This window comes from Pimephales promelas, chromosome 22, assembly GCF_988280905.1.
Source record: "Pimephales promelas chromosome 22, fPimPro1.hap1.1, whole genome shotgun sequence".
Classification (NCBI taxonomy): Eukaryota; Metazoa; Chordata; class Actinopteri; order Cypriniformes; family Leuciscidae; genus Pimephales; species Pimephales promelas.
The window spans coordinates 27,241,401-27,380,006 of NC_142790.1; the positions used below are offsets into that span (position 1 = coordinate 27,241,401).

A 138,606-nucleotide genomic window follows, 5' to 3' on the forward strand; every position below is an offset into this window, starting at 1 on the left:
CGTTTTTTTCATTTTTGGGCGAAAAATTAAGTTTCTCCAATCTTCTCAAAACTCTGGATTATGATAGAGGGCTGTGAGACTTTGACCTGAGTGCAAAAATGGAGGCTCTAGACCCTTCCAGAGCTGAGATATCAAAATTCAAAATTTCGACCCGAAAAAAAAACGACAGTGTTACCCCTTACGTTTTTTTCATTTTTGGGCGAAAAATTAAGTTTCTCCAATCTTCTCAAAACTCTGGATTATGATAGAGGGCTGTGAGACTTTGATCTGAGTGCAAAAATGGAGGCTCTAGACCCTTCCAGAGCTGAGATATCGAAACTCAAAATTTCGACCCGAAAAAAAAAACGACAGTGTTACCCCTTACGTTTTTTTTTCATTTTCGGGCGAAAAATTAAGTTTCTCCAATCTTCTCAAAACTCTGGATTATGATAGAGGGCTGTGAGACTTAGACCTGAGTGCAAAAATGGAGGCTCTAGTCCCATCCAGAGCTGAGATATCAAAATTCTAAATTTCGACCCGAAAAAAAAACGACAGTGTTACCCCTTACGTTTTTTTTCATTTTTGGGCGAAAAATTAAGTTTCTCCAATCTTCTCAAAACTCTGCATTATGATAGAGGGCTGTGAGACTTTGACCTGAGTGCAAAAATGGAGGCTCTAGACCCTTCCAGAGCTGAGATATCAAAATTCAAAATTTCGACCCGAAAAAAAAACGACAGTGTTACCCCTTACGTTTTTTTCATTTTTGGGCGAAAAATTAAGTTTCTCCAATCTTCTCAAAACTCTGGATTATGATAGAGGGCTGTGAGACTTTGACCTGAGTGCAAAAATGGAGGCTCTAGACCCTTCCAGAGCTGAGATATCAAAATTCAAAATTTCGACCCGAAAAAAAAACGACAGTGTTACCCCTTACGTTTTTTTCATTTTTGGGCGAAAAATTAAGTTTCTCCAATCTTCTCAAAACTCTGGATTATGATAGAGGGCTGTGAGACTTTGATCTGAGTGCAAAAATGGAGGCTCTAGACCCTTCCAGAGCTGAGATATCAAAATTCAAAATTTCGACCCGAAAAAAAAACGACAGTGTTACCCCTTACGTTTTTTTCATTTTTGGGCGAAAAATTAAGTTTCTCCAATCTTCTCAAAACTCTGGATTATGATAGAGGGCTGTGAGACTTTGACCTGAGTGCAAAAATGGAGGCTCTAGACCCTTCCAGAGCTGAGATATCAAAATTCAAAATTTCGACCCGAAAAAAAAACGACAGTGTTACCCCTTACGTTTTTTTCATTTTTGGGCGAAAAATTAAGTTTCTCCAATCTTCTCAAAACTCTGGATTATGATAGAGGGCTGTGAGACTTTGATCTGAGTGCAAAAATGGAGGCTCTAGACCCTTCCAGAGCTGAGATATCGAAACTCAAAATTTCGACCCGAAAAAAAAAACGACAGTGTTACCCCTTACGTTTTTTTTTCATTTTCGGGCGAAAAATTAAGTTTCTCCAATCTTCTCAAAACTCTGGATTATGATAGAGGGCTGTGAGACTTTGACCTGAGTGCAAAAATGGAGGCTCTAGACTCTTCCAGAGCTGAGATATCAAAATTCTAAATTTCGACCCGAAAAAAAAACGACAGTGTTACCCCTTACGTTTTTTTTCATTTTTGGGCGAAAAATTAAGTTTCTCCAATCTTCTCAAAACTCTGCATTATGATAGAGGGCTGTGAGACTTTGACCTGAGTGCAAAAATGGAGGCTCTAGACCCTTCCAGAGCTGAGATATCAAAATTCAAAATTTCGACCCGAAAAAAAAACGACAGTGTTACCCCTTACGTTTTTTTCATTTTTGGGCGAAAAATTAAGTTTCTCCAATCTTCTCAAAACTCTGGATTATGATAGAGGGCTGTGAGACTTTGACCTGAGTGCAAAAATGGAGGCTCTAGACCCTTCCAGAGCTGAGATATCAAAATTCAAAATTTCGACCCGAAAAAAAAACGACAGTGTTACCCCTTACGTTTTTTTCATTTTTGGGCGAAAAATTAAGTTTCTCCAATCTTCTCAAAACTCTGGATTATGATAGAGGGCTGTGAGACTTTGATCTGAGTGCAAAAATGGAGGCTCTAGACCCTTCCAGAGCTGAGATATCAAAATTCAAAATTTCGACCCGAAAAAAAAACGACAGTGTTACCCCTTACGTTTTTTTCATTTTTGGGCGAAAAATTAAGTTTCTCCAATCTTCTCAAAACTCTGGATTATGATAGAGGGCTGTGAGACTTTGACCTGAGTGCAAAAATGGAGGCTCTAGACCCTTCCAGAGCTGAGATATCAAAATTCAAAATTTCGACCCGAAAAAAAAACGACAGTGTTACCCCTTACGTTTTTTTCATTTTTGGGCGAAAAATTAAGTTTCTCCAATCTTCTCAAAACTCTGGATTATGATAGAGGGCTGTGAGACTTTGACCTGAGTGCAAAAATGGAGGCTCTAGACCCTTCCAGAGCTGAGATATCAAAATTCAAAATTTCGACCCGAAAAAAAAACGACAGTGTTACCCCTTACGTTTTTTTCATTTTTGGGCGAAAAATTAAGTTTCTCCAATCTTCTCAAAACTCTGGATTATGATAGAGGGCTGTGAGACTTTGACCTGAGTGCAAAAATGGAGGCTCTAGACCCTTCCAGAGCTGAGATATCAAAATTCAAAATTTCGACCCGAAAAAAAAACGACAGTGTTACCCCTTACGTTTTTTTCATTTTTGGGCGAAAAATTAAGTTTCTCCAATCTTCTCAAAACTCTGGATTATGATAGAGGGCTGTGAGACTTTGATCTGAGTGCAAAAATGGAGGCTCTAGACCCTTCCAGAGCTGAGATATCGAAACTCAAAATTTCGACCCGAAAAAAAAAACGACAGTGTTACCCCTTACGTTTTTTTTTCATTTTCGGGCGAAAAATTAAGTTTCTCCAATCTTCTCAAAACTCTGGATTATGATAGAGGGCTGTGAGACTTTGACCTGAGTGCAAAAATGGAGGCTCTAGACTCTTCCAGAGCTGAGATATCAAAATTCTAAATTTCGACCCGAAAAAAAAACGACAGTGTTACCCCTTACGTTTTTTTTCATTTTTGGGCGAAAAATTAAGTTTCTCCAATCTTCTCAAAACTCTGCATTATGATAGAGGGCTGTGAGACTTTGACCTGAGTGCAAAAATGGAGGCTCTAGACCCTTCCAGAGCTGAGATATCGAAACTCAAAATTTCGACCCGAAAAAAAAACGACAGTGTTACCCCTTTCGTTTTTTTTCATTTTCGGGCGAAAAATTAAGTTTCTCCAATCTTCTCAAAACTCTGGATTATGATAGAGGGCTGTGAGACTTTGACCTGAGTGCAAAAATGGAGGCTCTAGACCCCTCCAGAGCTGAGATATCAAAATTCAAAATTTCGACCCGAAAAAAAAACGACAGTGTTACCCCTTACGTTTTTTTTCATTTTCGGGCGAAAAATTAAGTTTCTCCAATCTTCTCAAAACTCTGGATTATGATAGAGGGCTGTGAGACTTTGACCTGAGTGCAAAAATGGAGGCTCTAGACCCTTCCAGAGCTGAGATATCGAAACTCAAAATTTCGACCCGAGAAAAAAACGACAGTGTTACCCCTTTCGTTTTTTTTTCCGTTTTCGGACGAAAAATTAAGTTTCTCCAATCTTCTCAAAACTCTGTATTATGAAAGAGGGCTGCGAGACTTTGACCTGAGTGCAAAAATGGAGGCTCTAGACCCTTCCAGAGCTGAGATATTGAAACTAAAAATTTCGACCCGAAAAAAAAAAACGACAGTGGTACCCCTTACGTTTTTTTTGGGGGCCGAAAAATTAAGTTTCCCCAATCTTCTCAAAACTCTGGATTCTGATAGAGGGCCATGAGACTTAGACCTGAGTGCAAAAATGGAGGCTCTAGACCCTTCCAGAGCTGAGATATCGAAACTAAAAATTTCGACCCGAAAAAAAAAACGACAGTGGTACCCCTTACGTTTTTTTTTTTCGGGCGAAAAATTAAGGTTCTCCAATCTTCTCAAAACTCTGGATTCTAATAGAGGGCCATGAGACTTAGACCTGTGTGCAAAAATGTAGGCTCTAGACCCTTCCAGAGCTGAAATATTGAAACTCAAAAATTCGACCCGAAAAAAAAAATGACAGTGTTACCTCTTACGTTTTTTTTTTTCGGGCGAAAAATTAAGGTTCTCCAATCTTCTCAAAACTCTGGATTCTAATAGAGGGCCATGAGACTTAGACCTGTGTGCAAAAATGGAGGCTCTAGACCCTTCCAGAGCTGACATATTGAAACTCAAAAATTTGACCCGAAAAAAAAAAAACGACAGTGGTACCCTTTTCGTTTTTTTTTTTTCGGGCGAAAAATTAAGGTTCTCCAATCTTCTCAAAACTCTGGATTCTGATAGAGGGCCATGAGACTTAGACCTGAGTGCAAAAATGGAGGCTCTAGACCCTTCCAGAGCTGAGATATCGAAACTCAAAATTTCGAACAGAAAAAAAAATGACAGTTACCCCTTACATTTTTTTTGGGGGGCCGAAAAATTAAGTATCGCCAATCTTCTCAAAACTCTGGATTCTGATAGAGGGCCATGAGACTTAGACCTGAGTGCAAAAATGGAGGCTCTAGACCCTTCCAGAGCTGAAATATTAAAACTCAAAAATTCGACCCGAAAAAAAAAACGACAGTGTTACCCCTTACGTTTTTTTTGGGGGGCCGAAAAATTAAGTTTCCCCAATCTTCTCAAAACTCTGGATTCTGATAGAGGGCCATGAGACTTAGACCTGAGTGCAAAAATGGAGGCTCTAGACCCTTCCAGAGCTGAGATATCGAAACTCAAAATTTCGACCAGAAAAAAAAAATGACAGTGTTACCCCTTACGTTTTTTTTGGGGGGCCGAAAAATTAAGTATCGCCAATCTTCTCAAAACTCTGGATTATGATAGAGGGCTGTGAGACTTTGACCTGAGTGCAAAAATGGAGGCTCTAGACCCTTCCAGAGCTGAGATATCAAAATTCAAAATTTCGACCCGAAAAAAAAACGACAGTGTTACCCCTTACGTTTTTTTCATTTTTGGGCGAAAAATTAAGTTTCTCCAATCTTCTCAAAACTCTGGATTATGATAGAGGGCTGTGAGACTTTGATCTGAGTGCAAAAATGGAGGCTCTAGACCCTTCCAGAGCTGAGATATCAAAATTCAAAATTTCGACCCGAAAAAAAAACGACAGTGTTACCCCTTACGTTTTTTTCATTTTTGGGCGAAAAATTAAGTTTCTCCAATCTTCTCAAAACTCTGGATTATGATAGAGGGCTGTGAGACTTTGACCTGAGTGCAAAAATGGAGGCTCTAGACCCTTCCAGAGCTGAGATATCAAAATTCAAAATTTCGACCCGAAAAAAAAACGACAGTGTTACCCCTTACGTTTTTTTCATTTTTGGGCGAAAAATTAAGTTTCTCCAATCTTCTCAAAACTCTGGATTATGATAGAGGGCTGTGAGACTTTGATCTGAGTGCAAAAATGGAGGCTCTAGACCCTTTCCAGAGCTGAGATATCAAAATTCAAAATTTCGACCCGAAAAAAAAACGACAGTGTTACCCCTTACGTTTTTTTCATTTTTGGGCGAAAAATTAAGTTTCTCCAATCTTCTCAAAACTCTGGATTATGATAGAGGGCTGTGAGACTTTGACCTGAGTGCAAAAATGGAGGCTCTAGACCCTTCCAGAGCTGAGATATCAAAATTCAAAATTTCGACCCGAAAAAAAAACGACAGTGTTACCCCTTACGTTTTTTTCATTTTTGGGCGAAAAATTAAGTTTCTCCAATCTTCTCAAAACTCTGGATTATGATAGAGGGCTGTGAGACTTTGACCTGAGTGCAAAAATGGAGGCTCTAGACCCTTCCAGAGCTGAGATATCAAAATTCAAAATTTCGACCCGAAAAAAAAACGACAGTGTTACCCCTTACGTTTTTTTCATTTTTGGGCGAAAAATTAAGTTTCTCCAATCTTCTCAAAACTCTGGATTATGATAGAGGGCTGTGAGACTTTGACCTGAGTGCAAAAATGGAGGCTCTAGACCCTTCCAGAGCTGAGATATCAAAATTCAAAATTTCGACCCGAAAAAAAAAACGACAGTGTTACCCCTTACGTTTTTTTCATTTTTGGGCGAAAAATTAAGTTTCTCCAATCTTCTCAAAACTCTGGATTATGATAGAGGGCTGTGAGACTTTGATCTGAGTGCAAAAATGGAGGCTCTAGACCCTTCCAGAGCTGAGATATCAAAATTCAAAATTTCGACCCGAAAAAAAAACGACAGTGTTACCCCTTACGTTTTTTTCATTTTTGGGCGAAAAATTAAGTTTCTCCAATCTTCTCAAAACTCTGGATTATGATAGAGGGCTGTGAGACTTTGACCTGAGTGCAAAAATGGAGGCTCTAGACCCTTCCAGAGCTGAGATATCAAAATTCAAAATTTCGACCCGAAAAAAAAACGACAGTGTTACCCCTTACGTTTTTTTCATTTTTGGGCGAAAAATTAAGTTTCTCCAATCTTCTCAAAACTCTGGATTATGATAGAGGGCTGTGAGACTTTGACCTGAGTGCAAAAATGGAGGCTCTAGACCCTTCCAGAGCTGAGATATCAAAATTCAAAATTTCGACCCGAAAAAAAAACGACAGTGTTACCCCTTACGTTTTTTTCATTTTTGGGCGAAAAATTAAGTTTCTCCAATCTTCTCAAAACTCTGGATTATGATAGAGGGCTGTGAGACTTTGACCTGAGTGCAAAAATGGAGGCTCTAGACCCTTCCAGAGCTGAGATATCAAAATTCAAAATTTCGACCCGAAAAAAAAACGACAGTGTTACCCCTTACGTTTTTTTCATTTTTGGGCGAAAAATTAAGTTTCTCCAATCTTCTCAAAACTCTGGATTATGATAGAGGGCTGTGAGACTTTGATCTGAGTGCAAAAATGGAGGCTCTAGACCCTTCCAGAGCTGAGATATCAAAATTCAAAATTTCGACCCGAAAAAAAAACGACAGTGTTACCCCTTACGTTTTTTTCATTTTTGGGCGAAAAATTAAGTTTCTCCAATCTTCTCAAAACTCTGGATTATGATAGAGGGCTGTGAGACTTTGACCTGAGTGCAAAAATGGAGGCTCTAGACCCTTCCAGAGCTGAGATATCAAAATTCAAAATTTCGACCCGAAAAAAAAACGACAGTGTTACCCCTTACGTTTTTTTCATTTTTGGGCGAAAAATTAAGTTTCTCCAATCTTCTCAAAACTCTGGATTATGATAGAGGGCTGTGAGACTTTGATCTGAGTGCAAAAATGGAGGCTCTAGACCCTTCCAGAGCTGAGATATCGAAACTCAAAATTTCGACCCGAAAAAAAAAACGACAGTGTTACCCCTTACGTTTTTTTTTCATTTTCGGGCGAAAAATTAAGTTTCTCCAATCTTCTCAAAACTCTGGATTATGATAGAGGGCTGTGAGACTTTGACCTGAGTGCAAAAATGGAGGCTCTAGACTCTTCCAGAGCTGAGATATCAAAATTCTAAATTTCGACCCGAAAAAAAAACGACAGTGTTACCCCTTACGTTTTTTTTCATTTTTGGGCGAAAAATTAAGTTTCTCCAATCTTCTCAAAACTCTGCATTATGATAGAGGGCTGTGAGACTTTGACCTGAGTGCAAAAATGGAGGCTCTAGACCCTTCCAGAGCTGAGATATCAAAATTCAAAATTTCGACCCGAAAAAAAAACGACAGTGTTACCCCTTACGTTTTTTTCATTTTTGGGCGAAAAATTAAGTTTCTCCAATCTTCTCAAAACTCTGGATTATGATAGAGGGCTGTGAGACTTTGACCTGAGTGCAAAAATGGAGGCTCTAGACCCTTCCAGAGCTGAGATATCAAAATTCAAAATTTCGACCCGAAAAAAAAACGACAGTGTTACCCCTTACGTTTTTTTCATTTTTGGGCGAAAAATTAAGTTTCTCCAATCTTCTCAAAACTCTGGATTATGATAGAGGGCTGTGAGACTTTGATCTGAGTGCAAAAATGGAGGCTCTAGACCCTTCCAGAGCTGAGATATCAAAATTCAAAATTTCGACCCGAAAAAAAAACGACAGTGTTACCCCTTACGTTTTTTTCATTTTTGGGCGAAAAATTAAGTTTCTCCAATCTTCTCAAAACTCTGGATTATGATAGAGGGCTGTGAGACTTTGACCTGAGTGCAAAAATGGAGGCTCTAGACCCTTCCAGAGCTGAGATATCAAAATTCAAAATTTCGACCCGAAAAAAAAACGACAGTGTTACCCCTTACGTTTTTTTCATTTTTGGGCGAAAAATTAAGTTTCTCCAATCTTCTCAAAACTCTGGATTATGATAGAGGGCTGTGAGACTTTGACCTGAGTGCAAAAATGGAGGCTCTAGACCCTTCCAGAGCTGAGATATCAAAATTCAAAATTTCGACCCGAAAAAAAAACGACAGTGTTACCCCTTACGTTTTTTTCATTTTTGGGCGAAAAATTAAGTTTCTCCAATCTTCTCAAAACTCTGGATTATGATAGAGGGCTGTGAGACTTTGACCTGAGTGCAAAAATGGAGGCTCTAGACCCTTCCAGAGCTGAGATATCAAAATTCAAAATTTCGACCCGAAAAAAAAACGACAGTGTTACCCCTTACGTTTTTTTCATTTTTGGGCGAAAAATTAAGTTTCTCCAATCTTCTCAAAACTCTGGATTATGATAGAGGGCTGTGAGACTTTGATCTGAGTGCAAAAATGGAGGCTCTAGACCCTTCCAGAGCTGAGATATCGAAACTCAAAATTTCGACCCGAAAAAAAAAACGACAGTGTTACCCCTTACGTTTTTTTTTCATTTTCGGGCGAAAAATTAAGTTTCTCCAATCTTCTCAAAACTCTGGATTATGATAGAGGGCTGTGAGACTTTGACCTGAGTGCAAAAATGGAGGCTCTAGACTCTTCCAGAGCTGAGATATCAAAATTCTAAATTTCGACCCGAAAAAAAAACGACAGTGTTACCCCTTACGTTTTTTTTCATTTTTGGGCGAAAAATTAAGTTTCTCCAATCTTCTCAAAACTCTGCATTATGATAGAGGGCTGTGAGACTTTGACCTGAGTGCAAAAATGGAGGCTCTAGACCCTTCCAGAGCTGAGATATCGAAACTCAAAATTTCGACCCGAAAAAAAAACGACAGTGTTACCCCTTTCGTTTTTTTTCATTTTCGGGCGAAAAATTAAGTTTCTCCAATCTTCTCAAAACTCTGGATTATGATAGAGGGCTGTGAGACTTTGACCTGAGTGCAAAAATGGAGGCTCTAGACCCCTCCAGAGCTGAGATATCAAAATTCAAAATTTCGACCCGAAAAAAAAACGACAGTGTTACCCCTTACGTTTTTTTTCATTTTCGGGCGAAAAATTAAGTTTCTCCAATCTTCTCAAAACTCTGGATTATGATAGAGGGCTGTGAGACTTTGACCTGAGTGCAAAAATGGAGGCTCTAGACCCTTCCAGAGCTGAGATATCGAAACTCAAAATTTCGACCCGAGAAAAAAACGACAGTGTTACCCCTTTCGTTTTTTTTTCCGTTTTCGGACGAAAAATTAAGTTTCTCCAATCTTCTCAAAACTCTGTATTATGAAAGAGGGCTGCGAGACTTTGACCTGAGTGCAAAAATGGAGGCTCTAGACCCTTCCAGAGCTGAGATATTGAAACTAAAAATTTCGACCCGAAAAAAAAAAACGACAGTGGTACCCCTTACGTTTTTTTTGGGGGCCGAAAAATTAAGTTTCCCCAATCTTCTCAAAACTCTGGATTCTGATAGAGGGCCATGAGACTTAGACCTGAGTGCAAAAATGGAGGCTCTAGACCCTTCCAGAGCTGAGATATCGAAACTAAAAATTTCGACCCGAAAAAAAAAACGACAGTGGTACCCCTTACGTTTTTTTTTTTCGGGCGAAAAATTAAGGTTCTCCAATCTTCTCAAAACTCTGGATTCTAATAGAGGGCCATGAGACTTAGACCTGTGTGCAAAAATGTAGGCTCTAGACCCTTCCAGAGCTGAAATATTGAAACTCAAAAATTCGACCCGAAAAAAAAAATGACAGTGTTACCTCTTACGTTTTTTTTTTCGGGCGAAAAATTAAGGTTCTCCAATCTTCTCAAAACTCTGGATTCTAATAGAGGGCCATGAGACTTAGACCTGTGTGCAAAAATGGAGGCTCTAGACCCTTCCAGAGCTGACATATTGAAACTCAAAAATTTGACCCGAAAAAAAAAAACGACAGTGGTACCCTTTTCGTTTTTTTTTTTTCGGGCGAAAAATTAAGGTTCTCCAATCTTCTCAAAACTCTGGATTCTGATAGAGGGCCATGAGACTTAGACCTGAGTGCAAAAATGGAGGCTCTAGACCCTTCCAGAGCTGAGATATCGAAACTCAAAATTTCGAACAGAAAAAAAAATGACAGTTACCCCTTACATTTTTTTTGGGGGGCCGAAAAATTAAGTATCGCCAATCTTCTCAAAACTCTGGATTCTGATAGAGGGCCATGAGACTTAGACCTGAGTGCAAAAATGGAGGCTCTAGACCCTTCCAGAGCTGAAATATTAAAACTCAAAAATTCGACCCGAAAAAAAAAACGACAGTGTTACCCCTTACGTTTTTTTTGGGGGGCCGAAAAATTAAGTTTCCCCAATCTTCTCAAAACTCTGGATTCTGATAGAGGGCCATGAGACTTAGACCTGAGTGCAAAAATGGAGGCTCTAGACCCTTCCAGAGCTGAGATATCGAAACTCAAAATTTCGACCAGAAAAAAAAAATGACAGTGTTACCCCTTACGTTTTTTTTGGGGGGCCGAAAAATTAAGTATCGCCAATCTTCTCAAAACTCTGGATTATGATAGAGGGCTGTGAGACTTTGACCTGAGTGCAAAAATGGAGGCTCTAGACCCTTCCAGAGCTGAGATATCAAAATTCAAAATTTCGACCCGAAAAAAAAACGACAGTGTTACCCCTTACGTTTTTTTCATTTTTGGGCGAAAAATTAAGTTTCTCCAATCTTCTCAAAACTCTGGATTATGATAGAGGGCTGTGAGACTTTGACCTGAGTGCAAAAATGGAGGCTCTAGACCCTTCCAGAGCTGAGATATCAAAATTCAAAATTTCGACCCGAAAAAAAAACGACAGTGTTACCCCTTACGTTTTTTTCATTTTTGGGCGAAAAATTAAGTTTCTCCAATCTTCTCAAAACTCTGGATTATGATAGAGGGCTGTGAGACTTTGATCTGAGTGCAAAAATGGAGGCTCTAGACCCTTCCAGAGCTGAGATATCAAAATTCAAAATTTCGACCCGAAAAAAAAACGACAGTGTTACCCCTTACGTTTTTTTCATTTTTGGGCGAAAAATTAAGTTTCTCCAATCTTCTCAAAACTCTGGATTATGATAGAGGGCTGTGAGACTTTGACCTGAGTGCAAAAATGGAGGCTCTAGACCCTTCCAGAGCTGAGATATCAAAATTCAAAATTTCGACCCGAAAAAAAAACGACAGTGTTACCCCTTACGTTTTTTTCATTTTTGGGCGAAAAATTAAGTTTCTCCAATCTTCTCAAAACTCTGGATTATGATAGAGGGCTGTGAGACTTTGATCTGAGTGCAAAAATGGAGGCTCTAGACCCTTCCAGAGCTGAGATATCGAAACTCAAAATTTCGACCCGAAAAAAAAAACGACAGTGTTACCCCTTACGTTTTTTTTTCATTTTCGGGCGAAAAATTAAGTTTCTCCAATCTTCTCAAAACTCTGGATTATGATAGAGGGCTGTGAGACTTTGACCTGAGTGCAAAAATGGAGGCTCTAGACTCTTCCAGAGCTGAGATATCAAAATTCTAAATTTCGACCCGAAAAAAAAACGACAGTGTTACCCCTTACGTTTTTTTTCATTTTTGGGCGAAAAATTAAGTTTCTCCAATCTTCTCAAAACTCTGCATTATGATAGAGGGCTGTGAGACTTTGACCTGAGTGCAAAAATGGAGGCTCTAGACCCTTCCAGAGCTGAGATATCAAAATTCAAAATTTCGACCCGAAAAAAAAACGACAGTGTTACCCCTTACGTTTTTTTCATTTTTGGGCGAAAAATTAAGTTTCTCCAATCTTCTCAAAACTCTGGATTATGATAGAGGGCTGTGAGACTTTGACCTGAGTGCAAAAATGGAGGCTCTAGACCCTTCCAGAGCTGAGATATCAAAATTCAAAATTTCGACCCGAAAAAAAAACGACAGTGTTACCCCTTACGTTTTTTTCATTTTTGGGCGAAAAATTAAGTTTCTCCAATCTTCTCAAAACTCTGGATTATGATAGAGGGCTGTGAGACTTTGATCTGAGTGCAAAAATGGAGGCTCTAGACCCTTCCAGAGCTGAGATATCAAAATTCAAAATTTCGACCCGAAAAAAAAACGACAGTGTTACCCCTTACGTTTTTTTCATTTTTGGGCGAAAAATTAAGTTTCTCCAATCTTCTCAAAACTCTGGATTATGATAGAGGGCTGTGAGACTTTGACCTGAGTGCAAAAATGGAGGCTCTAGACCCTTCCAGAGCTGAGATATCAAAATTCAAAATTTCGACCCGAAAAAAAAACGACAGTGTTACCCCTTACGTTTTTTTCATTTTTGGGCGAAAAATTAAGTTTCTCCAATCTTCTCAAAACTCTGGATTATGATAGAGGGCTGTGAGACTTTGACCTGAGTGCAAAAATGGAGGCTCTAGACCCTTCCAGAGCTGAGATATCAAAATTCAAAATTTCGACCCGAAAAAAAAACGACAGTGTTACCCCTTACGTTTTTTTCATTTTTGGGCGAAAAATTAAGTTTCTCCAATCTTCTCAAAACTCTGGATTATGATAGAGGGCTGTGAGACTTTGACCTGAGTGCAAAAATGGAGGCTCTAGACCCTTCCAGAGCTGAGATATCAAAATTCAAAATTTCGACCCGAAAAAAAAACGACAGTGTTACCCCTTACGTTTTTTTCATTTTTGGGCGAAAAATTAAGTTTCTCCAATCTTCTCAAAACTCTGGATTATGATAGAGGGCTGTGAGACTTTGATCTGAGTGCAAAAATGGAGGCTCTAGACCCTTCCAGAGCTGAGATATCGAAACTCAAAATTTCGACCCGAAAAAAAAAACGACAGTGTTACCCCTTACGTTTTTTTTTCATTTTCGGGCGAAAAATTAAGTTTCTCCAATCTTCTCAAAACTCTGGATTATGATAGAGGGCTGTGAGACTTTGACCTGAGTGCAAAAATGGAGGCTCTAGACTCTTCCAGAGCTGAGATATCAAAATTCTAAATTTCGACCCGAAAAAAAAACGACAGTGTTACCCCTTACGTTTTTTTTCATTTTTGGGCGAAAAATTAAGTTTCTCCAATCTTCTCAAAACTCTGCATTATGATAGAGGGCTGTGAGACTTTGACCTGAGTGCAAAAATGGAGGCTCTAGACCCTTCCAGAGCTGAGATATCGAAACTCAAAATTTCGACCCGAAAAAAAAACGACAGTGTTACCCCTTTCGTTTTTTTTCATTTTCGGGCGAAAAATTAAGTTTCTCCAATCTTCTCAAAACTCTGGATTATGATAGAGGGCTGTGAGACTTTGACCTGAGTGCAAAAATGGAGGCTCTAGACCCCTCCAGAGCTGAGATATCAAAATTCAAAATTTCGACCCGAAAAAAAAACGACAGTGTTACCCCTTACGTTTTTTTTCATTTTCGGGCGAAAAATTAAGTTTCTCCAATCTTCTCAAAACTCTGGATTATGATAGAGGGCTGTGAGACTTTGACCTGAGTGCAAAAATGGAGGCTCTAGACCCTTCCAGAGCTGAGATATCGAAACTCAAAATTTCGACCCGAGAAAAAAACGACAGTGTTACCCCTTTCGTTTTTTTTTCCGTTTTCGGACGAAAAATTAAGTTTCTCCAATCTTCTCAAAACTCTGTATTATGAAAGAGGGCTGCGAGACTTTGACCTGAGTGCAAAAATGGAGGCTCTAGACCCTTCCAGAGCTGAGATATTGAAACTAAAAATTTCGACCCGAAAAAAAAAAACGACAGTGGTACCCCTTACGTTTTTTTTGGGGGCCGAAAAATTAAGTTTCCCCAATCTTCTCAAAACTCTGGATTCTGATAGAGGGCCATGAGACTTAGACCTGAGTGCAAAAATGGAGGCTCTAGACCCTTCCAGAGCTGAGATATCGAAACTAAAAATTTCGACCCGAAAAAAAAAACGACAGTGGTACCCCTTACGTTTTTTTTTTCGGGCGAAAAATTAAGGTTCTCCAATCTTCTCAAAACTCTGGATTCTAATAGAGGGCCATGAGACTTAGACCTGTGTGCAAAAATGTAGGCTCTAGACCCTTCCAGAGCTGAAATATTGAAACTCAAAAATTCGACCCGAAAAAAAAAATGACAGTGTTACCTCTTACGTTTTTTTTTTTCGGGCGAAAAATTAAGGTTCTCCAATCTTCTCAAAACTCTGGATTCTAATAGAGGGCCATGAGACTTAGACCTGTGTGCAAAAATGGAGGCTCTAGACCCTTCCAGAGCTGACATATTGAAACTCAAAAATTTGACCCGAAAAAAAAAAAACGACAGTGGTACCCTTTTCGTTTTTTTTTTTTTCGGGCGAAAAATTAAGGTTCTCCAATCTTCTCAAAACTCTGGATTCTGATAGAGGGCCATGAGACTTAGACCTGAGTGCAAAAATGGAGGCTCTAGACCCTTCCAGAGCTGAGATATCGAAACTCAAAATTTCGACCAGAAAAAAAAATGACAGTTACCCCTTACATTTTTTTTGGGGGGCCGAAAAATTAAGTATCGCCAATCTTCTCAAAACTCTGGATTCTGATAGAGGGCCATGAGACTTAGACCTGAGTGCAAAAATGGAGGCTCTAGACCCTTCCAGAGCTGAAATATTAAAACTCAAAAATTCGACCCGAAAAAAAAAACGACAGTGTTACCCCTTACGTTTTTTTTGGGGGGCCGAAAAATTAAGTTTCCCCAATCTTCTCAAAACTCTGGATTCTGATAGAGGGCCATGAGACTTAGACCTGAGTGCAAAAATGGAGGCTCTAGACCCTTCCAGAGCTGAGATATCGAAACTCAAAATTTCGACCAGAAAAAAAAAATGACAGTGTTACCCCTTACGTTTTTTTTGGGGGGCCGAAAAATTAAGTATCGCCAATCTTCTCAAAACTCTGGATTCTGATAGAGGGCCATGAGACTTAGACCTGAGTGCAAAAATGGAGGCTCTAGACCCTTCCAGAGCTGAGATATCGAAACTCAAAATTTCGACCAGAAAAAAAAAATGACAGTGTTACCCCTTACGTTTTTTTTGGGGGGCCGAAAAATTAAGTATCGCCAATCTTCTCAAAACTCTGGATTCTGATAGAGGGCCATGAGACTTAGACCTGAGTGCAAAAATGGAGGCTCTAGACCCTTCCAGAGCTGAGATATCGAAACTCAAAATTTCGACCAGAAAAAAAAACGACAGTGGTACCCCTTTCGTTTTTTTTTTTTTCAGGCGAAAAATTAAGTATCCCCAATCTTCTCAAAACTCTGGATTCTGATAGAGGGCCATGAGACTTAGACCTGAGTGCAAAAATGGAGGCTCTAGACCCTTCCAGAGCTGAGATATCGAAACTCAAAATTTCGACCAGAAAAAAAACCAACAGTGTTACCCCTTACGTTTTTTTTGGTTGGCCGAAAAATTAAGTATTCCCAATCTTCTCAAAACTCTGGATTCTGATAGAGGGCCATGAGACTTAGACCTGAGTGCAAAAAATGAGGCTCTAGACCCTTCCAGAGCTGAGTTATCGAAACTCAAAAATTCGACCCGAAAAAAAAAACGACAGTGGTAACCCTTTCGGTTTTGTTTTCGGGCGAAAAATTAAGGTTCTCCAATCTTCTCAAAACTCTGGATTCTGATAGAGGGCCATGAGACTTAGACCTGAGTGCAAAAAAGGAGGCTCTAGACCCTTCCAGAGCAGAGATATCGAAACTCAAAATTTCGACCAGAAAAAAAAAAAACGACAGTGTTACCCCTTACGTTTTTTTTGGGGAGCCGAAAAATTAAGTATCCCCAATCTTCTCAAAACTCTGGATTCTTATAGAGGGCCATGAGACTTACACCTGAGTGCAAAAATGGAGGCTCTAGACCCTTCCAGAGCTGAGATATCGAAACTCAAAATTTCGACCAGAAAAAAAAAAACGACAGTGTTAACCCTTACGTTTTTTTTGGGGGGCCGAAAAATTAAGTATCCCCAATCTTCTCAAAACTCTGGATTCTTGTAGAGGGCCATGAGACTTAGACCTGAGTGCAAAAAAGGAGGCTCTAGACCCTTCCAGAGCAGAGATATCGAAACTCAAAATTTCGACCAGAAAAAAAAAAAACGACAGTGTTACCCCTTACGTTTTTTTTGGGGAGCCGAAAAATTAAGTATCCCCAATCTTCTCAAAACTCTGGATTCTTATAGAGGGCCATGAGACTTACACCTGAGTGCAAAAATGGAGGCTCTAGACCCTTCCAGAGCTGAGATATCGAAACTCAAAATTTCGACCAGAAAAAAAAAAACGACAGTGTTAACCCTTACGTTTTTTTTGGGGGGCCGAAAAATTAAGTATCCCCAATCTTCTCAAAACTCTGGATTCTTGTAGAGGGCCATGAGACTTAGACCTGAGTGCAAAAATTGAGGCTCTAGATCCTTCCAGAGCTGAGATATCGAAACTCAAAATTTCGACCAGAAAAAAAAAAACGACAGTGTTAACCCTTACGTTTTTTTTGGGGGGCCGAAAAATTAAGTATCCCCAATCTTCTCAAAACTCTGGATTCTTGTAGAGGGCCATGAGACTTAGACCTGAGTGCAAAAAAGGAGGCTCTAGACCCTTCCAGAGCAGAGATATCGAAACTCAAAATTTCGACCAGAAAAAAAAAAAACGACAGTGTTACCCCTTACGTTTTTTTTGGGGAGCCGAAAAATTAAGTATCCCCAATCTTCTCAAAACTCTGGATTCTTATAGAGGGCCATGAGACTTACACCTGAGTGCAAAAATGGAGGCTCTAGACCCTTCCAGAGCTGAGATATCGAAACTCAAAATTTCGACCAGAAAAAAAAAAAACGACAGTGTTAACCCTTACGTTTTTTTTGGGGGGCCGAAAAATTAAGTATCCCCAATCTTCTCAAAACTCTGGATTCTTGTAGAGGGCCATGAGACTTAGACCTGAGTGCAAAAATTGAGGCTCTAGATCCTTCCAGAGCTGAGATATCGAAACTCAAAATTTCGACCAGAAAAAAAAAACCGACAGTGTTACCCCTTACGTTTTTTTTGGGGGGCCGAAAAATTAAGTATCCCCAACCTTCTCAAAACTCTGGATTCTTATAGAGGGCCATGAGACTTAGACCTGAGTGCAAAAATGGAGGCTCTAGTCCCATCCAGAGCTGAGATATCGAAACTCAAAATTTCGACCAGAAAAAAAAACGACAGTGTTACCCCTTACGTTTTTTTTTGGGGGGCCGAAAAATTAAGTATCCCCAATCTTCTCAAAACTCTGGATTCTTATAGAGGGCCATGAGACTTAGACCTGAGTGCAAAAATGGAGGCTCTAGACCCATCCAGAGCCGAGATATCGAAACTCAAAATTTCGACCAGAAAAAAAAACGACAGTGGTACCCCTTTCGTTTTTTTTGGGGGGCCGAAAAATTAAGTATCCCCAATCTTCTCAAAACTCTAGATTCTTATAGAGGGCCATGAGACTTAGACCTGAGTGCAAAAATGGAGGCTCTAGACCCATCCAGAGCTGAGATATCGAAACTCAAAATTTCGACCAGAAAAAAAAACGACAGTGGTACCCCTTTCGTTTTTTTTGGGGGGCCGAAAAATTAAGTATCCCCAATCTTCTCAAAACTCTGGATTCTTATAGAGGGCCATGAGACTTAGACCTGAGTGCAAAAATGGAGGCTCTAGACCAGGGTTCCCCAATCTCAGTCCTGAAGGGCCACTGTCCCTGCAGAGTTTAGCTCCAACCCTGATCAAACACGCCTACCTGTGAGTTTCTACTGACTCTGAAGACCTTGATTAGCTTGCTCAGGTGTGTTTGATCAGGGTTGGAGCTAAACTCTGCAGGGACAGTGGCCCTCCAGGACCGAGATTGGGGAACCCAGCTCTAGACCCTTCCAGAGCTGAGATATCGAAACTCAAAATTTCGACCAGAAAAAAAAACGACAGTGGTACCCCTTACGTTTTTTTCGGGCGAAAAATTAAGTATCCCCAATCTTCTCAAAACTCTGGATTCTGATAGAGGGCCATGATACTTAAACCTGAGTGCAAAAATGGAAGCTCTAGACCCATCCAGAGCTGAGATATCGAAACTCAAAATTTCGACCAGAAAAAAAACCGACAGTTTTTTTTTTCGGGCGAAAAATTAAGTATCCCCAATCTTCTCAAAACTCTGGATTCTGATAGAGGGCCATGAGACTTAGACCTGAGTGCAAAATGGAGGCTCTAGACCCTTCCAGAGCGGAGATATCGAAACTCAAAATTTCGACCAGAAAAAAAAACGACAGTGGTACCCCTTTCGGTTTTTTTCGGGCGAAAAATTAAGTATCGCCAATCTTCTCAAAACTCTGGATTCTGATAGAGGGCCATGAGACTTAGACCTGAATGCAAAAATGGAGTCTCTAGACCCTTCCTGAGCTGAGATATTGAGATCCCACGTAGGGCCGTCCCGAAAGTCCACTGTCCGCAAACCCACTATTTTTATTAGGGATAAGTGCTATGTGGGATCTCAGCTCAGGAAGGGTCTAGAGACTCAATTTTTGCACTCAGGTCTTAGTCTCATGGCCCTTTATTAGAATCCAGAGTTTCAAGAAGATCAGAGAAACTCAAAATTTCACCCTCCGAAAAAAAATAAAAGGGGTAACACTGTCGTTTTTTTTTCGGGGGCGAAATTTTGAGTTTCTCCAATCTTCTCAAAACTCTGGATTCTGATAGAGGCCCGTGAGACTTAGACCGGAGTGCAAAAATGGAGTCTCTAGACCCTTCTTGAGCTAAGAATATTGAGATCCCACGTAGGGCCGTCCCGAAATTCCACCGTCCGCGAACCCACTATTTTTATAATGGGATAAGTGCTACGTGGGATCTCAATTTCTCAGCTCAGGAAGGGTCTAGAGACTCCATTTGCATTGCAAAACTGATCTGATGCACTGTGAAACACAAAACAATGCACTTAAATCTGTTCAGATGTTTTATTTTGTTTAACAGAATTAAAAACAGTCTTGAAACGCTGTATGAAACTGTCCCCATGTGAGCAAAATAATAAAAATACAAAGTCGGAGATCCAGACATAGAAAGCATTAGAAAGTTACCATGTAGCTTGATAAAGCAGAAACACAACAGTGCTCATGTTCATTATTGGTTAGGAGGAATAATGGCAAACATGCAAAACACACAAAAAATAAATATGCATAAACAATATTTCATTGTGCCAATTCAACTTTAAATCACTGGATTCAGAAATAAGCAAAACCGATTCAATGTAACATTTTCTTTTCTACACAATTAAATCCCACTACTGTTCAAAACTTCTGTTCAAATTCATTAAAAACAAAAATACAAGATGCACATCCGAAATGCCACTAATATTTATTGTGTTTGTTTGGGAATATAGATCTGTTTAGTGTCACATTTTTGGTGTTAGATTCAACAACAGCAAACACCCTTCACCGAACACACACCCATGGCTCACGGCTGTCCCGCTGTCAGTACTCCAGACCCCTCAGGGTGGCGATGGTGGACGCCAGCCTGCGCGGGACAGGTTTGGCCGTCTGCCGGTATTCCTCCGGTTTGGCACGAAGAAGAGTGACTATATTCTGGAGGGTTCTAGAGGTCTGCAACCCCAGTGCATCCATCACGTTACTCAGGTACTCTGGAATGACAATTAAAAAAACACATACACAAAAGTTTTTACTGACACGCTCTTAATTATAACATCATTTATTATAAAAAGAAAATCAGACAACAACTAAGGAATATTCAAAGGCCTGTTTTTAATTAGTACCCTTAATTACTACACTAGTAAAAAATATTAATATATATATATACTGTATATATATATATACATATACATACATATATATATATACACACTAGAATTATCTATACCAATTATTTAACTACTCAATAATTATATTTCAATATAAATATAATCATTGTGAATGGTTATAGAATTTGTAATATATATGAATATATATGTATATACACACAAGATATTATTACCATTAAAAAAACATTTTCATTTGAATATTAACTGAAATAAAATATTTAAATCAACAAGAATGAATTTTTTTTTAATAAAAATTGTGGAAACTTAAAAAGAAATCGTGACTCAAAATACACACTTAACCTTAATAACTGTTTGTAAATGTGAAATGCAAATCTTGGTGTTAATAATAAATAATAAAAACACTGCCACCAGTAGTGTGCAAGTGTTACATATTAATTATTGTTGGTGATAATGGCACCATGAGGTCAATAATGCTTAATGATGATGTCACCTATGTCAGTTGCCAGCTGTTTGGTTGCATGTAAGCTCAGCTCAGGAAGCTGTAGGATGACATCACAATAGGTCTGCATTGTCGCCCTGGCGATAGAACCCAGCCAATAATCCGCCGTGTTCTCCAGTTCAGGGACGTCGTCGCCTATAGAGATACACAGCATGTATTAGTGTAGGAAAGGGCTTTCTTGATTCATTCCGCCGGGATGTGTGTTTGTGTTTACCTTGTTCTGGTGGGTAGGGCAGTTTGCCGGTGTGTAAGGCGAGTTCCAGCGCTGGATCCTCTTGAGTCACGAATGGCTCCAGATGCAGAGGCAAAGACATGATATACTGGCCAATCTATAGACAAAACACAAAAGTGTGTAAAAACACCCACTGAGCTTCCTCTAGTCCTGTGAACACCACTGGCTTGTGTACCTGTAGTGATTTGTCATCATGTTTGACAACATAAGGAAATTGTCTTACATTAGTGATGTACTCCTGCGGTGACAAACTGAAGGCCGGTAGATCATCAGTTAGCGTTCCACCCAAACGAGCAGAACCGCAAGCCTTAAAACATCAAAAGCACATCGAATCAAACACGATATTTTCAATACTTCATAGTGACCAAAACATGCGGTGCAAACACACCTGTGGTTTGTTGAGAAGGAAAAGCTGTTGTTTGATTTGCAGGAACACCGAGTCAAACGCGAGCTGATTGGCCTGCTGGTTCAGACGTGTCAGGGCAGCGCGAGTCTCGGCCAATAAGCTTGAGTTTCCTGTTCCTTTCTCCTGCGCAAAACACTTAAGACTTGAACTTTGCACTTAATGCTGTACATTCAAAGCACACATATATGAAGTGCACCTTGAGGGAGTGCAGCGTCTCCAGTAGATTATTATACTCCGCAGTGTTGGTCTGCTGGAGATAGTTGTATTCCTGCCATGGGTTCTTCTGACTCCGCCTCTCAGCCACACCCTCTTGTAAGCCACTCAGACTTCTGGGGTTAAACCCCTCCCACAGGAAACGGCCCGCCCTCCCCAGGATCCTGCCAATCACAATGCACAACTATGATACTTGACAGTCATTTTTAAACCATCATTATAGCGTAACAGGCATATTAAAGGTACAATTCAACCCTCAGAGACCCTTTATTTGTATAATGCAGTTAAATAACTTTCACTAAATATAGGGTAAAAACTTAAGATAATAGCGGACACTGAAATGTATGCTAAAGTCACACAAAATTAACCAGCCAACAGACACAATACTTAACACTTTGGGAACAAAATTATCAATGTATGAAATATAAAATCGAATCCCTCGTTTACAATTTATTTCTATATTCCATGATATATAAGCCTCGTTCCATCACTAGACGATTAGGAACAAACATAAAAGTTTATTACAATTACTACATTATATGAAATATACTCTGATATGAATATTTATTACAGTATTTAAATGATCAAATAGCAACATTTCTTAAGTTTTCGGTTGAAACATACTTTTCATTTCAAATACATTTGTGTGCTAAAATATCAACCAAATACATTTCATTTCGAATACATTTGTGTGCTTACTTATTTGAAAGCTGCTGTTCAAATGCTCCACATTGTCTCAGTAGCTCTCCACAGGTTGCAATGATTCTAGAAGATACAGGAGCAAATTGAAAGACATTTATAAACAGAAAACTTATTACAGAATTGCAACCAACAGCAAAAACGAAACCAGCCACTAATGAAAAGAGAAACCCCGCCCACCTGACGGAGTTCTGGAAAGCCGTCCAATCCTCGGTGAACACCTCAGAGGAGGGCGTGTCCTCTAACTTATACTTCTTCCGGATTGATTGAAGCGTGACAGAAAAATCAGACACGTACCTGAGAAATAAACAAGAGAATACGCTGGAGAGCGTGGCTGACCTGTGGGCGGTGTGTTTGTCTCTGCGTTTGAGTGTAGTAAATGCTTGCGTGATTCATACTTGCTGAAGAGCGCTCGAAGGGCTTTGATGAGCCCACACACACCGAGGCCATCCGTTAACTTCACACAGCGATCGACGGCGGCAGCCGCCAAACCAAACACCTTCTGAACCGAGTGTGTGAGCTCTAACACACAGTCCAGAACCTCACCACGCTCCTAACACACAAACAATCAATAAAGCACATGGTGAATGCTGGGAGTGTGGAAAAAAAAGACAATCATTTTAATAGATATACAACAAAACTCATTTGACAACACATTCTTATCAGCATCTAAAAAGTTAATAAATTCAGTAACTGCTCAGAAAGATTCAGTTAGCAATTTGTTACATTGATTCAATCTGAGAATGAGTTTGTGAGTGCATGTGACTGATTCACTCAAAATAATCATTTGTATGCAAATTGGACTCCGACCATACAGTCAATGCAATAATATAAATTGTGCTTATTTATGGTCTTTGTATTTTTTTCAGTATCCCATCTCATTTAGATAATATATTATATAGATAATAATTTCAGAAAATAAAAACATTCTTTGTACTTGTACTGGTTCAAGATCAAACATGAGAACGTCTGTTTGCTCACCAGTGGAACGGCACTGAGTTGGATCAGTAAGTTTGTCTCCTCTAGTTCTCCGAACTGCATCTGATAAGTTGCATAAGGTGAATACACACATGATACCAGCTCTGCCACCTTCAGGAGGTTACACTCACCTAACACACACACATAGACAGGAAAATGATGAGGGAAAAAAACTCACATAACACGTTCACAAAAAGCAGATACAATGATCTAGAAAAAAAAATTATTTAAAAAATATTTAATTAAACAAAATATTTTAATTTGCATTCATTTTGTCAACTAAAAACAGGATTATACATATTTTTAGGAACATTTTAATAAAAAAAAAATTATAAAATAAACGAATAAATTTGCACAAATTCTCACCAATATACTGTGGAAAAAAACTCATTACTGTAAATGATGTACTTTTGCAAATGTTCTTCACAACCTAAAGGAGTATTTAGCTTTAAAAAAAATGTTGTTGATAATTTACTCACCCCCATGTCATCCAAGATGTCCATGTCTTTCTTTCTTCAGTCGAAAAGAAATTAAGGTTTTTGATGAAAACATTCCAGGATTTTTCTCCATATAATGGACTTCATTGGGAACCAAACGGTTCAAGATTGTTTTTTTTTTTTGTTTTTTTTTTAATGAGCGATAGTTTCGCTTGATAACACCCTTATTCATCCTTTGAACAGTTTGCAGTTTGCATTGAAAATTTCTTTTGGACCTTGAACTGTTTGGTTCCCATTAAAGTCCATTATATGGAGAAAAATCCTGGAATGTTTTCATCAAAAACCTTAATTTCTTTTTGACTGAAGAAAGAAAGACATGGACATCTTGGATGACATGGGGGTGAGTAAATTATCAGCAAAAGTTTTTTTAAAAGTGAACCACTCCTTTAAATTGTATAAATGTATTTTGCATATAAATGTATATAATATCCACAAATCTTTTTAAATTTGTTTTCACACACACAGATACAGACCGAGCTGTGGTTGCATTGCTGCCTCCAGGCTTCGACTGAAGTTAGCCGCCGTCTGATGGAGATCCAACAGCACGTCCAGACGACAGTCGCCAGAGCAACGCTTCAATGCCACAGCAATGCAGTCTGGGATAGACGGCACCATCGCCCCCAACGTCTGGATCATCAGCACTGTGAGCACTTCACAGGGGTTTTTAAAGACCTACACACACACATACACATGCTTGAGTGTGTGTGACAGTGAAAGCCATTAACATTCCACCGCAGTGAGGCTGAGTGTGTGTGTGTGTGTGTATACCTGGCTGGTCCACTGTAGCTGCGAGTGCCACGTGGACAGAAGTGTGTCGTAAAACTCAGAGAGTTGCTGCTTCAGAGATGCATCTGACTGACAGATGCTTTCCCACACGGTCAAAAGTTGTGCCTTCAAACACACACACACAATTATGTGTTAAGCTCAGGTTGATTCCACAGCCAAACTGAAATCAGTGACAAAATACTATACCTTGTGGCATTTGTAGTAGTAAGTCAGTAACTGAGGCATTCTATCCATCTCAGTAAACACTCTTACAAAAAGCTTGGCTTGATCTGAAACAGAACATACAAATAAAGATTAACATGCTAAAGCATATAATAAAACAGATCATTCTTTGTTTCCACAGTAGTTTCAATTTTGATATTTTCAGGTCAAACCGTTCTTCTCTGCCAGTCATATAATGGAGGTCTATGGTCACCACCTCAAAGAGCATGCACAGAGAAGTCCAAATTAAACATGATTTAATGACTGTTTTCTCACACAAACCACTTATTTTGTGTGGTAGGGTGAGGGCCATCAATGTGTACTTACATTTACGAGTCATTAAATGTTTAATTTGGACTTCTCTGTGCATGCTCTTTGAGGTGGTGACCATAGACCTCCATTATATGACTGACAGACAAGAACGGTTTGACCTAAAAATATCAAAATTGAAAATACTGCAGAAACAAAGACACCTACATCTTGGATGTCCTTGAGGTAAGCTAAAACACCAAAAATTAATTTCAAAGTGAACTATCCCTTTAAGAGCAAGTGTAAGCAGAGACTGTTTTTGTTTGCGTCACCTGTAGCCAGTGAGTTGAAGGTGGAGACGATCTGTGTGCTGGTGAGAGCTTCCAGACGGTTCTTCAGAGCCTCCAGCTGAACACACTTCTCACTGTAGTCTGGTGTGTCCACCAACATCGCCAAACTACCCTGCATGGCGGTCAGTTTACTGCTGATCACAGACACGTCCTGCAAACAAACACACATGAACATTTCAGAACGACATCCACACGCGCACGTAAAAACAGACGTGCAACACCTCACCTGTGTTTTGAAGGTCTCCTCGATATCAGCACTGAGAGTGCTCCACTTATCAGCTTCCTGAAGCGCTTCTGCTGCTAACTGCATTCGAGACTTCACCTGATCAATCTCCACCAACACCTGCCGGACATCCACACAACGCTCAATACTACACACCACCCGGCAAAGTGTGGAATATTTATGATATCTTATGCTCACCAATGTTCACATTATTACTGTTTTTACTGTATTTTTAATCAAATAAATGCAGCCTTGATGAGAAAAATGTACTTTTGAATGGTTGTGTAAATCTATATAAAGTGAACAATACAGCATTCTGACCTATTAACTGCTCTGATTGTCTCCTATACACAACTATCATTATTATTCTAATTATTTTATATAATAATTTTCCTAATTAATTTTCCTTTTTTTTCTTTGGACTTGTTTGCAGAACACTTTGAACTAATTATTGTATAATAAATGTGTTTATTAATGTGAATAGTACTATTTAATGGTTGTTATTAACCATCAAGTTTTAACCCCTATGTTTTTGCACAGAGTATAGAGTGATTTGGATGAGTGTGTTTATGGTTACCTGCATAGACTGCACTGTGTCCTGTTCAAATTTCTTGATGTCCTCTTTAACCAGAATCATTTGATCCTTCAGGAACGACGCCTCTTGTTTCAGAGCTTCAATATCCCTCAGTACACGCGGCATATTCTGCAAAGCCTGATTACTGCTCTCTGAGAGAGAGAGAGGCAATCAGAGACATTTATAACACTTTATTGTTTATTTTTTGGAAGAAATTAATACTTTTATTCAGCACCGAGTGACATTAAAATGATCAAAAGTGACAGTAAAGACATTAATATTGTTTCAAATGACTGTTTTCCATTCATCAAAGAATCCTGAAAAACTTGCATCACGGTCTTGTATCAAAAATATGAAACAGCACAAAATCATCATATTAGAATGATTTCTGAAGGATCACGTGACACCAAAGACTGGCTGAAAATTGAATAAAGCAGGAATAAATTAAATTTTTAAAATAAGTTCAAATAGAAAACAGTTGTTTCAGATTGTAATAATATTTCACGATATTACAGTTTAATTTTATTTTTGAGTGAAAGGAGCCTTGGTGAGCAGAAGAGACTTCTTTCAACAACAACAAAATGACATTGAAAGTGAGCTTTAAGTGTTCAAATCGTGCACACTCACCTTCTATCGAGTTATTGACCTCTTGAATGAAGAGCTGAAGCTTCATGACCAGAGTCGAGGCGTGAGCGTCAGATTTACCCGGCGCGTCTTTCTGAGCCACTTTAAAAGCTCCATTCACCCAGTCCTTCACATCAAAATCATCTGCCAGGAACTTGGAGAAGTCCATTCTCACCCCTTTAGTGACCCTACAGAGCCGAATTCACCATCTTAAAGAGTCAAAACCATATGCAGAAAGGGCGCGGATATAAAAAGACATGTTGTAAATGTTAAGCGGTGTATATTTTGATGAGTTTAACTTACTCAACTGAAATCTCTTCAGCTCAACACACCTTCACCAGTCTATTCCATAATTCTTGCCCACACCAGTTTTAGACACGAACATAAAATAAACAGCCCATGAGAAAGATATAACCATGACCACGAGATACAGTTCAAGCAGTGCGATCGCTTCCTCCAGCGTTAATTTTTTAAAATAAAACTGATACAGTTTTTTTTTAGTTTAATGTTTTCAGTGTTTGTACACTGCTTCCTGGTTGTGCTCCTCCTAATGATAACCGGCGTGGGGAAAATACGATGAAGAAGCATTCCGCTTTCGAAACGTTTAACGGACAAAATCCGTTTTAATAAACCTAGTAAAATGGAAAAACTATGTATAGACGAAAACTATTAATGTAGACAACTGATATTATTGTTAATGTATATAAATATGTGTATTGCACTGAAGTAATTAAAATAACTTTCATTTGAGTGACGTGGCTGTGTTCCACCTCATGTTGTTCGGGTGGGTCGCGTCAATAAAATAAAATAATAAAATAAAAAACTCAAAGGGAAAATTTTACATTGTTGTATTTTGAATTGGAAAAAAGCCCATTTAAAAGACAAAACCTTTTACGTGTTGTAGCCTAAAGATTTTGCGCCTTTTATTCCTGCTGTAATTTACTCACGGATGACGTACATTGATTTTAAGACCATCCATCTATCAGCTCATTGCTGCCTCCTTCTGTCTCACTATCCATTTACACCTTCATTTGAGGTCAAATGCTGCAATTTCATCTCTTCAAATGACCTTGAAGAATATGAACGTGTTTTGAAAACATTTTCTCCTGCTCACTCACTCACATATCAAATTTTCTATTACAAGCCGATATCAAACACAAGCCGATAATCCAAATATAGCCTATCAAAGGGACAGTTCACCAAAAATTAACCACCAAAATGAAAGTTCTGTCATAATTTAGGCTACTCACCCTCAAGTTGTTCTAATACTGCATACATTTTTCTTCTTCTGTTGAACATCAAGGAAGATATTTTGATGAATGTGGGTAACCACACAGTTACATAGGCCAATAGAAAAAATACCATGGAAGTCAATGGGATCTACAACTGTTCTGGTTACCCACATTCTTCAAAATATCTTATTTTGTGTTTAGCAAAATTATTATTAATAGAGTTTTGGAACAACTTGAGGGTGAGTATGATGACAGAATATACCTTTAATGTCAAAATGTGTTTTTATAATATAGCATAAAGCAATCTTCTATTGAAATATGTTTTTATGTATTTTTTATTTTTTGCTTTATAGCATTTAAATTTGTACGGTCACTCTGTAGTGTGATAATAAATCACACTACAAATATAAAGTGAATCAAAATAGACTGTTTTTACTATGACAGCTTTTGTTTTTTACTCGTTTCAGCGTGTTTTGTTACTTCCTGTCCTTATCTTCCCCAAAGTTCCTGTAGCTCAACACTTCCAGAACCTCATCAGATAAGAATCAACCATTTTCTGTTTAAGAGATAAAAAACGCTGACGAGATCAGTTCGGGTCATTGAACCCAGAATTATACGCATGGCATTCGAAGAATAAATACAGAGCAGAGAATATTATATAATACATGCATGCTCTTAACAGAGAACATTAGATGTTTGAGAGTTTTACCCAGACAGCAAAATAGTGTCGGCCCACAATCCATGTTTACCAGATGTGGGCCGGATCTGGACCGACACTATGTTGCTGTCTGGGTAGAAAACTCTGAATCTCTTTAAAATTCAATAAATGCAATGCAACTATCGACTTTAAGATGCGTTTGACAAATGCAGATCTGTCATGTTGATAATGTGTTGGAATATTGCAATTCTGTTGTAATGATCCATTAGAAATATTCACTTACTTGTTCATTTGAACCATTTGAATCCTGAATAGACCAGGTTTTGGCTTTTATTTTCATGTCTCACCAGCTGATTTTCAGATAATGAAAAAAAAAAAAAACCACAAGCACATGTCTTAGCACATACTGTCTAGCATCATTTCAAGTGATATCAAGTTTACCCAAGTGTTGGAACGCTGGCACAGCACTAACTAAATACTGGCACCATCCGTTTGCCATGTGTTTACTTGCTTTTGCGAAGACATCTGTTACTTTGCAGGGCACGCTTGAAAGTAGGACGCCCTGTGTAACACACGTTCCATAAGGCAGAATTAAGTGCTGCCATCCAAAGATGCTATTTAGGACGATCAGATTGAACTCACATCAGGGCCTGATATCATCAATGCAAAACTACTGTGCATGACTCGTTATGGAGAAAACAACTCTTGTTTTGGTTGATCTTCTGAAAGAATGTTTGGTCAGAAAGCACAAAGCTTACAAACAAAAGCCATCACAGAAGCTCCTCTATACCCGCACGAATAAATATAGGCCTCGGTTTGATTCTCATCAACGTAGGCGTAGGGTTTAGAAGTTTCACATTTAACCTCAGCTTTGACTATCACATCAGTCATAATAATATAAACCATACGTCTAGTCTCATGTCTAAAACTGAAATATAGACTCGCAACAGTTATTTTAAATGCTCTCTTGCTGCAATATTTATCTTGATGGTTTGACCATTACATGTCATGTTGAGTTAAATTTATTTTTAGTTTCAAAGCATCTTTACATAAAATCATGTTGTTTATACTCTTAAACTATTGCATTACTCCCTAATGTAATGTTTTATGTTACTGTTGGGTCACTTTTTTAGGCTGGGCTTGCTTGTGAGTTTAAAAAAATAAAACTACAAAAAGTTTTGGCAGATTTCCCATCATAATTGAAATGAATGCCTCAGACTGAAGGAAATGCACATTCACACCTTTACAGTAGAGGGCGCCACTCAAACTAACCTTCCAGCTGTGCTACTGTTCTGGGTCCTGCTTATTTCAGAGAAGTGATGACGTCACTTTGTAGGACAACTCGGAAGTTAGCTCGGAAGTTTTTACAGTCAATGTTAGCGGCGCATGGGTTCCCTCGATCGAAAAGCTATGAATTTTCCCCATAGACTTTCAAATCGCAAAAAATAAGATCTGTGTTCAACAAAGAGTTGTGACCCTTACACTTTTTGTCTATAAAAATAATAAAAACCACAAGCATAACAAGTTATGGTGTGTTATGTCATAGATCAAAACATGAAAATATTTAAAGGCTTTGTTCACCACAGACCTTATTTCTGGCGATTTAGCAAAAACCCATTAAAAAATCCCATAGGCCTAGCTAACTTCCATAGCTAACTGCTAAAATGCTAACTCCCACGTTTTGGCCAACAGAGTGAGGTGATAACTTCGACACTCTATCATTGAAGATCAGCACCAAAGACATTGGTTAATAAAGTGAGATTAAATAAAGTATAGGTCATTAGTATTATTTGACATTATTGCGATTATTGCGTAATTATTTTTGCGTGATTCTGAGGCATCAGACAATGAAAACTTTAATGTTGTCTGTATGGAGCCGTTTGGCAACTCAAAGCCAAAGGAACCCAGATAGCAAACTGACATTGAATCAACGTGGAAATATGACATCGAAACAACGTTGATCTGACATTGTTTTGCTCATCGAATTAACGTTGAACCAACGTCAGACGCGTCATTCTTTCAAAACTAACGGAAAATCAACTTGAAATCAACGCGTTGTTTCAACGTTATAAAAAGCAAACCAATTTTCGATTTTCATTTAGCTTTGAAGAATGCCGCGTCTGACGTTGGTTCAACGTTAATTCGATGAGCAAAATCAACGTTGTTTCAATGTCATGAGAGACGTCGTTTCCACGTTGATTGCTGTCTGGGAAGTGAGGGTAAAAATGTGCTTTACAATCTCTGGGCCCACCAAGCCTGCAATCCAGGGTTTAAAACACAGATTTTACCAGATTGAGAATATTCAAACATAGACACAGACAAATGTACACAGTTTTTTTGTTAGATCTACGTTCTTTACACAGGTACACTGCAGTCGAGGGTTCATTGAGCATAAATACTGTTAAGGAAGTTTGTTGTTGTACAGACGTCAATCAATCCAAGGTGTGGTCAGTCACAGAAACAATTGTTTCAATAAACCTGTTCTTGAAGAATATTGTAGATGGCTATTTTTGCTCATTTTGCCTAATTGTTACGACTTTCCCCGGTAGTATGTATTTAACATCAACTCATAAGGGTTGTGATATTTTACAGAGGTTTAAATTGGTGACTTTTGTAGTGAACAAATGTGATAGGCTACTTTATATTTGAGCAGTCTAGCTTAAAAATTCAGTGAGTTACAGATGCTGAAACAAAAAGTGTTACAACCATACCCGGTTTCTCCCTATAAATCTTATATATAAATCAACTTTATAAAAAAAGAGCTGGGCGATAATATTATTACCCAGCTTTTTATATAATGGTGAATGAAATATGCTTTTTTTAGGCTTTCAAAGCAGTTTAAAGCAGCAAGCAGAAGTGTGATATTGGTTAGGAAACATCTGAAGCTTGTCACAGAGTTTGCTGATCTGAATGCTCAAGTGTGAAAAGGTTTGAGATGATAAGAGATCAGATGACTGATAGACTTGATCATCAAAAGTATGAAAAGCAGATAGTGCCAAAGAGAGAGAGAGAGAGAGAGAGAGAGAGAGGCAGGCTCAACTGAAACTCTTTTCTTCTGTTCGTGTGAAACCAGAAGCAACAGCGACTTCAGGTACATTTTCTATCATTCTTGCATTTATTATATTTCAAGTGCTTGCTTTGGTTTAAAGAAAATTATTTAGTTTCATTCTTTTGTTGATCCTTTTGTAGTATTTCATACTTCTTCAGTTCATAACAGTAAAGTAAAGGAAGCCCAACAATCCTCAGACTGTGAGAGATTGTGAAAACTTTATACTTGCCCCTTCTAGTCCTCCATGCTAGTTGGATGAGGTGTTGAATGATGTATACACTTTTATATAAATAGATAGATGCACTTTTATGGACTTTAAAACAGATACGTTCATTTACTGCCATTATAAAGCTTGGAAGAGCGAGATAACTGTAAGTTCCTGGGATCCTCAGAGTCCAAGAGCCTTGTTTAAGAGGCATTTTAGGCTATGGGACAGATATAATACAGCATTAATAAACAATTGTTTTCAATGAGATTGTGAAAATAAGTTTATTTAGACTCATTTTACCTGCATGCACCACTATCTCAATGCATTAGTCTTATAGTGCACAATTCACAACCAGTTCATGTTATTCTAAAGAATTAAAATGTCTGTATTTATATTTTTAAAGGGATAGTTCACCCAAAAATGAAAATTAGCCCAGGATTTACTCACCCTCATCCTACATACACGACATTCTTCTTTCAGACGATACAATCAGAGTTATATTGAAAAATGTCCTGGCTCTTCCAAGCTTTATAATGGCAGTGAATGAACATTTCTGTTTTAAAGTCCATAAAAGTGCATCTATTTATATAAAATTGCATACATCATTCAACACCTCATCCAACTAGCATGGTCCTCCCTATGAGGGACAAGTATAAAGTTATAACTTTAATAATTCAAACATAACATTTTTGAAATGTAGTGAAATAGAGAATTGAGGCTGTTTTTTCATACATCCAAGACATATCTTTAACTGTCAAAACCCAAGAAAAAAAAGGCTAAACATTTATTCAATATATATTTATACATGATTTGCGTGGCATTAGTGAAACGAGTTGTGAAAAGTGTGAAGTCTAACGCGTCTAACTTTATTGCTTACCAACTTGGTTTAAAATGAATGTGTTTTTCTATTAACAGCTCTTTTTCACAAGTGTCTAGCAAGAAATGCAGAAACATGATCACCCAGTGTAATGTTAAAAATGTCACTCATTTGTCAATGAACTTGTAAATTTTCTGTCTGAGAATGCTTATAAATTCTTTGTGACAAATGACAATGCATGTGTTTCAGCTGTATGAGGTAGAAGCTGTTGAACTGAAGGTGTGTGTGGACGGGTCTAGATTTGAGCCTCACACAAATTACACAGTGCGTGTGAGATCTCGGCCAGATCAAGTGTATTATAAAGGCGTGTGGAGTCCGTGGGCCCCTGCGATACACTGGAGGTCAGGGGACATTCTCAGTGAGTCCGATTGGATAACACGCAAACAAATGCAAAGGAGAAACAGTACAGATGACAGATGCAGTTACTAAGATTAATCTCACTTTGTGTGTTTTAGAAAAGACTCCGGAAAGATCTTCCCATATTGCCTGGTATTTTCTTCCTTTGCCTTTTCTGCTGGTCCTTCTGTCCTGTCCCATATTCAAGGTGAGAAACATCCTGAAGCTCTTTGATTTCTTCCATCTGTTGTTGATCCTTTTGTAATATTTGATGTATTTTCCATACTTCTTCAGTTCACAACAGTAAAGTGAAGGAAGCACAATCCTCATTGCGAAAATAAGTTTATTTAGTCATAATTGGCTCATTTTACCTGCATGCACCACTATCTCAATGCATCATTAATCAGATTAAAATGTACAATTTGCAGTGTTTCTGAAGTAATGTTGTGTGGAAGCTACAATTTTAGACCCAGTCTCCTGTTTTTTATTCCAGTTTCCAAAGTACAATCAACTACAATTACATTAAGCTGGCTTAAAAAAAAAGAGTTTAATCTTGTATAACATAAAAAGGTTGAAAATTTCAACATATGTAGTCAACTTATTGATAATATGATTTTTTACTTTTCTTTTCATATTGATACGTCTGTTTGTTTGTTACAGGTTAAAGACAACATGCATCGCTCTTCTTTCATTCTCACATTGATATGTTTGTCTGGTGTTTTGGCAAGTTTCATCACTTTGGGTAAAAAATTCTGCTCACATTGTTATATTTTAGGATATATCCTATGTGTTTATTGTGATGTATTATATGTCGTCTATAAAACTGTGTTCAGGTGATCGATATAGTCTGGAGTGTCTCAGTAATTATTTATCCATCATCACCTGCTCTCTGAACATCTCGGATGAGTCTCTGGGCAACGAATCGTCCTACTGGCTGCATTTCAGAACAAATGAAGGGTGAGAATACAGCACTGAATCACAATCACAATCACAATCACATATCTATCTATCTATCTATCTATCTATCTATCTATCTATCTATCTATCTATCTATCTATCTATCTATCTATCTATCTATCTATCTATCTATCTATCTATCGACCAATCAATCAATCAGACAATCAATCAACCAATCATTCAATCAACCAATCAATCAATCAGTCAATCAATTAACCAATCAACCAATCAATCATTCAGCTAATCATTCAATCAACCAGTCAATAAATTAGACAATCAATCAGACAATCAAGTAGCCAATCAATCAGTCAATCAATCAACCAATCAATCATTCAGCTAATCATTCAATCAACCAGTCAATAAATTAGACAATCAATCAGACAATCAAGTAGCCAATCAATCAGTCAATCAATCAACCAATCAATCATTCAGCTAATCATTCAATCAACCAGTCAATCAATCAGACAATCTATTAGCCAATCAATCAGACAATCAATCAATCAGCCGATCAATCAATCAGACAATCAGCTGATCAATCACTCAGCCCATCAACTAATCAATCAGCCAATCAATAAGCCAATCACCCAATGAATCAGCCAATCAATCAGCCAATCAACCAAATCACAAATATCCCATACAATCCAACACTCGAGTGCATGCTAGTTTGAAGTAATGATAAAGAATCTGTTTTTGTGTAGAGAACATAACTGCACACTGAGGAGGAGACAACAGGCATTACTGTGTGAGTTGGATTTATCACCGAATATGTATTTCACCGACATGGACAGCTACGAAATCTCCCTCCGTTCCGGTTACCATGGAAACAACTTCTCCGTCTTACTAGATAGTGACTTCATGCCTCATGAAAAAAGTAAGAGCAATGTCTTTCACGCGAGCCCACAGTAACTGCACAGTTCGTGATTGGTGTGTGTGTGTGTGTGTGTGTTGTAGTTCACCCGGTCCCTCCGTCTAACCTGTCTCTACGGTGGGAGAAGGACAGGGCTGTTTTCCAGTGGGAGAGCGGATATGATCCAGCCTCCGACTTGCTCATTCCCTACCTCCAGTACCAGCTCAGCGTGCACAGCGAGCACAAGGTGTGTGTGATACCCCTATGGTGATACCCCATATTATTTTCATTCTTTATATATAGACATATTCCTTTTTCGATTTTGGGTGATCTATTTTAATAGGAAATCACGTCTTATAGTGCACAATTCACAACCAGTTCATCTCGTAAGAATACATATAGAGGGGATGCATTGTCGTCACTTTCCCGCCAGAACAGCCCCCCTCAGCCTGACTGAGTGGCAAAAGATCTGCTGCCTGACTGGATTTAATAGGGGAAACTGCGAAAATGCGACTAAAACAAACAATTTTATCAATTTAAACGAAATGTTGCACTCAATATAATGTTCCTTACAAGTTACTAAAGATCCAGTGATCCATGGATATTGACATGCAGCCAGGAATCGTGTTGCCTGACATTTATGTTTGCCCGATTTTATTTATTTTCGACACTGGGAAAATAAAAGCAATATAGACCGGCTAAACATAAAGCATATTTGCCTGTGAACGCTTTATATAAATACAATATAGGTAGGTCTAAATTCGGGTGATCACTTATATCAGTGTTGCTTATATAGCCTAAATATGTCATCATATCGTTCAGCCGTAAAACTTTATAGTTTTTTTTTTTTTTTTGGTCAGTGTTTATTAAAAAAACATCCAATAATGCAGAATATGCAATGATAAATATTTAATTGATGAGTTGTTAATATATATAACAATACAAAATATATGGGTATGGTTTTACACCTAAATGTTAACTGCAAATCCACCTTTCGCTGACTGGAGTCCAGTTGTTTCTGTGAATTGCAGCGATCCATTTGCTGTTATTCTAAACTAAAGAATTAAAACGTCGGTTTTATTTATATTTCTTTTAAAGGGATAGTTCACCCAAAAATGAAAATAAGCCCATGATTTACTCACCCTCATCCTACATGAATATGACATTCTTTCAGACAATAGTTGGAGTTATATTTAAAAAATGTCCTGGCTTTTAAGTGCATAAATATAAGTGCATCTATTCATCATAAAAGTGCATCTATCTATTTATATAAAAGTGCATACATCATTCAACACCTCATCCAACTAGCATGGAGGACTATAGAAGGGAGAAGTATAAAGTTATAAGTTTAATAATTCCAACATAAAAATGGAAATAAATTACCTTTTGACAAATTAGATGTTTAAACCTGTAATTTTCATGTTTTAAAATGTAGTGAAATAGAGAATTGAGGATGTTTTTTTCATTCATCCAAAACACATAGGGACTTTCAACTGGCAAGACCCAAGAAGAAAAGGCCAAACATTTCTTTATTTGCGTCGCATTACAGAAGTGAAACGAGTTATGAAAAGCATTTCATGGTGTTGTTTAACGCGTGAAGTCTAGTGCCCTTTATACCAACTTGGTTTAAAATTAATGTGTTTTTCTACTCATAACAGCTCTTTTTCACAAGTGTCTAGCAAGAAATGCAGAAACATGATCACCCAGTGTAATGTTGAAAATGACACTCATTTGTCAATGAACTTGTAAATTTTCTGTCTGAGAATGCTTATAAATTCTTTGTGACAAATGACAATGCATGTGTTTCAGCTGTATGAGGTAGAAGCTGTTGAACTGAAGGTGTATGTGGACGGGTCTAGATTTGAACCTAACACAAATTACACAGTGCGTGTGAGATCTCGGCCAGATCAAGTGTATTATAAAGGCGTGTGGAGTCCGTGGGCCCCTGCGATACACTGGAGGTCAGGGGACATTCTCAGTGAGTCCGATTGGATAACACGCAAACAAATGCAAAGGAGAAACAGTAAAGCTGACAGATCTTCCCATATTGCCTGGTATTTTCTTCCTTTGCCTTTTCTGGTGGTCCTTCTGTCCTGTATCCCATATTCAAGGTAAGAAACATCCTGAAGTTCTTTGATTTCTTCCATCTTTAGTCATGTAGCCTACATAAACGATGGACGTTTGTGTTGTAGATGGAGAAAGGGTGATTATATACCATCACCCGCCCCCTTTTTCAGAGACTGGGATGTAGATGTTAAGGTAACTCCCACCATATGTACATCAAAACACTTTACAGTAGATGGCAACATGAAAAAGCCAAACCATGCGTGTGACGGAGTGCCTGCAGTTACTCACAGTGAGTGGCAAAAACTGAGCGGCTGTATATGTTTTCAGCATGAATGCCGCGAAAAACAAACACAACACATATAAATTCGGAAAGAGCTTTGCGATAGACTGTACAACTAGATTTGACAAAAAATCGGAGGTATATTTTTACAGACTGCTATAGAAAGAGGAGCAAATGGATCGCTGCAATTCACAGAAACAACTAGACTCCAGTCAGCGAAAGGTGGATCTGCAGTTATCATTTTGTGTCAATATGCTGAATTTAAGTGTAAAACCATACCCATATATTCTGTATTGTTTATGTATATATATATATATATATATATATATATATATATATATATATTATCAACTCAATTAAATATTTATCATTGCATATTCTGCATTATTGGATGTTTTTTAATAAACACTGACCAAAAAAAAAAAAAAAAAACTATAAAGTTTTAGGGCTGGACGATATGATGACATATATCTATATATAACACTGAAATAAGTGATCACCCGGATTTAGACCTACCTATATTGTATTTATATAAAGCATTCACAGGCAAATTTGCTTTATGTTTAGGTCTATATTGCTTTTATTTTCCCCGGTGTCGAAATCAGGCAAACATATCATGTATGTTTGCCTGATTTCGACACTGGGGAAAATAAAAGCAATATAGACCTAAACATAAAGCAAATTTGACATGCAGCCAGGAATCGTGTTGCCTGACATACATGTCAGGCAACACGATTCCTGGCTGCATGTCAATATCCATGGATCACTGGATCTTTAGTAACTTGTAAGGAACATTATATTGAGTGCAACATTTTGTTTAAATTGATAAAATTGTTTGTTTTAGTCGCATTTTCCCCTATTAAATCCAGTCAGGCAGCAGATCTTTTGCCACTCAGTCAGGCTGAGGGGGGTTGTTCTGGCGGGAAAGTGACGGCAATGCATTCCCTCGATATGTATTCTTACAAGCTCTGTATCATTCGCTTTTTGCCAGCAGTGTTTGTTTAAACCGTGATTCCCCGGAGGTTTGAGATTTAGCTACTCAATGTCAACCTTTCTCGCTCGTGAAAACCATAGAAAACTAACCTCTTTCACTCAAACGCCAGACATGTCATCAAAATGGCCAGCCGTTGGAACTTCGCTATTGTGGATATGACGAGACACGCACTGGCGAGTGACGTCATGTACGCAAAATATAAACTTACCATAGTGAATTAGGGTAAGACATGAACACGTTTTGAAAGAAGGATTAATTATGTATTCACTCATTGTTTAAATGATGAATACAGTAAGTTACAATTAAATGAACTTGTATAAATGAACTGTTGAATTTAGGAATTAATGTCTGTTGCACAAGTTATGCTCAAGGTTTTTAAAAAGCATATCTAACGCTAAATATAAGCCATAATATTGATGCTTGACTGTAATTAAGTTCTAGGCTACACAGAAAAATAATATTTTTTTTCTTCGTGGATGATACATTAGATCTGCATTCCAAGACATCTTTGTCTTGACCAACGTTGTTATTGTTAACTAAAACTATTAAAAATCGTTCTCTTTATTTTAAATGATGCTGTTGTAAAAAATAAAATATAAATATAAGAAAAGTCAACTCGAAATTATAAATGTTGCCTATGTAGAAACAATTTTCAAATGAAAACATACTAAAAGCTATTTCGAAATATTCCTAAATACTATAACATAAAGGAAGCTTTTTTCCAAATCAGATATGAGAACGATATCAAATATGGTTTTCCGGTGTAATAAGATATCAAACACGTTTCTGACTTTGCAACTCCGTTTGGGGAATTGAACACCACAGAAGATAGATTTATGTGTCAATTCTCCTTGTGATTGTGGTCAATGCTCAAATAACTGTTGGAGAAAGACACTACTCTGCAAATAAATAATTCATCAATCACTTGCTATGTTTCTCAAATCATCTAAATTCTACATTCAAGTCTCGGATAAATGTGGTATTCTGTTTGTTTCAGCACAACTAAACCTTTTACATAGCCTAATCAATGGTCTTCATTCTTACACTGTTTGGGCTCCTCCCATGATTCTCAGCTGATCTTGATAGATATACTTGATGGTTTCTGGTGTTAAAATTAAGATCTGAAGATTTGCATTGGTCGTGTTACTTGGTGTGTGACATTTCATCTTACACATTCATAGCCCTATGATTATTCAGGTAGTCAAATCTACCCCATAGCATTAAGGACTCACAGGTTGAAGTTGAATGATGTACACTGTAAAAAAAAAAATATTGTTGGTTTAACTTAAAAATAAGTAACCTGGTTGCCTTAACATTTTAAGTTCATTAAAATGGAAAAAATGAGTTGATACAATGAAGGAGATTGATTTAATCACCAGAAACTGAACAACATAAATTATCTAGCCAATAGAAAAAATGTTGTGATTACAAATCTTCTTTTTTTTTTTACAGATTCCCTTGTAGTTGTTCTTTTTTGAGGTTCAGTTTGTAGTTATATGTGACCATGGACCACAAAACCAGTCATATGGGTCAATTTTTTTCAAATTGAGATTTATACATCATCTGAAAAAAATAAGATTTCCATTGTTGAATGGTTTGTTAGGATATGATAATCTGGAATCTGAGGGTGCAAAAAAAAATCAAAAATCTCCATTAAAGATGTTCCTTTATGTTCACGATTGAAAAATAAAATAAATGTTTCATATATTGATGGTAGGGTATTTAAAAAATATCTTCATGGAACATGATCTTTACTTAATATCCTAATGATTTTTGGCATAAAACAAAAATAGATCATTTTGACCCATTCTATTATGTATACACAAATATACCAGTGCAACTTGTGACTGGTTTCGTGATCCAGGGTCACATATGTCGTTTAACCTTGTTTGTCTAAGACTTTTCTTTACCACCATCATCATCAATCTTAGCTCCGCTTGTGGTTTGAAAACCTTATCTTCACACCCTATCGTTAACCTCTAATTAGTTGCAAACATTAAGTTCATGAATTTCTTTAACACATCACTCATTTCATCCTGTTATACAGGAAGTCAAGTATATGTGTTAATACTCCTCATCAATATCTGTTTTTAAAGCATTACGTACAACTTGCAGTACAGCTTACAATGAGTAAATAGCAACATCAATATCAAAACGGTAGAAACAGTTGGTCCTGACCATTGTCCGAATACATCACTGTTAATGGTCTGTGTGTGTATTTTCAGATCTGTTCAATGCTATCCTATAAGGCGAGAGACGTAACGCAGGGGGAGGAGTTTCTCCAGATTGACGTTCTATGTGAGAGCATGGACACGCCTCCTCGACAGACCAGCTTAGTTTATGAGATGGGAACCAGTGACCAGGGTGACCTCACGCCCCAGTCTCCCAGCATGCCCCATTCTCCCGTGGGCTCAGATGTGGACTCGGGCTGTTGGATTCGTGATTTTGTTGTAACAGAGCGAGAAAGCATCACATGCAGCGAGGACTACTGCACACTCTCCACCTCACACACTTATACCATATAACATTACCGGTCAGTAGTTTGGGGTCAATACGATGATTTTTTTTTTATTCAGTAAGGATGCCTTAAATTGATTAAAAGTGACAGTATATAAATGTATAATGTTACAAAATAATTATATTTCATCTTTTTGAGCTTTCTATTCATCAAAGAGTTCTGAAAAAAATAATTCAAAAGTTCTGCTTTATTCACAAGAATGAATTGTATTTTGAAATCTACTATACAGAGGCGTATTGCATTCACTTGAAGAAAAAAAAATCTACTCTGTTTTTCTGAATTAATGAGTTAATTTTTCATGAGAAAAATGTTTTTTGCTGTTTTTCTGAATTAACGAGTTAATTTTTCATGAGAAATTTTTTTTTGCTCTGTTTTTCTGAATTAATGAGTTAATTTTTCATGAGAAAAAAGTTTTTCTCTGTTTTTCTGAATTAATGAGTTCATTTTTCGTGAGAAAAAAAGTTTTTGCTCTGTTTTTTTCTGAATTAACTCGTTAATTCAGAAAAACAGAGCAAAAAAAAAAAATTCCATGAAAAATTAACTCGTTAATTCAGAAAAACAGAGCAAAAAAAAAAAATTCCATGAAAAATTAACTCGTTAATTCAGAAAAACAGAGCAAAAAAAAAATCCATGAAAAATTTACTCATTAATTCAGAAAAACAGAGCAAAATATTTGTTTTTCTCATGAAAAATTAACTCCTTAATTCAGAAAAACAGAGCAAAAAAAAAAATCCATGAAAAATTAACTCCTTAATTCAGAAAAACAGAGCAAAAAAAAAAATTCCATGAAAAATTAACTCGTTAATTCAGAAAAACAGAGAAAAAACTTTTTTCTCATGAAAAATTAACTCATTAATTCAGAAAATCAGAGCAATTTTTTTTCTCATGAAAAATTAACTCGTTAATTCAGAAAAACAGAGTAGATTTTTTTTTCTTCAAGTGAATGCAATACGCCTCCGTACTACTAAAATACAAAATTATATTAAATTGTAATAATATTTCACAATATTGTATATTTGATCAAAAACTTAATAAACGTACCTTGTTTAATCTTAAAATGTATGTTTTTAATGTAAACGTCTCCCTTGACGCACTTTGGTCAGTTAAAGGATAATTTATACAATTGTACATTCGCTTATTTAAACGAAGCATAAATGCAGTTTTGTGTCTTGTGTTTTTCGACGGGTCTAGGTTGATATGGGATTTAAAAAATAATTAGTAATAAGCAATCCAATACTTTTTAGAGTAATTAGTACATTAATCCAATTACACTGATGTAATTAGTAGCTAGAAATCATTTTTTATAAATGAAAACATATTCAGTCATGTATAATCTGCTAATAGCTTTCAATGAGCAAATCCTGATATATTTCTAAGCAACGCCACAATTTACATGCAAATAAATGCCTTTTCTAAAGATTTTTGCTAATAATCCATTTATACTATTTTTTATTCTGTACTTGATTTTGAATATATATGTTTATATTAAAGCTATTCTAAAATTCAGTCAGTTTCCTGCTTTAGCGTTCTGTTTTGCAATATAAATAAAAATGCAATGTGTATGAAACCTCTGTGATATTTTAAGTCAGTCTGTCACGTCTCTCCATTTTCTGTTTTTAGTAGCCATGAGCATCAAGGCCACGTTTACACACCTCTGCATTCTGCTCCATCGAGCTGTTTTTGAACACAAGACGCATTATGTAGAAAGAGCTTTATTAAACAAACAAGACACAATCAGTGTGAACACAGGACACATGTTCCCATCAAACAAACAAGAAACCATGTACAGCATGTTTAAGAGAATTGGACTCTGGTTCTGCTGCTCACAGGAGCAATAACTCTGGACATTATTTAACGAATCAGCATTACACAATCCAAGACAGATCTAAGACCACGTGGCTGGTCAAGTACAAACGAGCCCAATGGAGAGGAAACTGGTCCTAGATCAGCATTCTGAGGGGAAACGTCACCATGAGGCACTTTCCCACATATAAGACGCTATAAACCAACCTAAACCAGAGCAACACACACACACTCGCATGTTTTTCAAGAGGAAACAAAGCTTCACGAACATAATAAAATGGCGAGTGCAAGTAAGCACACAGACAGACACCAGGAGCTAAAATCCCAACAGTCCATTCTGATCCAAGCTGGTTTGAAACGCAACAAAACCTGTGGATACTGAATTGGCGACTGCGTTCTAAGGGAAACGGAGAGCAAATGAAATTAAAAGGGTGGAAGAAGAGTGTAAATTTTGTGGTGCAGGGGAAGGGTTTGGGGTTGATGGCACAGACATCATATTTTAAGTCCTTTTAGTCCCGGTGAGAGGATAGCACGAGTATTCACATAATCCCTCTTTCCATTCGCCTCGGTCTCGCTTACGACGGGGAGAATTTTTTGGCCTGTGCACGAACTCTCTTCTCGTACTCCACTCTATTCTGACTGTAGACAAAAACACAGAGGAATCAATACAAGAAACAACCTAGCGAGTTTATTGTCATCCTGCTATATCTAGAGACTTACATGGGAACGAAATGATGTTCCTCACAGGACCACGTTGTTACTTATAGACGTGTATAAATAAATATATATATATATATATAAACATAGCCAATATAGAAAAGAGGTAAGCTAACTAAATCTCTGATTTACAGGTGTGGAACAAAATAATGCTGCTTTATAAATATAAAGTGCTAATATTCTTCCAAACATGGTTTACCAAACATGATATTCAATAAACAACGATATTTTTCATATTCACTTATGCAGTGGAAATGATTTTTAAATAAAATTTAAAGTTAAGTAAAAGTAAACTATCAATTATGTGTTAAAAGTATGTAATAATTTTGAATTGAGATGAAAATTAGACAAAAAATAGAGATGCTCCGATCAGGATTTTTAGGGCCGATCACTGAATGGCAGGGGAATGGGAATCTTTTATCTATAATCTAGCAGAGTTTGTACCATTTGTAGAAATGAAACTAACTATGAATTAACTGTATTGGGAAGTTAAAAAAAACGGTAGAAATAGCCTACAGTCAAGATCTTGAAAAACCACCAGGTGTGTATTTTATTGTATTTAGAATGAGATAAATTAAGGCTACTGTAGGCTATCTTTCTCACATTAGGCTGAGTAACATAAAACCATTCCAAATCAAAGAGGGGTCGGGCAGACCAACACACATTAGATCAGCTTCATGGGATGGGATCCAGTTACACTTAGGCATACTTGGAAATTGTAGCCTCCCAAAACACTGACTAGAACACTGACACGCTAACCTCTTACAATAACCAAGGCGTATATTAATGACGTATATTGGATGAGTGAATACATTGATGTTTTTAACATGATGAAGCAGGGCGCGATTGCTACACACAACGCGAGTCCCGCGGATATAAAGGAATAAGGATATTCATTCTTCACTTGCTCTAACAGTTTCACCATCACACTAAATGGCATTTGTGTGTGTTGAATGTTGTTAGTTAGGTTGTGTGTTGGCTGTATGAGACTAGCTAGATTAACAGAGAATAACATACAGATCCTATTCTAACTATTCATCATGTTGAACTATATAACATGGATTAGTTTTATTGATTTGCTCACCTGTTTGCTCAAGTTACATGCAACACTCGCGGACGTTAGTCGCGGACGTGGAGCTCTCGGCATCTCGAAAGATGTTGATCTTCGTTCTAGTCCTCTTTTTGTCTCAAAGTCTGCTTGCCGTGGTCCATAATGTTTGAACAAAACTCTGCTAGTGACGCTCACGCTGTTGAGCACGCGTAACGGGCATAACCGACCCAGTTGTCCACGTCTGTCGCCATGGTTACTATTGCAGTACGAGGTCAAACCTGGCGGAAACCGGGGGTAACGCGGATATGACGTCTTTGACTGGCGACTCCTCGCCCCTGCTCGCATGCCCCGTTGCCTTGGTTAAAATCGCAATTTTCTCACGATTTACAAATAGTTGGAAACATTTGGGATATTGTAAGTAATCAACTAAACAAAATATATAACATTGGCCTAGTGGTTGGTTTTTGGATATTTTACTGCAAAAATCCTGCATATTCTACCTTTAACTAGCAGAGCATTCATTTTGTTAATTTGTTAAATAAAAGGCGATCTAGCACTGAAATGCTTTTCTTATTAATCAAGTGATTAAAGTGCTCGTTACCGCTGAGATCAGTGGCACGGATACCGTGTTCTCATGTGGCTCGCACACAGCCTTCACTCGGTCGCGCGCTTTAATCCGTTGCGGAGACTCAATTCGTTCGGGTGAAGGAGAACTCAAGCCTTGTTTATACTCGACGTGTCCGCAAGAGCGTGAAGGTGCACACGGCAAAAATGACGTCATTGCGGTGTGGCCAGTCGTGCGTGTTGGGTGCACAAGACCCCATTCTGCCTGGCGGTGTGCACGGCACTTCATGTTGCCACTGGCATGCCCGTGAGCCGCGTAATTTACATCATGTGATTGGCTTTTTTGATCGGCGCTTTTGGGGTTTGCCGATCAAGCTATTTGGTAAACCAGCTCAATCTCTTCCATCTCAGATAGGGGTATTACTTTATTTTATTTTCACTCTTAACTGTTTTTATTTATATTGATTGCATTTACTGAATGAGCACTGTGCCACTGTTCGTCCGACTGTTACTGTACTTTCTAAATTGTTATAATTATTTACTATATTTTATTTTTATTATTATGATTTTTTTTTTCATTCTAAACCGTTTTAATTATTCTGATTTCTTTTGATTATTTTAATTTCTTCCATGTAAAGCACTTTGAATTGCCACTGTGTAAGAAATGTGCTATATAAATAAACTTGCCTTGCCTTGCCTATTTTTTAGCCAAAATCAGCTGATCATGATCGACAGCCGATTTTTTTTATGGCCAATTCTGCCAATTGACAAAAAAAAAATCTTATAATTATGACTACTTTTCATGTCATAATTAGCTATTGTATTAATTATGATTTAACAAGCATGATATTTTTCATATTCATTAAAGTGGTGGAAATGGTCAAATGGTCCAGTTTTATGGAAGCCTAACATAGAGCACGTGTAGACGAACAATGACACCCTTCAGTATGTACTGGAACTCTGCATGTGTGCAACATACCAGTATATGGTGTACGCCTCTGCCTGAGCTGGATCCTGTATGTTCGGTTCATTTAGGAGCTCCTGAATCCCTAAGAGGATCTGAAGGAGGAATAAAAGAGTTTTTAGAATAGTGTACTTCAGAAAGCAAAGCAATGGATCAACCGTTGAGCAGAGTGGAATATAGTTTTAGATGACCTGTTTAATGGTGATGGCAGGTCTCCAGTCTTTATCCTCCTCCAGGATGGAAAGACACACTGTTCCTGACGGATACACATTCGGGTGGAAGAGCGGAGGCTCAAATTTACCTACAAAAGAGAAGGATTCGTGAGGTGTGGTTCAGGCTACATGGACTGAACATGTTTGTGTAAAACTCACACTTTGGGGGTGATGAGGGGTAGTCATCTTTAAACAGCATCCTTAACTTAAACAGCCCTCCTTCCCATGGAGTCTAGGGAGAGATGAAGAGAAACGTCACATGATGCTTCACATGATGATGGAAGTAAAGCTTAAATGAACAGTCTTACCCCCTTCTTTCCTGGAATAGCACATTCCCAGTTCATGAGATTCATGGTGCCATCGGGGTTTTTCGTCGGCACAGCAACAAAGCCCTGGGAACATTTGGTCGGGACAAAATCATTAAGCGAGCACCAGAGGCATGGCCGTATCCAGCGATTCAGTCACCGGACCCCTGAATTATCCCGAGGTGTATATAATCAATGTGGTGAAAGAATTGCCTAATATAGTATTAACTCTACTTTAGTTCTGGAAGGTTATTGCACAGCACAAGATCTTCTCATTGGTCTGTCGCCACTCATTAATGTCAAAATATCTGAGATGACAAATCAATGTTCACAGAAACGCAATGCTTCAGTAAAGTGCAAGATAACATGCAAGTAGCTCAACTAAACATTACATAATTTGACAGCTGTTTTAGGATAGAAGAAGTGTTAAACGACCGACAAAAATTTTGCCACTTTGAAATGAAAATAGGCCTATTTAATTAACGCAGCATTCCCATAATTATTATAGTAACAATCATTGTGGGGATACAAAAACATTAACAAAGCCATTTTCATCATATTAGATATAAGATTAACATTCAATGGGTACATATTGCGAATTAATTTAGTAAACTGATTCACCTAGCGTTTATAGACTTCAGTAAACTAACTTGTGTAAGAACATGATTAATAAAACATATACTTTCTACACTGACAGACGAATGAAAAGACTATGATTTAAAGCTCAGCTTTAGGAGGGGAAGAGACCGGACACGATAAGCAGAATGAGTGATGGAGATGAGGAGAGCAGGTATTAGGGGTGGGCGATATAGCCTAAAAATTATATCACGATATTTCAAGAATATTTGCGATAATGATATTTATCACGATATAGAAAAAATATATATGAAACAATGTTTTATTGGTGATTGCAGCTGGCTGGCAGCAGCATTAGTGCAAAAAAAAAAGTATAACATAACTCCTTATCATTTTATTTTAACAATAACTACAGTAATACATTAACAATATTAACAATAACTTCAGAAGCCTGCACAATATTGTCACCTAATAAAATTTACCTAAACTTTGAAGTACAAAAAATTTAAACAAACAGCGGCAATCCAAACAAACCTTCAAAATGTAACAGTTGCCTTGCATAGTTTTTGGATTAGCATCAAATGAGGTACACAATACCTAATTTACAATAATTGTATAAAATTGGAACATTTAGGGGAAAAAAAACATTTAGTGGGGAATAAATAAGAGACAATTGTAACACTAAATCTGGTAAAACTTTACACATTGCTCTTTGTATTGTACATTCATGAAAAAAAAACAAGGTAACAAATCAAAAGGATTAATTATTATATAGCATAGTCTACTATAAAATTGAGGCATGTTTAAAATGTATAGCACAGCTGTTTAATGAGGCAGCAACATATGATCGATAGGACAGAACAAAGGCTATTAATAATCTTTCATTGCGCAAAAGTATTATGATATGAAAGGCTCCAATATATCGCACAGCGCTTATGCGCATCCCGAGCGCTGAATGATGCGCTTGAAGCAACACGGAGTCACAGCGCGCACGCGCAGCGCGTCGAATACTCAGCACTGAACAGTTCAAAGCACAAAGTAAATAAATATTGATGCGTAGCGTCGTGTATAATATACAGCATCTAGCTGTGCAATCGTTTATCGAGTCCTTTCTTTTAACAGTTTTACATTTCAGTTACTGTGCGCGTGATGAACAACAGTGCTCTGACTCTAGTGTTTTGCTCTAACAGACACCCGGCCGGTAGAAAGTAACATGATTTAGTTAACGTTACAGCAATAAAGTCCAGCAAGATAAAGTTGTGTTATGCGAAACCATAGACCTTTTATTTACAAATATAATAATAGTAACATTGAATCATCTTAGAAAGAGTTTAATCGTGTTGACTGTTGTACCCGAACTGCGGAAACTCTGAAGGAAGATTAGGCGAATGCAAAATGTACGCTAGTAGGGAAGTGGTGAAACGAGTTTTCATGCATATTTGACAAAAAAATAAATAAATAATTGTGTTGTTGGAGATCTGACCTCTTGTACTCAAACAACTTCCATACTATTGAAGTAGCGCCCTTTTTAGGAACTAAATCTTGATCTGATCCGGAGGCTTACATGCTGCTGTGTTGTTGTGCACGCGCTAAGTAACGTAAATACGCCATACGTCATCATATCATCAATATCGCGATATGACAATTTTTTATCATGTAAAATTTTATACCGGTATTATCGTGGACGGTATGATATGGCACAGCCCTAGCAGGTATTGACAAATAATCTACCGCCCACTGACATGCTTTTAAAGCTATTTCTTATCCATATTTTTGGCCTTCAAACATTTTAAAAAGCACATACGTATGTAGATCAGAGAAATTAATTTTCTTGAGGGTTCACCCCTCACTAGCTCAAATTTTGGACCTCAGTGATTATAAACCCCGTCTACGGCCCTGACCAGAGGATGCAACACACATGTGTTACAGGGTTTATTTAGTGGTATATCAAAACTAGCAATTGTAAGATTATAAATGTGCGATTTAAAACTAATGATTGTGTAGGGAATGGGATTGTAAGTGCATTCATTAAAAGAATATTAGTGTTACTCACGAATGGATGGTCTTTCCTCCATGCTTTGCGCTCTTGTGCAAGTCGACTCAGAGCAATGCCAGACATGACCACTGATCCTATGGAGAAATGCACATTTATCTGAGTATGCGTTTGAGAACCCATCATCCATCCATCCATCCATCCATCAATTTGTCTATTTACATTGTGAAAAAGTGGAATATTAAAAGAAACTGACCTAAACAAAAGTTTAGATGGCTAACATTTAAAGGGACGGTACCAGAAAAAAAATGTATAGGCTACTCAGAAATTGCCCAACACACACCTGCCTGTGACTGAGAGACACACATGAGAACCGATATAAAGATTCTCCTTCTTTTTTTTGCATGTGAAAGAAATTTTTCTATGCAAGTATTATGTCAAATAAATTTGATCCATTTCTAAAAGATACACCATACATGATGGTGAACAACCAATGTATAAAACCCGCTTACAGGTAAACTAATTGGCTATAGTTCTCCATGAATCATTTTGCCAATTTGGTAGATTTGGGGTAAGCTGTGCCAGTGGTTAACAAAAATAGTATTTTTGCCTCTAAATCTAACAAATGTAATTATGTTTATTCACATAAATTATTTTTGTTACCCAATGATTCAATTTAGCCCAAACACTTTCTAATCAAATGAATATGGCCTATCACAATCACGATTTCTTAAATTCACAGCATAGACTACAATTTAAGTACAACTGATCTAAAATTTGACATCATAATCAAGATGTTACGTCACACACTATGTAATCAATCACACATAATGAAAACTGAGGTTATTAATCTCCGATTGCATCGATATAATAAAGGGTAAAACTCCAGCTTATGGTGTCATAATATTACCTTTACATTCATAATTATGGCGTCATAATATAGGGTTTTAGGCGCTCGTGATAGAATTTCCCTCTACACTATGATATAACAGGTTTTTAACTCCATAGTATGCCACTATAATCAAGGAAGGGTTTAACTTCACATTATGACATCATAAAATGTCAATAAATATGGAGTCCAGCGATGGAACGCTGTTCATGAGCGCGCAGGACAAAGAAACTCGACTTCCTTTGACGCGAGCGCGCGTTCACACAGCAACCATACCAAACAAACCCGATGCGACCGTTTACTAGTTACCAAAACACAATAATGCCTCTCCCATGTGGACAGAACCGTCTTACCTTGTGAATCCCAGTGTTATTCGTCTTCTGGGCCCGCTCACTGGAACCGTGTTTGACTCGGTACCAAAGCTGTGAAGTTTCCCTCCCGAAAACACATTCGGTTCTGAGTGAAGCAGTCTAAGCAGGACCAGTGGCACTACTCGCAGATCGCCTGCTGGAAAATTCGGGATCAATTGAAATAATGCTAATGTTGTTCGTTTAACCCATCGAATTGTTGAAATATTTGAGCTTAGGCGTGTAGGCACCGTGTGTTTGGGAATATGATACGTTGTCTTTTCCCTCGTGGAAACATTTAGAACAGGCATTCCTATAGACGGCTAAAATTTAAAGAGACAGTAGCATAATTAAAAAAAAATCTATCTATCTATCTATCTATCTATCTATCTATCTATCTTGTTACATTGTGTGAAATTGGAATAGTAAAACAAATTCACAATCACATTTTTGTATGTATATGTATGCTAAAAATGCAGAATACAGTTTGATGGCTGCAAATAAAAAATATGGCTTATAAATACTGGCATTGTGTTGCATTAATTCATTTTGGAGAATGAAAAAAAAATGGAGCAAATGCAAATGTGCAAATGGACATGACAGTTTTTCAGCTCACGTTTACAGTGGTAACAGTACAAGCATTTTGTGTTCTGCTGATGTTAATGACTTTATTGTGATGTGGAAAACCACACGAGTAGCCTGTTTATCATACAACTGACTATTTTGCTGTTCCTAATTCAGAGGCTGCATCCTTCGAAAGGCCGATTGCATCACCGCTGCGAGGCAAAGACTGTCCCAATTTGAAGGCTCCCCCAAATGTGTACTTCCTTTGAGAAGGATGAATACAACAGATGGATTCTTTGTGGCCTTGCCTATTACAAAATTCATTGAACGGCATGACGACAGGATTTATTATTTGAGAAAGAGAGAAACTTTCGAATTATATTACCAAAACTGTCTTTTGGACCTTGAACCGTTTGGTTCCCATTTAAGTCCATTATATGGAGAAAAATCCTGGAATGTTTTCATCAAAAACCTTATTTTCTTTTCGACTGAAGAAAGAATGACATGAATATCTTAGATGACATGGGGGTGAGTATATTATCAGCAAAAGTTTTTTTTTTAAAGTGAACTACTCCTTTAAGCTTAAGTATTGGGGTTCAAAGCAAATTAGGTTCAAATGTTGACATATCTTACTAAGATGTATTGGTATATAGTTCTATATACTCTTATATGCAGAAATGGACCATGGTGAACATATTTAGACAGTTTGTAAACCTCATTTTATTTTCAGACAGTTTAATAAAAAAAAGTCCAAAACAAACGTTACTGTCGCTCTTCAACGGCAGATGTCACAGTTGCTAGGCGACAAGAACAGTCCTCCGTAAACTAGACCGTCCCAGGTCCGACCGTCAGGGCCTTCGAAGGAAGCAGCCTAGTTTGAACTGGGACCTTTTTACAGTCTATGATTGGGACACAGTCACACAGCCGCTTTTTCTTGTCATGTAGTGCTGGTCACGTGTGTGCACAGATGGTGCAGCAGCGACTCCTGGATTATCTCAGCATGAAAGGGGTATCTTAATATTCAAATGATGCTCTCCATTTACATGACGTGACCACTTCGTGACCCGTTTGACAGACATGACTGACTGAGATAGGTAGGCAGATATTTCGGTTTTTAACATTTTGAATTATCTTTTGTTTTTGCATTTTCGGTTTTCATTTATAGTTTTCGTTTAAATGCTAGTTTAAAAAAAATCCCATAAGCCTAACGTTAGCTGAAAATAGACGAGATTTTCCACTAAATACTTTATTAATGTGAATAAATAACTGGCTAATGCTACTATCAGTGTAAATCCATCTTAGCACTGCCAACGGCGCACATAAATTGGCATAAAGTGACATTTAGATATTTACACTGACAGTTTAATGGTGCTCAATTGCATAAATAATGTAATGAGATTAAATAATATTTTTAATTGGCAATAAAACTCGGGACATATAGAAATGCGATCATGTTGGGAAAAATTTGTAAATTGAAAACTAAAACCGTCAGTAGGTGGCAGCAAGTCTCAATGATTGAGTCACTGAATCATTTATCCAACCCGAATCCTTAAAGCTGCAGTCCGTAGCTTTTGGGGGGGTTAAAAATAATCCAAATTACATATTGGAGAAAATACATAACCAGCCAGTGTTCAAAACTCTCTGCTTGCTTTAGCACGATTGAAAGCGGTAAGCTTATGAAAATGTTTTTGACTCCAGGCAGTGGGACTCCAGTGGAGATTCGAGCATGTCTTTGCGTCATTACGTCACATCTGTACACGTACACATAAGGAACGTGTGAGGATGCTGGAGCCGGTGGAGATTTAGCCTTTTCTCACAGCACTTGATATAATTAAATGTATTAATTTGATGGTGGATTCGGAAAGGTTCAAACGACAATTACCAGTGACGACAGATTCACATGTTGTAAAATGGGCAATAAAACATATAATTCACAATAATACCGTTTAAAAAAATACAGAGGCATTGCAAGCTTTAGTATCGCAATACTACCGTAGTATCGATATACTGTGCAACCCTAGCAAGGTAAAAAATGAAAATGAGAAAAAAAATATGTTTGTGTTTAGTTTTTATTTCATTTTGGTATATATTATTTTTTAACCATTTTAACTTAATTTAATTGTACAAATAACGTGCTCGCGTTTCTCCACAATGGCAGTAAGAAGCAGACAGACACATAACTCTTTGTTAAAAATGCATTTATGTCTTAAAAGTGTGTGGATGTGTGTGTTGTTGCATTCAGCTTGTGAGATTTTGCTGTACAGGTTTAGATTTTACTTGTTACCAAAACACAAAAATGTGTTTAAAATGACATACAAATGCATCTATTGTTACCTTACAGGATATATAATAGTGTTTGTCCTTATATTAAAATGTGCAAGGTGTCATTTAAATGCTTTCCTCTTGGTTGACAGACAGAAAAGATCCTTCCCTTTAAGGCCCAGCCATAAGGTAATAAGATACACTAACACATTTCTTAACAGCAAGTGATATCTCTGAAAGATTGCCTGGATGATAACAATATTAGCAGTAGTGCAAAAGCAATAATGTTCAAACAGAGTAAAAAAAGATACAGGTCAAAAGTTTGGGGTCAGTAAGATTTTTTTTTAAAAAAGGAAAGAATACTTTTATTCAGCAAGGATGCATTGAATTGGTCAACAGTGTAATTAAAGATATTTGTAATGTTACAAAAAGATTTCTATTTCAAATAAAAATGATTTATTATTGATTAAAATGTAGTACAGTCTCAAACATGAAGCAGCACAACTGATAATAATAATAAAAGTTTCTTGAGCAGCAAATCATCATATTAGAGTGATTTCTGAAAGATCATGTGACACTGAAGACTGGAGTAATGATGCCGAAAATTCAGCTTTGATCACTAAAATAAATTACATTTGAAATTATATTACAATAGAAAACAATTCCTTTAAATTGTAATAATATTTCGCAATGGTGAATGTTTTTACCTTATTTTTAAATTAAATTAATTAAGGTTTGGTAGAAGAGACTTTTCAAAAATATTTCAAAATCTTACAGACCCCAAACTTTTGAAATCTCACACTATGAAATGTTACTCTTGTGCTCAACCGTGGCGTTACAGCAAAGTTGCAGCCGATTTTCAAAATCCCTATTAACTATTGGTTGGTTATACAAATCAAATGACAGTGTCAACCAAAAGTCATTGATCATGTGACTCATATCATACAGGAGAACATGATCATCAGGTTTGTTTGTACACTTGTAACTAAGACTATTTGTTTTAAACTAGAAAACGCATCACTGTTGGACAGAGTGATTGTGATTGTAACAGGTGGACAGTGATTCAGAGTGACGTCACCGTTTCCTTTTGATCCCTGAGATTTACAATGGTCCAGTTTCTCAGTTCCTGTCGATCAGAATCAGTCCATGAATCCATAAAGATCAAAAATCAAGCATCCCCGTTTTTATTCCAGGCACCTTAAGTGGACATGCTCTTCACGTGCTGCTTGCGTGCTTCAGTTTGTCGGTGCGCGTGAAGAGAACAAGCTCATGGAAGCTTCTAGAAAGAACGGATACGTCTCAGATATATCAGACAGAAGCTCATATTCTAGAGCCGCGCTCCTGTAGGATCTGAGGGAAAACAGCAGAGGATTTACATGATACAACGAAAGATTACTAATCTGCATTGAGCTACTGTCCATAATGCTCTGCAACACAACGGCTCTCTTTGAAATAACCAAATAGTTTAACTATTGTTGAAAAATTACAGTGTAAATTAGTGTTCAAAGGTTTGGGGATCTCTTCTGCTCATCAAGGCTGCATTTATTTCATCAAAAATGTAGTAATAATGTGAAATATTATTACCATTTAAAATAACTATTTTTGGATAAATATGTGTTCCATCTTTTGGACATTCATCATATCGCATTGGTTTTCATTTCTTGTCCTCAAAACAGATCACTAATCTGTTTATTTTTAAGTTACACATTGATTAAAAAAGAAATTAAGAAAATGAAATGTGTTGGTAGAATTATTTTATAGGGAAATCAATTATTTATAATTCTGATGAGAATACAGTTAGGGTTAATTAAAATTAAGGAAAACAAATATGTTGATCTAAAATATAGCAAATTAATCCTGTCCCGCTGCACCGCACCACTGTCACCTTTTTTACTCTTAGCTAGACTTACCTTACATTTTAATTATTTGACTTGACATTTCTGTCTTGGGATCATAATCAGAGGAATGTTAAGTTTAAAATAAAAATGTTTAAATGTAATATATTTTCTCCTGGTCCTTATTTTAAATGGGTAAAAAAAAATCAATAATTATCGATATGAAACACTGATATCGTGATAAAGTTTTCAGCCATATCGCCCAGCCCTAATTGAACATAAGAAGGAATGTTGCTTTAACAGCGGAAAGGCGTCAGTACACACCGTTTTTCAAGTTCAAATCCTCCCATGCTAATCTACTAACTCTCCTGACTATGTCGGATGGCGAAGTATGATTGGGTCAATAGAGCAGTGTGCTAGTAATCCAATTGGAACACAGCCGAACACACACGCTGCTTACCTTGGCTTTCTCACTGGGCTGGGAGCTGCTGCTATACGATTGGTTGTGCAGTTCCTTAGAAACAACACACAAGAACTCCGCCTGATCTTCACTACCGTAGTTATAGGAGGAGCCGATACTCACCAACTACATAAAACATGAGAAACAGAGAGACAGAAGCAGAGAGGAACGCACAGAGATGAGCAACTGTTCTCAATGAGCGACTATTAATGATTAAAGAAACAGTACACCCAAAAATGCTAATTATGTCATTTTTGTTTTGACAATTTGGCGTCACTAACATCTTAATACGGCTTTTTTAAATATTACGCACAATTGTGATTCAAGAGCTATTTTTTATTGTGATATCACACTTTTATGATGCTTATTTTGGAGCATATTATTTGCGTTCCCATTCACTTTAACTGTACAGTGTGAATGCTGCGCACAATATGTAGATATAAAGTGCAGGTTTGGAACAGCATAACAGTGAGAAAATGACAGAATTGACATTTTTGGAAGAATAATCAGTTCAAGGCAAGACAGTACAGGCAAAAAAAGCTAGTTTTTGCACACACTGGTCAATTTTGAAAGTTTTTTCAGACTAGTGGAAAGAAAACATCCAAAATACACTTTTAAATGCTATATCTATTTGCATCTATAGATACCAATTACAATTGATCTTTTTTTAAAAGCTGTTTTCTCAAAATCAATCACAGAGGGTTTTGTTTCATATATCATTTGATTGATTTAATACATTTTAGCCCAAAAAACATGGTGAAAATGTATTTTGTTCTGGCTCTTGACTGAAAATGCAAAAATCGAATTGTCATCAAAATAAAACAAGAATTCTGAACCTGGCTTTATCCAATGTTCAGATATCTGTTCTGGAAATGTATGCAAATAAACTATTAGGATATTTATACATTATAAAAAAATTGAAAAGCTTATATGCATTTGTTACATTTTTACCCTTTTCACCAGGGGTGTCTTGCCTTATAAAAGGTTTGTTCACCCAAAAATTAAAACTATCCCATAATTGACTTACTCCACATGTACATGTCTTTATAATGGGAGTGAATGGTCCCGCAGATTTTGAAGCCCAAAAAAGCGCATCCATCCATCATAAAAGTAATCCATTTGACTCCAGTGGGTTAATAAAAGCCTTCTGAAACGAAGCGATGCGTTTTCGTAAGAATAATATCCATATTTATTATAAATTAGGGCTGTGCAAAAATTAATTGCGATTAATCCCATCCAAAATAAAAGTCTGTGTTTACATAATATATTTGTGTGTGCTGTATATAATTATTTTGTATATATAAATACCTATGCATGCATGTATATATTTAAGAATTATTTGCACTTAAATTCTGTATATATAAATACATATTCATATATAAAATATTTATATTTATATAATATAGATTAACACATTTTCTTAAATATATACATGCATGTGTGTGTATTTATAAATACAAAATAATTATATACAGCACACACAAATATATTATGTAAACACAGACTTTTATTTTGGATGTGATTAATCGCAATTAATTTTTGCACAGCCCTATTATAAATTTCTAAACTATTAACACTGGCTTCCGTACGCGAGTCCAGTTCCAAATCCGGCGGAAGAGTGACCTCTGACCTTTCACCGGAAGCCAGTGATTATAGTTTATAAAGTTCTAAATATGGATATTTTTCTTACAAAAACGCATCACTTCAACAATTACTATTCACTCCCACTACAAAGCTTGGAAGATCCAGGATATTTTTTATTTAATATAACTTTTGTGTTTGGCTCCTGGGATGGCTTGAGGGATAATTTTCATTTCTAGGTGAACGAACCCTTTAAATTAAAATATAACATGGTGCACCTAAACAGTCCACATGCTCGGGAATGCATCAGAACGCAGAGATCCACCGCATGCAAACACTTAAAAACATGCAGATCGACAGCACGACATCCACGCAAGTCACATGCCGGACAACCACATTCACTGTGTCCATTGCACTGAAAACCAAAACTGCGAGGGCATGCAGTGGTTAGTGGGGGGACAGGGGATTGTTGGACACACCTCTCCACTGTGGGCGGGGTGAGTTTGGCTTGACTCCTCCCCCTTCACCTCCCGAGACACAATCAGGAAAAACTCTGACTTCTGGGCCCGCCCATAACCTACACTGACAAGCTGCAACAACCAATCAGAGCGTAAGGCAGGGCCTGCATCACACACCGCAGGTCAGCTGAACCGGCGGGAGCGATTCTGATTGTTGTGGAGATGGAATGATCAGATGAACTGATGCCGGGTTTGATTTACCTGCTCAAACTTCCATCCGTCCGACATGGTCGAGACCATCTGCGTCAGTTCTTCCTCTTGACACTGCAGAACTCTGTAAACATGCTTGACTGGCGTCTGAAGACAAAGACAAAGGTGGTAAAACATCTTAAACATTTGTCCTCCATTTACATGCTACATTTTCATTTCATTTAAAGGGGACCCATTTTGCAGAATACACTTTAATATGGTGTTTGAACATAAATGTGTGTCAGCAGTGTGTACACAACCACCATATGATGGTAAAAATCCATGCATTCCTTTTTTTAATCCCCATAAATCATGAACCGCGTCTCAGAATAAGTTGTTCGCAGTTTCTATGCAATGTGATGTCACATTGAGTAAGCTTAGGCCACACCCACGATTTCTGATTAACTCTGCCTTATTAGCATAGACCCGCCCACAGTGAGCTGGACACAGTCCGCCATGTTTATCTCCTCGCCAGAGCATTTAACAGCAGCGCTCAAGTAAGAAATTCTTCTTAAAGCTACTAAAGTCATTCAGTCAAGTGCAGGGAGGGATTTTCTATTTTACGATCTATTTTACGAATACGATCTCCGTCCACGCCGGCGTTTTATCCGCGTATTAGAATTGATCTCCATCGACATTAAAACGACTGAAAATGCGGATCACGTGACCATTCACCAAAACACTGGGCATGCACGTGCCGGTGAAAAACAGGAAACGGGTCATGTGATGGCTGGCTGACGAATCAGGGAAGGACACGTCATGACTGATGACACCCAATCATAGAGCCGAGCGTAAGCCTCTGCGTCAGCGTTTCTAAACTCCTCCGTTTTGTCCCGTCTCCGGAGATTCAAAACGCAAAATGGCGCTGCAGCGTTTCGGGGTTTTTTTTCGTTTTATTTCTTCGGGGTTTTTTTCGTTTTAGTCTGGACGGGAGGTGCAAACGTAGCAAAAGGTCTCCGTTTTTAAACGAAAACGCAGTACTGTGGACGGGGCCTGAAATGCATGCAGATAATAAACTTGAAAAGAACCGCAATGTCACCGCGATAGAGATGTTAATCAAAACCAAACAAATGTTTTAGTTTTTGCACCTCATTAGCATTTAAAGACACATGCACGAAAACAGCATGTTTTTTCTTCCACTCAAAAATACTGAACAACATGGTGTAATAAATGATATGTGGGGCATTTTAAGCTGAAACTTCAGGCCCATTCTGGGGACACCTGAGACTTATATTACATCTTAAAAGGGGCATAATAGATCCACTTTAAATGTATGCCTGAAGACACACATAGATTTGCATACTGCCAGAATTAAATTTCATAACTTTATCTAGCCTAATTTAAAGTGAATTGAGTGTTGTCCAACTCCCTTACGTGTATCGTCTTAGCATCTCTTTCACTGATGTTTTCTTTGATGAGTTTTATTAACGATGTGATGTTGTAGAACTCCGCCTCTTCAAGAGCTCCTGAGACACACACATGCAAACCGAATTAAAGTTGCAGATCAACAATCACACTCTCAATCACGTCAGTTTGACGGTGCGTGTTTGCCGTACCTTCCTCTGTCAGGTTCTTGTTGAGGACCAGCTTTCCATGTCTCAGATAATTCAGTACAGGCCCGAAATACATGGGATCCCTGTCAATCAAATATGCCCCCGTCTCATCCTACAGTATAAATGAAAGGACAGAGAAAGAAACTTCAGCGACCTACAAACACCCAAACTGCACAGCAATGCCCTGGAAACCATCCCCTGCTAAAACCCTCTAAAAACAGTAAAAATAGTACAATTTTAATTTTTTTGTGAGGTTTTGACAATGGAAAATGTCATTATTATTACAAAACAGCCTTTGTGTGCAACCAGGGAACAGCAAGAGAAGAGATCCATTAGAGGAAAGTGAGTTTAAACATTAATGAGTTGTGTGTGCGGGACTCGGCATCTGTTTTTAATGGCATGCAGGCCACATTCATAAAAAAATAAACGTATGCGATACACACACACACACACACACACACTCACAATATTCTGTTCAAGCTTGAACCAGGACACTTTCAGATGCGTAATGGACCTAGAACAGTGTGTGAGGCTGAAATCCGCCTTTTATCAAATCTGGGGCACAAACAGCGTGGAGTGATTTCCCAGAGCCTTAGAGACTCCTGCTCTTTACAGGGTTAAAGCCCCTAGAGAGCAGGATTATTCTGGATTAGGGTTATTTTGAGATTACCGTCTGAGATTTGAGAGATGAGAGGAGGTAAGACAGCAGGAGCAGCGAGAACCCAAAAGGATGACACACACTGCTGTGCAAATGGCAAAAAATAGTAGCCTATTTAATTTGTTACAGTGAAAGTGTGCACTTCAACCACTCGTTATATGATACGATTTAAAGAGGAAGCGTGTAATGTTTGTTGCCACCAAATAAAATGCAATAGTTTAACATTAGCTCCGCCCCCAAACTCGAGACGACAAACAGGACTGTTTTGATAAAGTACCGTCTAATCAAACTAGAAATGGTTTACGTATAATTATTTCTGCATATTATGAGATAATTAATAGGAGAAAACATTTTAACGTTACATTTAACCCTAAAACCGTATTCTGGACAAATGTGGGGAAAATAGTTTTGATTTATTTTTTAAAAAATACTTCCCTTGATGATCTGAGTGGTACAAGACTTGGCTACTTTTCCTAAGTTTGCCTTCTGAACACACACAATTTTTTTGACTCAATTCTACAATGTCAAAAATGGGCACCCATAGAAATGAAAGGGAAAAACTGTAATTTAGAGCATTCTAAAATAAGCCAAATTAAGACACCAGGTGACGGCAAAGTCACTTCATCTTTAGCTTTTAGCTCGAAGAACTTAATGGAATGATATTTTAATGTAGTTAAAAAAATTAAACATAAAATAAGCATAATTTACATTACTTTTTGAAGTAAAAAAATTCAAAAATACCCCCAAAATAAAAAAAAATCAACATAAATGGATAGACAAAACTTTATCGAAGACAGTGATATAACATTTATAATAAATAAAAATTAGGATCACACCTGAGTCCTCTTTGCCCACATTTGTCCACAATTACAGGATTAAGGGCTATAAAGTGAATACGGTTTGAGGGCTAAGCGTTCGAAGTCAAATATTAGGCAGTAAGATTTCACAAACATGTAGACTGTAGAAAGATTTTTCATCTTTACATTACTACATCTTTATTTTCATCCATTTAATGACACAATACATGCTATTTCTGTTCAGTTTTCAACATTTTAAACCCGATTTTAACAAAAAATCAAAGCATGTTAGCTTTAACGATAAATTCAAATATTAGGAAGTAATATCTAATAATAATCATTTAGACTGAAGACAATTATTTCGTCCTTATAACACCTTTATTTTTCCCCATATCACAATAATGCTGTCAGTTTTCTTTTTTTAGATAAAATTTTGATACAATTTATCAGTTTTCCGATTTTATCCATTTTTTTCAAGAGTTTGGATATAATGCAAAAAAAATATTTTCCACTGGAATAACTGCAGTCTAATCGATTCAATCATGTTAAATAATACTAGGCTACTAATTTTTACTTAGAAATAAAACCAATTACCAGCTGTAATGCACCTTTTTTATATTTAGGCCTACACTTAAAAACAACACTGACCATTGCCTGATCTGACCCATAACCTTTAACCCTGATCTCGGACACAGCTCAGGTGTCATAAGCGGGATTGTGTCCAGATTACAAAGCAAAACTGGGGCAGATGTGCTGATGATGTCATCGACATGGCCAACCCAGGACGCCACAGTCTGCCCAACACTCGAGGAGAAGAACAGTAGAGAGCTTGTTCTGGGACTGGGGCGGACGGTAAAAGTGTGTTTGTTCGAGTCCATTCGACAGGAAAACAACTCTAGACAAAAACAGCCATCTGGACAACCCCCCGAATTACCATAGAAACAACACAAATAACTCCATGCAACAATATAAGTGATTATGAACTGCAGAGAAGTGAAACAACCGCTTCATTCTGATGACCCATTTTAAAGCATCTCCTCCAAACTGAGGAGGAACAGATCTTTTGTCTTGTGAATAATTAACAAACTGAACAAAAACAGGTTCATGCATGCATAATGCCACATGATAAGTGATTTTAAAACATAGATAGGCTGCATTTATTTCTGTACAGCTGTCAGTTTTGGTTTTGTTTATACATTACAGCTTTTAAAAACAATGTTTAGATGTTGATGCATATATCTTATTTAATAATGATCCTAAAATTTGTATAATTCTATTATAAATAATATCAAATGCGTGTTAAAAAAGCTTTGTTTGAGTATCATTTACAGACTTCTGCACTCTCTAACCTACTTTTCCCAACCATTCTTTATAAATAACTTATACATGAACTAAATAAATAAATGCTCTGTCTTAGATGCCAAGTTATTTATCTCAGTTAAAGTGGCAAAATGATCTCTAAATGAAACAATCAAACTGTATTACCTTATCCGAGTCGAGGTCTGGCTCTGCTTGGCACAGGCGGAACAGGAATGATTTGGGGTCCCGGCAGAGAGTCTGTCTGGTGGACAGAAAATACGTGCCGCCGACGTTCAAACGGACCCACTTGGAGGATCTGTGGTTGAAGGTGTGAGCGGGAGGCAGTCGACAGTCGTGGCCGCTGATCTCGCCGTGACTCTCGGCCATCCTGAGCTCTCGGTGTTCCGCTGAAGTGCGTAACGGCGACCGCGCGCCTCTCCACTAGAACCAAGTTAACCCAACAGACGCGCGAAGGGCGCAGCGCACTGACGGCGAGAGATACACCCCTCGGATTTGTTTTTTTGGGCGCGAGACGGAGAAAAGACATGGGCTGTGTTGTTTATTCCGATATCTAAGTCCACTGGATGATAGTCAGCGACTGAATTTCTACTGATTCGAAAAGGAGTCATTCTAATGAACCGATACTTTTTAGTGATTCGATCGAACTTCGCTTTTTTTAATAGTTGGATCATGGGACAAATTGGTCATGCAGAATAAGGCATTAATATGTGCTTTATAAGTAGGCTACTAATAATAAACAGCCAATGTCAGTAATGTAAATGACGTTTAATCTGTTAATTGATGCAAGTTTAGAGTTGAGTATTTTTTTTGGCAAATTTGTATACTTGTCCCAGCAAAAAAAAAAAAAAGGAATATGCATGCTAATAAGCAACTACTTAATAGTGAGAATTGGACCGTAAAGTGTTACTGTAGCCCTCAATCGGGTCATGGGGTCTATACGACCCCAATCGACTTTTACTTACTAAAAAAAAAAAGTTCGCTTCATTTCAGTGGAATAAGATTTTGTGACTTTTCATACATTATCTATCTATACACACACACAAAAAAAAAACCCTGGGCTTGATTCGGTTGTTCTGAAGGTATGAAAAAAAAAACGTTGACACTTCTGGTCTTCGGGATCAATGACCCCACATTGAAATGAATGAGAAATGTTTAAAAAAATAAATATATTTTCTTCATGTGTCAAAAAAAAAAAAAAATCCGGCATAAATCTGAAAATTTTTACACAGAAATGAAGGCCTAGTACTTGAGCATAAATGCAATGTATCATAAAAAAAAATATTTCATATGCAAGCTAATGGTGTAATTGAGGAATTGTGTGGTATATGGATACAAAAGTACTTCATATCTCCAAAAACACCGCATTAATGAATAGATGTGAAGTAAACAAACAAAAAAAAAATGATATATTAAATGTATATTTTTTGTACAATTACTTATCAACTGTTGGGGTCGTAAAGACCCAGAAGTGTAAACAGGAAACGAAGAACATTTGAAGGTTAATGTCTAATGAACAGCTTTTCTAAATGGCGCCTGCAATACTTGTAGTAAAAATCTTTATAGGTCATCACATGATGCATGTGATTCCAAAAAATGCCCACTAGGTTGAGCGACTAAAAGCCCATTTATTTTAGCCTGAAGGGCTGCACGAACAACTGTGAGATTGCATGAGTTCACTACAGAGGGCGGATAATTTAGATTTCCAAACTGGTATCATGAAGTTAGGTTGTAATTAGTGGGTCAAATTGATTAGCTACTTTTGAAACTGACTAGGCTAATTAATCTACAAAATAGATCTAACAAATCCTGTCCTGAACCTATTCCACCCCAAAAAGTAATAAATATAATAAACACATCTCATAAATATTTTTAGGATAATTCAAATGTTCTTAATCCTAAAAGGGTTTCATTTATTTGTTTTATGCATATATTCCTTATATTATATAGCCTTTGACTGTCAAGGGAACAACAACTTTAAAATCAATATCATTCAAACACGGAGAAAAACCAAAGAGACTGCGTTTGTTGGCCTAAAACCCTACATGCTTTATTTCAGTTCTAGGTTTTGTCGAGCGCAAAAGGTCGACAAGAAGAATACACACATTGCCTACACGCACAAGGACCCCCCACGCACACACACACAAACCATATCTCTCTCACACACAGACACACATGCGCGCACACAGACAAGTGGGGCCGTGCGCATACAGGCATTAAATTATCAGAAATGAGCCAATCACTGCGCAAATAGAAAATGTATATGATATAGTAAGAAAACAAAAGCAGTAAAATATCATAGTTTACAATAATTCTTCACATTCAAAGGCTATACATATTCAATACATACACAGCAAGGCCCTGGAACATGACTTCAATCCAAATATGCTTTCATATATTAGAATTTAAATAACACAGAAGCCAGGCCAGAACGGAGCGGCCCAATAACCTTATACAAGAATAAAAATACAAAACCTGGATCCTAGAGTCACCTCTTTACTCACCTCCCATTTGCAATTTTACATCAACTGTACATCACAGTCATCTGTTACCGATCAGGAAGACACACGCGCACACACACTCAGTCTGTCGGTCTCACTCACTCCACGGACTTCCTGTTAAAAACGGCCAAATGAGAGGAGCCAAACGCGCGCACACGACCAGATTGTCCCTCCGTCGCAATCAGCAAAGCATACCGTCAACAATGCAAGCGCTTTAATTAAAGGAAAACAGCTAAACTCAGTCGTGCTTTCAGCATAGGACCGGGGGAGGGGGGGGACAAATTACCCTCTCAAACCACATTACCCATGTGGCTTTCGTGGCGGTGTGGTGCCGTCTCCTGATGCGATTTGAAGCTTTATTCGTAACGTGAACATGCTGAGGAGAGATTCGACACCACATCCTCCAATCGGAATCAGCAAGACCAGCTACTGTAGCCAATAAGGGTAAAAGGACCCGCCTTAATTCTAAACGCAGACTAAAGCCACACGCACTACAAAGCGTTTAGGCGTTTCAATGTAAGGAGGTGAGTGTGCGAGAAAAGAAGAGAGCGTGTGCACTTGTTCCGCGACAGGTGGGTTGAAAGGGTTTGTTACCTGCATTGCTTTAAACCGATGGAAAGACTTGGTCTAAACGTGTGATAAAGGTTTTCTACGGCTCGCCTGCCGACACGACGCGCCGACTGCTGCTTTTGGTTGTGAAGTCTCCACCCTCGGCGTGTGTGAAAGAACTGAATCTGAACAGAGAAAGTGCCTGGGAGCGACGGGACTGATATATGAGGAGACAAAGACAATATATAGCTGGAGAGGCGTCTCTACAGGGGCGTGCCCCCGTCCTGTGATTGGTTGGAGAGCTGTGGGGGGCGTGGCCAAAGGGGAGGAGCACTGTAGTCCTATAGGCTGGGGCTCTGGTGTTTGTGGTAGATCTTCCTCCAAACTTCCTGGATCTTCTTGCACCATTTATCAGCGTTGCCACTTGGGTCCATTAGATAGTACGTCCGGTTTGGCTACGGGAACAAAGCGGCGTCATTACACATCACATTTAAACCATGTAGATGTGACATTATAAGATAGCAATAGACTGCTGTTACCGTGTGAACAAAGAAGGTTTTGAAGTTCTTCGCTTCTGGCCGTAGTTCAGGTGACCATGGAATCTCCCCTTTCAGAACTTTATTGACCGGATCCACGTAGTACAAGTGAGGACCCTCAGTCAGTAGCAACTGCCTCCTCCGTGCAAACAGACCCTACACATGCACACAAAAGGACACATCAACTCTTTTATTAAAGCAGAGATGCCCAAACTAGGGCCCGCGGGCCAAAGTTGGCCCGTGGTATCCTTTGATTTGGCCCGCCGGGGAGAGGGGATTTTTTTTATATTTATTTTAAATGTTAAAAAACAAATAAACCCATAGCAACTTTAATGTAATACCATTTGATTTATGATGCAAAATTTACTTTTGGCCCACGGCTCACAATCAAGTTTGATTTTTGGCCCTTCGTAGGAAAAGGTTTGGGCACCCCTGTATTAAAGTAAGATTTTAAAACATAGCTCCTGTCCTAGAACTTCCAACAGTCTTTGATTCACTAAAAAGAATCAAATCATGAGAGTCGGTCGTCAATAATTGGTCTGACTACACTGGTTGTTCTGCTTCACTAAAATGAAAAAAATTTGATTTGATTTGATTTACTACAGAGAACTGAATAATATGCGTCATTCATTCAGGAAGGCACCAAATTATGACTGTCATTCGTTCAGGAACTGAATGGAATATACTGGTCATGCTGTATAGTTTTGATCGACTAAAAATAATCAAATCATAAGAATCATTTGTTAGGGAACTGGATGGACTGCACTGTTAGAAATGAATCATAAGAATCATTGGATCAGCGATTGACTATACTAATGATCATGTTGTATGGTTTTAAAGGAGTAGTTCACTTTTGAAGAAACTTTTGCTGATAATTTACTCACCCCCATGTCATCCAATATGTCCATGTCTTTCGTTCTTCAGTCGAAAAGAAATTAAGGTTTTTGATGAAAACATTCCAGGAATTTTCTCTATATAAATGGACTTTACTGGGAACCAAACAGTTCAAGGTCCAAAAGACAGTTTCAATGCAAAAAGAACTAATGTTTTTTTCGTGTCATTTGGTTCATTCAATGAACAGACTCGGAAAAAGATTCGTTCATTTTGATGAACGAGTTCGAACAGGAGAGTCACGAACGCACATCACAGAACAGAGCAAGGCGACCATTTGAGCTTATAAAACTTTTTTTTTTTATTAGCAATCGTTTCGCTTGATAAGACCCTTATTCATCGTCTGGAATCGTTTAAAGCCCTTTGAACGGTTTGCACTGAAACTTTCATTTGGACCTTGAACCGTTTGGTTCCCATTGAAGTCCATTATATGGAGAAACATCCTGGAATGTTTTCATCAAAAACCTTAATTTCTTTTCGACTGAAGAAAGAATGACATTGATATCTTGGATGACATGGGGTGAGTAAATTATCAGCAAAAGTTTTTTTACAAGTAAACTACTCCTTTAATTCAACAAAAACAATAGGCGTGTTCGACTTAAATCTGCTCTGCGCAGACCGATCGATGCATGACATCAAATTACTGTGAGAGTGATTCGAAAGCTTACAGAGCCGTCTGCTCTCTAACGTCACTCTGACGTCGTTAAAACACACCTAAACATTTCAAGAGTCATTTGTTCAGGAAAACAATTCTATCTGACTGAATACTCTTACAGATGAACAGACTACCAACAGTTACTCACTTTGCGTTTGTCAACTGGGCCCATTTTTAAGATGAGGTTATTCTCCACAAACTGGTGCCTGATACAAAAATAATAATTAAAAAAAGTTACAGAAAGCATGCACAGATAGAAAGTCACATAAAAAAGACTGTATTTGTGTACCATGGGTTTGCAGCACTCTGCTTGCCCAGTAAGATGCGTTTCTCCTCGTCGCTGTATTGTAGGTCGAGCTCCATGCTATTACTGTCCAGCTCATGAATATGTATAAACTGATCCACACTAGGGGAGGGGTTATACGTAGGAGCACTTGTCTCTAATGTAAAGGGCACTAAAGGGGCAGGGCCAGGCTGTGCCACCTGCATACAACTGAACTGGCTCAGGAGATCATCATACTGCAAATAAAAGAGAAAAGGAGATTAAGAATGATCTCAATTTGACATTTTCTGAAGAAAATCAAACCCCTCCACAAGTCTTTAGCGTTGACTCACATTTCCATAGCAGTCCTCGTCATCCTCGGACATGGCGGGAAGGTAAGCCGTTAGTTTGGGAGGAGTCCGCAAATGTACGTCATGCCAGCTAACGGTTTCAAAAAAAGGGTGGGACCTCAGCGGTCCGTAGCCGCCCATCTCATCACAGCCAAGCCGCTTGCACGGATCCAGTGACTGTGAAAGTAAAACACCAATGAGCACACAGCAGATCCTCACCTACACTATGAATAGAAAAACAAACATTTATGATGAAATAAGGCTGACCAGAAGCTGTTCCACAAGGTCCTTGGCTTTGGGGAAAAATTTCTCAGGAAACTCGTACTCGAGTTTTATAATCTTCTGGAATATTAGATACTCATTCCTGTGATGGATTAAAAGAAAACAATGTTTAGTAATTGGAGGTTTAAGCTTCTTCACATACGAGGGATAGATCATGAGATTAAAAAGTGTTCTGCGCTGACAATATGCATGGGAAAAACCCGATGCTTCAAACTCTGCCCTTTTTTGACAGTAGTATAATATCGCACTATTTCTCGTGTCACGGAAAAAAAAAATAATTAAAAAAAACTGTATTGACTATTGCATTTTTTTCTACTATGGAAGTCTACCGTCAACTGTCTGATTACCTTAACCCTAACATTTCTCAAAATATCTTCTTTTGTGTTCAACAGAGGAAAGAAAAGAGACCTATCGTTTAACGCTTGGTGAGTATTCACTTAACACTGTTGGTTATGTCTTAAGTGAACATAAACAGTTGGGGGGTGGAAACAGTAGGAAAACAGTGGAAAGTCAGTGTAATAGTATATTGGATCCGCGCAAGATGCCTAATATCCCTACTGCTGTCTGTCATTACTGTTAATCAAGTGAAAAAAATCACTCACTGCTCTTTAGTAGATTTAGTCGGATTAATCTATAATTTATACAATGAATACAATGCAGTGGTTTTACATTTGATTACTGTCCATTGATGATAATTTTTTTTTCCTCACAGAAATACTATGTTTGTTAAGCTCTACGCTGCTCTTAATAACCTCTACGAGAGGGAATGGAATATATTGCACATTTTGATTGCCAATATATCAAGAGTTGTCAATTCATGATAGTTTTCTCATCATCTTAATTTTTTTTTATTTAGGCCTGCTAGAAACACATTGTTGTTAAGAATAGCTAAATAATCCCAGTGGATCTATTCGTCTTCTATTTATCATGAAGTATTATTTTACTTTTTATTTTATTTTTATATATATTTTTTTATATTTTTATTTTGGCCAGTTCTGCATCCAGGGATCGGTAAGTGGCCCCAAAAACCCTGATCGGAGCACCTTTTATCCACTTTAAATCAATATCTAGTTTTACACATCGCTAGTGCTCTGAAAAAAAACTTACCCAGCTCTGAATGGCGGCAAACCAGCAACAAGCTGGTAGATTATGCAGCCTAATGCCCAGAGATCCGAACTGCCACAAGAAAAAATATGTTTGAGATAAACACACAAGTAAGCCAAATAAAGTGAACCTTTAGTCAAAACATCAAATAAACCCTTGTTCTTGCACATAATGTCTCCAGGATTCATAAGAGGAACCACTAAATAAATGCTTCAACAAACTAACATGACGCATCTCTGAATTAGGCCCATTTCATTACGACAAAAGCATGAAATATAACCATGAAATATTCATCAGTGGTGTTTACCTCTTGCAGGCAGATTTCTCAGTCAGTAATTCTGGAGAGACGTACTGAGCCGTACCAACAAATGAGTTTGCTCTTGCTGCGGGGAGAAACGTCATATTAACAATGTCAGTCACTATCAAAAGAGGATACTTGTGCATGAATGGTTTACACTGTCAGAGGATGATTGCTATGTGGAGTATATCCATTACCCTGTTTGCTGTCAGAGGACAGTTGTTTGGCCGTGCCAAAGTCTGTTATTTGAATGTGCATCTCTTCACTGAGCAGAATATTCTCTGGCTTTAGATCTCTGTAACAAAACCACAACTCAATGTCAGGATATATATATATATATATATATATATAAAACATTTAAACAAAAACACACTATAGAAAAGGACAAATAAAACTATTAAAGACAAACCAACTAACCTGTGGATGATGCCCTTCTGATGCAAGTACTCAAGAGCACAAACTATCTCAGCGGAGTAGAACCGCGTACAGGTCTCATCAAACGAGCCGATTTTTCGAATGTATTTTAGCAGTTCGCCATTTTTAGCATAGCTCAATCCAAAATCTGACAGTACATTCAGGAAAGCATTCGATTTAAACTCAGTCAACATTAAGGTTTATCTTACATTAAGAAATTAAGAAGATGAGACATAAAAATGTGAAAAATTGCAATATAGAGTTAGTTTTATCAAAGACTCAATTTACAGTATTTCTAAAGTATAATCCACCCAAAAAGTACATTCTCATGTCGTTTCAAACCTACAAGATTTTCATTCAACTTCCAAACACAAATGAAGGTATTCTTATGAAACCTGGAAGATTTCTGTCCCTCTAGATTTCTAGTCCATTCCTCTAAAACTTAAAAGATCCAAAAAAATGTCATAAAGGCATCGTAAAAATAATCAATCGAGTGGTCTAATCCAAATCCAAGACGTCTGAGGAAACACGATGGCTTCATGTAAACAGATTTACAACAACGCGCAAAAACAACATGAGAGGGAGAAAATACAGAATACATTTTTGGATGAACTAACCATTTACAGTTTGGAAATAATCATTTTGCACATGCTTTCTTGCGATTAATTGTATTGATCATCTGAAGTGTAAAACCCAGGGAAACCCAGGCTAGTGATTTGTATCGATTCAGTAACCAATTTTATGACCACCCCTCAAGTGCATGAAGGATACAGAGCTTCTCTTCATCCTGAAAGGTGAAGAAGAGCTTGACGAAGAATGGATGATCCAGGTGTGACATGATGTCTCTTTCTCTCTTAACATATTGCGCTTTGTTCTCCTTCATTATGTGGCGCTTTTCCAGGATCTTAACTGTTGAAACACGTGCACAAACACCTTTAGTACATGTTTAGTACATTTAGTAATGCATTTGAACCACAGTCTGATGATGTAACAACTTACTTGCATATTCCTTCCCCGTCGAGTGTTCCTTTGCCAAGACAACCTGCAAAGTAGTACAGATGACAAAGGTTAGTACATTAAATGAATAATACTATGAGGTAAATCAGATGTGCATGACATCTCAAAAGTGTGTCATACGGTAGAGAAGGAGCCTTCTCCCAATATTTTTCCGAATCGGAAATCCTCGGGTCTCTTCTTGCGAGGCTGGGTCGGCTGGGGGGGTAGTGCCTGTCCCTCCATGCTGCTGCCGTGGAGACGGGGCGTGTCCTGCTGGCCTCTTACCATGGGTGGACAGGAGATGAGAACAGAGGAGTGGAGGGATGCAACATCATACTGACGAGAAAAAGAAAGAGGAAGTCAGTGTATTACTCACATTACTGAACTACTGCCTCTGATGTAATTATTGCACGGCTTGTGATAGTTTTTATGAAAGAAAGCACGCCATTTCTTTGCATTTGCATTATTTAAATATTTTAGAGAAAAATATTTATCCCCATTTTATATAATATGCTATTGCTAACTATATGTCACTCATAGTTGACAGCAAGATGAGAGCACATATTTTATGTATTAATAATATTAAAGTTGTTGATAAATAACATTATGTGCTCACTTGGAACACAAACGATTACATTGCAAGTTTTTGATAAATGAAAACAAACATGCACAGGGTGTCATTCTGACTGCAAATCAGTTTATGAGTAAGTTTAAGAGTTAAAGAGCATTTAAACAGTTCTCACATATAATTACTTAAAAAAAACTACACCTAAATTACACTGAATATTCATAATTACACTGGATATCACTGTTAAATTATTAAAAAAGTGAACTAATATACACTTTCTCTCACACTGCTTGATGGGTGCTTTCAAAACACTGCTTCATGAAGCTGCGAAACCTTTTTACGAACCTTTTATTTTAAATCAGTGGCATCAAAGTCACGTGTTTTCAGTAATCGAGGCTTCTCTATGTCATAACCGTTTCGAAAGCTGTGTACGAAATCGCCCCATTCCCTTGTAAGTAATAGTGAAGAGGGTATAATACGATCTCTGTGAAAACATGAATCATGCAGATTCACTGAGATCAACCCCCAGCGGCTATGGTTTTTACCTGATGATCAGCTTAATACATTTGTAGACGTTTAATGAGGCATTTGTATAATTAAAATGAATAATAGCAGTAAATAGTTTCCCAATGGCTTGTTTAGCTGAGCCATCCATAGAACAAACCAAACAAGATTACATGATCAGTTAATTGCATTTGATACATTTTCAATAAAACAAATTTGCAAAAGCTATTTTTATGCATGTTTGGCATGAGTTTTGGTTGCATTTACACTGTTCTTCTGACCAGCAGGGGTCACCAACGTGTGCCGCCTCGAACGCTTCGAAACAGGGAATCATTATCGAGTTCAATTGATTCGAAGCTTTGAAAAGCTTCGTTTCTCCCATCACTACCTGTAACTGCAGCTCACATTATTCATAATCAGCATAACGAACTTCAAAACACCTCTATAAAACATGAGTCACACGTCAACAAGAACTTTGGTCAAATCTCCAGCAATAATCCTGTTAACTACCCTTAGCAACCCACGCAACACAATATTAATTCATACTTCATACACTTAACGAGGCTTGAGAAACAACAATAATAACAGCAAGCGAAATAACAGAGGCAAGTTACATTGCAGGATTTACATCTTGAAGAAATCAAAACCTACATACCCAGTTTAATATGCTGTGCCAGTGATAATGAGCCTGATAATTCACCAATCATATTCATAAGGGTTTTGTCTTCGTCTAGTGATATATATGACGTTATACGTAATAATTATAGGCTGTCAAAAGAACATGAGAAGGTGAAACCTTAAAAATCTCCAAGCCACTTTTATAGGCCGCAACTCTGAGTCTGTTCATTTCAGTGGAAATAACATGTTTAACTAAGTCAGTGATAACATGGACATGTTAATAAGCCGTTATAGGCATGTAGTACAACTAATTATCCCTTAATTGTGGTTTAAAATGATAAACTGAGAGCAAACATAGAAGCAAATGAGGCAAAACAACCTGAGGCGACTTATGCTAGAAGCGCGACTGACACAAAACCGCTGTTGTAGTTTGTCAGAGACTTACGAACAAGCCCTGAATGTTCTCAATTAATTCTTAGAAATAAACATGATTTATGTAAATCGAAAGCAGATTTAAGACAGCCACAACCAAAACCCTATGTCGTGAGTTAGCGGTCAGGCTAACGGCTAAGAAAACAAGCAACTTCATTTGTTGATAGAATTAGCTCGCAGCGCTAACACATAACAATATGAGCATGTGTCCACAATGCTCTTTTAAAAATATCAACATCAAGCCTAATAATTCATTCAGAAATCCCTGTATAAATTACGATAAGAAACAAAAGTTGACACTTCCTGGTTAATAGACCTGCGCTTGTTTTGGGGACTAGCGGGCTAATGAAGCTAAATGCTAAGCAAAAGAGTCGGGTCGCAAGCGTCCCGCGCCACCCCCCAAAAATCGCCGTTACAAGCAGCGCGCGCAACGCGGCGCGAGGCGGCTTCGAGCCCGCGTTCCCAAGAGGCTAGCGGTACTCACAATCTGACTCGTGGCTCTTGCCATGGAAGTTTTCCGCGGGTAATTTATTTGGGATTAAATAATTGTGAAGACTGTAGTCATGGCCGCCCTCTCTGCGCCTTCGCTTCACGGCTGTGACGTCACGCCACAACAACACTACTGCAGTCGAGAGGGATAAAAAAAAATAAAAAATACCGCGCGCCCCCAAACGGCGAATCCCCAAAATTCCATGTAAATCGGTAAATCCATATTTTTTCCAACACCCCATGACGCTTTGCGCGAATTATGGGTGTAACTTAACTTCCGTTAAACAGTCAGCGTAAAACTTCAAAAACTGGGCACAATGAAAATGACTTTCACATTCATTATTCTATTCACCATTCAACCGTCGGATATTTAAATATTATTGACGTATTAAATATCACTGTAGTAATATTTGTCTTTATAATGTATATTTTGCCTCATATATAGCACCATTGAGTGATTTTAACATAATTTCGGGGTTTCTCAGAAGAAGCGGGTAAACTTCTATAATGGTGAATAACTGAGAGAAGAAAAAATCCACAATAGTGTTTTCCACAACTTTTAAAAGAGGAAAAAAATAGAGAGATTGATAACCGCAGTCAGAAGAGAGATAGATGTCAACTTTACCATCACACACCTTCTTCACAGCAGCATCAACTAGTTTGTTTGTTTGTTTGTTTGTTTTTGGATGCAAAGGTAATATATTTACAAATTATAGCATTATAAATGTACATACATTTCTTTTAAAATTTAAATATAAAAAAAGTATATAAAGTGGGTCTTAAAAAGTTGCCTTTTAGGGTGGGGTTCCTTCATTTATCATATTTGAAGGTTTGTGGCATCTAAGATTGAAGACCCCTTGTATAGAGTATATAGCCTGACGCTCAACTAGTCACTAGCTCATGCTGGATTTACATGTAACTAACTTAAAATACACAGGCTGGGTTAAATAAAGTGGAACTCAAATCCGCAAAACACCTAGCAAACTTAACTCAAATGCAGCATATTACAAACATCATTTGAATATTTATTTAAACATATAGACAACAGTCAATTTGTTTTGCAACAATAATGTGATCATTACAGTTTGAGAAGATTCTTCTCATGAACAAACAGCACATTTTGCACATAATAAAAAGTCTTTGGGGAAGTAGCTCACTGAAACCTTGACTACAGTATCCGATTACTCTGGTTTGTTTAACTCACTAGTTCCATCTTTCAAGATTTGTAAACACTCATAAAACAGAAGTCTGCTTATGTCAAGTGAAGGTCAGTGTTACTAAATAAGTCACTGAAAGTCCTCCTTCCCCAAAGATTACACAAACCAAGACTACGGATCACTTTCATCATCATCCTCTTCCTCTTTACTCTTCTGTTCTTCCTCCTCACCATCATCGTCTTCCTCTGATGTCTCTTCACTGTCATCATCATCCTCAGCCCTGAGAGAACAAACACACACAGATTACTTTAACAGGTTGAAATTAAGCAAAATTCATAGTAGAATCATAATGATTAAAAGAAGAGTCTCACAGGACTGGCTTGTTGAGGTTCAGAAAGTCTCTTCCTGAGTCCACATCGAAAGGATCTGAACACAAACACACATAACAAACACCACAGTTATTTTCAAAACCCTTGCAGTATATTTGATTGTTTTAAAGAGGCCACATAGACTTTGACTATGGCTTAGATATAGCAGATAGTCAGACATCTAAATCAGACCGTTGCACGAAAGGGCTTAAGACTCTGACTATCTTAAGTTGGATTACACTGCAATGCATTCTGGGTAAAATAAGACACTTTTCAAAACAAAAAAACATGGTGGATCGACTCGAGTAAGCAGTTTACCCCAGCGGAAAATAAGTGTTTGTTGGAGGAGTATAACAGTTACAAGGACATTTTACTTGGGAAATTTAGCGGAGGATGTAGTAACAAGAAGAAATGTTTAATTTGGAAAGGGCCATTTTCCCTTTGCTTTCGGCTGTTTGTAATGTAACCTATTATTACTGCTGGTTGCCATGGTAACAGAGTATTAGACCAAAGTTCGTCTGTGGGAACGGTGTCTAATTATTTGATCTAAATTAAGTCAGTCTTTATTTTTGTGAAACAGTCTATCTTGCATTAGCTAGTGTATAAGCAAATTTTAGACTTGTCTAACTCTATAGATGAATAGCTTTATGAAACCGGCCTCTTAGGGTGCATTACCCAAAAGAATCATTATCCAATAACGGTTGTTGGTAATATCGGAACTTGCGACCATAGTTGGCCTTCTGAAAGTCACAAATGTGCTCTGTTTGCCAGCTAGACCAGTGCGTTGTGATTGGTCAACCGCTTTGAAGATGTTTGGGAAATGTCCCGCCCCTTACCATAACCGGGAGTTTCAACACACTTCTAAAGCAACTCAACAGTGTTTCAGGGAGAAACAGTGCGCACCAACTTCCTTTGGAGGGACTTTGTGCTTTGCAGAGCTTTTTCATGCTCAAACACCCACATTACACACTAAAGAAAGATGAAAATGTAAAAAAGCATAATTGGAACGTACCTATCTCCTCTTCCTGAGGAGTTTCACGGAAAAACTCTTTCTCCACAGCCAGCAGTTCCTCTTCGGATTGGCTGGAAGCGTAACGCTCTAGAAGAGTCTTGTTCAGCTCCAAAAATCCCAAACCCCACTTAAACTTCCTCAGCAGGAGCACAGCCAGGTCACGAAATCCTGATGCATGATCATATACATACTACTTTTATTTTTTGTAGCAATTTTAATGGCCAATTATTGGCCAATAAACCATGCTGTATATCAGCATCACTTTGGCCATTTGTGACCACTCTCTCGAGTCAGTTTTTCAGCCATTGAAATGCATAATGCTTAAACCACTGCTATAATTCATACAAATCCATATGGCAATAGCAGGGAGAGAGAAAGCTAAAGCTGGCAGCTGCTTACCCACAATGCAGAAGGTGGCAGCATAAGCCTCGACGCAGGACAGCTTGCACGGCTTTCCGTAGTTTACAGGATTTGCTGCGACCAAGAACGGCAGAAGCCTCGGATGTGAGCCAATCATTTTGCTGAAAGGCGTATCTTCAAGCCGTGCCCATGAGCAGTCAATCACTGCCAGCCCAGCCTGCGCCACAATCTCCCTGGAAATGAAGAATATTACAGATTAAGAATTGAGACATTTTCTGTCATTTTTATCAACACAATAGTTCAAAAGTTTGGGGTCGGCATGTTTTTTTCAAATGTTTTTAAAAGACGCCTCTTCTGCTCACCAAGACTGCATTTATTTAATCACACAATATTGTGAAATATTATTAAAATTTAAAGTAGCTATTTTCTATTTGAATATTTAAAAAAATGGCTGTGTAAATGTGATTTTGTGAAAATGAACATTTAATTTAATATTCAACAATAATATTGATCTGTCTGCATTGACACTATTATACAGAAACTGAACTGAGCTGGACAATGGCATCACGGTTTTCTCCAGAGCGGCTATATATATATATATATATTAGGGCTGTGCAAAAATTAATTGCGATTAATCGCATCCAAAATAAAAGTCTGTGTTTACATAATATATTTGTGTGTGCTGTATATAATTATTTTGTATATATAAATACCTATGCATGCATGTATATATTTAAGAATTATTTGCACTTAAATTCTGTATATATATAAATACATAATCTATATTATATAAATATAAATATTTTATGTATGAATAACACATTTTCTTAAATATATACATGAATGTGTGTGTATTTATATATATAAAAAATAATTATATACAGCACACACAAATATATTATGTAAACACAGACTTTTATTTTGGATGCGATTAATCGCAATTAATTTTTGCACAGCCCTAATATATATATAAATTAACTAAATTAATAACTTTTTTAAAACAAAAACGAATGTGATGCTTCTGTGATGCTTTTTTCTTCTGGAAACAAACCTTTTTGAATATTTTTTCTGTTATCTCTGTAAAGCTGCTTTGAAACAATCTGTATTGTAAAAAGAGCTATATAAATAAATGTGACTTGACCTGACCTGTCTGCAGGTGTAACGTATCTGGTTCCCATCGGGCTGAGGATCAGGCCATTGAAGCGCTGATTGAGTCGAAGGCAGCGCACTAAACCTTTCCTGGCCAGCTTCCGTCCTGTGCAGCGTTTAGGGTCACAGTGACCCAGATCCCACATGGCCAATGGACAGGGCAACTTTACACCTCCTGACGCCCCTGAATCTGCATCCTCACTGGCTGAAGAAAAAATCCACACAAATACACTGACAACATATAACCTCAATTGTGTCAAGCTTTATTACAGAGAGTAATTCAGTCTGTGACATAAATGAGCTGATATGTTTAAAAAAACATGACAATCGCTTAAAAGGATGGTTCACCCAAAAATTAAAACTCAGTCATCATTTACTCGCCCTCAAGTTGTTCCAAACCTGTATGAATTTCTTTCTTTTACCGAACACAAACAAAAATATTTTAAAGAATGTTGGTAACATAACAGTTGATGAACCCCATTGACTTCAGTAGTATTTATGGAAGTCAATGGGTCAACTATTTGGTTACCAAACAAAATGGTATTCCTTAAAAATGTCTTATTTTGTGTTCAGCAGAGTAATGAAATTCATTCAGGTTTGGAACAACTTTGAGGGCGAGTAAATGATGACTTAATTTTCATTTTTGGGTGAACTATCCCTTTAACGTGTCCATCCAAACTGGCATGACAGCCACAGACCTTGCAGAGCCTCGTGCATCTCCTCTGTGAAGGTTTCTAACGATTTCCCCTTCATCCTGTGTCGTGTGTCTTTGCCCTTGTGAACCGCTCGCTCACATTTACCCTGTTTTTTACGTCGCATATCTGAAATTCACCTTATTTTGTTTTAGGAATAAAAACGTCAACTTTCAGACGTGTGTAGAAGCTATTTAAAGGGTTGACTGTATTGTAAGCTATTAAACCATCTTACAAATTATAACACACCAAAAATGTATCTACTTTACGCTGATCACGGCATACAAATGCCTTTAAATAAAATCCCAAATACTTATTCTGAGACACGCTGGCTCGTGAGGCCAAAACACGGTGACGTAATGAAATAGCTACTGTCACCAAGCACAAAAGACGCTCGTTTATTTAAATTACATCAATATTAATATTTTATTAATTCAGTTTAGGTAAAGCAATATAAATGAATATTTTATGCAAAACGCTATGGATAAATTATACAAAACCGACAGATAGTAATCGATACAGTAAAAACGGAAGAGGACTTTTATTTAAGCACAATTACACCCCGGAAATGTAGAAAACTAATTTTTTGGTTTACTGCAACGCCGCGTTTCCTACATTCACGATTGTTTTGATGCACTTTTCGCCTTTGTGTTTAATGTTTTTAACAGCAAAAGGGACCCATTTTTACAAATTAAATGTAAATATATCTTCATGTATGTTAAAACTCTTAAATATGAGGTATTTTCTCGATAATTGTTGTATTTCGCAAGCCACACGTTCATAAAACATAAAATCTTCTCCAATCGGTAATGTTTTCAGTTGTGGTTGTGTCACATGAACAGATAGAGGAAAGATAAAAAGAAATGTAGTTTTACTTACAAGTTACAACTCCCACGATTTCAAGAGTTATGGAGTCTGCATATTTAAAATTATGCCTGTTGTGTCTGACAGCACTGGGTAAGTGTAATAAAATAGAGCCTCGTTTTATTAAATCTGATCAATATTGTAGCATGTGTGTTTCCGTTGCCAAAATCCTCTGTTGTCTTTAGGGTGTTCAATATTAATAACGTCAGTATCCATTATATGGTGTTTTTTGATGTTTCAGTGTCAGTCATATCAGGAGGGAAGATGAAGATAGTTGAGGAACCTAATACATTTGGGTCAGGTTTCCGGCAGCAAACCCTCTAAAATTTTCATTTCAAATATGAGATCTAACGTTAATTAAACAACATAGTCTGAATTTCCATATTGTTCTTCCTTTGATTTTTTTAGGTTGAATAATCAGCTTATGTCTCAGAGCAATCGACTACAGGCAAAGATCAGCCCATCTCCAGTGTCTGGACCTTCACATCTGCACAGACTGGCAGGGAAATGCTTCAACTATATTGAGGCTCTGTATGTAACATCTGCACAGCTTTAAAACTATTGAAAAATATATATTTTTTAAAGTGTAGTAGCTTAATATACATATCTAACTTGCTTTATCTTTATGCATATGAATTGTGTTTTTAATTCTTCTGTTTTTTAGATACAAATACGTATTCTGTCCATTTCATAATGTGACTCAGCATGAGCAGAGTTTCAGATGGAACGCATACAGCGGTATATTGGGGTAATGATCTTTAGAAAAAGTTTCTATTTCACTTTCTTCTTTTTAATTAAGCTTGCATTGTTTAAAATCACTGTGTATGTGTAGTATTTGGCAGGAATGGGAGATTCAGAATAACACGTTTACTGGCATGTGGATGCGAGAAGGAGATTCATGTGGAAACAAGAACAGACAGACCAAGGTTTGTTTTTTTCCCCATGAACACTATCTTTGTGTTAATTGTAATGTGAGCTTATGGAGATTTTGTTTGCCAGTGAATGTTGACGTGTGACGGATGTTGAGTGTCTCTATTCAGGTTCTCCTGGTCTGTGGGAACAGCAGTAAGCTGTCGAGTGTTTCAGAGCCGCAGACGTGTGTTTATTCACTGACGTTTGAGACGCCACTGGTTTGCCATCCACACTCCCTCTTAGGTGAGTTATTGTTGTTTTTAGCTTGTTTTGTCTTATTTTATGTAATTGTATGTGATCCTCCTGAGGGACCTTTAAAAGTTAATTGAGGCTAAATCTACAGTGTAACAAGTCTCACTTGTGTGTTTTTACAGTGTATCCAGTTTTGAGCGAGCCATTACAGAAGGAGTGGGATGAAATTTCCCAAGCTCGATATGAAGATCTCCTCACAGAACAGGTGACAACAAACGCACACACTGTTTTACTCTTCATGCCTCTGAGAACATGATAATAAGAGGCGTATGTGTGTGTTTAGGGTTATAATAAGCTGCTGAAGGAGCTGTTTGAAGAGGCAGGTCTCCTGAGAAGAGCTCAGCAGCAGAAGGCAGAGGAGAGCACGACGTCCCTCACACATCCCAGTCTGGAGCAGTGCAAACAGGTCAGAGAGATGTGCGCTGGGACGTACTGCGCTCAGCTTTAGTCATGCTAGTGCCGTCAGCGTGTGTTACGAGACCCCTGAGATGGGTAATCAAGTCATATTAATCACATTAATTTGGGAGAAACACTCATTTGCAGACAACATAACTAGGTGAGGAGCAGAGATGTATAGTAACGAAGTAGAACTACTTAAGTACTGTACTTAAATACTAAAATGCTGTATCTGTACTCTACTAGAGTATTGTTTTTGTCTCATACTTCTACTTTTACTTCAGTAGATATTTTCGATGAATTTAATACTTTTACTTCAATATTTTTTTTAATGTTCTGCTAGTTACTCGTTACAATTATAAAAATTTTACGAATCATTCGTTGCAAGTTGGCTTTCATGCTGCCAGTTTTATAGAGTAATGGTATTGATTGACACACACATTGGCAACTAAAGGAGGGGTTGTCCTGCAATGACATTTTTTTGGCGGCCGCCAAAGCAAATTTGTATCCCGCCAAAGCGCCTTATTTGATTGCTAGTTCAAACTTTTGACTGCTTTCTTTAATAATTACATGACACAATACTTGTACTTTTACTTTTAGTACTTAAGTAGTGAATTTTAAAATAAACTACTTGCAATAGTTAAGTACAAAAAATGTTAAATACTTCAGTACTTCTACTTAAGTGTGGTGCTTAAAGAACACTTCAACACTTCAAGTCACTTTTTTTGATAGAGCACTTGTACTTTTACTCAAGTCCGGGTTTCTAGTACTTTATGCATCTCTGGTGAGGAGTAAATGCAAATAAACACCTCTACTGAACTCCAATCGATTGTTTTACTTACAAAAAGGTACAGTATATCATGAGTAGAAATATTTACAATAGGAGGTAAATTTAAACAAGACAAAAACGCACCTCAGACATGTACACAGGCACTTACAAATATAAGAAAAATAGGGAGAGTTGGAGAAGGAACGCGGCCGGCTTCCAAATCAAAGAAATAAAAACAAAACCAAGCTTGCAGCCTGATATCTAACCCTAATGTCAAAAGAAAATAATGAAATGAATAGTCTTCGCATCTATTGTTAACTTTTGAACTAACTATTGTTAATTTGAACAGGAGCAAGCAGAGATAGAACAGCTACGATCGCTCCTAACACAACATAACATCTCCTATGAGGCGACAACAACAGGTGAGACATGCATGCTCTTCTGATTTATACAACGCAACAGCTTTGAGTCACAAAAGCCCGGGACACACTAAGCCAATGTCAAAGAACTAGCGGTGACGAAGCTGACTGTGTTGTGGGCTGCATCTCAGCCAAGCTGTCAAAGTATTTTCATATTACATTTAGACTTATAAATAACAACATCTGCATATTTTTGCTCAGTTTGTGCCTCTGAATAAAATTGGTGTTTTTATTCCCTTCTCAAATATGAGCTTCATATTCTCATATATGGGCCATAAACACCTGATATATCAAATATGATACTCAAAATCAAAAAGCACATATGCAAACCTTTTAAATGACATTTTTGACTATTATTATTTCATATGTCAGACTTCACAAGGTTAAAGAAAGCTAAATATTTCACAAAAATAATTAGGTGATGCCATGAGCATGCATTACTTGAGCTCAATGGAATTGTTCTCGCTCTCTCAGACAGGACACAGGATCAGGGTCCCGTCAAGCCCTCGCCCCTCCAGGAGCAGCACCTGCGCGGGGACACCGGCTTTGTTGCTGATCTGCACTGACATGCCCGGCAGGACCACAGAACATTCAGGAAAATAATATTACTGTGAGATAATGCTATTAAATGAGTTTTAAATTTGACTTGATGTCGTCTTTCCTGAAAAATAAAGATTTTATCACATGACAGAGTGTTCACAAGGGTGAGTGAATTGAATCATTTTGTTAAAATTATCTGTCCAAACAAAACGATTCGTTAAAATGAATCGTACGCCCCACTGCCAGGATCCGGTAACTTGAGATTTAAAATACTCTTTCTGAACCACTAGATGGAGGCATCCAACAGCTCTATCGTTCTTTTCCCACCACTTCTCTACTGTGTGTAAACAAACCAAGCGTTTTAGACGAAATACCACTGTCATTTACACAGAAATCCCCTCACGCCCTCCAGTCTTATTTGCTCCCATCCAATTTCTTCTCTTATCTCTTTCCCTTGGCCATCGCTAGACAGCACCGGCAGAACAAACAGCCCACATCCAGCTGCAAATAACGGACAAAAACACTCGAGCAATCGGTTCCAGGGCAGCAGTTTCCTTTTTGGTTGTAAATAAGGATGTAGCAACCGTTTGTCGAGACGGATCATGTTAGAAGCCGAAACGGGAGAGTTCAACTGAAAATGACCAGACCGTGAAAAATAAAATCCAATTTAGAGACAGCAGAGCTCACCAGAGAGCAAATAAAACTCTATTTTATACTTCTCCTTAAGTGTTTGCCCGTGCGAAGTGCCACCACGGTTGCTATGCGGTTTCTAAGGTGTTCTGTGGTTTATTGCATTGTTCTACATTGAAAACATATTTGCCTACTTAAAATATAGGCTACAACATTTAATAATATATTTTATTTGTAACGCACTTTACATCAATTTAATGACCCCAAAGTGCTACACATAAAAACAGGAACATTAAAAAAGATAAAATAAATGAAATAATAGCACCGTTAGCCAAAAAGAGTCCACAGTCTGATTTTTCCAACAAACTTAAGTAAATCCAACTTGCCAACATTTGTTGTACTTAAATATATGAGTTCACTTAACATTCTTTACTTAAAAAATATTGAACACAATAGAATCTTCTAACTAATTACAAGTTGTGTAAACTTAACATTTAAGGTCATAGGTCAAATTGACCAATTCACCAAAAGACCATTTTGCAAGATGTAAACAACACTGGTCCAGAAACACTTCCTATTTCAGTTTGTTTCACATGTAAAGAAAACATCTTAAAGATGTTTGTTTAACTTTTTGATTCAGTTTTATATGTTCTGTTGGTTGTATTTTATTCCAGCTTTTATGTAGTGTTAAAAAACTGAAACAGGAAGTGCTTCTGGACCAGTGTTGTTTACATCTTGCAAAATGGTCTATAAACAGTATTTTAAATGCTTTGTGTATGTGTGTGCGTGTGCACAATATAACACCTTTTTTATTTTGGGTCTGTGCACCTGCCAGTAAATTAAATTCCAAATTAGATTGGAAAAGACATTTCATACACACAGTCTACAACACCTCAGAATGTCAAAACTTTGCAGGCATGCTCATATGAAAAACAGGCAAACAATTTCAAGAAAAACATCCTAGGTTAATTAACCAGTATTTTCAACTCAAAAATGTGCTGTGCATGGGTAAAATCGCACATCCATTAAAAAAGGCCCAAAGTTAAGATTTATATATTTTAATTGCATTTAAAATTTCTATTCATTTGAATTAGGTTCAACATAAATAAACGAATAAACTTAATGTGATGCATATTTGTCAGTCATACATAAATTAAGCTATTATTTATTGAACTAAGTGCATAATCCTATTTTCAAAATTAATTTGTTCAAATTGATTAGGATCTGTTTTATCACCATCAAGGCAGTATTGTAGTTTAATCAGCGTGATAATGCACCTCTCCTCAACAAATCACATGATTTGAGAGCTCATTCATGTCTGTAGTCGCACAATCAGGACTGATTTGTGTCACACCTGATCTGAGACTGAAGTGGCGTCTGGTTTCTGAAAGAGAGATTGAGTGACCTTATTACAAACCTCTCTCTCTCTCTCTCTCTCTCTCTCTCTCTCTCTCTCTCTCTCTCTCTCTCTCTCTCAAGAGATAAAGCTTCTGCCTGCAGGACATCCTCTGCCTCACAATGACGCACTCAAAGGGTGCAGATATTTATATCAGGGTTGTGTACATTAGATCCTCAGTCACTTCAGAACCGCAGATGACTCACACGGCTCCCTTAATATCGGACTGCTCTGAATGCATGGGCTTTTCACAGTCAAACAAGTAGTTTTACTTCTCCACAAGCTGTTCGGATTGATTTTGGAGGAAAACATTTAACGCTGACAAATGCATGTAGAACACACAAAGGTCAGCGCTGACGTTTCCATCAGGCGCATGACAGATGCATTTGATGAACTTCAGCGCCTGTCACTCAAACCTCAGGTGGGCAATTAAGGCCTTTCTTCTAATTTGATCTAAACAACAAAACATGGCAATGACATTCAGCATGAAATGCGTGAACTTGACAGTTTGTCTTTCTATTCATTTCAGAACTGAAGAGCTTCTCAGGCAGGAGATGAAGAAGGCAATGTGTTGGAGGCAGGTCTCTTTATATAGAACCAGCAACCAATGAAAACAAGACTGAGGCCTGCTTACCAAATCTTAATAAATGCAAACAAGCGATTATGTAAAGCAGAAATCTTCCTTCATATATGTACAGATTTCATTTAAGGAGGGACGTCCGGGCGAGAGACAGAGACTGAGACAACAGGCCTCTGTGGAGAAAGAGTCACGTGACGCTGATGCTCCAGCAGTGCACCGGCATGCAAAACAGGCTTGAACACATTGATAAAAGATTTGTTTTATGTTTATTAATAAGGGTATTTACATAATATTTTTCCTGGCGAAGAGCCTACGTGCTCGAAACATTACCACCTGTGTGTGAGTCAATTCAATTTTAAAGGTGTGCTGACTTTTTCCCCTTTTTTATACATAATATTTTTCCTGTAATAATAATACTTATTATTATTGTTATAAAGGTGGCACATAATAATAATTAATATTATATTAATAATAGATAGATATTATATTACAAAAATTACATACTATCATATTAATAAAATATTATTTTAATAATAGTATGATTCCAAATAATATCATAAATATATATTACTATTTAATTTATATATATATATATATATATATATATATATATATATATATATATTAGGGCTGTGCAAAAGTTAATTGTGATTAATCGCATCCAAAATAAAAGTCTGTTTTACATAATATATTTGAGTGTGCTGTATATAATTATTTTGTATATATAAATACCTATGCATGCATGTATATATTTAAGAATTATTTGCGCTTGAATTCTGTATATATAAATAAATACATAATCTATATTATATAAATATAAATATTTTATATAGGAATAACACATTTTCTTAAACATATACATGCATGTGTGTCTATTTATATATACAAAATAATTATATACAGCGCACACAAATATACTATGTAAACACAGACTTTTATTTTGGATGCGATTAATCGCAATTAACTTTTGCACAGCCCTAATATATATATATGAAGAGTTCAGATGCAAAAGCCTCTAAATGCCATTTGAAATTTTCTTCTTTAATGATGATTTTTATCAAACTTGTATATTTAAGTTCAGTAATTTCACTTAAATAACAATTAATAGGTAATTATCATTGCCATTTAAGTGAAATTACTGAACTTAAATATACAAGTTTGATAAAAATCATCATTAAAGAAGAAAATTTCAAATGGCACTTAGAGGCTTTTGCATCTGAACTCTTCATATATATATATATATATATATATATATATGATAAATAAAGTTCATTACATATAATGAACTATATTTTAAAAATAATCATAATAATAATTTTGATTATATTGTTGTTCAAAAAAATAATGCTCTCAACAACAATAATTATAATAATAAAAATAATGGAAAGAGTGTGTACATTAATAATTATATTTTTGTAATAACTTAGTAATTATTTTTTATTATTTATATTAATAAAGGTGGCAGATAATAACTATATATATATATATATAAATAGTTCTATAATATGCAATTATATTATAATTGTTATATTACTCTCTAAATTAATCATTATTTAATTAATAATCATATAATATATAAATATTATATAATAATAATTATTATAATTTTTTGTGATCATTTATATATTTCAATGTAATTATAATTTATTACTATTAGTATTATTTATATAAGTTTATAAATGCACAATTAGTTACCTCACAATGTTATGTCATATTATTAAATTACTATTAAATAATTATTGTGCATAAATATGGGCTTACTGGGCAGACACTTGCAGCAGGATTCCGCGTTCAAGCACATATTTTATAAGACAGTGTTTCCAAAAAAAAAAAACATGTCGACCTGGATAAAGTGAGGAGACAGCAACTTAAACTAGGACAAAAAGTGTGCGCTGTAAGATGCGAGAAAGCATAATGAGAAGAAAGGGAGGTGTAACACAACGGAGAGGTGAGATTACTCTGTATTTGGGCTTCCAGAAGGTTGCCAAAAACGGTTTCTTTCCATTCTTGTGAATGCAAGGAAACGTCAGTGTTATTTTACTAGATTACATTTCCTGCAATGTTCTTTTTAGGCTGAGGTTTAACACCTTGAATGCAGTGTAAGACGCTTTGGATAAAACCATCTGCCATGCATAAATGCAAATTTACTCGACTGTTACACTATAATAGATCATAAAAGAAAAAAACAATCACAATGCAGTATAAACATCACAATGATGTCACTGTGGTCGGTTAGGTTTTGAATAGCGAACATTCTAAACAATGAATGTCAATGGGAAATGTTGAGGCACCATGATGATATTTGTTGTGCTGCCCTTAATTTAACTGTAGTAATAAACATGATTTATCATTATTGTATTGAGAATCTAATGAATTTTTTTTTTTATAAAAGCTATAGACAAATTGTAAGTCACCAATTCTTGTTTTTATGCAATATTGTAGTGTTTTAATCTGTGCACATAATTATTTTTTTAAAGGGATACTTCAGGATTTAGCATTAAGCTTTGCATTAGTAGAAAACCTGTAGTATCTTCTAATTGCCGTGCTTTCCACCCCCATATCCCCCTGAGACGAGAGATTTATGTATTTTTTTTGTTTGGAAAAAATCCTCAGATGACACAAAAATCGTCATTTTGCGTCATCGGAGGATTTTTTGGCCAGAGGCTAAAGACTGCAGTCAGTAGTAGGTAGGCGTGGCCTCTTAGGGCAGTGAAGCAAGTGCATTCTGGGAGTTGTTGTCTTTCATCCACATTCGCCAAATATACATTTTCTGGCTTTTCTCAGTCTAAAAAGCTCCAAATTCAAAAATAATTTTACATTTCTTCTACATAAATGACCAATTTTAAAATACAAATTAATCTTTCCAGAGGTGAACAGTCCCTTTAAATTCATGTACCTCATAATCTTTAAATAACTTCTTTCCCTTTGATGATGTGTTTACTGGTGATGAGGGCGGGGCAACCTGTCACTCACATCAGATAGCAAACCACAACCATCCAATCAATTCTGTACAAAATCAAGCCCCGCCCACATTTGTTCCTGTACGAGAGGCAGTTTCATTCGTATACACGTCACAATAGGGAAAAAATACAATAATTTCTGTTTCAGCAGCTATAAAAAAAAATCAAAAACTAATAAAAGTTTTGAAAATTTCAAATAAAACCATAAAATCTCAAATGTATTTATTTATTTACTTGTTTCAAGGATAGCCCCTTGAGATCTCATTTTCGAGGGGGTCCCTTCTTTACAACAAACAAGATCATAATAGAAATTCATAAATAAAGTAAATACAACACAGGACTATTACAAACATTTAGATAATTTTTAAAACTAATTCAAAATACTTGATCTGAATATCTCAATGGTACAAAAAAAGAAAACACTGTACACTTTACAGGAATGAGAACTTGGGAGAAAAATGTGCCTAAATGTCACAGAATGCAAAAAAAGATCTAAAAATAGGTTTGATGTTCTGCATTAAATTGTGGGTGAAAACAAAGCCTGGGCGCTCGAGGGGTCCTGTGATCATGTGAACGCAGGCCATTGGACGAGCACATCTCGCATCCATAAAGGACCCTGGATGCTCCGAGACACAGACGCCGTTCTTCCAGCATCCAGGAGCGCGAGCGCAATGAAGTAGGTCATTCACGCGCAGATACACCCCCCTCCCCTCCTTCTCTCTCTCTCACACACACACTGTACATCACTGATGACTGAACACACACACAAGCTCCTCTCTCCTCGTGCTCCAGCACAGCCTTCACAAAGGAAACACTGAACAGGACTGTGTTTTTTCCACACGAGCTGAGGATGTAGAGCAGAGCCCAGTGTGTGTGTGACAAAGCTCTGAGCCAGACGTCCTTCAGGAACGCTGAGGAAACTCATTCTTTGTGATTGAAGATCATGCTTTTCTGGGGGGGAATGGACGGGTAGACGCGGCGTTTGGATGCAGGAACATGAGGGAGAGAGAGAGGGCACCAGCAGGTGAGTCCTGGACATCTCCTTCGTCGGGTCAGCGCTGTGTGTGTGACGTGTGTATTGATTTCTTTTGTCTGAAGACCGCCGAGGGCTCTTGATGCTCGCAACTGTTTGTTTTGCACTGTTGGTGGCACGCATGCATTCACGCATTTCTGTTGATGTTTACAGATTTAAAGGCGTTTTGGTTAACATTTATAAAGCATGTGAAGTTCTGAATAAGGTAAAAAAAAATGAAACAAAGCGGTAGTAAAAACGCTAAAATAAATAAATGAATGATTCATAAAAAAGGAATAGAATTTTTGATTTATTGTGTGCAATGCTGATGCATTTAGCATTTAGTTTGCATATTTGTAAGTACACTCTGAAAAATGCTGGGTTGTTTTAACCCAATTTTGGGTCAAATATGGACAAACCCAAAATGTTGGGTTAAAAATGTAATGTAAAAATTTAACCCAACGGCTGGGTTAGTCCATATTTGACCCAAAGTTGGGTTAAAACAACCCAGCATTTTTTAGAGTGTATAAGCAAGAATGTTGTGTATATAAAGAATGTGACCTGAGAGGTCAAAGGTCACCTTCAGGTGTTGACCTTAGGATAAAATTTTAGGGAACAGATTGTCCCATTTATTAAGTGGGGCAATTATGATTTACACTAGTAATGTGCATTCAAGACACTGCAAAAAGTGCAAAGTTATACACTCTAAAAAACGCATGTTTTAACGCATATTTGGGTCAAATATGGACAAACCCAGCTTTTGGGTTAAAATTTTTAGATTACATTTTTTAACCACACGTTTGGGTTTGTCCATATTTGACCCAAAATTGGGCAACCCAGCATTTTTTAGAGTGTAGGCTATATCAGTAAATTAAATCTTTCTTATTATTTGTGAAATTTACTTGCAATGTCTGAGTGAAATGTGTTTCAAAATAAATCCTACGTCCAATTTCCTTCAGTGCGCATCAGAGAAAGTCATTCACAATATATATGGGCTATTTCTTGCTATATAAAAATGACTTCAAAGTCTTCAAAATGGAGCTAATTAACATCAAGCAGTTTTATAAGAATGGAAAGTGTATGTTCCAGCTCATTTTGTGTGGTGTTCGGTAGGATTAAAGAGCATTTCTTCCAATTTTCATTCTGAAAAATCATTTTCCTCTCATTCCAGTTTAATATCCAGTGTGTTGTGGCCAATTCGATTGAAATTGGGAAGGGAAATTAGATTCTCTTTGCTCAAGGGTTAATAACAGGTATCTAGCCGAGGTAGACAATGACCTCTAGAGAGAATGAGAATGTTCCTGAATTGATTTCTCATTAGTTTCTCAGTTAGGGGCTAAAGTGTCCAGGATAGCAGGGGTTCGGCACATCTCAACTTCTGAGAGGTCATCTTAAGGTCGTCTGCTGGTGTTGTGTGGCAGTGATGCTCAGCGGAGGGTCTTGCGCTGTCACTACGCATGATGCTGAAAACATGAGGACTCGTTCTAGGTCACTGCTTTATTCCCGTGAGCTCTGCGAGACGTCAGGCCCGTGATTCAGTTAGTGCCCTTTGCTGCTGTTGAAATATTTACAAAGATTGGACTGCTTCGTCGGAGAGCGTCAAATCGGGTGCATAAGTGCTGACAAGACGAGGGAAATAAGGACACGAGCGTTAGAGAGAGGAGAATAAACAGAGGAAAAGACGTCATAATGGAGGTCTATAACACCAGGGGGCCGGAATCACAAAACATGATGTTGACCACCACTACGATATATTAATCTTTAGCACATGATACTGGTAGTTTGCCACTCAGAGTCAAAGCATCAGCACAAGCGAGCAGGGCCGAAAGTGGTGACGAACACACACACATTTTGAACCGAGGGGGCGACTGTGAATGCAACGGACCACAATTAATAACTATTTAAAATACATGGCACATTGGAAAACATGACTCCAAAAATAGTGTGCATGCTTATTATTGTTAAGGTAATTTGCATATGACACAGAAAAGAGGGTTTTGATCTGCAAATCTTCAACAAGAATCGCAATACAATCAGATAACATCAAAGTCTGTCATTTTCTTCCCAAGAAAACTGAATGACCCATTTTTGTGGATTTTAAGGCACCAAATTATATTTAAGGCGTCCACCTGTTAATAGACCTGAAAATTACATTTCCAACTTGAATTTTGGTAGATCTTGAAAGCTTCGTAGCACAAATTTAAGTTTAGTTTGACGCTTGGCAGATTATTGCTGAAGTGAAAAAGGTGGAACTAAAGGTTATTATTATGAAAAATGCATAAAAATACTATTTTAAAATTTTATATGAAATATAGATTTTCCAAAACATGTTTTACTCTAAAAAATCAAAGTCATAAATCTACACAAGTTGTGTTCCGAATTTGAGGTTAAGCTTTCAGTAAGATATAGTTTTAGACGATGTCCAGATGAAATTCGTCTCCCATTCATTTCCAATGCGCTCATTTTTGAGGACCATTTAACCTTTTCAAATCATGTACTTGATTTTTTGTACACTGTCAAAACCTTTACCAAGTTGCGTATCATTCCGATAAAGTAAACAAAAAAAAAATCTACAAAACTAAAGCGTTAAATTTTTCTTTAAAAAATGACCAAACAAAATCAGACAAATGTTTTAACTTCTCTTTTAAGAATTTTGTGCATTGCAAAGAAAACATTTTCTCACTCATTTTCCACTACAAGTATCTAAACATTCTTAAAATCAAGATATATTTACTTGAGAAGCAAAATTACTTAAGAGATAAAGGACCGGTTTTACAAACAGGGCTTAGATTAAGCCAGGATTAGGCTTTAGTTCAATAAGGACATTTAAGAAGCTTTTATAAACGTGCCTTAGGAAAAAAAACATTACTTGTGTGCATCTTTAGACAAAACAATGGCTCTAAGTGGCATGGCTCAAGTTGCTTTCAGTTAAAACATGCATTTTGGTCTGGGACTCGGTTTAAACCTTGTTTGTGAAACTGGGGGTTATTATCTAAAATGATTTTGCTACTTGATTTAGGAACTTTGAGATTTTTAAATTAAAAACGAGACAAAATGACTGAGCAAGAAAACATTTTAGCTGTGTGAATCTGGCTCTTGAAATAAGTTTGTCAATGCATGCGAGTTAATGCATGTGTGTTTGTCAGTGCCCAGGTGGGTGTTCTGGCAGCGGGACGGGGCTGTGAGACGAGCGGGGCTCCGGTCGAGGACATGCAGGCGCTGTCCATCGCGTCTCTCTCCGCCTCAGAGGTGGAACAGCAGTATGAGCTGATCGCTGCTTTGGGGAAGGGCACCTACGGCAAAGTCGACTTGTGTGTGCATCGAACACAGGGTGAGTCTGTAGGGAAATGAGGCCGTACCGTTCCCGATTTTCTTTTCTTGTGGAACCAAAACAAAATGTTTTCCAGAATCTCCTGACTGCTCCTGACTGTCAAGCTCCAAAAATGCACCTCTATATTGAAATATAGAGGTCTTGGGGCACCGTGATATTTCATTGATCGCTGTTGTGTGTGTTGGCAGGAACCAAACTGGCTCTGAAGTACGTGAGTAAGAACAAGACGAAGCTGCGTAGTTTCCTGCGCGAGTACAGTCTGACGGCGGCTCTGGGCTGCAGTCCGTTTATCATCAAAGTCCTGAACGTCCTGTTTGAGACGGAGGACAGCTACGTGTTCGGCCAGGAGTACGCGCCCGCGGGAGACCTGTTCGACATCATCCCGCCTCAGGTAAGCCATCACTGCGCCTTACAGGGGAAACTCGGAAAATTAGAATAGTTTAGAATGGATTTCAGTAATTCAAATTAAAAGGTGAAACTAATATATTTATATGCATGATCATACTTTTCAGAGGGCCGACATTTCTAGTATTTAAAATCCTAAAATCCTTTTTTTAATTGATTTCATGTATTATTCTATTTTTTTGAGATTCTGAATTTGGGGTTTTCATAAGCTATAAGCCATAATCATCAAAATTATAACTTCTGCACAATATTCTAATTTTTCGAGTTTCACCTGTATTACACCTGTCTAACACCTGTGTCAGTATTTCATATGTTAGAATCCTGAATGCACACGCAGCTGGTCACATGGTTGGGTCATATTTCAACCCAAAATAATGTATTTGCAATAGAATGTATATGCTTCAATAGAAAACAGCTAGTTTAAACTGTAATAATATTTTGCAATTTGACTGTATTTTTGATCAGTCTTGGTAAGCAGAAAAAAATCTTTCAAAAACAGTTTAAAAATTGATACCGAACCCAAACTTTTGAACAGTATTTATTCATGTACTTGTTTGTTTGTTTGTAAACTAAGACCTGGACATGTTCTTTGTGAGATTTAACTAAATATACTGTGTTTTTTTTTTTTTTTTTTTTTTTTTGTCTAGATGACATGAACAGTACAGAAACACTCAAAAAAATGCTGGGTTGTTATAACCCAATTTTGGGTCAAATATGGACAAACCCAGCCATTGGTTTAGATTTTTAACCCAATGTTTGAGTTTGTCCATATTTTACCCAAAATTGGGTTAAAACAACCCAGCATTTTTTAGAGTGCAACTATCTGTATGTATCCATTATATCTTTATTTTTTTTTCATATGTTCTGTGCTATTTTTGGAGGAAAATATGGGCAAAAAAAATTGCTCAGGGAATTTGTATAACTTTATGATTGATAGGGAGCCTATGTTAATTGTGCATACATCTGTGGAGTTCTACAGGTCATGTGATCCTGCTTTTGATTATAGAAATCACTCCTCTCCTCTCTATACCTCTTGTGTCCCCATGTGTTTTCAGGCCGGCCTGCCGGAGGAGATGGTCAAACGCTGTGTTCAGCAACTGGGTTTGGCTCTGGATTTCATGCACAGCAAGAGTCTCGTCCATCGCGACGTGAAGCCAGAAAACGTTCTGCTTTTCGACCGCGAGTGCCGGCGTGTGAAATTGGCAGATTTGGGAATGACGCGGCGGGCGGGCAGCCGGATCAAGCGGATCAGCGGCACCATCCCATACACTGCTGCCGAGGTGTGCCAGGCCTCGGTTTCGGATGGCATCGTCGTGGCGACGACCCAGGACGTGTGGGCTTTCGGAGTTCTGCTCTTCTGCATGCTCACGGGAAACTTCCCATGGGAAGCGGCGTTGCCTAGCGACGCATTCTTTTCCGAATTTCAGCGCTGGCAGCGAGGGGCGTGTCCTCCAGGAGCCGTTCCCTCCCAGTGGAGGCGTTTCTCTGACGATGCGTTACGCATGTTCGGCCGGCTGTTGGCGTTGGAGCCGGAGCGACGCTGTGGCGTTAAAGAGGTGTTTTACTTCCTTAAATACGACCTGCTGAATCATCATCGCCGCAGAGCGTCCTGTAGGGCCCCGAGGGGAGGAGCCTCACGTTGCTCCGCCCACAGACACACAGAGCCCTCCCCCCCTTCAGGCACTTCCTGTCTACGCCCCACCCCCCTCAAACGTAGCATCCTGTCCGAACCGCATTCCTCAAGGGAAGAGTCCTCCAAAAGCCCGTCGCCCAACCGCCAAGACAAGAGCAAAGTGATGATGACCACTCCTATTGAGATTTGTGTATGAAGACCAAACTGGGTCTCTAAGTGTACGGGTTTCACTGGACGGCCGCGAAACTTGTAGCAATATTACTTCAGGAGAACTACTGGAAAAACGTTTGCACAAGAATGACAAGAATGCCGTAGGTTATTAAGAACTGGCAAAACTATTACTCTGTGACTGTGAAACCTCACTAATTTATAGGGAAAGTAGGACCTACTTTGGTAGGTCACTTCAGCTCTAGAAATGATTTTGTTTTGCAAGGAAAAACATACTGAATTTAACATATTTGCTTTTAATTTAAAAGAATAGTTCACTCAAAAAAAACATGTCTTTCTTTCTTATGGAGTCCCTAGAGGACATGGTGAGAGAAAAATATGAGATGGGAAGGAAAAAATGTGTCAAAACTTTTCCCTTCCCCATAAAAACTTTGCGTTTGCTCGCAAAACTCTTGCGTTCCCCTGAGAAACTTTGTTCACTTGCAAAGAACTCAAAAGTTGTGCGAGTGAATGCAACGTTTCTCAGGGGAACACAAAACATTTGGGTGTGAAATATGCATTTTCCTCAAATCTCATAATATTCCCCCCATCGCTTTGTCCCTTTAGGGGCTCCGTACGTTCTTCCATTGAACACGAATGGAGAAATACTGCACAATGCTCCATAATGGGTGCTTTAGATGTCAAGATCCTGAAATCACATCAAAGTACCACAGTCTGAGTCCTCTAAAGCCATATAATAGATTTATGTGAGTCATTCTTAACCAAAAATTGTATTGATAGTATTTTTGCTTCAAAGATTGTCCATTCACTGTCAGAAAGAATGTGAGAAATCACACGTGATCTATATCATACATCTAGCCCTAAAACGTGTTAATTAGTGCATATTATTTGTGTAAGCTACTAATATAGACCTTTCTGGTGTAGATAAGGTACAGAGTTGTTGCATTGAGCCCAAGGACAAGCTGATGTGCTACTAATAGTAAGATTTATGCACACATTTTGCACAAATTTGATCCATCTTGATATTGAACGGTACACTCTAAAAAATGCTGGGTTGTTTTAACCCAACTTTGGGTCAAATATGGACTAACCCAGCCGTTGGGTTAAATTTTTACATTACATTTTTAACCCAACATTTCGGGTTTGTCCATATTTGACCCAAAATTGGGTTAAAACAACCCAGCATTTTTTAGAGTGTATTTGAGAGATATGCATTTTCAATTCACATTTTGGTCCAGCGCAGTCTCACCCCAAAAAGTCATATAACTGACGTTTTGGGACGTCTTTTGACCATACGTCAATATTCACCTTTTTAGGGCCCCCTTAAACGTTGGTAGATGAGGTTATGGGATCCTAACTCTACCCCAGACCTAAACCTAACCCGTCACCTAACTGACGTTAAAGGTAAAGCGTCAGTTGTATGACGGCCCGGGATCGCCATCTAGCGACGTTTAAGGGGGCCCTAAAAAGGCGAATATTGACGTATGGTCAAAAGACGTCCCAAAAAGTCAGTTATATGACTTTTTGGGATGAGAATGTGTTGTTTGGTCTGTTTCTCACCCAAAGCTGATGAACGTGTGGCTTTACAAGACTTAGAATATAGCGTGTAGACTTCTTTTGTAGTGCTATTTTAGTATCATTGATATACTATAATAGATTAGATTGTCATATTTTTTTTTTTAGGTGAGGTTTTAATAATTCTCGTTAGTATTTTAAACATCTGTAGCTTTAGTTACTTTAGTACTTTACTACTATAATGAAAATGAGAAATGTTGAGAAATGCAACACCAGGGTGAGTAAATTATGTTTTTATTTTAGGGTGAACTATCCTTTTAACTTTTCAATAGTGCACTGAAACTCGAAACTCGTACACTGATGGTGTGATCATACGGATATATCTTTTCTTTACGGAGGCTCATCATCATGTGACTTTTAAACCAGCCTACGACAGAATCATACATGTGCACCAATAGGAGAAGAAGATATATTTTATACTGGATTTTTTTTTTTTTTAGTTTTTCGAGAAAACCGGAAGATCCACGATAACCTGTAAACTGCCAAGATGAACTTCCACAGAGACACAGGACTTTTAAACAGACTTGAAGAGTATCCATAGACCACAGGGATTTTATTGTGTATCTTTGTATTTGAAGTGTGCATTCAAACACCCTTCTATGAGATTTCGGAAGAAAAGCATCAGGAGTGGCGATCTTAACGACCCTTAATAAAGGGTCATTTAGGTAAGCAAAGCCTCACAGGATTATTCAAGACCACGAGAGCATCTGCTCCCTAGAACATTGTGACTGTGTTTCGTCAGGTAGTGCTAATTTGTAGCTTCTTTTGTATCAGAGAACAAACGATCATTCGACAGACTCTTTTTAGTCTTAAATTAAAGTGTATGTTTACATAGGATGCATTAGATAGTTATTTAGGTGCTATAGAGCAGTTAATGTTAATGTTTGAGGTATGTCGCCAAATTCTCATCAAGAACAGACGAAAAGAATATGTTCTCTTTTGTGGTTAGTATGAGATAATAGCAATCATAAAGCACTAAACAGTTTAATGATAATGGATTTTGCTCCTTTTATAGGACTGTTTCATGGTTAAAAAGGTTGCTCAAATGACCTTGGAATATCAACCTACAATAGTTGGTGTTTTTTTTTTTTTTTTTAATAGTACATTTATAAAACTTGATGTTATTTAGCTGTTGTAAGAATCGTCATACAGTCGTAGATTGTTCTGAATGATACACAGCTAATTAAACAGATTAAATGCACATTGATTTGCACCTATTGCCTTTTGTGTGTCACAGTTTAAAACTACTACGACAGTACACAAACAGAAATGAATGTGATACTACAACTTAAATAAATGTATCATGCATGGTTCCAAGTTCAAATTATGATTTATTGATTTTATTCAACCTTAAAAGTTCTCATTACAGACATCATTCACTCTTCTTTTTCCGCTGGAATCGTTCCTCCTTTTAAAACATCTGCTGAAACCTGATTCAGATCCCAACAACCATAATAATTTCCATCCTATTTCAAATCTTCCATTCATCCACAAAATCCTTGAAAAAATAGTTGCTGCTCAATTCCATACTCATTTTTCCTATAATCTATACGAAAAAAATTCCAGTCTGGTTTTCCGTCCTCAGAAACAGCACTCCTTAAAACCACTAATGACCTTCTCCTGGCTGCTGACTCTGATTTACTATCCATTCTCCTTCTGCTTAATTTGATTAATTTCACACACCATCCTTCTAGACAGACCCTCCTCTATTGGTTTTACTAACACACATCTTAACTGGTTTTATTCATATCTCAAGTTCATTCAGTTAAAATCATTCACTTCTCATTCAGTCCCTGTTTTCACAGGAGTGCCCCAGGGCTCTGTCTTGGGACCCCTGCTGTTCATTATTTATCTTCTCCCCCTTAGTTACATCTTCCTTAAATATCAGATGCACTTCCATTGCTATACAGATGACACCCAGCTCTATCTTTCAACCAGACTCAATTCAATACTTTCACCATCTTCCCTTACTAATGGAGCCTTCACGTGCTATGGTAGTTATGCCAAAAACCGATGAAAATGCACATGAACTCCCCCCTCATGTTGTGTTTTCCACTGGGCAGGCAGATCGTAGAATATTTTGATGCACAAGAAATATATTTCTCCACACTCTCAGAAAAAAAGGTACAAAAGCTGTCACTGGGGCGGTACCTTTTCAAAGGGTACACTTTTGTACCTAAAGGGTGCATATTGATACCTTAATGGTACATATTAGCTCATATTAGTCCAATTAACTGAAAACACTTAAAAAAAGTTTTTTGGTTAGACCAAAAAAAGAGGAAGTTTCGACAAATTTGCAAATGTTACAATTAAAAAACGAATCAAATTAAGGGAATTTTTTTATTTGTTTATGAACATTCAGTGGTGTGAATAAGTGTTGGCACCCATGCTAAAGTTGCCTAAAAAGAGGAATAAAAAAAATCATCTTTTGGATATTGATCTTAATGCCTTAATTAGAAAAATGAGGAAAACTCCAACCTTTAAGGACACAAATTTTCTTTGTGAATGAATAATGTATCATCAATAAATAAATGTTTTCCCTTAAAATACAGGGTGCATAAGTCAGGACACCCCTATGTTAAATTCCCATAGAGTCAGGCAGATTTTTATTTTTAAAAGACCTAGAGATTGGCATGGGGTACTTTCCATAAGATCATCTTTCAATGCAAATCAAACCAGCTATTAGGCTAACTGAAGTAAAACCGTGCCAATCTCTCGGTGTGGTGGAAGGTGTGTGATGATGTGGGGATATTTTAAGGGAACTTTATCAGGATGCATATTACCCTGGATCCATGAAATAACTGGCTTTTAAAAATAAAAATCTGCCTGACTCTATGGGAATTTAACATAGGGGTGTCCTGACTTATGCACCCTGTATTTTAAGGAAAAACATTTATTTATTTATGATACATTATTCATTCACAAAGAAAATTGGTGTCCTTAAAGGTTGGAGTTTTCCTATTTTTTCTAATTAAGGCATTAAGATCAATATCCAAAAGATGATTTTTTATTCCTCTTTTTAGGCAACTTTAGCATGGGTGTCCAAACTTATTCACACCACTGTATACCCGATTGTTGTTGTTTTTCTGCATTTCTCTCCAGTCTCTTTTCATTTTGGTATTTTTTATTTCAAATAAAATAATTTTCAATAGTTTTCTTGTTCTCCAACATATAAAACACAAGTCTTGTGGCATTTCACGGCAACACTAGTTTATTAGTTAACTAACTACACATTTACTTTATGTGAATCTAACAAAACATTTGCTCACTGTGACACAGAACAATGCTTTCTAATATGATTCACTAGACTACTTGATCTCTCTTCCCACACTGAGTTCAGTCGTACGGCTTCTCTCCAGTGTGAACTCGCTCGTGTGATTTCAGGTGTCCAGACCGAGTGAAACTCTTGTCACAATATGAGCACTTGTAAGGTATGAACTCGTTGATGCCGTCTCAGATCACCAGATCTAGTAAAGCTCTTCCCACAGTCAAAGCACACGATCTCTCACTTCATTGTGTGTTTTCTGGTGCCGTTTAAAACTTTTCAGCCATGAAAAACTCTTTCCACAATGAGTGATTGTATACGGTTTCTCTCCAGTGTGAATTCTCATGTGTTGGTTAAGGGTTGCTTTCTCTGTGAAACTCTCTCCACACTGAGTACAGTCGTACGGCTTCTCTCCAGTGTGAACTCGCTCGTGTGATTTCAGGTGTCCAGACTGAGTGAAACTCTTGTCACAATATGAGCACTTGTAAGGTTTTTCTCCAGTATGAACTTGTTGATGCCGTTTCAGATGCTCAGATCTAGTAAATATCTTCCCACAGTCAAAGCACATATAATCTCCCATTCCATGATGTGTTTTCTGGTGCGGTTTAAAATTGTTCAGCCATGAAAAACTCTTTCCACAGAGAGAACACACATGCTTCTCATCTGAATGAACTTTCAGGTGTTGTTTTAGATTTGCTGATGAAATAAAATCTTTACCACACTGATCACAGTTAAATTGCTTTTCTCCAGAGTGAATGCGCAGGTGAACACTGAGATTTGATGAATGAGAAAAACTCTTTCCACACTGAGTGCATGTTAACGGTTTCTCTCCAGTGTGAATTCTCATGTGTCTGTTAAGGTTTCCTTTCCATGAGAAACTCTTTCCACACTGAGTGCAGGTGTGCGTCTTTTTGGCTTTTGTTCTTTGAATTGTACAGTTACGATGTTCCTCCTCCACTGCATTCAGTTCTTGTCTTTGCTCTTTAACGCTCATCTGGTCTAAAATACACAGAAAAACATGTTAGAATCAGTTCAAGTGAACCCTTATGTAATAGCAGAAAGCAACAGAGAACAGATCTTTCACTTGTTATTCTGTCATTCACTTGTTCACATAGCTAAATTTGTTTGGTTATGATCGTTTTTCTAATCATTTATCATCCATATACTGCTAATTTAACACAGTCTCATCCCAAAAAAGTCATACAACTGACGTCTTTTGACCATACGTCAATATCCGCCTTTTTAGGGCCCCCTTAAACGTCGGTAGGCGATCCCGGGCCGTCATACAACTGACGCTTTACCTTTAACGTCAGTTAGGTGACGGGTTAGGTTTAGGTCTGGGGTAGAGTTAGGATCCCATAACCTCATCTACCGATGTTTAAGGGGGCCCTAAAAAGGCGAATATTGACGTATGGTCAAAAGACGTCCCAAAACGTCAGTTATATGACGTCTTGGGATGAGACCGGGTTGTAACATTCATTCACATCTACCAAAGCATCAACAATGAAGAATCAGGAATGGACACAAACCTATTTGTTCCTCAGTATCTTTGGGGTTTTTTCTGGATGGTTCTGGATCACTCATGTCTTCAATCTCTTCTTCAATAAACTCCATCTTCAACAGCCACACAGATTTCAGCTGCTACTCCTGGAGTTTGTCCTTCTCTTGTAATGGGAATATGCCCAGTTTTTATTGGTGAATTGTTGTGGGAGGGGCTTCACTGCAGGTGTGAACTGTGATCACTGTGTTTTTATCCAATTTGCATTTAAAAAGTACAGGGTACTGCTGAAAAACCTCTTTGTCTCCAACAGTTCCCTGTTTTCAGCTCTTTCATTATGGTGATGTCTGAGATCTTCTGTAAATTGGCACATTAAGTTGTTTTATTGGTGTCAACAGGCTGAAACAAACTAGCATCATCACCTTTAACTTCAGTTCTCGTCTTTGCTCTTTCACTTCCATCGAGTTTGAAACATTAAAACATATTATGCTATTAGAATGAGTTCTGGAGGATAAATGTGAATTCAACAAAATTACTCAAATTTAAACTACACTTACAATTAAAATAGGCCTATATGAAAATATATAAATAAATAAATAAAAGCTTATTCAAAATATTAATATATGCAGCTTTATTTTATGTCAGTTTTAGTTTTAATCATTTTGGAATTCGATTCTTTTCATCTATTTATTTTTTATATTATCTCATCTTTATTACAATAACAGAAAATACATTTTTTTGAATAGTTTTAGTCAACACTGCAGTGATGTTAAGTACTGTATTATACTATGAATATTTACAGCAACACAGAAAGCTAATGTAAGTTTACAGCTTCACAGAGAGATAATGTAAATAGTTACAGCACTGATTTGAGATCATATAAATAGTTACAGGATTACACTTAAGTAAATGTTTTGCAGTATCAAAAAAGCAAAGTCAATATCAACACCATCAGAGAGGTGAAGTATTTATGCCATAAAGGAGGGTTATGTAAATAAATATTTAAACTGTTGGAGTGAGATGTGAATCTCTACAGCATTCATTCAGTATTTATCCATTCAATTCAATATTCCCTGATCATTATGTCAACCAGCCAATCAACAAAACTAATGAAGACACAATTGTTCAGAGCAATCTGTAGACACAAATACTTTAAACTGGATCAAGAGCAATCACCTGTCAATAGCATTCCCTGACATTTCACCCTGTGCCACTTTATTGCCAATGTCTTGATATGTGCATATATGTTTTTATCACTCCAGAAATGCACAGATGATCTTCCTAGGGTGGTTTGTGTGCAATTTTAATCATCTGAGAAGAGTCATACATTAAAGACGCGAGATATGCGGATAACTGACTCTTTTGCTCTCTTTTTCTCCCCTTTACTTAATTCAGCTTTTTTGCTTTGCATTTTTTGCTGCTTTTCTGAAGGTCATTAAAACTAGGCCTCTCTCTCTCTCTCTCTCTCTCTCTCTCTCTGATATAAAACACTAATGAGCTGTTTTAGAGAGTAAAAGAATAAATGCACAATTAGACTGAGGGGAACTAGAAAACTAAATGGATGGTAGATGCAACCAGCCTGACAAAGTGAGAGTGTGAGTGTGCGTGTGTGTTTGATGCCGGTAATGCTTGGGAGCTCATTAAGTTGTGGTGATAAGGGGTGGTTAGATTCAGTCACAAGGGAGTTCAAGAGAAAAAAGAATGAAGAAAAAGAGTGAAGTGAATAAAAAAAGGACAGAATGCAGATAAGGCTAGAAGACCTCGTTTCGAATCCTTCAAATATCCCTCAGTAAGGAAACGCATACAAATGGGGAATAAAGCAGCGGGGGAATTTTTCATCTCTGAGGGTTTTTTTTCTAGAAGTAATGGGAACAATTTACCATATATGTTTTGTCAGTATAAGCTATTTCGTCCTGAGGATGTCCGTTCTAATCCGGAACATCTTTTTCTGCCCTCTAGTTTTGTCTTTATCTACAAAGTACACAACGGCACAGGCTGTAAACAGAGTTACATGCTATAGGGTGAATCTCACACAACCACAGTATCAAACAGAAAGAAGAATTGCATAATGAAAATCTAGCCTAGTAAGATTTATTTTTTTGCATTGAGAATATTTTCTCCTGCACACTTTCTGTGCAATCATTTTTTCAGCTAAAATTAATGGAAGTATAACATATGCAAATCTCATAATTAATGAGAATTATGATGCATTGTGATAATCAGAGTTTTGGTGGGAAAATGTGTTTGGTTAAAATAAAATAAAGACATCACAATGCAAAATTGAAAATCTTCTTTAAATTTTTTTTCCTAAAAGTCCTAAAATATGTTTCATTTATTTATATTTAACAGTAAGCACTGCTTAAAAAAAAGAATAAAAAATAAATAAATCAATTAAAAGATAAAACATACAGATGTACTATTCTTTTTTAAATTTAAGCAACAAAAGATGCAAATATAAAAACTCAAGAAATTTGTTTTTGCATATAAAATATTTATACTGCAAAATAAATTCAACAGCATTTTTACCAGAAAAACTGTAAACCTGTAGCTGAGAAGTGTGTGTGTGTCTGTCCTGAACAGTGCAGTTCGGCTTTTAATTCCTTATTAAACTGTTGAATTTGAAAGTTGAGTGCTTGTATGAATCAGGTTCATCAAAGTCAAGGGCATATTGTAATTTCTCATTTGGTTCACCTGAGGAAACAATATTGATTGGTTGCAAATTATCTTTTAGTTCTTACACGTAAACACAAACAGACGAACAACCTTTCTGTGACCTTTCTGAAGTTTGAGTTTGACTTCTTTTGGTCTTCATCTCTCCGCTATCTGTGTGGATAATTAACTTTTCAACCCAACACAGACACACACACACACACACAGATTCATCATGCAGCTTAATCAAAGTAATTAAAACTGCTGATGATTTCTACTCAAGTTGTATCCTCTAGAGACCTGAGCGACACACACATGCACACAAACACATGTCTGACGATAGAAAAATTGTTTGATTTAGCCAAAATAAAGTCAATTGTTGACATATAAGAGTACAGTGTTATAAAAATTAATGACAATCTCAAATCAATTTAAAATAGATGAGACATTTCTGAGCCTGTACTGATTTGAGACCCGTGATTGCAGAATCTTGTTGTGAGACATTGTTGGAATGTAGCATTTGTGAAGCCACAACACACACAACCTTGAGGCGGATGGCCTAAAACAGCAGAAGACCCCACCGGGTACCACTCATCTCCACTACAAATAGGAAAAAGAGGCGACAATTTTCAAGAGCTCACCAAAATTGGACAGTTGAAGACTGGAAAAATGTGGCCTGGCCTGATGAGTCTCGATTTCTGTTGAGACATTCAGATGGTAGAGTCAGAATTTGGTGTAAACTGAATGAGAACATGGATCCATCATGCCTTGTTACCCCTGTGCAGGCTGCTGGTGGTGGTGTAATGGTGTGGGGGATGTTTTATTGGCACACTTTAGGCGCCTTAGTGCCAATTGGGCATCGTTTAACTACCTGAGCATTGTTTCTGACCATGTCCATCCCTTTATGGCCACCATGTACCCATCCTCCGATGGCTACTTCCAGCAAGATAATGCACCATGTCACAAAGCTCCAATCATTTCAAATTGGTTTGTTGAACATGACAATTGCTGTGTCCGAAATCACCCATTACTCACTATATAGTGAGCTCGCCATTTTGTAGTGCTGTCCGAATGTATAGTGATGATTATTATACCCTACATAGTCCACTCAATGTATCCCAGAATGCATTTTGAAAAGTAGTGTACAACCGATGGTCACTAACCCAAGCCCTACATACCATCATGCATTGCGCGGATCGTAAAAATAAGTTATAAATCATGTGTGGAGTAGCGTATTATAACAGAAATGGCCAGAAATGACTTTTAGTTTTGAAATTTGGGAGAAATAAGCTCAATATAATGTAATGTATTTATTTAAAAAAATCTATTTAGCCAGAGCCGGCTCGGCACCAGCTGACACGTTTGAGTAGTGTCCGAAAGTGGTGTTTCTATTATGCTGGTGAGCTCACTATATAGTGCTCTACTCCCTACCCCATATATAGGGGGTAGGGAGTAGGGGTTTGAGTGGAGATTTCGGCCACAGCAAATGAGTTCACTGTACTAAAATGGCCCCCACAGTCACCATATATATACATTCTACATCACAGTGCAGTGTTTTAGCACCATGTTTGGTAAACGTTAGCATAATGCTATAATGCAATAAAGCTGAAATTTAATACTCATTTTATTATGTGCACACATACAGGCGACCACACACACACACACACACAATCAGGGAGTGAGTCTGAGGCATTTCCATGGCAACGACTGCAGACAACTTCCAGTTTTGGTTCACAGATGCATTTAATAATAATCTCACTTTCCCATATCCATTCTTTCTCATTCCCTTGCAGATTTTCTCTCAGACTGAGCAACACAGCAGGGAGAAATATTTCTGGATGTTTAGTTTTTTGTAAAGTGAGAGAAGAGCTATAACAATTATAAGTGGTCAGACAAAAATGAGACATGAGACAGAATATCACTAAGCAACCAAATAGAACACCCTAGCAACCACAGAGCCTAAAAATCCAGTTCACTTCTAGATAACGGGAATAGTTCCGGCTGGCTGAAGAACGCGTAAGCGTTTGCGCGATAAACGTCTGAGCCGAGCACTTCTGCTTCCCTTTTCACATTTCTTCTCTCAACATTTCCTCTTATCTCTCCCTCACTTAGCTTCAGCATTGTTATTCTGCATCCTCTAAGACACCGAGGCACCACATGTAGTTAGTGAGACCCCAAGGGAAGAGAGAGAGAGAGAGAGACAGTGAGCACATTTGTTCTGCCTCCTCACACATCGATAAAATCCAATCCAAATAAATCCATTTCATTAATCTGAAATTGTGTACTGTCAAAGACCTTTTACTTCATCTGGAAACTATTTTAAATGGCTCTGTATGTGTGATTTCTTAGTAACGGGGGGATAAAACAACAAAAAGAAGAAGGAAATAACCGCGTTATTCGAGGCTGAAGCTTCTTGTGTGTGCAGATCTGTACAATCTGAACATTATTAGTATTATTTAAACCTGGAGTTTGGAATAAATACATAAATAAATGCATGTTAAAATGTAAAATAAAAATTTTCGAGGTGACTAATCAAGTAACTAATAATGCATTCCTGTAGCTCAATCAGTCACAGCAAAGTTATGGGTTCGATTCCCAGAGAATGCAAGAAGTGATAAAAAAATGTATATACACACACACACATATATATAAGCACTGTTAACTTGTATATAGTGTTCAAGTCATTTTAATAGAAGGTTAAAAAATTATAAATTATATTTTGTAAAATTTTTGACATATTCCCACAAACCCTCAATGGTTCTGCACGATGTTTCAGGCTATGAGACATATTTTAGCTTCAAAACTAAGAAATTCACCAAAAGACGACAACTTTGGGGCACTATCCATTTTAGGCTACCTATTCTAAGATTCGAGTAAACACTGAACATTGTGAACAATCATGACAAGTGAGCTGAGCACGTCCGTCTCTGGCTCAGCCAAAGCGCAAACACACACTGTAAAACATTAGCATGATTTTAAAGGTGAAAGACAGTAAAAACCTGTTAATTGGTTAACAGTAAGTTTCCCTACTACACAGTGAATAACTGTAATCGATCGTACTTCACATTTAATGTGATATTACAGTAAAACACTGACAAACTGACAGTTTTGGTAAGTGAAACAAAATTGTGAAGAGTGAAAAGTCTTAAAATCCCAGAATTCCCAGTGACGCTTCATATTTGATATATATTTTTTGATTTATTCCTGTGATCAAATTCAGCTTTGATCACACACTGTAAAAAAATCTTTTCATGATTAGTAATCACAACATTTTTTCTTTTGTCAAATCAACTTAAATAATTTATGTAGTTCAGATAACATAATCTTGAGTTTCTGATGATTAAATCATTCTCCTTAAACTTAACTTAAAATTAAGGCCATCAGGTTACTTACTTTTTTTAAGTTAAACCAACAATATTTTTTTACAGTGCAGGAATAAATGATCTATAATCCACCTCTACGCAGACGATACCATCCTTTATACGTCTGGCCTGGTGTTGGACACTGTGTTAACACATCTCCAAGAAAGCTTTAATAATATACCATACTCTTTCCATTCCCTTCAACTGCTTTTAAATTCTAGCAAAACTAAATGTATGTTTTTCAATCAATCTCACACAGTACCTGACTGTCTAAAAAGCATCACGACACTACATGGGTCTGCAATATCCGGTAGACAACTATAAATACCTAGGGGTCTGGTTAGACTCCTCACTCTCTTTCCAGACCCACATCAATCGGCCCCAAGCTAGAATTAAATCTAGGATTGGCTTCCTTTTTCGTAATAAAGCCTCCTTCCCTTTCCCAGCCAAACTTGCCCTGGTGGTGAAAACTACTATCCTTCCAATTATTGACTTTGGTGATGCTATTTATAGAACCGCTTCAAATTCTCCCCTTAGGAAACTGGTTTCTGTACGTTTTGTCACCAATGCTCCATATAACACCCACCATTGCAACCTCTACAGTTTAATCGGCTGGCCTTCACTACACACCCGGCGTATATCATCTCATTTACAAATGTTTACTGTGTAACACCCTACCCTACACACAAAAAAAGATATGTTGGCTTTAATTCGTTTGTTTTTCTACATCATGGAATTAAGTCATTTTAAGCGGCCCGATTAAGTAGTCTCAACGTGAATTTTTAAAGGCTTCCTGACATGCTTCAGGTATTGTCTACATCCATTAATATTTCATTTACTTTAGTGACACATTATTAAATTAATAGATTGTTTGATTCTATCAAACAGTTGATCGATTGTTGATAGACTATTTGTTGGCAGTAGCACATATTAGCATCTTAAATGCTAAGATTAACATGCTCCATCAACCAAAGTTGAAAATAATGAAATCAGTTTTACAGTTTTACAATATATTCACATAAAAAAACAGTTATTTTAAATTGTTATAATATTTGACAATTCACTTCATTCAAAAGCTTTAAAAAGTATGTATTTAATGCAATGCAAGTTGCTTTGGATAAAAGTATCTGACAAATGCATAAATTGGCATAGTCAGTACATATCTGTGTCAGTAAAGCAAAAAAGAAACACCAAATATAAGACAATCATATTAATTTTTAACTTTTCACTAATTTTTTCCTCATAACTGAAACCCACCGTGTATATATGAAATAAACACACACAAGGTAGAAAAATCACCAAAGTGGGTTACCCCAGATATCAGGGTTGTTTTTAGATCCCCCAACCCAACAGTATGTTCTTCTTCTGTTGACGTCACTTCATAGTCAGCAAAGACGTTAACATGCAATCTGTCCTTCATTAACTTAAAGATGTACCTGTGCTTCCTGGAAATACTGCATATAACCATTAAGTCACGTATCATGGATGTACGTCAACATAATGTCACCGCTTGGCATATAATTCTGACTTCCATTGATTTTCAAGTAGTCCGTCTGTAAATGTGTTTGGTGTTCACTGAGCGAGAGTCAATAACAGCTGGTCTGTGACTCTAAAGCTTTTGTAAGTAATATTGTGATCAATATTTCCCCTCAAAATGATGATTCATTGGCTACACTTCACTTTCTACTTTAAAAGAAGTACCTAAATCATTTTGTTCTATACACCGAGACACTAAATAATGTTTACCTATAAAAGAATAGTTCACACCAAAATAAAAATTCTGCCATCATTTAGTCATCCATCCAAATCCTGAATGATCTCATTGGCACATTCATGTTTGTGCACATTTAAATGTATAACTAAATTTAATGAAATCAAGTGACAATTCTTATTTTGACGAAATATTGGGGCAATCCAGTCCCATAAATCAGATTTATACCTTTTCCAAACGGAATATAAATAGAGACTATGATATGTTAAAAACTCCCAAAGGGGAATATCTGTCAAATACGATCTTTTTGCAATCGAATATCAAGTCTACGTGCATTAGCATTTGTTAGAACAGAACTTTTGTGCAGGCATGTCTATAAAATGTAGATTTAATTTAACATCAACACTATTTAGTTTGAATTGCTTCTGAAATGATAAAGTTGAAAAGTAGCAATAGACCCACACCTTATATGACATAGTCTTATTTCCTCTGCTCTACTTTGTTATTTCTCTCCCTATTCTTAGTAAAATAGAACAGTGTCTTCCCATGAGCCTTCTGGGTCAGACGGATGATGTATCACCCGAGCTGGTATCTGAATGATGGATAGAGCAGTAAAGCATGGCAGGATGCCCAGAAGAGGAACAGGTGAACAGGTAAAGTGGAGAAAAGGTGTATCTGGATGCATCCTGATATATTTGCACTAATCAAAACATACATGTTTTTTAATAAAGTCCCATACGTACATGTGTTTATGTGTCCCAAAGCATCACTGCAGTCATGTTTGACTCCTAGTTTCCACGGTAACGACAGCCCATGCTGCACCTGACCTACATATGTTTCGTATGAACTCAAACACCAGAAGACCATCTGCTTACAGGACTGAACACACACACACACGTGTACGATACCATACAGTCGCACACCCTCTTCTACTTCCGACTAAATATAGACACGACAAACACATTTAATTTAACCGTCTGTCCAGACATGTGCCAATTCTGGCACAAAAGCATTGCTGTGTTTTTTTACACAAAGAGAACAACTGTTCAGTTTTATTGCTTTACAGTGACATTGAGACTATAAAGACAAGCTTTTGTAAATATGTTAATGTTTCTTTTTGATATATTTTAAAGTTAGCTTTTTTTAAAATTTAATATTAATATATTCTAGGATAACTTTTTATAATAAGGTTTAAATTATGTGTTTAAAATATATAATTTAAAATTAATGTGTATTTTTCAGTTAGATTAATATATTCTAGGTTTGCTTTTAATAAGACTATATTTTAAGTTAAGTTTTTCTATTTAATATTAATATAATTTTCATGCTTATAGGATTATCTTACCGGTATCTATAAATTGCCTTTTCATTTAGGATTATCTTTTAATTTAGCTTTATATATATATATATTATATATATATATATATATATATATATATATATATATACAGTATATAGTGCTGTGTAATCTTGTTATAATAATTTATGTAGCTGTATAGTTCTTTTCATACCTTAAATGCAGTGTCACACTTGTATATATATATATATATATATTATACATACATACTATTACACACATATATATACATTTGCCAATATATATAGCCTGTGGCTCGGAAATGTAGGCAGACAATATCCAAGAACAGGCAGTAATGTTAAGAGCTGTCTCTAAACATGCATCTGTGGTGTCCTGACAATACAGTGCATTACGGGAACCGGCAACGACGTATTGCTTCACTGATTTAATGTTTTCATTTATACGAAAAGCATGCAAGATCTCAACCATTTCATATGCATGTACTATCTGTGACACAACTACAGCTGTCTAATTTGCAGAGCGATTCATGTGTGCATGTCTCACTACAGCAGTCTGTTATGTGTGTTACACTTCAATGATTCAAACATCCTGTCTGCCGGAGTGAGTCAACGTCTCATTCACAAATAAATGAACAGATGCTTGCATACACACGCTGAGGAGTGAGCCAAACACATCCTGAAATACCCTGACGCCTCAAAGCCTCTCCGTTCAACATGACAAGCAACACTTTCTTTTAATCAGCCTGTCAAACACCGCAGGTTTCCTGAGCTCGCCTGCAGATAACACACGGAGAAACAATACTGCGCATTGAGATCTTCCAGTCTATTTCCTCACACACAGATCAACAGCACCATACGGGTCCAGATGTCCCGCCATCAGGTCTGAAACTGCCATCAAAAGCCACTCGAGAAATGAACAAGTGCAACGTTAGAGTTAAATGGAGCTCAAACTCATTGTGATAGGATCTGTAATCCCAGAAAGATGACAGGAAGATGAGATGATTGAACAGCATTGAATGAAGCAGAAAAACTGCTATCTTTATTCTCTTATACTTCCTCTACATGACACCTGAAATCATCTCATTATCAGCGAGCGATGCTGCACTTTGTTTTTCTTATTGTCGTTTTATATTGGGGATAATTATGTATACTGTTAATTATTGTAGAATTATGTATGTTTATGTAATGCTGATTCTTCAGGTATAGGCAAACATAAGCGTCGGCTTCAGCCTACTCCTTTTTTTTTTTGTTATTTCATTGTAAATTTACCAGAAAAATACAATCAAATAAAAAAATATATTTTTTAAGTTAGCATTGCTTGCGTTTATTGCAATAAGTAGACATATAGTGTGTCTCATTTTGAAGGATGCGTGCCTCATTTTAGTAAAGGAAGTTCTTGAACCAATTTTAAAGAACTTTTTATGCCTAAAACGTTCTTCTAAGTCTTAAATTATAGCACAATACTTTCATGTTTAACGGGTTTGTCTAGTGATGAAGTGTGTGTGACAGAAGAACCCTGATTAGCCTATCCATATAGAACCTGTTCTTCAAAGTGAGCTTTGTTGTATGTACTACACATTTTGGTAAATGTTGTAGGTCATTTGGGTATTTCTATGCATAGAAACAATTCTGTATAAATATTGTGGACAGTATATATAAGTCTGCAGTAGTAAAGTATGGTGGCACGCTATTCTGAACACAGCTTGATAACGTACACCTAATATTGTGGAGACAGCAACCTCTGGTGTTGCAATTGAAAATTTATGGGTCTAGATTTGACTATTTTTTGAACCCTTGTGCCTATTTGTTTAGAAAGTTTAATCGAGATCAGAATGATCTGGATTTGGAAATCCTGCTGTTTTGCATATCAGGTGATCTATCTTACTTTTGTGCCGGTTTTTCAAAGCAAAATTGGTTTTGATCACCCTAATCTAGATACACACTTAACTGTTTCAGAATGTTGGTAGCCTGCACCTATTGACTTTTATATAGGAAAAAAAATACTATGGAAGTCAATGGGTGCCGTATATTGTCGGGTTACCAACATTGTTTAAAATATCTTCTTTTGTGTTCAACAACAGAAAGAAACTCATACAGGTTTGGGAACAGCTTCAAGGTAGGTAAGGACAAAATTGTCAATCCCTAAAAAAAAAATGGGTCAGACTCAGGACTGAAAAATTCAGGGAACACTTACCAAGCCGGAAGTGCACTGTATGGACAGACAATGCACATCTTTTTCTTATCATGGAACAGCCATGCAGCCGCAAAGGAATTCTGGGGCGAATTTATTAAATAGCCTATTCTATCAAGTGTCTCAATGATAAAGTCAACAAAATACTGATAACCTATCATGCCTAGGAGTGAAGATGAAGGGAATTACTTAAGAGACACATATGACCTTTAAACATATACCTGAACCTGAAGTACGAATAGCATGACTAAATTGCACCCTGATTGGAAATGATGCACATATCCACCTTTATCCTACGCCCCATGACGCTTTGCGCGAATATGGGTGTGTAGTTTAAAAAGGTGGATAATTAAAAATATTCAGTTAAATAAATAAAAAAGCAAACAAAAAATGTACCTACATTGTCTTTGTTTTCTTCTCATATTCATATCACAAATTCCATATTTCACCTCAGGCTCTTTCACTGACACCGTTATCTCCTCGACAAACACTTTTTTTTTATAAAACTTTATTTGCGGCAAAATTGTTGGTCACGTTGGAAATGACGTCACAACTGTTGAAAAGTCGTAGTTTGTGTAGAATTTTTTTTTAAAATAATTTACACACAATAGCTACTAAATGAATTAAATTCACTCGTTGTACATAGTTTTTGAAAAAAAAAATGAATTTTCATATTTAAAAAAACTAAACGTATGGGGTCTAGTCTGGGACAATCAAAACACTACATGAATGAAATATAGCAAAAATAAATCAAGTTTCCAAGACTTTTTAATGTGTTGACCACGTTGGAAATGACGTCACAACTGTTGTGTAAAAATGGTTTAAAAATAAATTTCACACAACTTATTGAATTTATTTCACTCGCTAGGTATAATAATTTTTTTAACATTTTTTAATTTTTATATTTTAATATTAAAAGTAGGCTATGTGGTGTGGTTTAGGACAATCAAAACAGTATTCTAGAAGATTAAATAAAGTTTCAGGAACTTTTCAAAAAAAAATAAAAATTCCAAGAATCAGTAGCCTAGCTGAGGAAATAATCTTTCATTGTTGTATTTTTTCTATCCAAGTGTCTTAGTGCCATCATCTTTCTTTAAAATAAATTAGACTTGGTTTATATATTTTGTACCAAGTAATTACATTGGTTTTTAAGTGTTAACTAACAGTTTCGGGGTATAGAACTGGGGAAATGATGCACCCACTGTGAAGCAATACTAGGAAAAGCCTTGTTGCACACAAAGGACAGAGAGGCATCTTTCTGGGAACCAGGATTTATGTCTCCGGGAATGTGCGTGAATTCATCCAGATTCACCGCCCACACTCGCATGGAAGAGACCGACTGGATCAAATCGGTTTCTCCACACAGGAAAAGTTTCTGAAACTTCACAAAACACTTTCAAACCCGTTCTACCGGGCATCGGGCGTCACGGTAAGCAACATTTCTCCATTAAACCACACGATGGTTTTTCTCGCAAGTCTTTGTCGAGTTAAACAGATCCAATCTGCTCTGCTAGGATTTTAACTTCACACCGATTGCGAAATCGTTTGTCTTTGTGATGGCGAAGTAGCTAGTAACTTTGAAGTACGTCAGATTAATTGTGTTTATTTCTCAGCAATAAACATTGTCTCTATTCTGTGTAGATGTTGTGAAGCTTCACGCTGTGAAGTTACTTCTACTTTGTCTTCACTGGAGTGTGTGCAAAAAGTTACTGTATGACGAGGTTTGACATAGGCTGGATCAAGTTAACATTTCTTTTACTGTCTATGGATGTAACCGATCGGAGGAGCTGCAAACGGAGACGTGAAGTCCCGTAGTGACCCCTCATGTGGTGTTTTAATACTTTACCACACGAAGCTAATGTGAAATAAATGAAATGTTTGCCATATACACAGATGTTGCAGAGACATTTTCATTCTATACTTATGTACTGCAGCTGCTTCACACAGGGTCTGTTTGAACAAGAACGCAAGAATATCGCTTTAAAAAGTTCATAAAGAGATCTAATCCATTTGAATTAAGCGGTTTAGTAAACATTTTCTGAAGAGACGCAATTGCTTTATATCATGAACAAATTTCTATTGTTTCATAACTGTTTCTTTAGCTTCTGTTTTTTTTATTTGTTTATTGTTTGAATTTTTATTATTTTACTTTAAAGGGATAGTTCACTTGGAAATTAATTTTAGATATGTTTTAGCTTACCTCAAGGGCATCCAAGATGTAGGTGTCTTTGTTTCCACAGTATTTTCAATTTAGACATTTTTCGGTCAAACCGGTCCACCTCAAAGAGCATGCCCAGAGAAGTCAAAATTAAACATGATTTAATGACTTGTGAATGTAAGTAGGCTACACATTGATGGCCTAAAGACACGAAACGAGTGGTTTGTGTGAGAAAACGAACAGTAATAATTATATAGTTTTTACCTCTTGTTAACAGCCGCCGAACTGATCTTAATCAGATGTCCAACTGAACCGTCTCCAGACGTTACGCCGGAAGTGATCTCTCGCGCGTCTACGTCACGCATTGTTTACATTTCTTTAGACCATTTTGCAAGATGTAAACAACGCTGGTCCAGAAGCACTTCCTGTTTCAGTTTTTTAATACTACATAAAAGCTGGGATAAAATACAACCAACAGAACATATAAATATGAATCAAAAAGTTAAACAAACATCTTTAAGATGTTTTCTTTACATGTGAAATAAAGAAAACAGTTACAAACTGAAACAGGAGGTGTTTCTAGACCAGTGTTGTTTACATCTTGAAAAATGGTCTACATCTATGTTTAGTGAAAGGTAAAACTTCCGAGATCTCCGCGTAAACAATACGTGACGTGAGACGCAAGAGATCACTTCCGGCGTGACCTTTATTTCAGCCGCTTCGTTTATAAAACCTTGTAGCTGGTTGGTTTGGATAGGATTATGGATTTTTATAACTAAAGGAAGACTTCTGAATGAATGGGAAAAATACTTCTATAACCAAGGCAGATGAAAAATTCTTTTTTTTTTTTTTTTCGGAAAAGTTCACAGCACTTTTTGCCTGGTAGGCATTTATAACCATGACAGGAGCCAGATTTGCTGGTTATTGGAGATCAGCTGATGACTCAGATAGACGCCGTTGTGCAAGTGCCTGTGTGTTTATGCCAGAGTTCACACTTTAACTAACGTTCAAGAACCACACTTCCTTCATAGCTACTAGGATTATATGCTGCACTTAACAGTTCAGGCCCCAAACTGTTGTCATTTATAAACTTGCAAGTCTGTTCCTATCGCAACTTTATAGTACGACTTCAGAAGACCTCTAATGTTTCATAGGTTTGAGTGGAATGTTCTTTGTTATGAATATGATATCTTGTATCAGTGTCAAACTAATGTGGAGAATTGAACAGGCCTTGGAGTTGTTCTCACGTGTTTTGATGCCTTCCTGTCCTTGAATTTGCCAATATCGCAACTGTTGGGGAAGCAACGTGTCTAGATTGAATGGAAACGAAACTTAAGATGTTTTGAAAGTGATTGCACGCATCTGGAATGACACTTCTCTTTTCCTTCCACAGGTCCACTTGCTTATTATGATATGCTGAGAGTTTTAATCAGGGAGGCAGCCATGCGTGTGGAGCTCAGTTTGGGATTTTTGGTGTTAATGTGCGTTTTTAAAGAAACGACCCAATGTTTAATAATCAGCGAAGTGAACTGTGACAATCCCAGATTGGACACTCATGAATTTGTGGAACTGTACAATGATGGCACGAATCCCGCTTCTCTGGATGGATACACACTGGTGTTTTACAACGGCAACGGAGACTCAGCCTACCGGGTCATCGATCTGAGTGGACAGCACACGGATCAGAAAGGCTTCTTCTTAGTTGGCTCTTCTGAACTGACTCCCCGTCCCGCCATCTCTCTTCCGCCCAACTCCGTTCAGAACGGGCCCGACGCCATCGCACTCTACGGTCCCAACTGGGACCCGGTTTCTGAAGGGGGACACGTTTCAGGAGTGGGGTTGTTGGACGCGGTGGTGTACACTTCTCGTAAATCCGCAGACGGCGCCGACGGCCTCGCCTCGGTTCTGACTCCCGGCTCGCTCCCGTACCTGGAGGATGAGGCGGCTCTGGAGGGGGACGAGTCCATTCAGCGCTGCTGGCAGTCGGGAAACCTCTGGACGTTTTACACTGGACCCCCCACCCCTATGTTGGTCAATCATTGCCCACCGCCGACCCCTGCGAATGTTTGGATCAACGAAGTCGACCTCAGCGAGCCGGACCGGCAGGGTCTCGTGGAACTCAGTGTTGGCATGGCAAACGGGTTGTTTTCTTTGGTGCTTTATGATGTCACCACTGACCTCATTAGCTCGAGTGTGGAGTTCAGCGCAAAGGAGGCTGGGATCTTCACCATACTTGTGAATACTTCGACTTTGGCAGGTAGAGGCGATTACTTGTAAATAATCTTATTTAAAATCACTATTCCAAACCAGTGTAATTTGGTATTATTAGAGCCAGATATTATCGGCCGATATTAGGAATTTTCCAAACTATCGGTATCGGCAGTTATAATGGCCGATAAATGAATATTTCAAAAATAAAATAAAAACGGACGAAACACGCTTGAACCATCTCATGAGTGTTGGAGTTGTATAGTTTGTCCACCAGAGGGCACTCTGCACCGTTCCTGTTGGCAACACTCGTTGATTTGGTCACGAGACATACATTGCTTGAATAATAATTAAAAGAACATCCTCATCAGTTCTCTTAACTCAAATAAGCATGACAAAATTTGTGACTATCATGTCCAGTTTCAAATAAATAAATAAAATATCGGCTGATATATTGGAATATTGGATTTTAAAACCTAAAAATATTTGTATCGGTATCGGCCTTCAAAATCCTTTATCGGTCGGGCTCTATTATTTATACACCATTTGTATTTGTTAATATTTGGAAATACATTTTCAGTTATTTTATGTGTCATTTTCTATACATTTTTGCTTTAATTTATTAAATTTAACTTTTAATAATTTATTTATTTTTATTCAGTTTTATTTAATTTTTTTGTTCTTGAGCTTTTATTTTAGCCGAGGCAACACTTCTATGTTATAAGTTTTTTCTAATATTATTATATTATAATTATATATTATATTATTATTTCAACTTTCTTTCATTTAATTTTTTATTTTAATTTTTTTTTTGTATTTGTGGTTTAGTTAGTTAACTATACTATTTCAAACAATTTAGTGTTGTTTATTGTCTCGTATGTTGTTGGGTAAATCTTGTCCAGATCACATATCACCTCTGATTGAAAAGAAAAGAAAAAAAATTATATTTTGCATAAAGGGAATGAAACGAATTTGTAAGACCATTTTTAAACTAAGTTTGGAGGATGTGTTTTGCATTATTTTCATGACAAATATTCTCTTTTAAATTCTCGTAATGTGATGGAAAACACAAACTGAATTAATGGAAATCATTCTGATATAATTATTATTTTTTTATTAAGCAGAACTGCAGAACAAATGTACTTTACATTTCAAACAATAATTATTAGTATGCATTATGTATTACTATTAGTATGCTGCTGAGTGTTTAGATTTTCAATGTCAATGTATTTAAAATAACATAGAGGTCTTTAATGAATCTTTAATAAAAAAAAACATTATTTAGTAATTAAAAAAAAAAAATTAGTAATGAAATTTTCAAATGCAACTAAATACATTTTTATTAGGACCGTGCAAAGATTAATTGCGATTAATCGCATCCAAAATAAAAGTTTGTGTTTACATAATATATGTGTGTGCTGTGTATAATACATATTTAAGAATTATACTGTGTATATATAAAAATACATAATCTATATTATATATATAAATATTTTATATATGAATAACACATTTTCTTATATAAATATATTTTCTTATATAAATATATTTTTAAATATATACATGCATGTGTGTGTATTTATATATACAAAATAATTATACACAGCACACACAAATATATTATGTAAACACAATCTTTTATTTTGGATGCGATTAATTGCAATTAATCTTTGCACAGTCCTAATTTGTATGTAATATTTGATATTTCAGTGCCACAAAGTGCAGCATTGGCATTGTATAATGGCCCTGCATCAAACTTCCCTAAGGACGGCCCCCTCAGCCACGAACAGCCAATCGATGCCTTTGTTTACGGTGACTCTGCGCACATGCCCAGTGAGAACCTCACAGAGACTCTCATACCCGGGAGAAAACCCTTCATACTCACAGAAAGGTGATCAGCACATGCCATACAATGCATTATTGTGGCATTTGTGTATTTTATAATCCATGTTTATCCCATTTGTATGCTGCAGTTTTCACACAGGAGGTGTTCATGCCAGCCGGTGTGGTGTTACCGAATGGACGCGAGATCCGGGACTGTTTGCTACGAGGCCCCAGACTCCCAGAAAACCCAATGACTGCGTTTGGTTTCAGACCTGCCCGCTTAACATGAGTAGGTCTTGATTTCATGTTGCGAAACAACTTTCTTTCTCTCACACAATTTTTGGGTTCAATTCAAAACACTTGTTTCCAAGGGGCAATGAATGAGGCCACCGAGAGTCATGTAAACATACATAAAAGCATAATACATTAAATAAATAACACAATGTGCACGGAATACATGTTAATAATAATCTGCTACAAGCGAATACCTAAAAAACAAGTCCATACCATGTATAGGAATGAATGTGTGGGTAAAATGGGTTCCCCGTTATGTGTGTCCTGTCATGTTTTTACAGTGATGTGAGTAAGTTTGGACACCTATGCTAAAGTTGCTTAAAAAGAGGAATAAAAAATCATCTTTTGGATATGTATCTTAATGCCTTAATTAGAAAAATGAGGAAAACTCCAACCTTTAAGGACACACATTTTCTTTGTGTATGAATAATGTATCATAAATAAATAAATGTTTTTCCTTAAAATACAGGGTGCATAAGTCAGGGCACCCCTATGTTAAATTCCCATAGAGTCAGGCAGATTTTTATTTTTAAAAGCCAGTTATTTCATGGATCCAGGATAATATGCATCCTCATAAAGTTCCCTTGGCCTTTGGGATTAAAATATCCCCACATCATCACACACCTTCCACCACACCGAGAGATTGGCATGGGGTACTTTCCATAAGATCATCTTTCAATGCAAATCAAACCAGCTATTAGGCTAACTGAAGTAAAACCATGCCAATCTCTAGGTGTGGTGAAGGGGATATTTTAATTCCAAAGGCCAAGGGAACTTTATGAGGATGCATATTATCCTGGATCCATGAAATAACTGGCTTTTAAAAATGAAAATCTCCCTGACTCTATGGGAATTTAACATAGGGGTGCCCTGACTTATGCACCCTGTATTTTAAGGAAGAACATTTATTTATTTATGATACATTATTCATTCACAAAGAAAATTGGTGTCCTTAAAAGCTTTGATTTTTCCTAATTATTTTAATTAAGGCATTAAGATACATATCCAAAAGATGATTTTTTTATTCCTCTTTTTAGGCAACTTTAGCATGGGTGTCCAAACTTATTCACACCACTGTAAGTTCTGCCTTGTTGTTTCAGCCTTTTCTACAGTGGCAGGACGGAGCTATCCGGCGATTCATAGCGATATGGATTTCCTACTTAATGAGATCAACACTGACACACCAGGAGCCGAGGACGAGGAGTTTATAGAGTTGTGGCATCCGTCTGGCTTCCGCATGTCGCTGGATTTCATCTGGCTGGTGATGATCAATGGACAGAATGCAGAGGTGTACTATGAGCTGGAGCTGAATGGATATTTCACAGATGATGACGGATACTTCCTGGTGAGCAGATCCATACTTGAACGCAAATAAGTCATATGGTTGAATTCCATTTAGTATGTGTCAGCTATAACATAACAGGCAATTATGGACACTACCATTCAAAAGTTTGGGGTCTTAACGTTTTTTAAAGGGGTCCTATTATGCTTTTTTCACATTTTCAAATTACTTTAGTGTGTAATGTTGCTGTTTGAGCATGAAAAGGCTCTGCAAGGTTATAGTCTCATGTAGGACTCCATAGCAGCTTTAATTGGCCAAGACTGTCTGACCTATAAAGCAACCAACATTCTGTCACCTAATGCATCCTTGCAACAAACATAAAGCGACCGCTTTTAAAATCTTTCTGAATCTGTTCTTCCAGATCGGCAGTGCGAAGGTCGGCCCTGACATCAGAATCCCATCGAACACTATTCAGAACGGCCCAGACGCCATAGTGTTGTATCGCAGCAAGTCTCCGCCCTCGCAGGAGAGTCCCAGTGTTCCCAGAAGCGGTTTGCTGGATGCAGTGGTGTATCGCACCCGTGGATCTGATAGAAGGGTTTCCGAGATAACGCAGGCGCTGACGCCAGGACAGATCCCTCTACTGGAGGACGTCAGCGCGTTACCCGGCGACGAGACTCTCACCCGATGTGGACCCGAGAGACTCAACCTCAATGCTTTCAGGGTGAGATCTGGTGTTTCTGTTCATGCTGAGTTCTCATAGAAACTTGGTCTCATTTGTACCTTTTGCAAAGAGTTTAGTAGAATTCATTCCTCCGAGGTCTGTTGCATTTTTTTTTTTTATTTCACTTCACATCACTTTATTTTACATTATTTTCATTTCACTTTACTTTTTCCTTTATTTTATTTCACTTTATGTACTTTTACTTTATTTTACTTCACTTTATTTTTCCTTTATTTTATTTCACTTTACTTTTACCTTTATTTTTCCTTTATTTTATTTCACTTTACTTTTACTTCACTTTATTTTTCCTTTATTTTATTTCACTTTACTTTTACCTTTATTTTTCCTTTATTTTATTTCACTTTATTCACTTTTACTTTATTTTACTTCACTTTATTTTTCCTTTATTTTATTTCACTTTACTTTTTCCTTTATTTTATTTAACTTTATTTACTTTTACTTTATTTTACTTCACTTTATTTTACATTATTTTATTTCACTTTACTTTTACTTTATTTTATTTTACTGTACTTTTATTTTATTTCCCTTAAATTCATTTTATTTAAGTTTGCTTCATTTTATTTTGTATAATTTCACTTTACTTTTACCTTTATTTTTCCTTTATTTTATTTCACTTTTTTTATTTTTACTTTATTTTACATTATTTATTTCACTTTACTTTTTCCTTTATTTTTCCTTTATTTTATTTCACTTTATTTACTTTTACTTTATTTTACTTCACTTTATTTCACATTATTTTATTTCACTTTACTTTTATTTTACTGTACTTTAACTTTATTTTATTCCCCTTAAATTCATTTTATTTAAGTTTGCTTCATTTTATTTTTTATAACTTGACTTATCTTTTATTTTACTTTAGTATTACTTTTTCATTTCACTTTACTTTTACTCTATTTTAGTTTATTTATGCTATTTGATATTAAAAATGTGTATGTTACTTTCAAACCGTATACAGTGATATGTTTTTCAAACATTATTACTTAACACAGTCAGAATATTATTATTAGCAAAGCCAAATATTACATTTGTTTACAGAAATGTAGCAAAACAAACAGGGGTACAGTAAAGAGCGAAACAATTGCCAGGAAAGAGAGTGTTTTATCCATTTTGAGTAAAAATGAAACACATTTTTGGCTGTCTAATCATATAATAAATCAACTTGAAATGTTTAAATTCCCAGGCGATAGAGGACGAGTGCATTGCACACACATTTTGACAGATGTTATAGGTCGTCTAGGCACTGAATGCATGCATAGCATTTCCTCACATTATAAACTATGAAGAGATGCCTATGTAAGTAGCCTATCAGGATTTATTTTGCGATACTGATGACACTGCTTTCTTAGGATGTTATGTGCTGGACTATCAAAGCATGCATTATCAACCCTCCGTCATGTCATGTGTCCACAGGTCGCTTCTCCCACACCAAGGAAGCAGAACAACTGTCCCACAAAACCCACTATACCTCCACCCCCGGAGGGTCTCCTCATCAATGAATTCAACGGACCAAACTGCACAGTAGGCCAATGTATATTTGTGGAGTTGATAGGCCCACCGTTGACTCCGTTGAATGGACTTATTTTAGTATTTTTTGGGGAAGACGCTCAAGCAGTGAGTGTGCCGCTCAGGGGCAGCACAGGAACAGACGGGCTCTATCTCATCGGGAACGTCTCCAACGCAGGTGGGTGTGTCCGTTTGGAAATGTCTTCTTTTTGAGTCACAGCTTGAAGTGCATGCTTGGGCAAATCTAGTAGACTGATGTGTGCAAAAACAAAGCCAGAAATCATTTTGGTCTCTAAAACGCATTTCTCCTTATTTTTTCTTCAGTGACATTTCTAATAATTCTTCATTAAAGACTGAATAACAGCTCTGAGATCTGAAATATGAGAAATGGGTGTAGTTTACATTATTTTATTAGGGAATGTTGGTATAAAACAATATAAACACAATGACAGTTTATTGTTTAATATTCAAATAAGTATTTGGGGAATGTAATGAGACCAACTCATGGGAAAACTAATTTTACTCATGTTTTCATTTTTAAAGCCATTTTATCATTTTGTTTTCTTTTAAAGAAGTATTTTTTTTTACCCTTTTTTAGTCAGCCCCAATTTTGGCAAGTGATGCAATCACGACATACCCAAAATAAAGAGGTTTCTGTTCATAAATCAATAGACACATAACACATATATTTAGAAAGTCAGTTTCCAATTCAAGACTCAAAATTAAACAGACTGTTATTAATATTGACATATATAAGCTCAAACAAATATTAATTATATATATTTATTAAATCTATTCAAATAGCATGTGAATGTAGGATTGCAACTTATAACCACAAACAAAGTGTAGCCAAGCCACAATTGTGGTCATGCTTTATTTCAAATCTGAGGATGATATCTCTAAAATGATACGTTTTATGATGCCTATTTTACAATCATGTCAAATGTAGAATTTGGATAAGTTTTAGACAAGGCTGATGAGATGCATAAACACACTGATTTATAGTCTTTGACTAATGTCTGGCCCATTCATGGTCTATTGATGTAAATCGGCGAATATTTCACATATTAATCTTCATCATTCTTTTGTCCTTATTCTTTTGCTTTAATTCAGCCATTACAGCATTTATTCTGGCATTATGCGTTGCCATCTAACTTAACTTACACCTCTGTCATGCCACATGAATAATACACCGATTATCTTAAAAAGGCCACCAACTTGAATGTATGAATACTTTACTGGGAATTTGACTAAAATACATGTTTTGTTTTGTTTTTTAATTGAAGCATATATAGTAAACCTTTAATAAAATACACTAAAAGTTAAATAAATATTCAAAGTAACATGTGTTTAATGGAGGTAGTGTTACTTCAGAGTTCAGATTGATGTTCTCTATAGACAAACTCATGGATGTGTGTGTTTGTGCAGATCAGGGTTTGCCGGCGCTGGATCAGTCAGAACTGGGTGCAGTGCTGTTGTGTTATGAGCCGTCCGGATCAGGTGTTTATGGGAAAAACTCTCACAGTTTGGACTGGCTCGTTTTTACAGCTGACCCGAAGATACAACACATTCTCCAGCACAACACAACACGCTTACAACTCATGCTGTTCAGGTACGCCAGGGAGCTGCTGGTTTATTTGACTCCGGTGTGGTTTTGTTCGCTGTTTTCATGCTCTTTGTTCTTCTGTGCAATTTAGTTCTCTCTCTCGATGTGCATCAGACGGGCCCGTTCTCTGGGTCCCATCCCAGGAGACTCCAGGCCTCCAGAACCTCTGCCCGAGACCTGCGCTCTCCAGCTCCGTGGATGTGTGCCTGCAGAGGAAATCAGGAACAGGGAGTAAGTCTATGAACACTGGCATTTGCTCACACTCATGTCATTCTAAGTTTGCAGAATGTGTGAGTGCAGTTTGCTCCAGTTTTTTTTTTGTGGAACATAAAATTATTTCAGGAAAATGATAGCATGCGGGTTTAAAATAATATGAGGGTGAGTAAATAATCATGCAGACACTCATTTTCATTAACCTCCTCCACTCTGATCGCCCGTGGGCGGGCAACAGAGCTACGTCATTATATTTAAACTTATTTTTTTGTGTTTCTGGAGATGCTATCACCCCATATATAGTATTGTAGTATTTATATAGTATTTTGTTCTGGTGGATACAGTGACTTAGTGTAGTCAAGCAATATAATCAGCAGGTCCCCAGAGCAAACAGTACATGCATCACAGATTTTTCAAAAACAGGATAAAAAAATAAATAAATTAAAAAAGGCCAATTTTTTAAAGTTTATCCTAATATTTTAAAAGCTTGCAATGCTATTTATGATTTTTTTTTTCAATCTGATTTAGTAAATTTGAAGGGTTTTCTGTACAATGACACTATTTTTTTTAATTTCCTATACTGTGTGAATATTTAAACTTGGGTGTGTTAAATTTAGGAGGAATTCCAAAATATGCCTTAGAGTGGAAGAGGTTAATATGACCAATGCAATCTACCAGAAGCACAAGTTAAAAATAATGTGGCTTGGCAAATAATGCATATATTAGATCAATCTACAAAATCTGCCTCTGTACATCAGCTAAATCCATTAAAATAATACAAAAAATCAGTTTCTGTTGAAACCCAATGATGCATGACTTTTTTTTTAGAACATAACAGTGTTTAATTCAAATTATCATGAATTGTCAGTTTAGTTGTATAACTCTCTTCGAGATCATTTGAAGAAATACTGAATGTATTTTTCCTGAGCCTGGGTTCTCCCAAGGTTTTTTCTCCATCCAATCTGATGGAGTTTGGTTCCTTGCCACTGTCGCCTTGCTTTTGGCTTGCTTTGAGCTTGCTCAGTTGGGGTTATTTAGTGTTTAGCAATGTTGTTGATCTGTGTTGTGCTACTTTCATGTTATCACTATGAAGCTGCTTTGATACAATCTGTATTGTGAAAAGCGCTATTTAAATAAATGTGACTTGACTTGACTTGACTTGAATGTGTGTCAAAAAAACACAAAACATGCAAAAACATGTTGAACAGAATTAAAACTGCTGGAATGATGGTGGAGTTTAGATGACGTTCCCTTGTTGTCCTCCAGGTGTCAGTCTTTGTTCCCACGGTCCTCAAAAGAACTGGAAACATTTCAGTCAACTAAATCAAGTCACATATTAATGGAAATAGTCAGTATACACTTATTTTCAAATGTTTTGGATCATTTTGTTTGTTGTTGAAAGAAATTAATATTTCCATTTAGTGAGGATGCATTAAAGGGATAGTTCACTTTGAAATTAATTTTTGATATGTTTTATCTTACCTCAAGGGCATTCAAGATGTCACTTTTAAATTGATCAAAACAGACAGCAAAGACATTATAATGTTACAAAAGATTTCTATTTCAAATAAATGCTGTTCTTTTGAACTTTCTACACATTAAATATCCTAAAAAAAAAGGTAATAGATAATAGTATATATTAATAAGAAATGTTTCTTCAGCAGCAAATCATCATATTAGAGTGATTTCTGAATGATCATGTGACACTGAAGACTGGAGTAATGATGCTGAAAATTCAGCTTTGATCACAGGAATAAATTACACTTCAAATTATATTAAAATGTAATAATGTTTCACAACATTACTGTATTTTTGATCAAATAAAGCGCACAGAAGAGAGTCCTACCCTAAATTTTTATAGGTAGTGTGTATATTTATCGTGATTTTAAAGTCTTCTCTTTTCTGTCTCTCTCAGATTGTGACCAGGAGGAATTGGCTGATTTGTTGGAAAGTTTGTGTTACTGTGGGATCACAAGCTTGCATGTTAAAGGTAAGACACCGTAAAACACACATTCAGGGTGTTCAAATGTCCCTGAATTGAACTGATAATGACGGTCATGTCCTGTGTTTGCCCATGTTAGGTGTGAATGTGTCCTGCGAGGCGGGTGTATTGGACGCACAGGGGCCTGTTCTTGCTGTGACTGACCAACAGAGGGAGCGAATCACTGATTCACTGAAGGACAACAAGCTTTCGTGTTCTGCTGCATCTCGTGTTCTCCAGGTTCATGGAGGTACACACACACACACACACACACACACACACACACAGAGAGTGATGTTAATGCCAGATAACTGCTAGAGTTAGCTCTTATGGAAGTCCAGGGTTTATAATGTCCTAAAGAAGTAACCGTGTGTGTGTGTGTGTGTGTCCAGCGGGGTCACCGGTCGCGCTGCAGGTTGGGCTTGTTCTCGCAGCGCTTCTGCTGTTCGCACTGGGTGTCGTGCTGTTTCTCTACTTGTACAAAAAAAGGTGAGGCCAGATCTGTGTGTGTGTGTGTGTGTGTGTTAAAAGCATTTGCATTAAGGTCTTATTAAAATCATTTCAGCTTTTTTCTAATACTAAACATTTTTATGAAATAAAAGTCAATTGATATCAATATACTGTTAAAAACTTCACAAAATGTATACAAATATAAATTCAGTTAATTAATTGGTAGAAGTAAAAAGTAATATTTACATATTTAACAAACTTACCAACTTTTTTAATTAGAAAAGTAGTTTTTATTCATGTAATCATATAATGATTCAAATGTAGTATTATAGACAAGTTAATATATATATATATATATATATATATATGAAGAGTTCAGATGCAAAAGCCTCTAAGTGCCATTTGAAATTTTCTTCTAGAATGATAATTTTTATCGAGCTTGTATATTTAAGTTCAGTGATTTCACTTAAATGGCAATGATAATTACCTATTAATTGTTATTTAAGTGAAATTACTGAACTTAAATATACAAGTTTGATAAAAATCATCATTTTAGAAGAAAATTTCAAATGGCATTTAGAGGCTTTTGCATCTGAACTCTTCATATATATATATATATATATATATATATATATATATATTATAAATGTTATTAAAATTATATGCCAATTCAAATAATATCATGTTTTAATTTTCCAGTATTGAATGTTTTATTTATGGCAATTAATAAATTGAGTTAATATCAATATGCTGTTTAAAACTGTTACATGTATTAATTTGTATAAATAAATAGTTAATTAATATTTAAAATAAAAAAATAATAATTTAAATGTATATAATAATTCAGTAGTAGTTCAACTTTTTATTTTCAAATATTTATCTCAGTTAATACATTTGATTAATATAAAATTACAGTTTAAAAGCAGTTCAACTTTTTCTATTTCATTTTTAAATAATTGTATGTATACAAATTAATACATTTAATTAATATCAGTACACAGTTTAAAAATACTATGACTTATTTTTAAGTATTAAATATATTTTATTTAATGCTTTATATTAATATGTATTAACTTTTAATTTAACTTTAATTTTTTAGTATTTATTGACCAATTCACTTAACACACATTAAATACTAAAAAAAAATTCATAATTAATTTACAGTTTTTGTTGTGTGATTGGCCCATTTGTATGAATGTGCCCTTGCTCACCTTTTTATATATATTTGTATTGAAACTCTTATTTTTGTGGTGATCTTTTCGCAGGCGTCCTGCTGACTACCTCTCCATGCAGTTGAGCGAACAGGTCGAGACGCAACTCGAACTTTAGTGTGTTTGCGTGAGTGTGCATGTGAGTGTTTGCGTGTTTTTCTCATGAAGATGAATGTGTTTTTACCGTAGATGAATGCAGGCTCACAGTTTGATCAAATTCTCACAGGTTTTGATTATGCAATGTTGATATTCTCAAGATTTGATCAAAGTGTCAGGATGTTTTATCGAATCGAATGCTCCAAAAAAAACATTATTTTATTGAATTCAGGTGTATTTTTGATTTGTATTATGACTTTGAAATACATACTCATCAGCTGGTAAAAAAGAAAAGCCGTAGCCGTCATAAATTAGCGTGATACAAAATGTCATGCATCGGTCACTCAAGGTACAAAATCCTACACTGTAAAAAACCGTTGTTGGTTTAACTTAAAAAAATAATTGTCCTGGTTGCCTTAAAGAAACTCAAAATATTATGTTATCTGAACTACATCAATTATCGAAGTTGATTTGACAAAAGAAAAAATGTTGTGATTACAAATCATGAAAATATCTTTTTACAGTGTATTAACTGATTAAGTTTAAAAAAAAAATCTGAAATGTTGCTTATGATGGACACTTTATTATCCCATGAGGCCACGGGAGAGGTTTCATGAATGTTAGTGATGCGACACAACTCTGTAGGTCACATGACGGTGACAATATGGCAAAAATAGTACGGATAACATTCATAATACACAAACATTCAATCTTTTCTAGCGCTTGCGAAGTAAGCATCAGTGTTGTTTGACATGTGTCTGCCATTTGTGACTGCCGGTTTGTTTCATGCGTTTACAGATTTTCTTTTGTGTATCTGCAAAGTGTTATCAGTCGTTCTCAGGGTCATCAGATCAGTGTTTGAGTGCATGTGACCACAGAAGCGTTTCAGTGTGTGTCGCTTACAGTAAGACTTGTTACTTACAGTACACACTGTTCTCAGTTCATTTTCATTCTCATTAGTTATATTGATCTTGCCTGGTAATTGGATATTAGACTGTTCTGTCGCTTAAATCTCGTTCTAGGACTGGCAGTGCTCATGACATTGAATTTTAAGGACCGTAGACAGAGCAGAAAACACACACATGCAGGAAATAAAACGTCAAAGTATAATGATTACATTACACACATGCATTGATTACTAGTGTCGACGTGTAGAGTTTCATTATGTTCATTTTCAAAGGTCTTTTTGCTGTGTTTTTTCAAAACTAAAATACAATTTGCCAATTTTACATGGTCACTGGTTCCCTGTAGGTTCTTTTTATGTAATAGATTATTGATTTAGTCTTTCATCATTGATTTTTGATGATCAGACGTGTACATTTGTAAGAGGAAATTTTCTTTTTTTAAAAAAGGACCATCACAATAAATGTTTTTCTTTAACTTTGGCTGTGCATGAATTCATTTTCTCTTCTATATAACACTGTACATGTACACTACCGTTCAAAAGTTTGGGCTTTGTGTTGTTTTTTTTTGTACGCTCACCAATAAGGCTGCATTTATTTGATCAAAAATACAATGTCACGTGATCCTTCAGAAATCGAAATAATTGTGCTCAATTATTAATAATGGTTCTTGTTTTTATCATATTTTTGTGAAAACCATGTTACATTTTTACGATCAATCAGTTCCAAAAATATATACAAACCTGTACAAATTTAAAGAAAACATGTTAACAAGAAGATTTAATTCAATATTTGGTGATAATATAGCATAACAAGTGATTTACAAGAAATGTTTAAAAGGCTGGTCAATTTGAACATTTTTAACCAAATGTGTTATGTGTGTGTGTATATTTATATATACACATCACACTCATTCATCTCGTTTCTCTTCCTGTTCTTTAATCAGCACTTCCTGTCCTGACTGTATCACAGTCCCCAATATAGTGCCTACGTTCACTCTTTATTGTTGACCACCCTATTTGCATAAGCTTTTTTTGCTTTGACCTTAGTGTGATCTTCACACAACTGTAGTCATGTGTATATATGTTGATATGAATATATGTTTTTGTTTTCTGTGTGCAGTCAAGTGCTCCATTGTAAAGCGAGCGCGTGGAAGTGTGTGTTTCGTATGTGGTTTTGTGCACACAATGGCAGCATGTCAGACGATGCTACACGTCAAAAGTGCATCTGTGGCCTGTTGCACAGGAAGAGAAGGAGGTGCGACAGGAAGGATAGAAAGAGAGGGAAAGAAAAAGACAGACGGTGCGTGACAGACACTCAAACAGAAAGTGCCGAACGGAGGATGAAGATGAGGTCTGTGAGAAGTAGGGTAGAGACGAGCAGAGGTTAGTGAAACTCAAAAACACCTGCTGCTTCTGCCGTGTGTTTAGAGCCGCCAAATCTGAAGAACAACACGACCAGCGACGTCAACAGTGAGTGTTTCCTCAAGCGGACTGTCTGAATGTCATATTGACAACAACATCTGTCTGTCTGTCAGTCTATCTATCTATCTAACTACTGCAAACTGTCTATCTTTATAGCTATCTGTATATCTGTCTATCTACATATCTACCTTTTTGTCTATCTATCTATCTATCTACCTACCTATCTATCTACCTTTTTGTTTATCTGTCTGTCTATATATTTTTTGTCTGTCTGTCTATCTATCTATCCACATATCTACCTTTTTGTCTGTCTATTTACCTTTTGTCTATCTATCTTTTTGTTTGTCTGTCTGTCTATCTATATATCTACCTTTTAGTCTATCTATATATCTACCTTTTTGCCTATCTATCTATCTATCTATCTATCTATCTATCTATCTTTTGTCTGTCTTCCTGTCTGTCTGTTTATCTATCTTTTTGTCTGTCTGTAACTATCTGTCTATCTATCTATATCTACCTTTTTGTCTGTCTGCCTACCTTTTGTCTATCTTTTTGTTTGTCTATCTATCTATCTATCTATCTATCTATCTATCTATCTATCTATCTATCTATCTAACTTTTTGTCTGTCTTTCAGTCTATCTTTTGGTCTACCTATCGATCATATATATATATATGTATATATACACACACACACACACTCACATATGATTGTTGTTATAGGCTTTGCATTGTTGTGTTGCTGGAATTATTCATAAAATTCTTAAGCTTTTTACTTCCACACACCTTTTTGATTTGGTGAAGTTGCAGCAGAATAACTCAACAGCAGAATATCTGTCAGGGTTCAGCTATATTCAAAACTCCACCATGGGAAAAAATAGTTAGTGATGTATTTTTTATTAAAATGTTAAAAAGGAAGTTACATACTCGTGTGTGTGAAGACCTTTAGGCCAGTTTACGCCTTGAGTGAAAGTGTTCCACTGAACTGACACACACTTCTGCTCTGTCATACATAATTATGACCGTTAAGACATTTATAATGTTACAAACGATTTCTATTTCAAATTACTGCTGTTCTTTTGAACTTTCTATTCATAAATGTATCACAATAAATGAAAACAATGCATCACAGTTTCCACAAAAACATGCAGCAGCAGCACAACTGTTTTCAACATTGATAATTAGAAATGTTTCTTGAGCAGCAAATCATCATAGAGTGATTTGTGAAGGATCATGTGACACTGAAGACTGGAGTAATGATGCTGAAAATTCAGCTTTGATCACAGGAATAAACTAAATTTTAAAAGATAAGTTATTATAAATTAAAATAATATTCCACAATATTACGATTTCTACTGTACATCTGAAAGGTAGGGTAGACAATTTTCGGTTAGCTTTGAAATGATGAGATCAAAGCTACCATCTCGCCTCCTTCAAAACACATGAACGCCCGCGTACTGCAAATAAAAGCTTCACGTAAACTCCCTCAAAGCTCATGATATCACAATAATAATGAACACACAACTTGAAGAGCACAGCCCTGTACCACCTGACTGCTGCAGATTCATTTTGGCGTTGATAGTCGCATAAATTCGAGTCGCGAACTGCTCCGAGTATCATGTCACGGGTTTCCATCTCTTGCAAATTTGGGTGCTGTGCTCGGTTACTGAAATACATTTAGACAGCTTAACTTAGTGATTGCTATCAGGATGTGAAGAGACATTTAACCAGCATATCAAAAGATGTTTTCTGGAACAAATACTTTACTATCACTTGCTTCTACAAATTTGCAGCCATCTCTCCTAAATCTACAGGCTACTTCGGCTCAGCCGTGAGGTTTTCAGTTTGTTCTTCAGGGGTTTCTGCATGAACCTCAGCATCTGCAGAAGCAAGCGCTTGAGAGCGTTCTGCTGACTTCGCTGTTTCTTTCTGCCGCTGTGTGTCTGTCATATGGGACTCATTATATGTGTTTGTGAAGACGGTCAAGGTTGCAGTTTCTACCTCACCTGAACTCCTGCTTTTTTTCTTCTCATTTTGAGTCTACATGCTATGCAGATTGTTTTGTTAATAAAAATATACCATATTGTAGCATACAATTTTCATAGTTTTCTTAATTCTACTGGCTTCTAACCTGCGCCTCACATCTGTTTCGGACAGATCTCGTGCTGCAACCATAGTAACACAATGTTTGTTGATGCATGTGGGTAATGAGGTCAGGTCTTGGTTTCCAGTGAACTAGAATACCCTGTTCATTTACTAGTATACTAACATCACTAGAAAACATGCATATCAGTCCACATTTCTTTAATTGCAAAATATAAATATAAATAAGAAAATGTGAGCATTACTTGTCTGTGCAAATCTCTCATCCACTATGGCGTATCAATTTGATTGTTGTGTGTTGTGTTTGTGTGTTACAGGGGAATGGATCCTACCGAATCACACTGATGGTCTCATAACACACACACAAACTCGGACACGCTTTCCTTTTAGCGCTCTGCTGGGATGGCTAGACATGACCATATCCCATGGGAGGAATACTGCTACCTGGATCTGAAGTCCAATGCTCAAAAACAAGAGACTAGCAAAAGGATGGAAGGTAAAGATAGAGAGCCCACAAACACATCTCACGGGAATTCGAACGAATTTTACGAGGTGGCTAATTCGTAACAATTCGTACGACCTCACTCGTACGATTTTTGCTAAATCGTACATATTTTACGAATTGGCCAATTCGTATGAATTCGTACAAATGACCTACCCTGACCCCGCCCCTAAACCTACCCATCACGTGGGTTTGGACAAATCATACGAATTCGTACGAGTCAGGTCGCATGAATTACTACGAATTAGCCACTTTTTTTTATTATCACTCGTACGAATTCGTACGGATTGGTCGTGAGATAGCGTAGCAATAGGATATTTTGGCATCACACACCCATTATTAGCATAAATAAAAACATTTTTTTTACACTATTCAAATTAAAAGTTTATCAATTAATATGATTTAATGGACCCGAGGTGACAATGAACAGTTGTATTTTTATTAACTAATGTTAAGATTAATAAATACTGTGACAAATGTAGTGCTCTAATGCATTAACTAATAAAGTAGCAATACATGTAAAGTGTTATAGGATTAATTTTCAGTACTAGAGGAAAATTTAGTATCTTTGCATCCCTATTTCTAAAAGTCAAGTATATTTATATACCGCTTTTGCATCAAAGCAGCTTCACAGTATCAATCAAAACATAAAAGCTTATGCTACTTGTTCTTTGTGTGTGTATTTGTTTGTTCTTCAGATCCCGGGTGGTTACGCAGACACCAGGCTTTGTTGCAAAGGTTCTTATCCACCTCCATCTTGGTAAATGTGGTGCATCACATGAGAAAAGCAGACCTGCTCAATACACAGGAGGTGGGGCTTATCCAGGAAATGGGGGCTTTGAAGGATAAAGTGCATTTATTGGTTGAGTTCCTGTCCGTCACTGATCCACATGGCGCCGCCCTTCAGACTTATCTTCAAAGTTCACACCAGACTGAGTACAACCTCATAACTATACATGGTATGCATGACTTTATTTGTTCTTTTCCAATCATTTTTCATCCCTGAGTTCCTCACTTCGCCCTCTTTCTCTCCGCAGACTCTGTGGTTCGACCACATAAAGACGCTCTACTTCAGCGTCTCAAAGAAGATGAAAAAACTCAAGCCGGTGGAAGCTCACACGGTTCCTCTTTCCTCCTTATTGAGTGCGTATCTGATCTTCAGCAGCGAGAACACGACCTCGTGCAGGTGTCAGTCAACAGAGGGGCGGGGCCTCTTCACGGTCGAGCGCTGGGATTGGACAAGCTGATCGTGCCTTTGACGAGGGTCAGCACCGCCCCACGTGTGACGCTGACCGTGGGCGTGGCTGGCAGCGGGAAGACCCGCATGGTCCACCGTTTCGTCCAACTTTGGAGCAGCGGTCACATCTATCCAGAGCTGAGTCTTGCGATCCCCATTGCATGCTGGGAATTGAGCAGTTTCGATCGGTTATCGGTCGAGCGCTTGCTACGGTTGTTCGTTCCGTATGATAACATGGATGTAATTACTTTTAATGAGTCCTGCAAAATATTACTAATTTTGGATGGATTGGAAGAGTTTCGCCAATCGTTGGATTTCGCAGATGCCCCGCCCACTAGCGACCCTCGTCGCGAAATTCCAGTATCGGACCTTATTGCGAATATTGTACGAGGTAATCTGTTGCCATGGGCAACGCTGTGGCTTTTGTCAAGGCCTGGCGTTGGGGCAAAAGTTCCGGCGGGATTGGTCGATCGTGTGACCGAAGCCCCGCCTTTTTCGCGAACGCAAATAAAGAATTATATTGACCATTGTGTAACGAACAAGTTAGATGTGTACTCTATATCACACGAGAGCTCATCGTCTCAAACGTACACACCTGAGGATGTCTCCTTTCAAGTGTGGACTTACCTGAATTCTCAGAAACCGTTGCTCATTTTGTCTTCCGTCCCCGCGGTCTGCCACATTATCGTGACTACATTATCGCGCCTTATAAAGTTGGATTCAGATTCCACGCCCCTTCCTCGGACTCTTACAGAAGTCTATGCCCACTACTGTTGGCCACACCTCTCTGGATCTGACCCGGCCAGTGGCGGCATCAGGAAGCCGCTGAGCTCTCTGGGTCGTCTTGCGTTTTATAGCCTTTTACGGCGACGGTATACATTCAGCGAGAACGAATTGCGAACTTACGGTGTTGACGTACCTCCTCAGGTTGGGACACTCGGCCACCGCATCCTCCAGCGCAAGCAAAGCTGGTCGTACGATAGCGTGGTGTGGCAATTCACGCACACATCTGTGCAGGAATTCCTGGGAGCTCTTTTTTACTACATTTCATCAAGGCGTGGGATGTTTGATCTGTTCTCGGAAAGTAGTGTCTCCTGGCCCCGCATTGGCTTCCACAGTCACTACCGTGCAGCGCTGCAGAAAACCAACCAATCGGACGCCGCAGCGCAAGGCAACCTCGACCTCTTCATGCGCTTCTTGTCAGGGCTGATGTCTCCGGCGGTCACCGCTTTGCTAGGTGGTCCTCTGGGCGTTTCCCGCGAGGAGCAGGTGACCCAGCGCACCACGGCGACAAATTTACTTCAGAGTACCGTGACGGGGACAGGAGGTGACGCCGTAAGTATGCGCAGCGTCACAATAGTCACGTGTCTGGCGGAGCTGCAACAAGGGGAGTGGCTACGGTCAGTCGAGGAAGATCTCATTAACTGCGGCCTGCGGGGAAAGCTGAAGGGTGGAGTTTGCTCTGTGCTAGCTTACTTGTTGCAAGTATCGGATGCATGTACAGAAGAAACGCAACTGTCTAATTGCCTAGACTCCTCCTCCCTAAAGAGGCTCCTCCCACAGCTGCTGTACTGCAGTAATCTGAGGTAAAACGTGCATGTAAATACACATATTCTTAGATGTTTGCAAAGAAAAAGCCCTTAGGCCTATAGGGTTAGTTTACCCAAAACTGAAATTTCTGTCATTAATCACTATCATTAATCATCGGAACACAAATGAAGATATTTTTGATGAAATCTGAGAGCTTTCTGTCCCTCCATAGACAGCTAAGCAAACACCTTTCAATGTCCAGAACGATAGGAAAGACATCATAAAAATAATCCATGTGACTCCAGTGGTTTAACCTCGATTTTATGAAGCGGCGTGAGTGCTTTGTTTGCACAAAAAAAAAAAAAAAAAAAAAAAAAAAAAAAAACTTTACTTACGAAAATATTGACCTGCAATCCAGTAGGGGGAGCACCACGACGGCGCATTCGTGTTGTGTTGACTCAAGACCGGAAGTTGTTCTGTGAGCTCACGCGTTGTGGATAATATTATTATAAAACAACATGAGGGTGAGTAATTAATGACAGAATTTTTGGATGAACAACCCCTTTAACACATCCTACTACAATTTACACTGGCAAATTTAATCACAAATTATTATATAAAAGACAGTAAAAGTCTCTACACTTTGAGTGATATATTTCAGCGATACTTTAGATTTGTGTGTGGAATAAACAAAACGTTTTTCAATTTAAATATATTGTGTATCCTTTGTAATTACAGAATGGAAAACAATGAATTTAAGGAAGGTGCCATGGAGCTGTTGGGAAGTCTGTTGAGTGCCAAAGAGTGCCATATTCAGATGCTCAGGTACCAGTGTTATTTAAGGATTATTATACTATTAATACTTTGTTTTTGTTTTAATTTTAGTCAACTTTGTTTTTAGTCAATTTTGTTGTGTGTAATTTGTATTATATTGTCTTACCCCAAGTGAAAAAAACCAAAATGTATTTAAAATATATTTATTTCGCTAAGTATATACAAATTCAACAACATACTTACTGACATATCGCTTGAGAATGCACATTTCTTAATATTAAGCCTAAAATGTGTTTTCACATCACTATTAGTAAGGATAGTATATAATCTTTAAATGTAAGATATTTATAAGTGCATATTTGTACATAAGTGCATTAAGTACAAAATTAGTTGTTATAGTATACAAAAAGTACAATTGCAGGGTATTTATATTAAGTATATGTATATTATATATATGTATATTAAGTATTTGTAGTATACTTTGCATAAAATAAATATAATTATACTACACTAGAGTCAGTCCTCATTATATAAAATTCATATTTTTCAAATATGAAAATGATACATTTTTTAACATTTATAAAACGTATTGACTTGTTTAACTCTCTTTCTCTTTCTTTTCTAGTCTGGCAGACAACTCAATCAGCAGTAAAGGAGTAAATCCACTCAGTCGGGCTCTACTCGTCAACCGAACCCTCACGACCCTGGAGTCAGTGACTTACTTTATTAACAAAAATTTGGTGTTTTTTTATATTTCTATATTGTATTTTTGTGCATTATATTGTATTTTCAATACTATATTTTAACATGGTCACTGAATAATATAATGCAAACTAATGTGATATGTCCTTTCCTTCGCCCTTGATCCTAATAAGCTAAATCAACAAGGGAAATTGAGGATGTTAAATAAAATAGATCTTGTTTCTTTCAGCCTCCGTGGAAACAACATCGGCGCCAAGGGAGCGAAGACCTTGAGCGAGGCTCTCAAAATGAATCAGGTCCTCGTGTCAGTCAAGTGAGTTCTAATAAACCTTTATAGAATTGTGACAGCTGTCATTTATAATATATTTTAATATAATTAGTGCTGTCAAGCTGATTAATACTTTTCTAACATAAAAGTTTGTAAATATGTGTGTGTGTTTGTACTTACAAACTTTTATGTTAGATGCGATTAATTGATTTGACAGCACTGAATGTAATATAATGTAATTGCCTATACTATAATTAAATGGAATTTAATATAATATTAAATTATTTAAAAATGCTATATTTCAATTTTTTGAAATTATATTTATAAAATAAAAAATGAGCTCCTTATGTCAGTCAAGTGAATTCTGATTCGCCATAACAAAATTGTTTAGAATATTTATAATAAATAAAATTAATGAATTAATATAATTTTTTATTAAATAAAACAATTTAAATGGTAAAATTGGATTTAAATATATATATATATATATATATATGTATATATTATTTTTTAAAACAACTTGAATGAGTAAATTTAAGTCCTAAAGTATTTAATATGTGTGTTTGTGTGTTGATTTGTGTAGTTTGCAGAGTAACCACATAGAGGATGACGGTGCTCGTGTGCTGGCGGACGTTCTTCAGTCAAACCGAAAGCTCACCACACTGAAGTGAGTCTGTGTTTCAGTGTGTGTGTGTGTGTGTGTGCTTTAGTAGAGCATCATGCAAATGCAAATCTTCATGCATTGCAGTCTTCAGAAGAACGGCATTGGAGCAGAAGGAGTGAAAAAAATCGCAGAGGCCCTCACAAAGAATCAAACGCTACAGGATCTCAAGTAAGATTCTCAAGTGTGCTTAAAGTCTGATCGAGTGATTAACGGAGAGATAATTGTGTGTGTGTGTGTCTACAGTGTGTCCGGCAATCATCTGGGTGATTTGGGAACCGTGGCTCTGGCTCAAGCACTTATGGTCAACCACGTTCTCCACACGCTCAGGTAAAACACAATCAGTTAGCAAGTTGATTTCACACTGTCCACTACAGAAACAGCTCTGACTGAGTGTGTGTGTGTGTGTGTGTGTGTGTGTGTGTTTGTTTTAGTCTTCAGAGTAACTCTGTGAGTGACAGAGGCATTAGAGCGCTCTCACACGCTCTTCAGTCAAACCGAGGACTCAGCTGTCTGAAGTATGTCAAGATATGCTCATTTCAAACTCCACAGTATTAAACATTTCTGTTCTGGGCTGGCTATGAAATAATGCTGTCTTTGTGTGTATGTTTGGTGGCAGTCTAAGGGAGAATTCAATAGGAGTGTCTGGTGCCAAAGACATCGCCAAAGCCTTAAAAGTCAACACGTGTCTTAGAGAACTCGAGTAAGTACACTCAGACACATGATTCATATATATTATACATTTATTATATTAGAAATATTTTAGATTGATATAATATAGATATTTTAATATTATAAATATGTATTATAAATTATTATAATTAACACATATGTACTTATTTAAAATACAATATATTTTTTTAAATAAAACATATTTATTATAACTAAAAGTAAATAAAATATGTTTAATAAAACATATAAATATAATATTTATTTATTAAATAATATTACATATTTTTCATAATCATAATTAGCTTTATAAATGTGTATAATTTATATACAGTAATAATTTTGGATTTTTTAGATCATTTTTTCCAGATTATCTAACTTGTGAGAGTT

General features: G+C 37.0%; 11 protein-coding genes and 1 long non-coding RNA gene across 17 annotated transcripts in view; 6 read left to right on the plus strand and 6 right to left on the minus strand.

Moving 5' to 3' along the window:
* Window positions 1–19,312: 19,312 nt before the first annotated feature.
* On the minus strand, window positions 19,313–27,243 carry cog7 (component of oligomeric golgi complex 7). 4 transcript variants are annotated; one of them, XM_039672489.2, is made up of 18 exons: window positions 26,984–27,243; window positions 26,679–26,863; window positions 26,055–26,203; window positions 25,481–25,597; window positions 25,237–25,405; window positions 24,641–24,723; window positions 24,437–24,559; window positions 24,142–24,340; window positions 23,175–23,302; window positions 22,592–22,746; window positions 22,374–22,490; window positions 22,194–22,259; window positions 21,478–21,658; window positions 21,264–21,404; window positions 21,099–21,182; window positions 20,858–20,972; window positions 20,635–20,778; window positions 19,313–20,006 (listed from the first exon to the last, which is right to left on the minus strand). In XM_039672489.2, exons 2-18 carry the CDS (start codon window positions 26,842–26,844, stop codon window positions 19,840–19,842), a joined length of 2,304 nt encoding a protein of 767 aa, XP_039528423.2. In that variant the 5' UTR covers window positions 26,845–26,863; window positions 26,984–27,243; the 3' UTR covers window positions 19,313–19,839. The 4 variants fall into 4 exon arrangements, with proteins under 4 accessions (XP_039528423.2, XP_039528422.2, XP_039528421.2 ...); XM_039672488.2 differs by having other exon boundaries at window positions 26,679–26,884; XM_039672487.2 differs by having other exon boundaries at window positions 26,979–27,243.
* A 4,370-nt stretch (window positions 27,244–31,613) lies between these two features.
* Window positions 31,614–33,239, plus strand: LOC148969629 (uncharacterized). The gene is made up of 3 exons (XR_016149251.1): window positions 31,614–31,656; window positions 32,889–33,057; window positions 33,155–33,239. It is a non-coding gene; the product is annotated as an uncharacterized LOC148969629 (long non-coding RNA).
* Window positions 33,240–33,686: 447 nt separating this feature from the next.
* Window positions 33,687–40,945, plus strand: LOC120479723 (interleukin-9 receptor). The gene is made up of 7 exons (XM_089125712.1): window positions 33,687–33,777; window positions 33,869–33,992; window positions 34,691–34,863; window positions 34,944–35,086; window positions 36,649–36,950; window positions 37,032–37,098; window positions 40,406–40,945. The coding sequence occupies exons 1-7, from the start codon at window positions 33,708–33,710 to the stop codon at window positions 40,703–40,705; spliced, it is 1,179 nt and encodes a 392-aa protein (XP_088981838.1). The 5' UTR covers window positions 33,687–33,707; the 3' UTR covers window positions 40,706–40,945.
* Window positions 40,946–42,394: 1,449 nt separating this feature from the next.
* Window positions 42,395–50,348, minus strand: ube2ib (ubiquitin-conjugating enzyme E2Ib). The gene is made up of 7 exons (XM_039672459.2): window positions 50,126–50,348; window positions 48,944–49,020; window positions 46,318–46,401; window positions 46,169–46,241; window positions 45,989–46,098; window positions 45,813–45,892; window positions 42,395–43,140 (listed from the first exon to the last, which is right to left on the minus strand). The coding sequence occupies exons 2-7, from the start codon at window positions 49,007–49,009 to the stop codon at window positions 43,077–43,079; spliced, it is 477 nt and encodes a 158-aa protein (XP_039528393.1). The 5' UTR covers window positions 49,010–49,020; window positions 50,126–50,348; the 3' UTR covers window positions 42,395–43,076.
* Window positions 50,349–52,864: 2,516 nt separating this feature from the next.
* kctd5b (potassium channel tetramerization domain containing 5b) lies at window positions 52,865–62,669 on the minus strand. 2 transcript variants are annotated; one of them, XM_039672798.2, is made up of 7 exons: window positions 62,022–62,669; window positions 59,085–59,193; window positions 58,903–58,994; window positions 57,541–57,636; window positions 57,301–57,411; window positions 55,241–55,366; window positions 52,865–54,295 (listed from the first exon to the last, which is right to left on the minus strand). In XM_039672798.2, the coding sequence occupies exons 1-7, from the start codon at window positions 62,220–62,222 to the stop codon at window positions 54,266–54,268; spliced, it is 765 nt and encodes a 254-aa protein (XP_039528732.1). In that variant the 5' UTR covers window positions 62,223–62,669; the 3' UTR covers window positions 52,865–54,265. The 2 variants fall into 2 exon arrangements, with proteins under 2 accessions (XP_039528732.1, XP_039528733.1); XM_039672799.2 differs by lacking the exon at window positions 57,301–57,411 and having other exon boundaries at window positions 62,022–62,661.
* A 1,208-nt stretch (window positions 62,670–63,877) lies between these two features.
* On the minus strand, window positions 63,878–73,456 carry pdpk1b (3-phosphoinositide dependent protein kinase 1b). The gene is made up of 14 exons (XM_039672236.2): window positions 73,298–73,456; window positions 70,833–71,027; window positions 70,695–70,737; window positions 70,467–70,604; window positions 69,699–69,843; window positions 69,479–69,576; window positions 69,291–69,366; window positions 68,987–69,055; window positions 67,865–67,961; window positions 67,601–67,774; window positions 67,275–67,504; window positions 67,134–67,191; window positions 65,443–65,595; window positions 63,878–65,358 (listed from the first exon to the last, which is right to left on the minus strand). Exons 1-14 carry the CDS (start codon window positions 73,319–73,321, stop codon window positions 65,245–65,247), a joined length of 1,614 nt encoding a protein of 537 aa, XP_039528170.2. The 5' UTR covers window positions 73,322–73,456; the 3' UTR covers window positions 63,878–65,244.
* A 739-nt stretch (window positions 73,457–74,195) lies between these two features.
* Window positions 74,196–78,568, minus strand: tsr3 (TSR3 ribosome maturation factor). Its single transcript, XM_039672498.2, has 6 exons — window positions 78,047–78,568; window positions 77,346–77,553; window positions 76,239–76,432; window positions 75,840–76,007; window positions 74,831–74,885; window positions 74,196–74,739 (listed from the first exon to the last, which is right to left on the minus strand). The coding sequence occupies exons 1-6, from the start codon at window positions 78,165–78,167 to the stop codon at window positions 74,631–74,633; spliced, it is 855 nt and encodes a 284-aa protein (XP_039528432.2). The 5' UTR covers window positions 78,168–78,568; the 3' UTR covers window positions 74,196–74,630.
* A 72-nt stretch (window positions 78,569–78,640) lies between these two features.
* gnptg (N-acetylglucosamine-1-phosphate transferase subunit gamma) lies at window positions 78,641–82,297 on the plus strand. The gene is made up of 10 exons (XM_039672497.2): window positions 78,641–78,997; window positions 79,146–79,200; window positions 79,313–79,435; window positions 79,569–79,652; window positions 79,737–79,830; window positions 79,945–80,059; window positions 80,191–80,273; window positions 80,352–80,474; window positions 81,583–81,655; window positions 82,127–82,297. The coding sequence occupies exons 1-10, from the start codon at window positions 78,949–78,951 to the stop codon at window positions 82,216–82,218; spliced, it is 891 nt and encodes a 296-aa protein (XP_039528431.2). The 5' UTR covers window positions 78,641–78,948; the 3' UTR covers window positions 82,219–82,297.
* A 6,083-nt stretch (window positions 82,298–88,380) lies between these two features.
* sbk1 (SH3 domain binding kinase 1) lies at window positions 88,381–95,433 on the plus strand. Its single transcript, XM_039671628.2, has 4 exons — window positions 88,381–88,782; window positions 91,917–92,101; window positions 92,290–92,492; window positions 93,562–95,433. Exons 1-4 carry the CDS (start codon window positions 88,745–88,747, stop codon window positions 94,333–94,335), a joined length of 1,200 nt encoding a protein of 399 aa, XP_039527562.2. The 5' UTR covers window positions 88,381–88,744; the 3' UTR covers window positions 94,336–95,433.
* A 3,576-nt stretch (window positions 95,434–99,009) lies between these two features.
* Window positions 99,010–100,800, minus strand: LOC120479816 (uncharacterized). Of its 2 annotated transcripts, XM_089125623.1 has the most exons (3): window positions 100,677–100,800; window positions 99,435–100,146; window positions 99,010–99,279 (listed from the first exon to the last, which is right to left on the minus strand). In XM_089125623.1, the coding sequence occupies exons 1-3, from the start codon at window positions 100,759–100,761 to the stop codon at window positions 99,219–99,221; spliced, it is 858 nt and encodes a 285-aa protein (XP_088981749.1). In that variant the 5' UTR covers window positions 100,762–100,800; the 3' UTR covers window positions 99,010–99,218. The 2 variants fall into 2 exon arrangements, with proteins under 2 accessions (XP_088981749.1, XP_039528535.2); XM_039672601.2 differs by having other exon boundaries at window positions 99,153–100,146.
* A 12,106-nt stretch (window positions 100,801–112,906) lies between these two features.
* Window positions 112,907–128,826, plus strand: LOC120479641 (uncharacterized). Its single transcript, XM_089125666.1, has 13 exons — window positions 112,907–113,304; window positions 115,427–116,290; window positions 117,952–118,132; window positions 118,215–118,354; window positions 119,460–119,704; window positions 120,063–120,365; window positions 121,797–122,067; window positions 123,318–123,501; window positions 123,587–123,726; window positions 125,624–125,698; window positions 125,790–125,939; window positions 126,082–126,178; window positions 127,405–128,826. The coding sequence occupies exons 2-13, from the start codon at window positions 115,447–115,449 to the stop codon at window positions 127,466–127,468; spliced, it is 2,694 nt and encodes an 897-aa protein (XP_088981792.1). The 5' UTR covers window positions 112,907–113,304; window positions 115,427–115,446; the 3' UTR covers window positions 127,469–128,826.
* An 850-nt stretch (window positions 128,827–129,676) lies between these two features.
* nlrc3 (NLR family, CARD domain containing 3) overlaps window positions 129,677–138,606 on the plus strand; it is a 13,497-nt gene continuing 4,567 nt past the window's right edge. Inside the window, exons 1-12 of the mRNA XM_039657766.2 lie at window positions 129,677–129,820; window positions 132,191–132,369; window positions 133,074–133,334; window positions 133,413–135,198; window positions 135,881–135,967; window positions 136,542–136,625; window positions 136,848–136,931; window positions 137,470–137,553; window positions 137,635–137,718; window positions 137,794–137,877; window positions 137,982–138,065; window positions 138,167–138,250. Of these exons, the coding sequence (XP_039513700.2) occupies window positions 132,276–132,369; window positions 133,074–133,334; window positions 133,413–135,198; window positions 135,881–135,967; window positions 136,542–136,625; window positions 136,848–136,931; window positions 137,470–137,553; window positions 137,635–137,718; window positions 137,794–137,877; window positions 137,982–138,065; window positions 138,167–138,250 (2,816 nt within the window). The 5' untranslated portion in view covers window positions 129,677–129,820; window positions 132,191–132,275. The remainder of the gene's footprint in view (window positions 129,821–132,190; window positions 132,370–133,073; window positions 133,335–133,412; window positions 135,199–135,880; window positions 135,968–136,541; window positions 136,626–136,847; window positions 136,932–137,469; window positions 137,554–137,634; window positions 137,719–137,793; window positions 137,878–137,981; window positions 138,066–138,166; window positions 138,251–138,606) is intronic.

Coding starts and splice junctions, on each gene's coding strand:
- pdpk1b (XM_039672236.2), bottom strand. CDS start 73,321: ATGGCAAGAGCCACGAGTCAGATT. Junction 70,605..70,694: donor GACGGGGAAGGAATATGCAA/GTAAGTTGTTAC, acceptor GTGTTTCAACAG/TTAAGATCCTGGAAAAGCGC. Junction 67,962..68,986: donor TTGCCGCCATTCAGAGCTGG/GTAAGTTTTTTT, acceptor AATCCATCACAG/GAATGAGTATCTAATATTCC.
- LOC120479723 (XM_089125712.1), top strand. CDS start 33,708: ATGCATCGCTCTTCTTTCATTCTCACATTGATATGTTTGTCTGGTGTT. Junction 34,864..34,943: donor CTTCATGCCTCATGAAAAAA/GTAAGAGCAATG, acceptor TGTGTGTTGTAG/TTCACCCGGTCCCTCCGTCT. Junction 36,951..37,031: donor TCCTGTATCCCATATTCAAG/GTAAGAAACATC, acceptor TTTGTGTTGTAG/ATGGAGAAAGGGTGATTATA.
- gnptg (XM_039672497.2), top strand. CDS start 78,949: ATGGAGTCTGCATATTTAAAATTATGCCTGTTGTGTCTGACAGCACTG. Junction 78,998..79,145: donor GTTGTGTCTGACAGCACTGG/GTAAGTGTAATA, acceptor TTGATGTTTCAG/TGTCAGTCATATCAGGAGGG. Junction 79,201..79,312: donor GAGGAACCTAATACATTTGG/GTCAGGTTTCCG, acceptor TGATTTTTTTAG/GTTGAATAATCAGCTTATGT.
- sbk1 (XM_039671628.2), top strand. CDS start 88,745: ATGCAGGAACATGAGGGAGAGAGAGAGGGCACCAGCAG. Junction 88,783..91,916: donor GAGAGAGAGGGCACCAGCAG/GTGAGTCCTGGA, acceptor TGTGTTTGTCAG/TGCCCAGGTGGGTGTTCTGG. Junction 92,493..93,561: donor TCGACATCATCCCGCCTCAG/GTAAGCCATCAC, acceptor ATGTGTTTTCAG/GCCGGCCTGCCGGAGGAGAT.
- LOC120479641 (XM_089125666.1), top strand. CDS start 115,447: ATGCTGAGAGTTTTAATCAGGGAGGCAGCCATGCGTGTGGAGCTCAGT. Junction 122,068..123,317: donor CGGGAACGTCTCCAACGCAG/GTGGGTGTGTCC, acceptor GTGTTTGTGCAG/ATCAGGGTTTGCCGGCGCTG. Junction 126,179..127,404: donor CTCTACTTGTACAAAAAAAG/GTGAGGCCAGAT, acceptor ATCTTTTCGCAG/GCGTCCTGCTGACTACCTCT.
- LOC120479816 (XM_039672601.2), bottom strand. CDS start 100,761: ATGGAGTTTATTGAAGAAGAGATTGAAGACATGAGTGATCCAGAACCA. Junction 100,147..100,676: donor AGATACTGAGGAACAAATAG/GTTTGTGTCCAT, acceptor TGTGTATTTTAG/ACCAGATGAGCGTTAAAGAG.
- cog7 (XM_039672489.2), bottom strand. CDS start 26,844: ATGGACTTCTCCAAGTTCCTGGCAGATGATTTTGATGTGAAGGACTGG. Junction 26,204..26,678: donor GGTCAATAACTCGATAGAAG/GTGAGTGTGCAC, acceptor TCTCTCTCTCAG/AGAGCAGTAATCAGGCTTTG. Junction 25,598..26,054: donor ACACAGTGCAGTCTATGCAG/GTAACCATAAAC, acceptor GATGTCCGGCAG/GTGTTGGTGGAGATTGATCA.
- kctd5b (XM_039672798.2), bottom strand. CDS start 62,222: ATGGCCGAGAGTCACGGCGAGATCAGCGGCCACGACTGTCGACTGCCT. Junction 59,194..62,021: donor CAGACCTCGACTCGGATAAG/GTAATACAGTTT, acceptor TTTATACTGTAG/GATGAGACGGGGGCATATTT. Junction 58,995..59,084: donor CAAGAACCTGACAGAGGAAG/GTACGGCAAACA, acceptor TGTGTGTCTCAG/GAGCTCTTGAAGAGGCGGAG.
- ube2ib (XM_039672459.2), bottom strand. CDS start 49,009: ATGTCTGGCATTGCTCTGAGTCGACTTGCACAAGAGCGCAAAGCATGG. Junction 46,402..48,943: donor GGAGGAAAGACCATCCATTC/GTGAGTAACACT, acceptor AAATGTTCCCAG/GGCTTTGTTGCTGTGCCGAC. Junction 45,893..45,988: donor CTGCCATCACCATTAAACAG/GTCATCTAAAAC, acceptor TTCCTCCTTCAG/ATCCTCTTAGGGATTCAGGA.
- tsr3 (XM_039672498.2), bottom strand. CDS start 78,167: ATGCGACGTAAAAAACAGGGTAAATGTGAGCGAGCGGTTCACAAGGGC. Junction 76,433..77,345: donor TACGTTACACCTGCAGACAG/GTCAGGTCAAGT, acceptor CTTCATTTCCAG/GGAGATTGTGGCGCAGGCTG. Junction 76,008..76,238: donor TGCCACCTTCTGCATTGTGG/GTAAGCAGCTGC, acceptor ATCATGCATCAG/GATTTCGTGACCTGGCTGTG.